The following is a 126024-nucleotide window of genomic DNA, read 5'->3' on the forward strand; positions in this document are numbered from 1 at the left end:
CAAAGATTAAGGTCCCTATCATTTTAGACATCTCTCAAAAACAGCCTTGGATTTGGTCGTGAATGTTTTGTGTGAGAACTTGCTGCAGCTCGTCACCTTAGGTCAAATTTCTCTTTGATTTTAAATTCCTATATAATGTTTGTTGATCATCTCTTTGATAGCAGCAGTTCACTCCATAAACCTAATTACATTTCTGTGTGTAAAATGTCCTTGGATCTAAATGCAGACTTTTGTCATTAATGGACATATCAATGGGAGGCAACTATGATTATAGTAAGTCAAAAAGTCATGATTATGATAAATAAAGACTAATACCTGATTAAAAGAGTCTTTTTAATCAAGAGTCCATCTTGCTTGTTTGATTTCGACCATAGAGAATACACCGATGTGACTGTCTCGCTGGCTGGTATTTATTTCTGTCTGCGTTTATACGGACCACACTGTTCAGGCTTAAAGTTAAAGTATAAAGTATAATATGATGTGTGTGCACTTTGACTCTGGAAGACTGTTTTTTTCAAAGGCTCTGCCAAGCTCACCTGAAGTCCGGGGTACAGTTTAAGGTCAAAAAATACAAATGACGCAAATGTGATGTGACAATGTGAAGACGCAGGTCTTTCAGTAACCTGCAAGACATTTCTCATCCAGTTATTTATTTATTTTTTTGTACTTTTCACAAAAATATGGTTTTCACAGGGCACAGGGAGGATGAAGGGCTTTGACTATCACCAGGAGCTTTCACGGATCATTTATTCACTTGTTTATTTACATTATTTACTTTCTTTTTATCTGTAAAAATGTAATACGTATGGCGATGAGGTGTTGGTACATACATTTTAAATTGTGAAAACAACTGATCATTAATTACTGAGACAGGAGAAGGGGTAGGATTAATCGAGCTTCTTCCAACTCCCTTTCGGGCATGTTATGTTAACATTTTTTTTGTAGTTTTGACTATTGTGTTAAAGCATTCATTCATTCATTCATTCATTCCCTCTGCACCTTAGTTAGCCTTGCAGTGGCAGTGTAGGAGTCTTAGAGACTAGTCACCTGAGGAAATCATCCTCGTGCTGTGTTTTAAATGTATCAGAATAATCATCACTCCTCTTTGGGTTGCTGCTCTCCAGCTTGGCGATAACAGCAGTATAAAACTTTTTAGAAGTTACTTTACATATATACAAATTTGAAAACAGAAAACACCTTTTCTGCACCTTTCATCCCCTCCGCATTCCTGTTTTTGATCCTACATTTTGAATAAACATTCACTCAGCCGTCAACAGGAAAACGCTGCATTGTTATTTTGTGTCCTCACAGACACAGTTCTCTGCCATTTCAATGCATCCGATTGTCCCCAAACATGACAGGTCGGCGGCATGTGTGAAATGTCAGAGTAACACACCCCCACGATCTGGTCAGCTCGGTGTGTCGGCTGTCTCTCATGTGGATGGATGAGCGGATGCGCGGCTCTGATTGGCCAGGCGCGCTCTCCCACAACGAGCGCCGGGGCTCTCCTGCTTCTCATTACTGTTGCTCCGCTTCACATGCCCACGAACACAGCTGGGCTCAGTGCGCCCGTCTCCTCCTATCCTCCGCTCTACCCCTCTGTTTCTCGGACTTCAAATTAATCTCACACTGTTGTTTTTTTTAAAAAACGCACCATGGATGCTACCATTTATGAGATCATATTCGGAGAGCTCGGGGACCTGAACTGTAGTTTGATTGAAGCTTTCCAAGACACTTTTTTGGAGAACGCATCATTGTCGTCGCTGAGCACTGATGGTAAGATGCTTCCTTTTTGTTTTCTTTTGCTGAGTATTGTGGTCTTTTTTTGTTGTTTTTTTGGTCTTGGAAAGAGAACATATAAGCGTCCATCCTTCGGTTTTCTTTTCTTTTCTTTTTTTTATTTGGTTTTGTTTCTCCTAAGGTATATATTGCAATGCAACAACCGACGAGATTGGAACCTGCTGGCCACGGAGCATGAGCAGCAGGATTGTAGAGAGACCCTGCCCTGAATACATCAACGGAGTGAAGTACAACACAACGAGTAAGATGTTTGTGTGCTGGCAAAAGTGTCATTTGCTTAGAAAATCGAGGAGCGTTATTTATATATATTTAAAAAAAATTATGTCAGGTCAATAATGTGATTAGAAACTGAGCATATTGTCACCAGATGTGGTGATTTTAGATAATTTGATTATTGGTGCAAATTTAAGAACTTCCCCTACAAGCAAACACAAACAAATATATCAAAAATAATCTTCCATTTATAATTTTATATTAATATATCTCTATCTGTGCTGTTGACTCTCCTTCTACTCTGATATAAAGCAACAATGACAGTGAATCATTAGACTTCCTGTCACCAGAAGAGCTGCATGAGCATGAGCCTGTATGCTGTCTCAAGGTTAAAGGACAGATCCACATAAATATCAGCTTCATGTGATGGGATGACTGTTCTTGGACCAAAAAAAAAAATAAATAAAACATCTAAAACAAAATAAAAATAACTGTCCAAACTTGTAGAATGTGACATTGCACTGAGATTGCAGAGCAGCTAGAGGCGGGAGGGAAAAAAAAGAACAAGAAACTGTCAGCAGAAAAATGGATTGTCCTGCCACGAAACAACCCCAGCGGTTGTTTGTCTAAGCGGCTTAATAAGTAAGCGGTTTGTGTAGTTATTGTGACAGTACCCTCTAGTGGCCAGAGTAATCTTATAATGGGAGGCAAAGGAGGAAGCCGGATAACAGACTTACAGAGTTACATATGGAGGAGGTTGGGGAGGATGGATGGGTTGACAAAACAATCTGCAAGGATGCAGCTGTTGGTTTGGCACTTTTAAACTAATCCCCAAAGTTAACCTCTAGTCATGGCTGCTTCATGACCTTCGCCGAGTGTTTACAATTGGAATTAGGACAAAAATTATGACTGTCCAGTTTGAATTACAAAGCAAATGTAAATGTTTATTATAGTGCTGGTATTTTTTATTTGTTTTATTGACATGCAAAGCAGTGTGCAGTTTGGGGAAAATGATTATCTACCGGGGGACAGTCACGTCTAATTCATTCATTCTGGCCTGAAGTAAGTATTTATTAATGTAGCTTTAAAGACACCCTGACTTCTAACTGGAAAACTTGAATATTTAAGTCCTGATCGGCTTACGACATCTGTAGTTATCAGCAGTAACAAGAAATTAATACTACATAATTCTCTATTCTCTGTTGCAGTATTAATTAAGTCAAACATTAATTGGTCTTATATTTTGCTCCACACAGTATGAGTGTTAGCAACAGAACGCAGTGAAAGAGTCATCGGGCTATGCACAAAATGTGACTTTCTGAATGAGGTCCTTGTCCCAGTTTACATGCAATGGAGAAAATCATATAACTGATGGGAACATGTCCTCCTCCTCCACACTAGGTGGCGATATGTGTCGTTTCAGTGGGTCAATACCATGTTAATACGGCCAACTTTCCGGTTGACCTATTATGTCATATAATAGACAAGTCGTTCATGTGGCAGACTGACATTTCAACAACAAGATGGATAATAGTAGTTTTTTTTTTAATATCGTACGTAATGTGCGTGCTACTTATGGTGCAGCTAAGGTGGTTCTTCTACCAGCTCTGTTTACCTTCTTCTTCTTCTGCGACCGGCTTACTTGGATGTTTTTGGTGAGCGGCCATACGCCGGGGCAGCGGTCGTAGCTGTTATCCAGTTAAAGTCTGATTAAGGCGTATACATGTCAAAGAAAATCAATTTCCAATCGCATTATCTGGGTGTGTTAATTGGATGTGGAGAACTCCGATTGTAGTCAGGGTAAAGTGTTTACATGCGCTTAAGGTGTCCAGTTAAAGTCGGATTAAGGCAATAATTCATTTTTTTTCACATGCATTTAAACGTACTGACTCATCAGCTGAAAAGTCTGAGCCTGTCGCCTGCAGCTCTTCATCTAACAGCTCAGTGCCGCTGCTTCTTCTTTTTGTCGAAAAACGACAAAACTGATTATCGTCTTAGTGGGTGCATGCATGTTTCATCAATGTCAGCGGTAAGTGCTGACCTCACTGACAAAATGTAGTGCATTTGCTGTGACTACATAATCATACATAATAGAAGTCAGCTTCTGTTTGGCAGCAGTGAGTGTGAAGCTGCAGCAGTGTGAAATGTTCATTTTGCATCAGTAGCATCGATCTCTGAACTTGTCGACTATCATCTGATGATCATTTACACTTCTGCATTCACGTCCAGATATCGTTTTATAGAGTTTACATTAGCAATAAATTAATACAGCTTTTCTCCTAAGAAGAAGAAGAAGCTATTTATATCATTTCATTAATGAAATGATATAAATAGTGAATAATGAAACAATTGCAATCTTTCATCAATGGGCAATTAGCTCGGTCACTGTTGTGTTACCTCATTAGGTGAGAGATGATGACTTAACATCTGTCCTACATTGTGCACACAGCCAAAAGGCTTGCTATCACTATAAAGTTACTGTTTTGTGTAATTTCGCTCATTGTTCCATGGTACTCCCTCTGGTTTTAAAGTGTGCAGGTATTTCTCTTTTTTTCAGCTTCATTCTTAGTCTTAGCTTCAAAGTAACAGTTCACCTGTGTTGTCTGCAGCTCCCAGCAATAACCACTTTCCCATTCCGTTGATTACAACAACGCACTAATCACAGTTTATTTGCTGGCTCAAGGCCCCGAACGGTTTCAGAAGAATCAGTATACCAATAGTCTCGCTAAGAACTGAGAGCAGCACATCACAACTTAATCACCACTACCACACTAGCACTAACACATTATGAAACTCCTGTATTAATCATACGACTGGCGACTGGCGCACTCAGAAAACAAGCAATTAATTTCACAAAACAACTCCCGCAGTCATGAGCATGATGGCTCAGGTAGCACAGCAGTTATCTCTGTGATACGCTCAGGTGCGGTGTCATTATTACCTGACTAAAGCGCACACACATACACACCCTGCTGCCTGCCTTGTCATCTCTTCCTGCGCCCTTTTCTTTTTTGGTGGTACAGGATTTCTGTACTTGGACATGCCTGGTGTGGAAAGCGTAGATGCACTGGAGTATAATGGCATTTTGCAAGTACGTGAGATTATATCCTACATAGCTATAAAAACCCTTTCCTCTTTCCTGCTCCTGTGTTACACCGTTACCATTTGTAGATTGTGACATTTCATATCAGGGTCACTGTGTCAGATCAGTTAGCTCTCTGTAATGAATTGTCAAGAAAAAAGAGCTATTCTCAAAAACCACACAATAATTTGGTATGAGCTGCATTGAGCTCTTTTAATGCACTAAATATCACGTGAGAGAGCTGCAGCGATGCATATAATGCTAGAGAGGTTGACGTGAGTGGAATGCAATTTGTCTAAATATCGCATGTTTCGCCTTACAACTCCCGTAACTGAAGAACTGCAGGCTGTCCAGATTGATTTATTCAATTTATTTTGTGTTTAATCCCAAAAGAGTATCTTTAAAAGCATGTATCACATTTGTATGCATTCACATTCTGGTCCTCTACTGTTTGTCATTGGGCATTTGTGTGGTTAAATGCCTTGGCAAAGACCTACGGAAATAACCAACAATTTCCTGCCTGTGACATAGAGTAAATGAAGGAAAGTTGGCCATTTCACTCTAAAACGGCGGCCACTTATTTTAATGAAAACTCACTCCCTTCGTAGTGAGTGATTCGATTCAGCTCAGCTCAGTATCGGTTTTCCACGGGTGCTACGGCAACCTCCTGCAGTTCAAAAGCCATGCGTGTTGGGTTAATTGGGAGATTCTGATTTGGCTGTTGGCATGTGAGCGTGAATGGTTGTTTCTGTCTCTCCGTTAGCCCCGACTGAGTGACGTTCAGGAGTCAGGATGAAAAGTCTCGACTCCGTAACAGAGGAGGCTCTGACTAGACGACACACGACTTAACTGCATCATTATTTTTGTTGAATATATTTATTTATTTTTACCTTCACTGGGTTGCGCAGCATATAACTTTTGGGAAGCGAAGGTTGACCAGATGATTATTCCGTTACGTTACATTGATATTGAGACATGAGCAGTCAGGTTCTCTCATGTTAGCATTTATTAGCTCGGTAGTTCAGACTATTGTCTACTGATAAATGGTAAATGGTCTTGCTTTTATATAGCGCTTTTCTACATATTGGTACTCAGGGCGCTTTACAGTCACAGAGGTTCAGTGTCTTGCTCAAGGACACTTGTGTAGCATGTGGCACATTCTGGGGATCGAACCGCTAACAGCTCTACCTGCTGAGCCGCAGTCACCCCTATTGTCTCCCACAAGCACCAAATCATCTTCACAGTCATGTTCTGCCCCTTCAAGTCAACCTAAATCACCTCTATTAGCTGCATTTAATGCAAAACATCAACTGATATTACATATGCATTCATAATTATTATACTGGCTTTTTACACCTATTTTGAATTTTATTCAAATGCAAATATTGGATTCCATTGCACATCCCTATTTTCTAGGTACAGCAAAAGTTTTGTATATACTTTATATTTGCATAGGCTACAAATTAGCAGCAAAGTGAGATAAAAAGTTATTTATTCATTTGATGTTAAGAGTCCTGTAAATAGTTTTGTCATTGTTGCAATACCAAGAGTGTCCACTGGTGAAAGGTGAGGTGCTGCACTCAGTTCTCTAAATATTTCCATATTTGTACCTTCATATATAATACACAGACGTGAGAGTGATATCAAACAAAAAAACAATCAAACTGCTAATTAAAAGCCAACTTGCTGCTTCTAAATGCTAATCACCTATGGTTTGAAGTAAATCATCTTTTCTACCCAGTGCTGTAGGGTGCCAGTAGACCCCCACAGTCACTCTTGACTCTTGTGGAGTTATGGATTATCTTCAGCTGTAGTGACCACGGTATCAAAAAAGAAACACAACTGACTGGTGACTGAGCGCCGCATTTGAGGGATGACAATTCTGCTAATTTACTGTGTTCACCGTATTAGTGCAAGTGGTGCAGGATGATTAATATATTCTAATTAAACGCAGCAGGGGGGGCTTTACAAAGCTCTTAATTGCATCACTCATTATCACAGCGACGCGGTGACATGACTCCAGAGACGATGCAGGTGACATTCTTTTATCCTGCTGTGTCACATTATCAGCATAACTAAGGGAGGCAGGGATAAAGAACAAAAAATTAAAATAGAAAGTCTCATGAGGAGGTCAGCAACACAAAGAGTACGATGTGAGCCCGTAGCACCGTTGGTTTTTAAAGTCAGTCACTTACTGTATGTTGTATAACACACTGAGCTATAAGACTAACTATAGATTCTCATCCATTTTCCTGCTACGTCTCAGAGCTGAAGATTTCACTATACAGTCCTACACAATAGAAAAACACAACCCAGGATGGGCTACTGTTAGTGACAGTAGCTGTCCCTTGTGCTTGCTAGTTGTCGAACACTAGAAGATATAAATGCTTGTGTGAACCGCGTATGTTTTTCATTTTTTTTTCCTGTCGTTCTTTCAAAGAAACGACTGAGTAACTTTAATGCGAAACGTGTCAATTCAGTTACGAAAATCAGAGATTTTTCAGACTTAACCGACCCACTCAGGTAAGTGGCTATAAATTCTTTTCCATTTCTTCAAGCATATATAAATATTAATGTCTGCACAGAGTGGCTTAAGAGCCTTATGCATTTTTAAAGCTCCCCGCGTCCCTGTTTTTGTGGTGCATTTATTCCATTCTCTGGTTTACACGAAATGAACATCGCCACTGTTGGGGCAGAGTTGTTAGGCGTAGCTTAAAGTCATCCATTGTCTCTTCCTTGTCACTATTAGATGATGCGCTCTCTGTCAAGCCTCGGGCAACTCAAGAGGTTCACAGCAGTCGAGACGAAAGTGTCAGTTTTGCAACTTCCAGCTGCATCTCTGTGTCCTCCGTGCTGCCTCTGCTTGGTGAAAACCCCTAGTCTAACCGTATTATTATTCAAATGAACCACGTCTTGTGGCAAGTTAACATCATCCCTGTGTATCTTTGCGGTTATTGCCACAGGGGAGACAGCCTGTCAGCACATAATGCGCCCGTCTAGTCAACACAACTCAAGAATCATGATTGCTGTTTCTACAATGGAAATTTATTGATTCTCTTATCAGGATTAATAAAGCCCGAGACATATCAGTGCCACAGTGTGTGTCAGGTTCGGGGAGGAGAGTGAAGCTGATGCAGTGTTGCATGGTCAGGAAGCGGGTTGCCGCTTTGATTTAAATCAGATATGGGTCCGAGCAACTGTACCTCATCTTTTGGAGGTGGGCAGGATTCAGAAATATAGCGACAAGTAAAAAACAGAAAACATTTAGATGTACAGAGAGGCCTCTTATTTAAAAGGAGCACTGGTGCCACTGAAATACAGGAACTGTGTGTACAAATCTGCAGTCCTTCCACTTCTCAAAAGCTTTGTCAGTGTACACCTGATGACTCACTAATGTTTACCACTTAAGTCCTGCTTTGTGTCTTCATATAACTGAGTTGTCATGTCCCCAGAGCTGGAGGACAAGTTATATAAACCGTGTATTTCTACCTTAAAAAAAAATAAAAAAAACTGTTGGAATTATTTTCGGAGCATTTGGAATCATTTTTAATGCTTCTCGATTTTTTCCAATCAAAGAACAGCTTATTTTAGAGACTAATCTTACAATGCAATCCACTTCCCCTTTCACATTCTCACGCAGGGAATCAAGAGCGTCTGGGTCGCTGAGTGCTGTTACTGTAGCCCCCCTGCTGTGAGTCTACCCTCTTGAAACCTTTGATCCACTTCTCCACGCGGTGAGGTTGTTTCGCATTGTAATATTCAGGTCAGAATATATAACAAACTTCACTCGTAATCGCACACTAGCTATTACCCCGCAGGTGCACAGTTAACACCAGGCGTCTGCATCCACACGCAAGGGCTGGACACTTTTATCAAGCCGCCTTACACATCTAGATGATGGCTGTTGTTGAAATTAGAGCGTTTAGCTTTTTTTTTTTTTTTTTTTTAAATTTAGACCTACGCGAATAACAGCAACGGAGAAGGCAATAATCACGTCCCAGTCTTGTTGTTGAACTGTCAGATCAGCAATAAACGCGTCATACCGTGGTACTTTATATCACTATCTAAATTATTACATAAATCCCATTAAAATGTTTTATCTCATCACATCTCATTTTGAACCGTTTTCCATATAACACGGCTGCCTTCCCCTTTTCATAAAACATGCACAGCATGTGTGTCTCGGCAGATGAGCATTATGTGTCTCAAGTCCCTTTTCAACCCTCATCCCCCTCATTCATTCCAAATTGGCATTTTTGAAGATTAAAACTCAACAGAGCAACTTGCTTGTTAAGAAAGCTCTAAAATCTCCGCTGTTGTTCGCTTATCGTTAATAGTTTCGTCAGTGGTGCGCCACAAACAGGGGTATTTTTCAGCACTACGTATCTGTTTGACAGAAAACAATTATCTTGTAGGGTCCCTCTGCAATGTGGACACTGAGGTGTATCACTTTATATATTAAATTCCCCCGTCCAGAGGTGGCTATATATCCTTAATAAGAAGTTGTTTGTGTATGGAAATTTTTCCCTTTTTCTTAATTGATCATGCAAGAGGAGTTTAAAAGACTCCCCTTCAACGAAAGTGGCTAGACAAAGATCATCAGTCAACATTATTGTTAAACATTAAGAAATACTTAAGAAGACAGACAGCCTAAAGATACAACTTTATCATCTGGAAGACCTCTATAGTTATTATGGTTGTCAGTTATTGTGAGAACGAGGGCAACCAATTGACCTTTTGCACAAGCCCTGCTCCCCTTAGTTACTGTTGCTAGCCTGTCAAGCTTCTTGATGCCGACGGAGTCTCAACACAGCGTCATGGCGTGTTAGTGAGTCTTTTTGGAGCAATACCTGCACAATATCCTCCAGATCGAGGCAAAAGGTGTTAGAGTATGTAGTGGAGGGATGTATTCAAACTGTTAATATATATGTGTAACTGTGGGTAAAATACGATTGTCGAGACGAAAGCATATCAGGCAATGGCAAAATCTGACAAACCCCATGGCTGCTACCTCAAATACAACGAGCAGCCTCAGGAATAGGTTGTTCATTCACAAAATGCTACATGAAAGATGAAAACAAAATAAGTTTAAAACGCCAGTTGGGATGCTACATTCAACTTTGATGTGAAATGATGAAACATAACGTTAGAGAGAGTTCCCAGCATTGAGACCCAAGGCAACAGCTTAAGTTAGCTAGCTAATGTGAGCTCGCTAGCTCGTTATGTATAACGTTAGTTAGATACCAATATTACTAATATTTGCCAATAGTAGCTCAACGTTAACTAGCTAGCTATCACTTTGGCTTTAGCCCATTCTGGCCTTACTTACTTATTTTGTTGAGATTTAGTTGGGAGTGGGGTCTCCCACAGTGTTTGATCCACTCAAGGCACCGCTCCTGTTGTGTTTTCGGCTTCGGGAAGAACACGATATCCCCAGGCAAACTCTTGTGACACCTGCATACAGCTACACCATTTTGCATGACGGAGGTCAGCAGCTTGACGGACCTTGTTTACATAGTAACGGTTTCTAGGATGTACGATTGGACAATGACCGTTTGGGGGTGGGGTTTTGCGAAAGGTCAGGTGTAACAACAATCCTGTGGAACATATGGGATTATATGGATCTGGTAGTGAAAAATGAGACTCGGGTGCTGTATACCAGTACTATTTCGAATGAGATTATTTACTAGTAATAGCCACACTGAAAAGTTCTCTTTGTTAATTCAGTGACCAGCTACAGTATGAACTTGGCTGGATGTGACAGAATATGCTTGTTTTTCAGTCATGTAATAAGGGGTAATATATTCTCATTATCCAGCTATAGGCGCTATCCTCTATTTCTGCCTTGTTGGTTTCCCTGAAGGGCCACAGACTTAACACGAATCCTTTTGCTCATTTTCTCTCACTAACTGACTCTGGTGCTGCCGCCGAGGTGAGAGTTTGACAAGAAGCAGGCAAATGGTGCCTGCGCGGTAAAACCTAATATGTTACGAGGGCATTTAGAGAAACATGGACGCTTCAGAGACGCAGCTGCGAGTTAAAGATTAGCCCGAATCTCCACCACGAGCTCGGTCGGCCTGTCTGCTTCAATGGCTATTATTCAAGGTCTTTTAAGATAAAAATAATTTTTACTTTCTAAACAAGGGGAGATAGACTCGCCCAATCTCACATACAGCAGTTGTTCATTGTGTTATATAAGATGCGTGGAGTGAAGCTACAGATATTAGTTTTATGCAAATCTCTTGTTTGCTTAACCAAATCACCAAAGCTGAATGGTAAATGAGATCTACAGATGTATCAGTTGGAGAATCCATGACCATGTTCCTGATATCTCAGCCACTCATTATCTTGACTGTTTTAGCAACCACACGTTTTGTAATGAGAGTTTATTGATTGGGTCTCATTGCCAGGAAATGTGTTCAAACAGTGAGTTGTATAATATATACAAATTAGTGTTTGCACGCTAAGTATGCTAGAACAAACTAAGATGCTGAACGTGGCAAACATTATAGCCTCTAATCAGGGAGGTCTCATGATTGTAGATATTTCTCAAAGCGAAAACCCATTTTCTCTGAGTGTCAGCACCAAGCAGCAACTCCAGCTTTACAACAAATACAAACGTGTTCGCAGCGTGGTACATTGTTTCTGTCTTTACAGCTAATTTATCCAGTCATGACAGCCGCGATGGAAATTTCCCAAGTGGAACGTTGAGTGACATGTGATTAGTCCAGACACAAATGTAAGTTGATTGCCTGAACACTTGAAAGCAGCCCGCGCACCTTGTCTTTGAAAGAAACGAGAACAAAAAGAACAGAACAAAATAATGAGGAATGGATCTCCTATGTTTTCCTGTGCTCTGTATTCTTCATCAAGCTTGTGCAACGTGGCTGTATGTTGCACAGAACTAAGTACTGTTCTATTGCATTTTTCAGCAGTAAACAGCCATAAATAATTATCACTTGAATAGCACAACCTCACTTTGAACTCGTGCCATTGCCGTGGTCTACAGCTGGGGGCCATTGACGTAGAGTTTGTGCCTTAACCTCTAGAACCTTCCCAATTTGCATATTCAGTTTTTCAGAAGAAATACAAACAAAATCTTCACGCTTGTCTGCACCACACTCTGTGTGTGTGTGTGTGTGTGTGTGTGTGTGTGTGTGTGTGTGTGTGTGTCCAGTTCCAGCTGACTGACTCTGGAGCCCAGATGAAACGTGCCCCCATTCTTTCGAGTTCAGCTGAGAGAAGATGATTTCTTTCCTCTCGAAATCATCATCTTTGCAGTAATCACTGTTTCTCTCGTGTAAGCAGTGCTAAGTGCAAGGCCAAGATAGGTTAAAAAAACCTCAGTACCAACGAAGTCGAAAATGTAAATAAAAGCCAAATACGCTGCAAATCTTTTTCAACCTATGTTCAGTTGAATACACTACAAAGACAATGTGTAATTTTCAAAGTGATAATATTCACTCATTTTAAATTAGATGCTCTCAACATGAAAGGAGTAATGCTGAGACAGGGCCATGTTTACCACTGTGTTACATCACCTTTCCCTGTAGCAACGCTCAACAAGCATTTGGGAACTGAGGACACTAATAGTTGAAGTTTTCTAGGGGCAATTATTTCCCAATTGTGGCCACACATTTTCAGTGGGAGAGAGCTCTATGAAGCCACGCTGTAGTAACACATGCAGAATGTGTCTGGAAATTGTCAGGGACGTCCCTAAACGTCCATATTTTCCAAAAACAAATTGATCTGTGCACTCGTCAGTCTGTCACTGATGAGCGCTGTGCCAGAGAAGCTGTTGGCTTGTCTGTGTGCTGTTAATATATATTGCTTGCACTTTGCAGGATAGATTTTTAACTTGTGTTGGTAGATGCAACCAGCTGTGTTAAATGACAGCGGTTTTTCAAAGTGATGCTGAATCCACCTGATTATATCCTTTACAGATTGATGTCAGTTTTTATTGCAGAGGAGTCGAAGGTCGCAGACAGTCAGTGTTGGTTTTCAGAGTTTTTTTGTTTCCAGATTGTCTGAACCTTTAGATGAGAAAGTTGTTGGTGGTTGAACCTCTCCCCGTCCTTTTATGTGCGTCGTGACACTCGTCTGTTTCCAATTAACCTGTTCCCCTGTGGACTCTTTGAACCGGTGTTTTTTGAGCATTTCTCAACTTTCACAGTTTTTTATTTCCCTTCTCTCAGAGCTTCTTTGGAAGCAAAATTCAATAAAATCATCTCTCATCTCATCTTCCGTACCGCTTAATCCTGCACTAGGGTCGCGGGGGTTGTTGGAGCCTATCCCAGCTGACATCGGGCGAGAGACGGGGTATACCCTGGACAAGTCGGCAGCCTATCGCAGGGCTAACAAAATCAAAATAATATTTAAAAAAATAAATTAAAAAAAAGTTTAGCAGTTTGAGCACTGAATATCTTGTCATTGTAGTGTATTCAATTAATTATAACTCATGAAAGATTTGCAAATCATTATATTCTGTTTTTACACAATGTCCCAACTCGGATGATTTGTTCCATGTTTTATCAATTTCAACAACATTAGGGCATCTAAAGCCAAGTTATGATATCCTGTTGTAATATCCAGGATCATGCTTGTTTCTACCATGACTGCATGCAAATAGCATTGCAATACAGGAGGTGCCCAGTTTTAGCCTCGACTAACACAGTATCAGATAATCAATCAAAAAAGGTAATTGGGCCAATAACTGGACAAACCAGTCAGTGTAATTGTTGGTGGATGATTCCTTCTTTGTAGACTTGAGCATAACAGACAAACACCACTGCTGCTGTCCCACGTAGTCCCTCATACGACACTGAATGATGGTGGTTTCAGAATCTCGATCATAGCTTGACACTATTTTGAATCTCAAACATTGCAGCATAAGCAAACAAACAAACACAGTTTAGGTTTCCTTGTCGTCTCATAACCTTTTACATTCAGTTCACAACACATTGTGTGGGGTTCACCTTTGTTCTGCTGAATGTGTTTCAAGTCCGTTTATGTCAATTTTGTGTTGAAAGCTGTTTCTGTTCTGCGTATGCAGCATGTTGTGAAGGCATCAAAGTCAGCCAGCAGCTTTCAGACCAACCCCGTATGTGTTTTGTTGATCGGCACAGTGGAGGTCGACCAGTGCCCGTGTGCTTTCGTGTTTCGCGAGGCTGTCCCAGGATTCAGCGACTCTGAGAATTTTCTCTATTTTAAACCCGGTGCTGTATCTCCACAGCCACATCTCCAAGTGCCATCTGAATTGTCAGCCGCAGTAGGAAGAGCGTGACACAGAGTCTCACAGTCGGCCCCAGAAAACCTCAGTGCCACAGTGAGATTTTTCTTCTCTTCGCACGCACTAAATTCCACCTTTGATAGGTTGGTTTTAATACAAATCCATCTTTTATTATAAGGCAAAGTGCTGAATATTTAAGAAGCATGTACAGTAGCAGGGGTTGACTAATTTTGTCAGCAGAAATAACATTTCTGCACAAGCCTTTGTGGAGAACAACTGTGACACGTGACACAGAAAAAAAAAAGACATGTCTTTATTTAGTTATTCCTTCCCTCGGGCTGTTCTTTTAATAGAAGCAATGAGTGCTTGGTCAACTTCACAGAGTCCTCTGACAAGGAAATACACAGTTTGTTAAATATGCCTTTGATTTCTAGTATTTTTTTATTTTCACATGCAACATAAAATTGAAGGAAGGTGTATAAATAATACTTGAGAGCAAGCAAATTATCTTATGAAGGTGACAGGATGTTTTCTTCGCTTAAAGTGGCTACTACAGGTGGATGTGTACTGTAAGACATCCAGTAAATGAACAAAAGCTCAGAGCTTCAAAGGAACATTGTAGCGATGTCTCTTACTTCTTACTGGAATAAGTTTAAACACTGTGTGACAATGTCTGAGCTTTCTGTGCGGTTTCGGAATGAAGTTCCCCAGATATATATTTTAGGTAATCCAGTCGCAGTCTGTTTTGATGATAACACAGAGCCAGGGTTGACTCTGGTAAGGATCAGCACCTCTGACAAAAAGTATAACAGATTAAGGATGACAAGGGAGGGACTGTATTTTTTAGTTTTTTTTTGTGTATAAAGTCGTTTAGCTGCCATGTTGTGTTTGATCAAACTTGGGTCAATCAAGTTCTTTGAAACAGCTGCATTTTAATGCAGCCATGGTGACGTGTGTTGTGTTGACACGTTCGGCCCACTGGAGACTACTGTCTCATGATCTGAACCACAGGTCGAGCGGGTTGGTAGTACATGATTTGTGCAAACTGAAGGAGTGGAGTGAGATGATTTCTCCGTTTGTGTTTTTCACCAAAATGTGAAAGACTTGTCGTAAGTGTTGTCTGTGAGTGTGTGGAGCCAACATATCATTTAGTCCACGTTTTTTTTTTTTTTTAAGGAGATATAAGGACAAGAAGAAAAATATGCCCTTTAAAAAGGACACTTGCGTACAAGAGAAAAAGGGCAGGGTCAGTCACTGGTGCACACACAAATTCAAACAGACTTAGAGATGAGTTGCTGACCTGTAAAAGGGACCTCCATGGCAATGTACAAAACACAACACAAAAACTTACAGACAGGTCTCATTCACACTGTTAAATAGAGTCACTCACTTATCCGGAAATTACTATGTATAAGATTAAGTGTGACGTCCAGTAAACAAGGAACCTAATTAACTAGAAAAATAAAATGGAATGTAAGAACGATAATTATTTTTATTTATTTAAGTTAATGACGCTTTCTCATAGGATTTGGATGTTTTTTTGTTTTTTTTTTGCAGATTTCCCAAAGCTTCAAAGGGGATTACGTATAGTATGTCCGGTATATTTATTAAGATAACATACGCCATAGAGAATAAATGTACTGTAAGAAACGGAGAAATAGCGTAAACACTGAATTTTTGCAAGAAAATGAAGCTTAAATTAGCATTCTTCTGATGTCTCATTGCACGTGGACACCGTGGACAGGGCGTCCATGGTTCCCTGAGTAAGCACCTAACCCCCAATTTGGTCCCCGAGTACCTGAGGCTGCAGCCCACTTCCCCAACTGTAAACACTACTATGGGTCAAACAGCAGGAGCATAATTTCGCCTCTGGGATCAGTACAGTTATGATGGCAATCATTATTATTATAATTATTGTTTACCTCATAATAATAGCACTGAAAAAAAAAATGAATCAAAATCAGTTCAGTGGAGTCTGCGATGTCATGACATTATTGCTCTCATTCTCTCATTTTAAAATTAAAAAGTAAAAAAGGCAGCTAAACTCACTCCTTGCCCCAAGTGGACATGAAGAGAAGCCAAAGGTGGAGGCTTTTCTCTGAGCTCCACACCCCAAGATGTTTTCCATTTTCTGACCTGACAGTTTTCGAAGCCAGCTGACGCTAACTCAAGTGACATCACTTCAAGCATTTCTTCTGTGAGTTGTTTATTTTTCTTAAACACATTTGTGCCACTGACAAAGCTCGGACACATCGGGCGAGGACACGGGAACTCTGGGGGGTTGAAGTTGGCAGTGGATCATTCGGGTTCATGTGACTTACACAGTGAGTCCTGGCATCTGGTAGATTTTTCATTAACTCTTTGTGCTCACTGTCGTGTTCCTTGAGCCTTTGCTAAGTATTTTTTTTTATGGCGCCCATTGTCCTCCCGAGGGAGTCTACTGTCACAATGAAGTGATGGTCTATTGGGTCTGAGCCTGGAACGCCACGACAGGATGTCAGGTTTGGTTTTAATGTTGGGGCTGATTTAACCGAACACTTTACCACTGTAGCTTCTGTAGTTTTATGCTTTTATCGTTCTTTACTCATTGTTACACCAGTTTTGTAAATGGTTGTACAAAAATGCATGATGCATTTACTGCATTTTAATTGAGATGGTTATAAATAGCCTTGTTGTTTGCAACATTTGTGCGTAAGCTTTTGAAATTTACACTTTAGATTTGCATTTTAAGTTATAAAAATGGTTCGTTAAACACTTTTCCTTCTAAGATTTTATGGTTTTAGTGTGGTTTTAGGTCCAGTGTGTTAATACAGTTTGTCAAATGAAAAAAGTAATTGTAAAATGAGGTGAGGTTCTCCTGAAAAGAATGATACCAAACAAGGCAATGTAAACCATTTTTAAGTAGTCAAAAACGGCCAGTTTTACTCTGGACTCCAGAGGATGAAGTGCCTGTGCTCGACTACCCATGTTATTTTGGATATGTTCATGTCCTCCTGCCCTCCAACGTACTGTAAGTGAAAGTACGGTGGTGCTTTTGCTCCACTTCCCGCCGTCTGAATGTCGTACCGCAGTGAGCTGTGACATTCGCAGGTTATGGAATGGCCTAGTTTCCTCCCTCCCCGGCTCCCGAAATTAAATTTTCTGTGGCTCGAAGGAAACTCCGCCGTAGCCAGCTCAGGTGTATGACTCGCATGAGCTGCTTTGATCACTCCAATTTGTGATATTAGGGCCTTTCATCTTTAAAACCATGTGAAACCGCTCCAAATACAAGACTTCAGTTGTGCAGACCCTTCCGCGAATCGACCAAAACGAGTGGGTAATTTGTTATCTGCGACGAGCGGCGCCTTGGTCCTCGGAGGAAGCGTAGAAGTCGTGTCGTATTTTTTTTCCCCCCCTTTGTTTAAATCCGTCTCTCAGGGAAACCACGCCACCCCGCGCAAAAGTAACACGAAACTAAAGACAGACAAGATGACAAACTAAAATCACAGAGCGATCGAATACCAGAAAAGGAGAGGCAAGCTTATGCAACCTTTAAGTGAAAAATGCTGTAGTGTAATATTCCTGTGGCAGCGTTGCGGGTCTCACGGTTGGTGTAGCACGGCAACAAGCCGGCTGACAGAGACGGGCCAAGTTTTGCAATGGTGACGACGAATGGTGTTTGGTTTCTTCAGCCGACTAGTGCCAGGACGTTATTAAGCTCCTTTCCTCGTTCATCTCGGCAAACAAGCTTCCAATCTTCTACCGCTCGAACATCCAAATGGTGTTTGTTTGCGTGTGCACATTAGCGCATCCAAGAAAAGCAATAAAGTTTGCACGGTGGTGGGCGGGAGAAATAGGAACCGTTGTCACAGGGTGTACACCAGTTGGGAATTGCGCATTCCTTCCCCTCCTTACGCGTCTGCGTCTCTGCAGAGTGTGGCGAGAGTTGGGTCGCGTACAGCATTGTTAACACCTCATGTAGCAGCTTTCTCCCGCGCCCTAACATAAAGTGAGTTTTTAAGTGATTCTGTTCCGACTCCTCTGTAAGGGAGAATGTGAAGAGAATGGCTTTATCGTGTGCATTGCACAGATGGTTAGTCAGAAATGTGCTCTTTCCTGCACCAGTGCTTTGAATTAGGCCTGCCTCGGTGGAATAGCTTACAGGGACAAACCTCGCAACCTGCTTCTCTTCCTTTATTTCTGCACCATCACAGCTTGTTCCGCGAACACGGAAGGATATTTGCTCGAAGAGACGGAGGAACTTTTATCAGGAAAACACCCTTCTCAAAACATAAAAAGGATTAATGGCTTGACTTGGCAGAAAACAGCATGACTGACTGGCTGAGTTATTACCTCGGGTGTCGCAGAGTTACATGACGGCTGGAATTTAAGCTGTTGATAACCTTAAGTGATACCGGTATCCTGTTGATGCTATCACGCTGACTTTTAGCTTTAGTTTGCAAAACTTGTAGATATCGTGATCCTGGAGAAAAGGAACAATTTGATTTAAGTTCATATGAAAAGAAACTAAAGAAAAACAGATACTTCATGCACTGACATTATTTCATCATGTCTTAGTGGCATACCACAAAACACACTGTGTGTTTTATATTTCTATTCGCATTGTGTTCATCTGTGGCTTTGTTATTGTTCCCATCTCATCGTGGACTGCACAGACAGGCGAGATGACAGCAGCAGCTGTGGCATTTAAAGTTACTTGAGACACCAAACACCAACAGCAAAATTCAAAATAATTATTACTCTTACGCCTGAGTAAATGACAAAGTGCTTTGTCAGACTTTTGAATGGAAATTTAAAACATCTCCACAAAATGTTGATTTTAGGAGGAAGGACTAAAGCAAAAATCTCAAAGAATCCCTGCCATGTAATCAAAGTCACACAAAACAAACCCGAGCACTTAGCTCAACGGCAAATAAAAATATGTTATTTCAGTCAAACATTTAGGAAGTACACAGGATTTCAACTGTAAACCCGTACAATAAATGAAACCAGACACTTGAAGTCCCTTTGTCTGATAAAACATCATTGCTCGGATACATTTATTTAAGAAAAAATGCTGCTGCTTTTGGTAACTTGTAAAAAATGAATTGTAATAACTGATGTACGCCCTCTTTATCTAATAATAATAATAATAATAATAATAATAACAATAACAATACAGCTGTGGTGTCTATTAACAAATGCTTGTAAGAAAATAAATATTACAATACCCATTTGCTCTTATATCCCATAATGGAAGTACAGTCCTGTATTCTCCATATTCCCTGGTGCATTTCTTATTTTGCTATTGTTAATGTCAGTAACATGTTATCATGATGTAAATGATGCTGGAAATTATAAAACATGCATCAGGTAGAAAGCAAATGTGAATCCCATTACTAGAGCCCGTCACCGTGTAAAAAAAAGCTCCCGATTCAGCTACTTTTTGTGCCTGTAATTGTGTCGCATTTGCACTAGATAGGAAAAAAAACAACTATGTGGAAATTACCATACCGTTGAGTCAACACCTCTCTGGCCATTGTATTGGATTGCCTGTGTGTGTTCTATATCTTCTTGTCAGTCAGCGCGGCCCACAGTCAATCGCACGGTGGCTCCGAATGAATGCAATTTGTCACTATTATTCAGTGAAACACAGCATTGTGCTCCTCGATGTCCTCAGAAAAGATACAAACAAAGAGTCCCCAGCTTATTTATGCCGGTTTGATCATCCCTCCATGAGACGTTCACTGACCTATCACGGTTGCCTAAGCTGCGTTTTTCATCATTTAGAAAAGCCACATGGCACTCGATCGGTGAGCATGTGGAGTCAGTTGTAAAACGTTATTGCGATTGAATATTGCGCCTTGTCTTGGTTCAAACACGTTTCACTCATTCAAGTGCTTCAGTGACTTAACTGACTTGGGACTTTGCTTTATCAACAGCACAATGCACTCTCCAGTCACAATACACGATGTTCTGCCAGAAGTCACATGGAAAGCTTAAAGTGGGGTTATTTTAAATCTCTTGTTTTCCTTATTTGTTTCTAGCTGCCAAGAGCAAGATTTCTGCTTTCTGCTCTCAAACAACAAAATGTCACATTATATAACGGTTATTTAAATGCAAAGGATATTAGACGGCTGCTGAGTCAAAGGCAGTAGTTCAGTTGTTCGGAGGCGAACTATGCAATCTGCACTTACTGTGCAACTTTCTGAACACTGAGATAATAACGCTTTTATCTGTCCCTTCTTCAGTTGTTGCTGCAAAATATTGCAGCGTCTCCTGGACTGATATGGTCGCAGTGAATGTAATTTGGTTTAATCAAAAAGATAATAGTACATAGGTCTTCAACAGGGGATCTGTTATACCCAAGGAGTCCGGGAGGGGTACTGCAGGAAGGGGTGGCACAGTCAAATGTGGATTAGCAGATTAAATTAAGGACAATTGGACTCGACAATGATCCATACATTCATTAATACACAGGATACAATGTTACAATCCCTTGTGCCTTGATCTGAGGCAAAACACATTTAGAAGGACAGCAGGCTAGCAGTCAGCTACCAACTAGCAACCAACAACACGACACCAGCTAACTAGCCTAGCCAACAGCAGGTATTAAGTGATGGGACAAGCAGCTACACTTTGACCAACACTTCCCCCCTCTGCCCAAGATTTGTAAAAGTTTATTAGCCTCAGTTTCAGTTAGTTTAAGGTCATTTTAGTTATGATAAATGTAGCTAAATAAAAGATGCTAGCATAGCTTTACTGAGGAGTAACGTTAGCCACACAATACTGTAGCGTCCCACTGAATGTTAAAATAATGCTGAGGAGTGATCGCAAATATTCTGTTTATTGTTTTATTGTTATTTATTATTGGAACTGAAATAGTTACTGTCGGTCGTAAATACGCCAAAACAACGACATGGACAAAGTTATCTGACAGCCCTCCAGAACGTAACTTAATAAGTAACTTAAGGTAAGACTTCATCAAAAAAAAATTTAAAAAATGCAGCACAAATGAATATTAGCTGACACTAAATGTGAACCACAACACCAGGTTTTGCTGCTTAGATTCCAGTTGTTTCTTCGTAATGCAGCGATCCATTTACTTCTCTTTTCTTTGGCAGTCGGAGACATCTGTAAAAATATATCTCTGACTGCTTTTCAACTGTGTTGGTTCAGTCAATCACACAACAGCTCCTCTCCTTTTTCAAATTAATTTAACAATTCGGACGCTATTAAAGCCTATGATTCAAACTAATGCTGCTAATCTCTGTGCTCATCTGTCACTTTTTGCCACTCAGTGGCCGTAACCATGGAGACTTTGCTTGCGGTGACGTCATGTCACAATGCCTCTCTCTGTCTCTTCATATATATATATTAAATGCTACCCCACAATTTTAGATTACTTTACACATTAACATGAAAATAAACATATTTTAATAAATGGATAAATGGAGGTTGCAGAGCCACTGAAATAAAAAAATTAATATGTATATATATATTATAGTATATAGTAGGTAGGGGGTCCCTACTTAATCCCTCCATTCTTTGGCCTAAAAAATGTTAAAGACCCCTGTTTTTAGAATTTAAAACACTGAATAAATGATGTGTCTATTTACAACAGAGTGGTTAAAATGGTTACTTCAAAAGCTGAGTCAACATTACCTTCAGACAGTTTACTGATATGCTGTCACCCAGCCCTTTATACATTTTTTGGGGGAGTACAAAGATAAAGGGAATGAATCCGTACTGAACTTCAAAATGAACAAAATGAGTTGAAGGTTGATTAGGGGAAGCGGGTTTTAAATGATATGCAAATAAACCGTCAGAATAAGAGGCTTTGCACGTTCTTTTCATGAATAAAAATTTGTGGCGCCTCAATTGGTATTCTGTGCAAGAGTCACACAGATAGTGGTGCTCACCGTTAAACTGAAGGGCGTTTTAGCTTCCCAGCCAACACTTCACTGTTAAACATCCACAACCAACCACTGGCTGACACTGCTACACTTTCACTGTGTCTTCAACTCCTTACTTTTTTTTTTTTTTTTTGCAGGAAGCGCTTATAGAGAATGTATGGATAATGGGACATGGGCGCTGAAGAGCAATTACTCCAATTGTGAACCCATTTTGGAGGAAAAGGTTAGTTCTGTTCCTTGTCAGATAACCGTCACAGATAAATGCTTGATACAGTCTCTTGACATCACACTAATGACACACAGGGGGAGCTGCCATCAGACACTACAAAGAAACTGTGCTGTTTTGTGTTTTGATTGCTTGGCGCTCAGTAAACTACAGTAAATTCCATGACATAGTGGAGTCAGATACGTTTAGCGATTGCTTCCCGTTGACAAAAGCATAAATGCTGTCTGTGTCCCTGCGAGGAAGGTCCGTTCACAGCGATGTATTGTGTTGAATGACTTTTGGCCTGATTACCTCACCTCACGTCTCCTGGTTATGCGTATTTTTGGGTCCTGCTCCACTTACTCAGATAATTTTAAGCCAAGACATCTGAAGTGTGTCAATGACATTTGCTTTCTCTCCTGTGTGGTTAAACAGAGAAGCCTAGAAGGAGAGAGAAAACACAGTTAATGAAGCAAGCTGGAGAAGATCCAGAAGCAGCCCAGTGTTGTTTTTGTTTTATTACATTTCCAAATGTTCTGAATATTTTTGTATTTTTTTTTTTTTAGCAATAATCCGCTTCAGGATTATTGAAAATATGTCAGTTTACATTATGTTACTGCAACCCAAGGGAAATATATTTTTTACTTTATAGGGTCATTAGGTCACACAGCAGTCTAAAAAACAAAGAACACAATGTCATCCCATCAAAGAATATGATACTAACTGACTGCTGATGTTAGTCTGGGGATAATCTGCATCTGTAAAGTAAAAGCTCGGCTTTAAATACACTCTGCATGCCACTGCCTTTTGATTGTTGTACTAAAGTGATACAGTCATGCCCTAACTGTCCAATTAGCTTCCTTTTAACGTATTCACATGCTTCTAACAGTTTTCTGTTATCCGGCTGTAACATAACTGACTCATGTGTTGTCTTTGCAGAGAAAATATCCAATGCATTATAAGATAGCGCTGATCATCAACTACTTGGGCCACTGTATCTCCGTGGGCGCTCTAGTTGTGGCCTTCATTCTCTTCTTGTGCTTAAGGCGAGTACAGAAATAGTTCCTACATATGAATATGTCCTGTGTGCATGAGACTGCTTAGAAGACAATCAGTGGAATTCATGTCATATCCTCAGACTGCTTATCATTAGCTCGCTTATGTCAGATAAATAGATAAATAGTGCTCAGCTCAGCTGGAGCACTCAGATGAAGAAAGTCTGTTTTTCCTGATTTTATTTATTTATTTATTTTTTTGTCCTTTTCGTGTCCTGGTTTAAATAAGTACAGACACACAGACGCACCGACATCTGTTAGGACTGAACAGAGAGAGAGAGAGAGAAAAAATCAAACTGCCTCAGCTGCTCTGTGTGCAAAAGTTTGATCCATGTGGGCTTCTGAAAGCAAATACCGATTTTTTTTCTAGGTTAAAGAACAGAATACTTGACATTCTGTTCTGACATTAAATTAAAATGTTTTCCCAATAGAAGGTTTTCAGTAGGACCTCCACCTGCACTAAAACTCGTACAAACACACTGTGCAAACATTTTAGTGTCTATTTAAAGCCTGGAGATCCATTGTATCTGCTTTTTTTAGCTGTGAAACTCGTCTGCTGAAGAAGTGTAGCCTTATTTCACACACGGCACATGATGTCCTTCGATGTTTTCCTCTGTATTAAAGTAATGTGCTGATTATATTCCGCACAGAAGAGTGCAAACACAAACTCCTAATAGCAAATTTGGGGCACTAATTGACTGGACCAAGAAGACTCCAGTTTCACAGACTGTCTGCATGCGCTGCAGGAGCCTCCTCCTGCAGTAGTGACTGACTGCCCAGAGATTGATGAACAGAATAAAAGCCAAAGAACTCGCAAACCGTCTCTGCAGTCTCACCCCACAAACACAACTCTAGCAATGTTCCAACATCATATTTCTAAATCTAATCTGCTGAATAAACGAATGCATGCAGTTCTGAAAGCGTCATTATAAAGCACCCCCCTTTATTTTTTTTGTTATAGGAGCATACGATGTCTTCGAAACATCATCCACTGGAATTTGATCACCACCTTCATACTGAGAAATATTATGTGGTTTTTGCTTCAGCTGATCGACCACAATATCCATGAGAGCAATGAGGTAACAGCACTTATATATCGTGTCCCGTGCATGTTAAGTATTGTTATTGTATTCATAACAAAGTCTGCAAAAATAGCCTTAATAAGCCTTTTTCTTTTTCAGCCTTGGTGTCGATTAATCACAACGATATACAACTACTTTGTGGTGACAAACTTTTTCTGGATGTTTGTTGAAGGATGCTACCTTCACACAGCCATCGTCATGACTTATTCAACTGATAAGCTGAGAAAGTGGGTCTTCCTCTTCATCGGTTGGTGTAAGTCCATTTATGTTAAGAGTGCACTGGTGAGGCTATAGAGGTTTAAGGTTTAAGAAAGAACATTGTTTGATTATATCAATTGTTACAGACTTTGGTTTCCCCCTCTGGTGGTTAAGAACAGTGGAAAACCAGTTAAATGAAAAAGTTTCCACAAAATACTTCTGTGTCACTTTGACGCTGTAGCTATGGAGACAACACAGAGCATATGCAGACCTCATGCAGATTGTAGCTGACATGCATCTCCCCAGAAATGTAACTACGTGCCACAGCAACGCAACTCAGACTGTGGTTGGTCCGATTGGTAGTAGCGCATTTCTGCTTTCGCGTTTCCAGCTGAACAACACGGCATCATCAGCATACAAGTAGACTTTTGCTTTTTTGTGCCCCTGCCACCGATATTGATGATTGATGAAAGTGGACCCAGTATAAGACCCTGGGGTACATATATAGACATTATGCACCATGCACCATGTTTGTTCAATCTGCTTTCACACACTGTAGGTGCTGGAGCCTATTCCATCTATTAGTCGAGGTACACCCAGGTTGCTAGTCGAACTTAGAAAGACAAACCATCATTCACACCTACAACCAATTTAGAGTCGTGCAAGTGTTTGGACTGTGGGAGAAAGCTGAAATACCTGGAGAAATCCCACGCAGGTATAAGGAAACACGCAAACTTCACACAGAAAGGCTCCAGCTGGCCAGTGTGTTTGTACACAGAACCCTTCTAGTTAGGAGGCGTTGGTGCAAACCATTATAGTGTGTGCGCCCGTGGCAGTTTCACACTTTCCACTGAAAAAAAAAGATCATTGTTGAATGCAAACTGATTAATAAAACCATTTATCACTGATTTCTTTACATACAGAAAAGCAGATTTGCACATCATCAAATAAAATTGATGGACCTGAGTTTCTAATCGTATTAACTATTTACTGTATTAAATAAAACCAGGTTGCAATTCAAAGTGAATATTTAGTTTGAGAATAAGAGCACTTCACCAGTGATTTCTGGTCGGAAAGTGAAGAGGAGGGGAAACCTTTCTTGTGCTTCAGGCTCAAGATAAGGCTTTGATTTAATGAGAACAGGGCTGAAGTGAAGTCTGGAAAATGTCATTTTATGGCGCTTACTTGCAGCATAAGAATGGGTTTGAATATGTAGCAGGTGCCCACATAAATAATCTATGCTCACCTTGGCTGATAAAGAAAGCATACTGTACTCTGCTCAGAGCAAACATCAGCATCTTCCAGCCAGGGGAATGCCCATGGAAACGTGTTTGCTTGCTTTACCCAGTGGATGTTTCTATGTTTATGCAATGGACTATGTGCTCTGCAGGAAGAAATGGCAGAAAACTGACACTTGACTGAATATACGCTAAAGTTATTCAACAGAGCTTAATTAATTCAGGAATAAAAGATGAATATTTAACATCAGAGCACGTGAGAAATAATAATGCAGATTGATAATGTGATGAGTGCTCGCATTAAAATATTAATTATGCACTACAGTTTATATCATGCATATGACTCTAATCTAATATTAATGCTTTAATGTGATTAAAATACTAAATACTGACAGCTTCTTTTACAATGATTAGATTATCTGTGTAGTCTCTGTTGAGGGTCAACTCATTAGTGCCAAAGACGTAAATTAGCCTCTGTTTAAATCCAGTATCAATTTACTCTGACACAGTGTCTTCAATGTTTACTTTAACTAATGCACATCCTCATTAAGAGTGCAGTAATATTATTTCTGTTTTATTGCTGCAGGTACATTCTTAAAATGCTGAGCAAAAAGATACAACTGTGCCACTGAACGTCATGAGAGATTTTTATTTAGACTTCATTTGGGAGGGGGATTACAACGCCTGGCATTAGGTGGGACCAGATTATTTTGAGGCCAACATTCTTCTCAGCTCCAATTGATAGTTTAATGATAATTTAATTTAATTTAATTAGTTAATTTCACAGATCATTTTAGATCTCCGAAACCACAGTCACAATGAAACAAGGGTTTTTAGATTAACACCTGATTCTGTTGTTCTACTTTATATTAGAAAATGTAGCCACACTTAGTGTTTTCTTGTCCGAGTGTTGGCGCACATGCTGTAGACACGTTACAGTAATTTATCAGATTATTGTTGGTCTTTATTCAGCTCGTCTCAGAAAGATGGATAATGATGTCTCTTAGCAAGCACTCAAAATCTATAACAGTATTCATGCAGGGCAAATCTTTCTTATTGTCACATTTGAAACATATTATTTACCTTGACGACCCACGCAATAAATGCTTTTTCTAGACACGTACAGTACATGTTAATCCATCACGTGTCTGCTGTTCCCCAGTGATGTATTGTATGACTCATAGCATAGACTGTATAAATATGGACAACGCGTCACCTCTTCCTTTCACTGGCCAAACTGATGGTATTTTTTCCGGGGATCCCGTCAGTGCCATCTTCCGACTCTGGAGCCAGAGTCTGCACAGTTGCGGAGCCATGACATCCACATTTAGCCAGACTCACTTGAGTTTTCTGCTCTACCTCCGCCAGTTAAAAGGAAATATTGCGCTGCACTTGAACCATCCTTGAAAAACTATAATTTTATGTGTGTTTTAGTGTTTTAGTTTGGCCCAAGTCCCAATCACTAACATGGAGGAGGTGGAGCTTATGACCTATACTGCAGCCAGCCACCAGGGGGAGCTCTACTTGCTTTGGTTTCACTTTTGAGAAGAAGTTCCGCCGTCCATCTTTATACTGTCTGTGCTCTGACTCCTCTTCATCACTGTATGCTCACTTACATGACTCCCTTTCCTTATCCCAGGTATTCCATGTCCTATAATTGTGGCCTGGGCCATTGGAAAGCTGTATTATGAAAATGAACAGTAAGTATCCCAACAATAATTCGTTAAATGTCGTCATGCTTCTTTTTTTTCAGTTTCACGACACCTTCTTTCTGTTTTTTTCATTCTTTTTCTTTCAACAGATGTTGGTTTGGTAAAGAACCTGGAAAATATATGGACTACATTTACCAGGGACCAGTTATTCTTGTGCTTCTGGTGAGCAAATATCGTCATTGCACTGCACATCAATACCCACTAATTACATGTAACACCACAGCACACTAACATGAGATCTATCACTAAAGACAACCTGGAGGTGTAAACTAATGAAAAAAGGTGCTCCAGAGTGTTTTTTATAATCAAAGTCATTTCCGTGCAGCATTTATCTCCCTAATGGGACTCGAGAAAATACTAAATTGTATTCATGGAAATGCGGGGGTTAATGTGCGGGCCCTAGCATGTGGCATTACAGTGGCCACTTAGTGTGTTCCTCTTACAGCATCTTGTTAATATGTAGGATGTGTGGGTTGTCCTCCTCTCCTTCAGTTCAGCATTTCTGGAGCTGTCTGCTCACCACAGATAATCATTGTCTCTGTGTTTCAGGCTAAGAAATTAGCATGGGGTTCAAAACTAATTATGTCTTATTTTTCCAGATAAACTTTGTTTTCCTCTTCAACATAGTAAGAATACTCATGACCAAGCTAAGAGCTTCAACCACGTCTGAAACAATACAGTACAGGTAAGTTCATTCTGTACATACAAGAGTGGAATGGCAGTAGAAATGGCACTCTCTAAAGAGATCATGCATTTTGTTTCATCCTGCAAAGCAATGCCAGACCCATTTTTAACCTTTATAAAATGTGCTGGCTGTGTCTGAGTACTGCCTGAACCAGTGTTAATGGCTACAAAATCAAATCAGCGCCAGGTAATGATGGAAATCAGCAGTTAATTAGAAATGGTTGTTATTTTGTCGTGCATTGCAATTATTGTGCCAAATTAAAAAACAGCGTATCACGCCGAAATCAGCGAACGCATTCCTCTGCTCCGACTCACCAAAACACTCGGATCAAATAAATAATTTTTTAATCAGAGCAATAGCCAGGAGATGTATTTTTTTTTTTCTGTTTGTTGTAATATGTTACCTTCGACACTTCTAGCATTGCAATCAAAAGAGAAGTGCAATTTTTCCCAAACAGCCGGTGGCAAACGTTGGGTTTTGGATTTATAGATGCTGTTCAAAGGACCTGGATTAGATGTGCCTGTGAAAGTGTCATAACGAATACCCTTTCCAGATTGGAGCCAAGGTAGTTACCATAGTCCAGGCAGGCGTGCGCGATCAGGACAAGCCAACAAAACAATCTCACCCTGTGAAAATAAATGAAAAAAGCCCATCCCCGAATGGCTGCATTTTGCCTTGTTGTTGTAGTTGTTGTTGTTGTAACAATAGCCATAAACTCATTTAAACTTATTAAAAATCAAGAGTCATACTCTTCTTTCCACCCCATGACAGTTTTCCCTGGTTGGGACTGGGGGATAGCAAATGAACGTCTTGCCCCCCCTCCATGCAGGATATTTAGCTTGGTCCCAACAGTAACCATCAGAGGTGAAAACCCTCTCATGTGTCTTATCGTCTGCGATAAAACTTGATAAGTGAGCAACGGCAGCGTCCTGGAGGCGAGGGCTGGTCAGGTGCAGCCCGGCTTCTTGTTGTTTACGTTGTGCATCTGATCGCTAAGAAATGGTCGGCCTGTTTTCTCGTCTGCCGATGCTGCGTCAAGTGTATTTTTCTCCTTCGGGGATTATGTGGCGCGCATGCCAAGTGTTTGCAGTGCCACCGCTCAGACAACTTCAGTTCAGCCTTTTGAGGCTAGAGTTGGATTTATGGCTTTTGCTGTTGAGCCATGAAGATTGAAGGGAGTGGAAGACTGGAGGGGGGAGGGGGGTTTAGACGCACATACATTTTTTGTGACTTAAAAACGCTTTCGGTTCAGCAGGATTTGCATGAACAACAGACAAACAGCAGGAAGGATTTATTTGTCGTCTAAAAGCTGTTTATCTGTCCTGAGTTCATTTGTGACCTAACAGAGGAAAACTATCAGAATGAGAAAACCCTTCAGACCAAGGCTCTGCTGAAGATGAAACACCTGTAATATGCTGACATGTTCCAGGACTGTTAAAATATATCCTCACACATAGCAGCTTAGGACTAATTCAGGGAATAGTACAAATGTTAATTAGCTAGACTAAAGAAGCTCTGGTACATAAGAGCAAACTCTGCCTTTAAAGAAGTTACACTGGCCTCACATGATATGTTGTAACCAGCTTATTTTTACATATACACCTCTGTGTTTAGAGCCTTTCGCTTTTACATGATTTTAATATATGCCTGCAAGACTTTTCCATAAATTTAAACATTTCAAGATTCAAGACTGCACTACATATTAAATAGAGTTTATAGCATGATGTTGTTCAACCAAGAAAAAAAGTTCTAAAATCAAGGACTTAAAAATAGTAAAAATAATAGTAAATAATATAAAATATTAGAATGTACAGTTTGCAATATCCCATCTTGCAAAGCCATTGTCTTGTGTTTGCTTCGTATGGTAATGCCGTGGTAGGTGTGATTTTATCTTATTTCTTGTATATATATGTATATATATATATATCCCACTCTGACTAACACCAAGTCACACAGTCACACATTCCCCAGCTTCTGCATGGATGATATTCAGCCTCCCGTGTTTGTAATTTTTATAAACTCGGCTGCGGCTGACGCTCTCTCCCTGTCTTCACAGGAAAGCCGTGAAAGCAACACTTGTCTTGCTACCTCTGCTGGGCATCACCTACATGCTCTTCTTTGTGAATCCGGGGGAGGACGACATCTCACAAATTGTTTTCATCTATTTCAACTCCTTTCTACAGTCCTTTCAGGTGAGAATTCTAACACATTGCGACAGTGGCCAACGCTCCAAAACCCCCACACACACGGCAGCCCGCCAAGTTAACAATGCGAATCACGGATTTCTGAATGCATCCTCATGGGAAGTTGTATCTTTGAAACAGACTTTTTCGGGGTGGCGAGCAGCCTTGTGGTTGGAAGATGATCTGAAGCAGCACCATGGCTGCGCTTGAATGCAGCACGGCCTTCCCTGCCTCACGTTCATGTTCTCGGCTGTCGGGAATAACGCGGCCATGTGGGCATGATTTCTGCTCTGTGGCCACTTTTTCTTTTTTTTCTTTTAATCTTTCTATCTTTTCTGCTTAACATGTAGGACTGAGTGGGAGTAAAAGGGGGATTTAAACAGAGCTTCTTTAATAGGAAGAGTATATTTATCTTAGATTAGTATGACGCACTGAAATTATTTTACCATTTCTTCCTATTGCTGCACCGCTGGCATTTTTTTTTGTGTCTTATTAAAGGGTCATTACACAATGCAGATGCATTTTCTGCTTCTAATACTGGTGTGTTTTGTTCTGCAGGGCTTCTTTGTGTCAGTTTTTTACTGCTTTCTAAATGGAGAGGTGAGTCACTGGAGTTTGGTGAATGACTGTCAGTGTTTATTACTTGATTTAAAGTGTCTGACATATGATCTTAATAAAACCTCAAATTGAGTTCCTTAATTTGTTTAATGGTGTTTTTATAACAAACCTCCTTGTTAGAGTTTTTCCTCATTTCAGTCAGAATGTTAAAAAGACATCCCATTCAGTCGGCGAAGCCGTAGCAAAGGATGAAGGTCTCCAAATGAGATGAAAACCCTTCATTGAGCTCTATCATTTCCATGTGATTAAAATAAAAGCAATCTGACAGAATACCAGCTGTTTGAAAGTCATTACAGTCATTATAAGAATTACATGTTTGTCGGTAATAGCGAAAAATGAAGGACACCTAGCTGCTCTCTCCCAATGCTGGAGTAATTGCGACTCGGAGGTGGACAATTGGTTCTTTTGATGAGGCACTGCGTGGAATTTAAATCACCCTTCTTGTAGGAACGTTAAATGAAATCCAAGCACCGGCGATAGCGACACAACGTGACATTAAGGGCGACGTTTTGTTGATTCACATGCTCACTAACATTAGCTCTTGTTTGCTTTCTCCTCCCGTCCGACATTTGAGAAGTCAGCGGTTCTTTTGGAGTCACTTAATGCTCATCTTTTCTCTCCCCGTTCTATCCTTGTGGCTTGTCAAATTTATAAAGCGATAGAAAATGACAGAAAAATAACCTTTTTTTTATTTTTTTTTCCCCCAATCTGTCATTTCTTCTTTATATGAAATTATGAGATTTTGTCGCTAGTACACATCCTAAGCTCTGATCGCCCACCCTCGTAATTATACCCCAACCCCAATGTTTTCGAGTGAAACGAGCAAAACAGAGAAATGTTGCTAGTGTATTGACAGGACGAACTCTCTATCTGAACATACTGTCAGCAATGCTGCAGCTCAGTCTGGACTGGGAAATATTAGGTGTCATTGTCTGTATCTGTCTTTTTTTGTGTGAGTCATGTTTTGAAGTTTCCTGTTTTATTTTGTCAAGTTTCTTAGTTTCCTGTCTGTCGTGTCTCCTTGCGCTTTGTCACGTCTGCCTGTGTCATGTTTTGTGTTTCTTGTTTTATTTTGTCAAGTTTCTTAGTTTCCTGTTTGTCGTGTCTCCTTGTGCTTTGTCATGTCTGTGTCATGTGTTCTGTTTCCTGTTTTATTTTCTTAAGTTCTGGATTTCCTGTCTTGTGCCACCTTTTCCCTTGATTGCTTATTGGTCTCACCTGTGTTGATTTTCCTCATGCGTCTCACCTGTGTCTTGTCAGCCCTCTTGTGTATATATAGCCCTGCCTTTGCTCCTTAACACGTCATTTAATGTCTCTGCCACGTTCCTTGTTTTCCATGCCATGTTGAGGATTTTTGTATTTTCCTGTCTTGCTCAGCAATTTCTGTTAATTATTCAATACTTTTTGTTGAACTCCTGGTCTCAAAATCAGTCCTGCATCTGGGTCCTCACCTCTACAACTCCCATCCTACCCTGACATTAGGCAGTCTCTGTGTTTTGGGTTATGCATCAATCAACTCATGGCCTCAGAGTTGAGAGTAGTTCAACTTGGCGCCCGCTACAGTTGAGATGAATCAAAATGAAACTCTTTTCTCTTGTCACCACATCACTGCTAGTCTCTCTCTTGTGTGTATCAACAAAAAAAAGCTAATAACATTGCTGCTTTTGAGAATCTTTTCCGCCATTTTGTTTTCGACAAAATGACACTGGACATAAATGTCTTTTGTTATTCATTTTGTCTTTTGAGTTACAAAACTTGCTCACATTTCTCAGAGGAAGCCTTTACCCGCTGATTTGGGGGGAGGGCTGATAACAGAGGTGTTTGGAGTTGCAACCACAAGCAAACCACATAATGAAATAAATGGCCTTGCCTCCTGGTAGTTCGTCACCAAGCTTTTCATAATCTTTCACGCCGTGCGTTCGTTTAATCGATACAGGCAGTGGTCATTAATTCGAATACTGAAATTACTGAGTCATTAGTTCACACGTGACTCGAAAGAGAAAAACAGTGCGTCCGTGGGTGGGTGGAATAGCAGCTGGAAGTCTGAGAGGCACAGAAAATTAGGACAAGTCGCATTGTTCAAAGACACAGAATGTCTAAACACAAGGTTGAGAGTACTACCTTCTTTATAGATTAAGAGTGAAAAGCATTAAGAAATTTTAGAAAAATGAAACCATTAAAACCCCACAGATTAAATAAATTAAATAAAATGTCCAAGAATCAAAGATGGGCACTTATTTCACTTAGAGGTGGTCAGTAAATGAAGACGCAGTATAACTGAACCTAAAACACTGATGATGACAGCCACTCAAGGGGTAGAACTGCCCGCAAAAAATCAAGACAAATTATTATAATTATTTTGTGCAAAACTAAGAGTCTTATATATATATATATATTTCTTGTAGATTTGTACACATGCAAATTTTGTATATGTTGCTTACAATATTATGTTATTTTATTTATTGTTTTATTACTAGAGATCGACATATCAGGCTGATATTGGCGCACACACACACACACACACACACATATACATATATGATTTATTTATTTTTTCTTCCCTGCCAAGATTTACAGACAGGCGCCTCCACAGGTAGCCCTGTGCTTGAGACGTGCAGCCCATACATTGACCCCCCCCCCCACTAGCAGAGTGAGAGCAGCTGGAGGCTTGAAAATGCTCTACTCGTAGGCATAAAAAAAGAGTTGAAAAAACCAACAAACATGTTACTTTATTTTTTTTCTTTTAAGCCAATAGTGCAGGTTGTCAGTCAACCACTGTCCACAGTTTGGAGCTGTTGTGCTGTTGTTAAGCTTTTGGTAGAAATATGTGTTGATGTTAAAGCCAAAGAGTGAGACTAATGCTGCCTGACCCTTGATTTGCTCCTGCTAGTGCTCTACCCCTTTTTTTACCTTTGGTTTTTGTTAAATTAAATTGAAATTTGTAACATTTGTTACCATTGTGTCATTCTTATCATGTAAATGGACGGAGAAAAACTAGTATCGGCTCCAAATATTGGCTCAGAAAAATCGGCAGATCGTATTGTCGATTTTTCTGAGCCAATATTGACCGTCGTCGGCCAGTGCTGTTGTAAAACAAAACAAAACAAAAAAATGGTATCAGCCCTAAAAAATACATATCAATTGATCTGTAATTATTATTATTAAGGTTTTAACTATCTTACACCTGTTTTTTTTTTTGCAACTAAGCTACTGTGACCAAGCAGTTTCCCTTGTGGATCACTAAAATCTATCTAAGTCTAAAGAGTGGTATTGGGCTATACATTTAGATGAGACTGCTACCCAAATAGTTGCGCTTCTCTCTTTTTTTGTAGTAGTACTACCACTACTTATCATCTGCTTTTTAGGTACGCTCTGCAGTGAGGAAACGGTGGCACCGCTGGCAGGACAACCACGCCCTTCGAGTGCGAGTGGCCCGAGCCATGTCCATCCCGACGTCTCCCACCAGGATCAGCTTCCACAGCATCAAACAGACCACAGCTGTGTGACCCGGGGCCGGCGGAGGGGAGGGGGGGCAGCGGCAAACATGTAATATCCACTACAGCCTCTAAAAGGGAACGGACTTAATCTTTTTATCCAGTACAGACAATGAAGCGACTCACAGAGCCAACCAGAGGACGCCCGGTGCGACTGAAGATCCGGGCAGATTCGTAGACTAAGATTTGGGCTTTTCTGAAGATTAGAGTATTTAAAGGGACATGTTCATCGTCATCTTATCACCTCATAGCGAGTCTTATCTAAATAATCTTGCAGTGTTCTTATCGCTGTCATCGTCTGTTTAGTGGTGCAGCGAGATAATCCCACAGGATTTGCAACAGGATATATAGGCTATAACAGCTCATCCACTTATCTGCATGCTACTTGTTACTCTGAAGTAGGGTAACAAGAAATACTTGAGATTTGATGGACACTCCAGTGCAGAAATAGACGTTTTTCTTTATAAAATAAAAAAAAAAAGCCCTTTGAGGAAACTCTTCTCTCATCAAGAGCTTTTTTTTTTTTTTTTTGCCAGATAGGAAAGATGGAATAAGAGAGTTCATCTGAATTAAATATCAAAAAAAGAGCACGGACTAATAAATAGGGCACAAGATCTGATGGAGTCACCTCTCTCAGGAGTGGAGAGGGACTGACCATATTTAATGAGGAGTTTAAATTCACAAAGACGAAACCAGTAATTTGCTCCGGCCACTGCCAGATGTCTGTTTCACGCAAACCAGCCGTTACAGAAGAGCCTTTATAATCTGTCTTCAGAGGAGCCCCGTTTCTTATTCTTCGTCTCTGCGTTGTTTTGTGTACAATCTTTGTAGAGTTTTATATATTATTTGTCATACTATACTGTAGGAAACATTGTTAAAATGCTTGTTCCGAAGGTTTGCCTCCTCTCCGTTCCTGCTATGTATTACCGCCTCTATTTTTAAACGCCACCTTTGTGAGACGTCTCTTTTTTGAGAAGCAGGGAGGCAACATAAAGACCGATTTATTGTGGTATGAGTATGAACTCCCTAAGGCTCATAGAAGAGGAGTCACAATTTCAAGTTCTCTTCCAAACGAGTTCAGATTATATATATTATTTTATGACCTGAAAGTGAGCCCTAGTGTATGTACCACATATACATACACGCATGCAAATGCGTGGCTCTCTCGCTCAGGCGCAGCGGAAGAAGATTAAATTCTTTTGGCTTTGTGAAATCCCTTGCAGCTTTTTTCGTAATCAGTGTCACAACTAATCTTCGGGTTCAAAGGAGAAGCCTGGTGAAGTGAGAACCAGTCGCTTCCCCAAACACTTGCCCAGTCAGGTCAGCGCGCTCCCTGCCCGACGTAACAGAAGCAAGCATGTGTCTGGCTTTAGTAGCGCTGAAGGATGAAGATAAAAGGAAGTATTTGCTTTGAAAAGGATTATGAAGATAATCACGAGTCTGACTTCACCTTGAAGGCTCCCGTTTTGATGCAGATGATCCTCTGTGCGTCTCAACTTTAATAATATATTCTATTATTAATATTTATATATGATTAAGAATGTTAAAAGGGGATTTTTTTGGGGGGGATGCACTCATTCACTTTGTTGTAGAGATGGCAAAATCAATACTACACCCAAATAACCTAAATCTGGTTAACCAGGAATCCGCATTTCTTGTTTGTGTTCTGTTTGTACAAAACAAAACACTTTACATAATGCGTTAATTATGTTGGTGAGTCACAAAACTGACTATTTTTATTGAATTTTAGGTGGTTTTGCATTTATTTATTTATTTGTTTGTTTGTTTGTTTATAGTTTGGTTTATTAGAGTTCAGGCTGAATTGACCGGGACAGTGATTACATGTGTTTGCGTGGGTTGTATAGAACATGAAATATTCCATTGCCTCTTGATGTAAAATGTACATTTTTGTATTTTGTAAACGTTACATTACTTACATTGCGGAAGACCAACGTGCTGCCTGCCTGGACCGACGCTAGCGGGGGTGCACTGAAAGTTAATCACCCGAAGCAAAACTTTGGATGTAAATATGTTCGACTGCATTTCTGCGGCGTCACAACTCCGACCAACGTTGCGCGCACAAAGTACTGCTTTGAACTGTGGTAGTGAAATATTTTCATACAGATGTTTGAAGAAAAGGAAACTCATTACTACTTCAGACTCACCAAAGAGATGGACCATGTTTACCAACTTGTAGTTTTTGTTTTTCTTCTTTTTTACATCTATACATTTCTATTGTTGCCGCTGGACTTTATAGATCGAATCCCGTTGACTTTTTTTGTACATCGGTTACTGGACATGTAGTGTATGTTGGACAGTGTGATGTCAGGTCGGCTGGTTTTATGTAAACCTCTTCGTTCAACCACCCATGATGCCTTACAAACAAAAAGAAATGCATTCTTTTGTGTGTGAAAAGAAAGCTGTTGTCTCGATAAATGTGTCATTGTGTTACTGTGATACACTCGTACACGTGGAGGATAAAAATATTGAATTGAATTAAAATGATACTCTTTCATTTTTTCTCTTTGACTCTTAGTATTAACTCTGCATGTGAGGGTTTATGTGCATTGAGACCATTCATTTACTAGTTGTCTCTTTTGTCGTCAGGGCAGCACTGCATGCAAAAAAAACAACAAAAAGCAGTCGTGTCATGACTCAACCAAATCAGTATTCTTATGGCAGAACGGATGAGTGCAGTGTCACGGGTCCCGTGTTGTTATTTTCTGACATGTAAATGTAGTTTTCAGACGTCGGAGGGAGGATGCCCTGAGAGAACGCCCCCAGGATAGAATTTCAAGCGTTTCAGTCTGGGGCTGGCGTGAAATGGAGCAGAAACTGCAGCCTGTGTCCCCGGAACCCCGAGGACTCCATGAGTTATACATCTCCAAACAATCAGCACAGACCCCGATGCGTTCTCATAAAGGCTTGTTGTGACAATTTGCGCTCTAGATATTTGACAGCGGTATGAAGGGCAGAACAAGATGTTATGTTCTCCAGTGGAACGGTGCCAGAGGGCCTCGCAGCACATCTGTACCTTACTGTGGATGATTTGCCCTGAGTTAGATGTATTTAAGCAGGCATTGTCTCAGCTAAAAGCAAATGACTGGCATTACAACGTAGAGTCTCTACTGTACCTAAATGACTAGACATTTAAAAAGAAAGACAATCAGACATGTAACATTTCTAATCTGACATTGAGTTATTGTTCCCGAATGCGTTCATGATCGTGGTTTTCTGAGGTAAGTTTACTGTAATGCTCTTGAGGCTGTCATGGGACGCTTGACTAAACAAATCTCCATTTTTTATCTCTTTATTTTCAGATCTTCTTGTGTTAAATCTATTTCTTGTAATACTCCAGCATGCTAATTCACTGGCGCACCCCTTGACCATTTATATGCCTCTGGGCACAATGTTTCTGGAGTGTCACTACATATGTACATCAGGCCCGTTACCAGAGGAAGCCCTCTACATTGTTGTTAAAGGCTAGCTTATATATATATACATATATATATATATATATAAAGAATTTCTAACAGTAATATGTGTCCCTATAGCCTGTGTATGAGGCCCCAGATGTGCACAAAATCTTTCACTTCGCTCATGTGCTCAAACAGGTATCTGAGATATTTCCCCATAGATGTATAAACACTGGGTGCCGCATTCAGGCTTGTCAGACACGTCAATGCGGGCGCCATCTTGGGCAGAGGTTCTGACCAGTGGTCAATGCCGCTGTCAGTGCATCTGATGTGGAATTTTGACAGGATTTTGTGCCGCTTACGGATGTTCCCGTGAAAACCAAGCAACGGGGATTATTTTAAGGAATTTTATAAGTGAGAATCTGTTTTATATTATTTTACTGTTCAGTTATGAACGTATTTGATGTATCTCTAAAGCTAACATAAATTAAACCACCCTATCTTATTACTAGCTTCTGTAAGGATAAGGAAATAAGAGATGTTTTTCTTAGTAAGACATCAGTAGGATGATGAAAGTGACATTTCATGTTGTTCCTAAATCATCTATCAGTTTAATATAACTGCTAACTTAAGTTATGTGTCTGAATTGTAGCTACATAAGCAGAACTGAACGTTGGTCAGTGAGTTATAAATAAAATCTATTATTATTATTATTGTTATATTGTGTTATTTCACTTCTCCCTGTAACCGTATCTTGTTTTGTTGAAAATTCAGTGAGCTATGATGATTTTAATGGTTGTTAGACCTCAGCCTCTGTTCACTAATACAGTCAGTAGACACGGCTTCCCCCTGCCCAAGATGGCGGCCGCGTTGGCGCATCGTTCCAATGGATAGAGGCAGCATAGGTGGCATCTACACTTATATATATCTATGATTTTTCCCTTCCTGACGTCATACGGGGAAATGACCACTCCCTCGGGTACCCCTTTTGATCAGTACCACTCGTATTGTTGTGCCCCTTGGCTGCTCGACAATCGGCCCTCAATTTTTAAGTTTCTCCTTCATTAGTTTTACCGTCCTGATAAAGCCAAATTTGGCCATCTCAGCCGCAATCTGCTGGAAAACCTTCCGAGAGGGCCCGTCCAACTCCCGCCGTATACTCTCTTCTCCCAACAAGAACAGAAAATCCCTCACCTCCAGGTTGGTACAGAATGACATTACTTTTACAGTCATCATTTATAAAGTGCACCGACACGAGAGCAAAAAGTTGAAAGTGAGCAGCTTACTACTAGTCAAAAACACTCATCTCTAGTCACAACCAAACCATCCTGCTTTGTACCTGGCACTTATTTTTTGTTTTCTGACCAATCAGTAGTAAGCAGTGTTTTATGTCACATTTTCAGCCTGTGGAGGCAGGCCATGTATAGAAATCCGACTGTTAACATTAGTGCATGGTAATGCCAGTGAAACCCGCATCCACTCCCCCAGAGGGGCGTGGAGTAGGCGTGGACAGACACAGCTCATTAGCATTTAAAGGTACAGACACAGAAACAGCCTGTTCTCAGTGGAGCTCACTCAAATTCAGGACAAAGGCTAAATTTGGGGTAATACATGTTGGACAATGATGTTGGACCTGTGACACCTATATGAAATGGTTGCAAAAATATGGGACCTTTAAGGTTTGAGTTCATGAGTGGCGAGCGAATATGTTGTTATACAGGTGTAGTGAGTTTGATTCATAATTGATGTAATCGTCAGAGGAGATCACTCATTCCTCTCCCATCTTGATCTCAAGTAATTATCTCAGAAACACGTTGAGAGAATGCTTCACATTTGGCAAAAAAAAAAAAAAATCCACATGGACGCAAGGAGGAACTTACTGGAGTTTGGGTCATCAAAGGTCAAAGGTCATCTTGACTTCACAAATCAGGTTTAAGGCCATAGTCCAACAAATTATACTGTCAAGGTAAAATACAATGATAAGATAAAGTACAAAAATCTTATTAGATTACTTCAAAGTCTCCACTTCAGCATATTACACATGGAAGGTGGAAGTAAACAGCTACTGGACCGGCTATAATGGAACATAATCCAAGTAAAACACTATTTATATTTGCAGATAAAAACACAGGATATTTTTGAGAAATCTAATATCCTGATTTTAGCAGAATCCTTCTGGCTTTATTTCATGACTGTGTCTTTAAAGCTAAAAGTCAGAGGAACTGTGCCAGTAGCATAATTTAGTTTATCTCAAACCCCTGACCAATAAATATGCACAGTGAATCTAGACTACATCTGTCTAATTAATCAAATTAATTAAGTTAAACCAAAGAACCTATTTTCCCATAGAGAGACTTTTTAGGATGAATACGATTAAAGGGCACTTTGGCTGGAAGCAGCGCTGCTCTTCACCGGGAGTCACATTAGGGGAATGATTCTATTACGATACTGCCAGTTCACCGAATAACTCAGTGCAGCTGAGTCGATATGTCCCAGCAATCATGAACTGGTGCCTTGCTGGAGGTCCAGCGGAAAATTGGCTGTGCACAAATAGGGTCTCAATGTATATAGCCAGATGAGGCTGGAGGAGCAGAGTTGACTGATAAGGACTGTGGAGAAAGTCGGCAGACCAGACCAAGAGGGAGAGAGAGGAGAGGAAGAAGAAATAGTTTGTCTGGATTCGTTTTGAAATTAATTCATCCTCTAACAAGCCAGTGGGCTGTTCAGTTCAAACCCAGGTTATGCTGCTAAGATTGTTCCCTAAAGATACAAAGGATGAATTATGCTGTATGTTTAACCTTCTGGAGTTTGGAGCACTGTTTTAATGTCACTGGAGCCTTGGATCTCTCCCCGTATGATGTAAAATTGTATTAATTATAAGCAAGCAGGATTTTCCATCTTATTTTCCAGGTTTTCCAAGTAGACTTGTTGCACGGCACCCGGCTGTCATTTGACAGAAAACTGTAGCCACAAAAACATGTCGTAACGAATACTTCACTGGACATGGACATGATAATAGATAACACACATTGTGGATTAATAAGGATTTAAGTTCAAAGCTAAGACATATTATTCAATTCCAAATGGCACCTTTGGTGTAATATGAATATGATAATCATGATTTATTTTTATAGGGGGAAATGTGAGAGGTTAAATGTGTGCAGTTAATCATTTTTTTGTAGTTACCTGGCTTACTTAGTATAGAAACAGACATTTTACAACATAAAAATCCCCTCTAGCAGATTGCAAACCACAGTGAGGTAAATACGTTTGTGAAAAATACCAAACTTTCCACTTTCTAAATGGTTTAAATATAGGTACCATGGCACATTAATGAACCCCAACAATTAAAATCCTACCACTAATCTTCATTAGGCTGATTATGGGCCTTTATTTGCAGTGCATGGGCATGTATATATTCATGAGAACCTTATCTAACAAAATCATTAGCTGGGAATTTGAATTTAAATAGCCTTCAGTTATGTGGTAGGATGGATGGGCTTTGACACCTGAATGTTATAGGTCTGGGACACCTGTATAAGTCCAACACCACATATAAACTTGCTGGATTCTTCATTCATTCCTTAAAAGGAGGGAGTGTGGATTTCACCCATCACTGAGCGATTACTTGAGCAACAGCCCCCTCTGTTGGCTGAAGAAGATTATTTGTTGAGCCCGTATAGATTTATATGTATTTTATGTTTCAGTGACTATTTTTGTGCAGCCATAACTTTGATGATTGTTTTTTAATTTCTTAGGGAACGAGTTGCTTTATTGAATAACTAAAACAAGATTTTCTTCTCCACAGCCTTTTGTAGAGGACATATAAAATCAATCAAGTTACAGCAATATCTTTGTAAAAATGTAATAATCTGTTATTATTGGATGATTTCGTTGGTCATGTGTCTGTTAAGTTCCCATGTTGTTGATTTGTCTGAAGTAAAACATTTTGCAAACACGTCCAGCTGCAAAGGGGCGGTAAACCACGACTGCGGAAAACTGCTAAACAAAATAAAAACGACCATAATTTTTATGTTTATTTACCACGATCAGCATAATGGTTTTGGGGGCGCGTGGGACGTGTGCAACACGTCAACACAAGAGGCCCCAGAGACACAGAATATTGATCAGTTACAGATCGATGTAAGACACGTGGAAATGACAAATGGGATGAGAATCACAGAAACATAAACACGCTCTGTGGTCAAGAACTCACAATCTTGGTTTTCCAGGGGAGGAGGGACAAACTCATTACTCACTCATATTGATTCCATAATGTAGTGCGAGACAGCACCAGAATGATAATGAGGCTCATACAGAGGGGCATCCCCTTTTTAAGATGCCATTATATGTTTTACAAAAGCTTCGTAATTTATGCATCCATTGGCGTCCTCTTGGTTTTGCATCAGCTGCTCCACCTCGTCCTCCCTCATCTTCTCACCTTTGGTTCATGAGGAAGAAATCAGGGGAGAGAGTCAGCTCGGTTCACATCTCCTATGATGGCGAATTTGTCAAGTTAGCTCGCTTTAGGTACTGCTGAACTCACCAAGCGTTGCCAGGACGTGTCTGAGCTCAGCGCCCATGACTGTGCCGTTGCCCTCCTTATCGAACACCCTCAGACCCTCCACGAAGTCCTCAAATGTTCCACGGTCCTTGGCTTTGCAGATGTGTTGGTGTATTGGGAGAAACTGGTCAAAGTCAAGCATCTTGGTTTGCATATCTGTGGAAAGTGATGACATGCCAAAACACACATGAAATCAAACAAATGTTGTTTTTTTTTAAAAAAAAATCTGTGTATATTTGGCTGACACTGTGTTTGAACTGTTCCCAACAGTCTGACTGCATGTACGAGGCAGAAAGACTCGCACAACAGCACTCCACCAACCTTCGGGTTTGGGCTTTCCAAGGACGTGCATGATCTCTACGTTGGTGGGGTTCTGGCCCAGAGCCCTGATGAGGTCGCCGCACTGGGCGTAAGTGATCTTCATCTCGCTGGTCGGCGTCCTGTCGAACAGCTGGAAAGCATCTTTAAAATCTGTGGACGAAAAGAACATTCCTTGTCATTTCTACGCGTTTCATTGGGACGCCAGAGCACCTGCAGAATGTGTAAGGAAGGGCCTGCAATGACTCCCCTCAGATAAAAAGTGTTGTTTGCTAATGAGGTCAGGAAGACCCAAACCCCTGGGTGTTTCGATCTGCACCTTCACGTCTTTTCAAAGTGAATGACTTCGATGTGTTTGTTTTAAAATAATGGTCCGATCTAGTGCACCACCAGCTGCTGCTGAACATTTCTCACACGCTGATGGAGAGCATGATCACACAAACCATTTATTCCCCCTATAAATAACTGCCCGTCCGTGCAACACAAATGACAACCGTAACAGCCACCTAAGACTTACCCTCAATTTGTTCGGGGGTGAATTCCAGCTGAAAAGACAAACACAAAGAAAACAAAGCAATGAGAGGCTGCTGATTATTTTGGGCCGAGTCCAACTCTCAAAGGAAATGAATGGGATTAGCCACAGAGGAAATTTTATTTTAAAAAACGAGAGACAAACCGTAAGGCATAACGATCTTGCCTCCACCTCCACCACAGTGCCATTCCAGGAGATTGAGTTTCAGTCATCCTCGTTTATGATCACAGAGCATTGTTTATCACTGACCTTGGCACTGATACCTCCTTCTCACTGGATGGTACTTCTGCTACTGTCAGCCTCATTTGAGTTTATTTTTAGCCGGAGCCTTTGCTACCACACACTCCACCGGGATGTTACAAGGTCATTGCAACGTATGTGGCGGTTGGACATTGTAAAAGTTTTTGAATTCAGCAGGATTTGGCGGAAAAGAAAGACAAAGGGTCAAATTACTGGAACAATAAAGCACTTTTGGTGTTTTACTAGAGCAAGAAATGAATGTTAAGCCAGATGCTTTGAACTCCAGTCTAATCTGTTATTCCAAGTCTAAAAATAAATCCTCGGTCTGGATACCGGCTACAAATCTTGCCTTTTTACGCTCCGTGTGTATTTTGGACTCCCGTCAGATGGTGCCCTCGGGTTTCTGTCTGATGTCTGGATATCTACAAACCCCCGGCCCCTCCATGAAGCTTTGTGAAAATATTATCCAAAACTTATCTAAGCATGTTTAAAGATGGGTGGAGATGGCTATAATTATCTATATTTTTCTTCCTCCTGGGTTTTCCACCCTTATGCAGACGAATGGTGCGGGTGGTCCTCCTTCCACGGACATAATGAAAATCATATTTCGTGGCTTCAACCGCGCTCCATTGTAACGTGGCGGCTGGCTCAACCAGGAAAACATTCGGCCGTTTAGAAGGGCCGAGTCAGCAGAAGACAATCTTTCCATGATGTCTGACGCGTCAATTAGTTCTCCACAGAAAGCTACAGCTTATTTAAATGCAATACAAAACAGGCTGTAATGCAAACTGTAACTATAACAATGTTTGGCTTGCACTGACAGGTTTAAGTCACATGGGGTCTCTGATGCTCTTTAAACACAAGCACGGCTGATAAGGATTGCAATGAAAGTTTAATTTCCATTGGTAAGTGGTAATAAAAAACCACGCTGCAAATGTCAACAGCATTTCATCTATCTGTCGGTGTATGCCCGTCTGCACTGGTGAATGTGTCTGGTGATGTTTTACCGTCACTGATGCTGGGTCAAACTCCGGGGTCTTGGGGCGCTCAGGCTCTGGGGGTTTGGGAGGTGCTGCGGCAGGTTTCGGCTCTTCCTTCTTCTTGGGCGCCATTGTTAGAGTTACTCAGTAGATAATGGGCAGGAGTGATACAACAGAAGGGTCCTGCACACTGCGGGCCGAGGTCAGAGATTACTCTGCCTTTATCCACTGCCCACAGGTGCCATCTCCACCCCCCCCACCCTCTCATCCATGCCAAAGCACGCTGCCAACAATGGGGGAGGACTATAAAAGGATATGCCATTGTGCTTCTATTTAAGACAATCATTGCCGTGTGTGCGTTTGTGTGTGTGTTCATCATGAGGATAGGGATGGAAAAATATATTAGCAGAGATCTGAGGCCTGGATCCCTCTCTTAATCAGGCTATTTCCATCAACACAAGTGAGACCTTGTGCGACCTGACCAATCTTAGACTCTCGACCTTGTTTGGTGAAGTGCGGTTGTTACTAGTGAGGAGGGGGGTTTGAAGAAATCGATGATTGCCAAATGAGAGGGGAAGCTGTTTGAATTGCAACTCCTCAATGCCGCGTGATGAACAGCAATTACCCTTGATTATTATTCCAAATTCCCACCAATGAGGCGGCATTAGTCAGTGATGCGCCGTTATGATGACCATTTATCTGGTCTGATCAGAGGGATTTTCGGGGCATTAAACTCAAATCCATCCCGAAATAGGATGCGCACAATGCTGTTCCCGCCTGAGCTCAGGCTTTTGAGTGCAATGTGAACAAGCCTCTCTTCGAAGTTGAGTGTCAAAAGCGTGGAAGTCACGGAAGTAATCTGGAATGACACTGAGTGCCACTTTGTAAAGATGCCACTCACACTCGAACGGAGACAGACTTTTTAGACATAGCGGTGGCCGGGTTTGTGTTTTTGTTCCTGTTTATGTGCTGGTCTTATGAAATATAGATCACATAAGTGTGAATGAGTCAGATGAATTAATCTAGTGTAGCATCCGCCAAAGGTAATCCTTGCCATTCATATTAGCTTTAATGTTCTTTAGAGTTTTAAACTAATCAATTCTTGGTTAAAGTGCTCATTAACGGGGCTGTTAGTACCTGTTGCATCCACCCTGTAATCTTAGTGTCAAGCCAGTAGAACTACATTTGCGCATTTTAAAAGCCTTTTCTGTTTAGTTAATATCTGACAAACATTTGCACCGTGTTCTATATGAATTTGTTAAAATAGATTTCAACAATTAACTGTTATTAAATTCACCAGCGTTTAAATTATTAAAACTATTTAAGGATGATATTCTCCCATTAGCTGCAATTGTTTTGGTTCATTTTAATCTCACAATAACGCCTATAATTATAATTACTACTGGAGTGCATACCTTAGTTGGGCTGCCTGCAGTCCCAAGGCACTCAAAAGGACTGTATTAATGCTAATATCTAAATTAGTTGAGCATCTCCCTGAAGCCACTTTGTTGCTGTATATGTTAAGGCAGCCTTGGGCAGGTTGTAAACAGGGGCAGACGTGGATTGAAAGTGACATTTTCATTTGTGAACTGATGCTGCAATCTGTTTTGATTTGGCATCCGGTGGCACATGGAGAATGAAGCGTGTAGCCATTCGTAGGTAAATGGAAGTGGACGCACACAAACACACACAGAATACGTCCTGTGTTTTTGTGGGTTCTTGGTTCGAATCAGGTGTAGGTACCAGATTGGCTGGGGGAGTATCCGGCGCTTATAGATGACGTCAACTACGTGTTCGGCTACGGACTGCGAGATTGGTTCGTGGTTTGACAACACGAGTTTAATTTATTTTTCACTTTATTTTTATGCTTGGAAGAAATTAAACATTACTCATAATAAATAAATAAAGTATTAAAATAGCAAAATAATTCAAGTTCAGTCCATTCATTTGTATAGACCCCTTCACAGTTTGTAAACAATGTGACGTTTTTTGAGGGGCGGGGCTTAACTGGATGTTAGTCATCTTAAACACTATAGCTTGTAAACATCAGTTAACGTATTTCAATGGACTGTTTTGGCAAGAATAGATGAGGAAAACGCATATTCTAGATAATATACTAATACACTCACTCTCCGTGAGACCGTGAGTGTTACTTTAAAAAGTTGACTGACTGATGGGACCATATTCACCGACCCCTACACTCTCACTCACTCACGATTTGACCAAAGGAGGACACAGAGGGGATGTCTGACCTTTCTGTATCAAGTGAAGCCTCTCCAACAAAGATATTAGAAGAAGTGAGTGGAACCACTGTGGAGGTTAACGTAGTAAATGCAACTTCTGCTTGGACACCCCTGAGACACGCAGGTAAGGTCGCGTTAGCTCGCGGTTAGCATTAGCATCAACATGTAACAAGAATTCCCTAAATAAGCATTAACTTAACGTAATTTCAGTCACACTTTATTCTAACCCATAATGTTATCCAGGTTGAAACTGATGATGCATTAGATATTAGTCTTATCTGATATGAACTGACTGACAGTGGCTGGTATGTGATTAAACTTTAAGTTAGTGATTTTTCAGTTTTGGCACCAAAATATACAGCAAGACATTTTCATGGTTGAAAGTGACAATGTTCGCCTCAAGATTACCTCTGTTTTGCCTCCAGTAAACATTGTGATGTCACAGTGACTTAGGCCATTAAGGGGTCTAGTAGTAAAAGATTAAATAATAATGCAACTTTTATCAATTTATCCAAAGAATAAAAGCACAAAACAAAATCGCTAAGTTGATCTGCTGTGCTAAAACCGCTAACCTCTCTTACACTTGTCCAACCAATTATAACATGCAACGTCATCATCCCTAGCAACTATGCGACGTCATCTGGAAGCGCCTGGTACGTACACCGGCCGGCTGTGGCCTGTTCTCCCTGTGTCTGTGTGGGTTTTCTCTGGCCACTCTGTCTTCCTCCCACCGTCCAAAGACGTGCTCGTTAGGTTGATTGATGATTCTGAATTGGCCGTAGGTGTGACTGCTGCTCTCTGTCTTTCTGTGTTGGCCCCGCTGTAGACTGGAGACCTCTAAAAATTGACAGCTGTGCTAGGTTCCAGCCCCCCCGCGGCCCTCCAGAGGACAAGCGATTATAGAAAAGGAACAAATGGATGAATGAATGTCACTGTACACAATACCTCCACTCTGCAGACTGATCATCATTACAACCCTTTATACTGAAAGATGTTACTAGACAGCTGCTGTGGGCTTGTCCTTAAAACTGTCTCCCACTGAGTCCATGTGTCAAACGTGGCAACCGGTCAAGTCAGAAGTGGCAAATGGTGAGCAGGAGCCTTCATTGTCATTTGTTGGGCTGACACTGTTCATCCATTTGTCTCTAACCCCCAACCCAAGACCCCCAGGAGAGGAGATTTCTTGAAATTAATTGTGGCAACAGCCAATCTTTGCAAGTGCAAGTTTTCTGGGAGACTGTATGGATGATTGTGGTGGCTCACGTTACTGTAGCTTGATCTGTCAATAACAGTTTGCAAGGAGGATTTGAAATGCATTACGGCGGGTTAATACAGCCAACAGAAGACACTAAATCATAATCAGCGATCAAGAGAATAGCGTCCTTTAAATAAAATTAAGAGGGCAGAAAAAAACAATAATTAGGCCTGCTCTGCTCCTCTTGTCTTTGTGCCTGGTCTGGCATGGAAGAGATGGGTCATGAAATCATTAAGTAATCACCAGATTAGTGCGTGCTGGAGAACAAATAAGCCACGGCTGCAGTTTGTTCCTCATTATTTCCAAACAGCCCACGACTAAAGTTGTTAGTGTCTGGCTTGAATTAACCTACATAGAGACACAGGCAGAAACTGTGTATGTCAGTCCGTGTATAAATGGATCCAGCCCTGCATAGCTCACTGCCAACCCCCCTCCCTTCAGACCCCGCCAGGTGATTGCCATTGACAGGATGACAATGCCCTGACATGACCAACCGCGTACTGTCAAGCTCTTAAAACATCCAAGACCTGTGCAGCTTGCTATTTTGGAGTTGCTCTGTTGTCCGGCTGCTATGTCCTTTGGAAAGGCTCCAATCTGTGCACAAAGCCAATTGTTATTCTGACCCGTCAGACGACCTTCAGGGCAGCTGTGGTCTTTGTGTTGCTTTAACAGCCCAGGCTACAGCAGGGATGTCATAAAAAAAAAAAAAAAAAAAACAGCCCAAAATGTGCCGGTCCAATCCAGATGTGTCACTTGAGCAGTATTAATGTTAGTGTCACTGACATGCAAATTGCTTCTGAGGCAATATATTTCACCCTGCTGTCATGTGTGTGCTGTAATAGTGGCTATGAGTGTGAAATGCAGGGGTAGGAAGAGGAAGTGGCGAGTAAAGACAGTTAATCAGGCAATTATTTTTAACGAGTCTGAACGCTGAATATCAGCGCTGACTCCACTCCGGTGTTTGCATTATTCACGCAAAAATTAGATTGCTTATTGAGACATCTATTTGACTACAGCCAAAAGACTGACTGACTCTTACTTTGACTTCACAGAATGTTATTGTGAAATCAGGACCGGGCAGCACAGTGACGTGTCCTGGGTTCAAATCAATTCTCTCCCTGTGGACTCCCCGCCTTCCTCCCACCATCCAAAGACATGCTCATTAGGTTAACTGGTCATAGAGGGTATGCATTGACGTCACTGTCGCCTGGGGCCACCCCCCCGCGACTGGCAAAAACACAGTGAAATGTATCAGTAAATACAGCGAGACCGGGGAAAAATGTGGATTATCAGGTCAAATTAACAATTTGACTCAACAATGATCCATACGAACTAGTGTGGATTTGGAACAAAAGTGGATAAGCCTCAGTTTCAGTTAGTTTTAGGTCATTTCAGTTATGATAAATGTATCGGCCGTAACTACGCCAAAACAACAACCTCGACAAACTTATCTCACAGCCCTCTATGACGTAACTTAAGGTATGACTTCATCTAAAAATGCAGCATAAATGAATATTACCTGATGCTAAATGTGAACCACAACACCATGTTTCGGTGCCTGGATTCCAGTTGTTTCTTCATAATCCAGCGATCCATGTTCCTCTCTTTTCTCTGGCAGACATCTGTAAAAATATATCTCCGACTGCTTTTCAAATCTGTTGCTACAGTCAATCGCACAACAGCTCTTCCCCATTTTCTGATTCATTTAACAGTTTAGACAGTATTAAAGCCTGTGATTCAAACTAATGCTGCTAATCTCCGTGCTCAACTGTCACTTTTTGCCACTCAGCGGCCGTAACCACGGAGACGTCCGTTTGCCGTGACGTCACGTGCACGCCCTCTATTCTAAACTGGCGACCTGTTCGGGGTGCACCCTGCCTCTCGCCCCAGAGACAGCTGGGATAGGCTCTGGCCCCTCCAGAGGACAGAAAATGAATATGTAAACAAATAAATAAACGAGAACACAGAATTAAATCCTCCCAGAATCGATTCCAACCGTTGAAATTGATGTACTGTTACACCGTGGACGTAGATAGATTCATAATTTCCATCCCGCTTAAAAAAGTAATAAACTTTGTATCTTGCAATGAGTTGGCATAAATATAACATACAGTACATTCACTGGCGGGTGAATATGGCGTGAGTCTCTTTCCCTACTATTTATACAGCACCACCAGAAAGCATCACTATCTTAATGCCGCCTAATTGTGGTGGAACCCTTACTGACATTTAGATTTCTTCAAAGTGCAGCATTGAGAGTGTGCAGCGCTGTAACTGCATTAACAGATATTCCCCAGTGAGCCCGTGTTACGGCTCCGCAGGCCTTGGGCGACACTGCTCCACTGTAATCATTTACGAGCACTCAGGATACACCGTGTCCACGCCAATGTTAATACTAATAAGGCGGTTAATATACCAGCTGGATTCCTGGCAGATGTGACGTGGCCATTATCAGATCCACACCACGCCAGTCAGTGAAATGAAAGAGCATGTGATTGTGTCCCCAGTCCAAATATGACCCCATGTGGAATCCAGTTTACTGTGCTGAGTAAACGAGAGTGCCAACCTGTACAGGCTCCCCTCCAACATAGACTCGGTTGCCATGTTGTTTGGCAGCACTTCCTATTTAGTAAAGATAATATAAACACAGGTTTTTCTGGGACACACAGCAGGATTTCCTCAAAAACATGTTTGTGTTGTACTGTTAATATTTACATGCGTTTTTTTGTGAGATTGCGCGTTGCCAGAAAGCAACATACGGTTCATCCAAGAGCTCATGCATGAAAGATGATAGCCTGAAAAGTAATGGGAAAGTAGTATGGTTCATTCAGGGGCAGGCTTCCAGTCCATAAACCTTCGGTAGAGGTTGTCAACATCTGTGCCGTGGAACACCAACTGGACCACACTGCCCCCTTATGTTCACAGGGCAACTAGCATGGCCCTTAAATGCCAGTGATGCCTCTCCTGAATCCCCAGTTTCATACATATATGTCATAATTTTACTTTTCTACAGTGACACTTTTTATTTATTTTTTTTCCACCTATATTTCTCAACATGAGTTATCGTCAGAAAATCTATTTGAGATGTTGTCCTGCTGAGACACAACCCTGAATCCTTCAGACAACCTTGCTAAAAAGTATCCTTACATAAGTTTGAGGTCACATCAGCCACCACATTCTGTTTTCTGTGTATTGTCAGCCTGTACCCCGCTCTGCACGCATACCATACATCTTACTCACATGAGTCGATAAGAAGAATGAAAAGATTTACTGAGATACATACTGTATATTGATCCTCCTGGGGATAGTCGACCTCTGAATTTTACTCAGCGGAGCAGCGAGCAGCCTCGTGGTGACCACTACAAAACCGTCGCCGTGAGGCGCTGACGCAACAAACTGTGGTGACAAGCGCTCATTTATTTTAAAATTGCTCTCTCGGCTGTGATCTTTGCACAATGCGAGTCACACCGCATGGGCAATTGGGTTTTCAAGATAGTCCACCACTTTTAAGCCGTGAAAAAAGGAAGGAAACTTTTCCTGGTTACGTGACAAACAACGGCTGAGGAAGATCACATGGAACTCAAATCCCCAAAACAGCCGCTGGGGCTTCTGAGCTTGCTCGGCCCGGCTGATTGATTTTGCTGCGCACGCTCTTTTTGCCATCTTGTTGGACTTTGACATCATTTACACCCGCCCCCCACAAACTGTTTTTGTTTTTTGGTAGAGTGCGATCTGTCTGTACAGCTCCCCTCCGGTTGCAAAACACTTTGGTTACTTGGGAATTTGTTGACACCATAGGACATATTTGACAGCTTGTTAAATTCTGCTGGTGCTGCGCTGTCTGCACGTTCCTTATTTGGCTTTTATGAGGTTGAAAATAAAAATTAAAAAAAAAAGAAAATCAGTGATATTTTTGCCAGCGCGGAACGTCGCAAACCTGTTGATGCCTTATATTTCCGAGCCACGTGTTGCACCAGATACAGACGTGCAGGCGGAGTTAGGTCCATGATATCATGAAGACCTGCGCATGTGAAACCTACGTCCAGAGAGACAGGGATGACGTTTCTTTGACCAGATTTGCTGCTTTACTCTATTTCTGGGGTATACCTTTGGGAGACCTGGGCGGGCGAGCTGTCAAGACAACAAGAGTCATCTCAGAGAAGATGAGCTGACCCCACTCCAGCTGGAAATAGCTCCCCCTTGGAGGATTTCACCAATTGTTTGGAGACGAAGGAAGTGTGCTGACTGCATTCCCACTTCTTCAGATCTCAAACACAGCAACTGGAACTGTTTAAAAATTAACTCAAGACGAGGAGGCCGTTCCAATTTCAATCTCACGTGCTTTTTTGGGTGGGGGGTGGGGGGTGGGGGGTGGGGAGGGTCATGTGGCGATCGTGTGAAATTGCGCATTTCCCACGAACACGACGAACGAGTTAGGTTGCCGAGCGCAAGCCTCTCGCACGCGAATCAGATATGCAAATGCCATTGTCGGTGATACAAAAGAGGTGAAGGGCGACACAAAAACACATGTGGAAATGATCCGACCGAAAGTATAAATAGAAACCTTCACATGTGGCGTCATGCATTCTACATGAAAAGTGGAGAGTAAATAAATAAATAAATAAATAAATAATAAAAAATGTTCACGGTCGAAAACTAGTCCAAACGTACATGTGCTTCGGATTTACATGTGGCTTTTTACTGGATATGTGTTAGACACACATACAGTGACAGTGTTCCTGGATTGCTGCAGATGTTTGACATATAGTGAAAATGTAAAGAGGATAGAATAATTGCAGCGAATTATAAAGCCGGCTCGTTGTTTGAAAGATAGATAGATAGACAGACAGACAGACAGACTTCATTACATTACATTTTCCAGTCTGTGTTACAGAGCACAGCATGGGCCCTAACTGACAGATCCTTAATGGAGGTGGATATTAATCATTCCAGATGGATGTCAAGGATCAGAAACTGGTGTTCAGTGATAAATATGACGGTGGAGGGACTCAAGACAGGGTGAAAATTAAGAATTAAGTGTTTTATAGCCGGAAATAGGAACCATAGCAAGCAGAACTGACATGGATATAGAATAATTGGCTTAAAGGTGCATTTAACCTTTCAGGGGATAATGTTTCAAAGGAAAACCTTTTTTTTTTTGTTTGTTTGTTTGCTTGTTTTCCAGACAAGAGTGAGAAAGACAGACCCTGACGGTGGCAGCAGAGATTACGCATATGTCACGATGAACATGGTCTCTCTTGTTGATCCTCCACAGTTTACAGAATATAGAGTTTCCCGCGGAGGCACAGCGGGGCGCACGCTTCTGCATCATAAGTAAGCGTGACCACGTCGTAATGCTTTTTACTCGCGACAGCGTTCATACTGTTCATTATCTCACACCCCGGGGAATAACCTATTCACCATGGGAATGAAGCCTGGGGTGATTATTACAGTACTACCATGACCCCATAGAAAGATGAAGCACCGGTTTAAAAAAAAAAGAAAAGGGGGAATTTGGTAATTCATTAATAATATTGTTCAGCACAAATGCAAAGGTGCACATTGTTAAATGGAGCAGCTGCAGTTTGTGACTGTATTTCTGCCTTTGTCTCAGATTTACTGATCAAAGAGACACGTTAAGATTGACTGCACATTCAAAAAGAACCGACTGACTTGCTTTATTGTAGATTTCTTATTTTTTTTACGTGCATTAAGCAATTTCTGCTACAACTCAACTTGTATCTTGACTTCCTCAGTACGTTCACATTAGAACACCACGTTTTTACTATGTTTTTTTCCATAGTTTCCATAGTTTTTCCATAATTAAATAATAAATATCAAACATTCTCATCCATTAACTCAGCTAAACCTACCTCATTGGGTAGTGGTGTTTGAAATAATTTCTGAACAACGTGGTCACAAATGAACTTCCGTTAACTCCCACCACTGCAGTGTTATTGTCCATTTCAACCATCTCTCATCCAAAACACACACAGAACTTGGCTACGGCTCAATAACAATAATGGCAAAGCATCTGTATGTTTGCAAACTCCATTTAAGAATGGAAGGCATGCACGCGTACTGTGCACGCTCAGATCTAACTGCACATGTAATGGAACTTTTATACGGGATGATGCTACCACAACGCTGCTCGAGGATAAGTGACTTAAGTGCTTTTCTTTCACGTCTCTGATCTGTGTGACAGCAGCATGTGACTGTCATGCCGAAGGATTATTCTCTCTGATGGATAATGCATACGTTGTCTCGCTGCTCACCAGCAGTCCATCACCGCGAGACAGCCACGGAAAGCTTTCACGCTAATGTTTCTCTTTCATTCCAGCGTGTCTGTGTTTGCCGCTTTGTGTACGCCGCATTGCAAACAGCAGCAGCCCTGTGAGGCGATTACCAAATCACACAATCATTCTGCTATCGTAGCCACGGCTTTGCATGCTTTGGTAGCTGGAATATTTACACTTAAACGGTTGTTGACTACTACTGAGAGCGCACATGCAAAAAAAAAAAAAAAAAAACGCAAAAAAACACAGCATTGTGTTCTCAGCTGTTAGAGAACAATAGATTATGCAGCACTGATTATGTGTGTCAGTAGTTCCCCCGGCAGAATTAGTTAGGAGTGGGGCTCTGTGTTCTGCTTTAAGAAAAAAAAAAAAAAAAAAGACGTTTCATCTTCAAACAGCTGGACATCTTCACACTTGAGCTGGTCTAAAGAGGACATCAGGCTGACCGTTGGCCTCGGAGCAGCGGGTAGTAAAGGCTTCACAATCAGAAAGGCCACATTTTTAAATGGCAACATCAGCTCTGCCTGCTTCACAGATGGAAACCACCGGAGACAGGCACAACTTTAACCTTTGTGTTCTGTTTATGCTTTATTCAGTGTCTTGGGGGCCCCCCGGGGTCATCTTTAACCTGTTAGTGTGCAGTTGTTGTTTTCTTAAAGGTCTATATAACAACTGCTTTTGAGACAGATGCGGCAGCAGACACGAGAAAAGACTTCTTCCTCTTCTTCATGAACACTGTTTTTCTTATTGGCAGATTCACAGTGGCAGCGAGGAAATAAAGCCCACAAAGAAATAAATCTGTCAGATCATTTGGTGTTTTATTTTGCCATCATTTTTATTATTATTTTATTTTTTATCATTATTATTATTTCACCAATAACTTTTAGACTCTACTTAAGTCTCATTGCAACAGACGGTGCCTCAGATTAAAAAAAAAAAAAAAAAAAAAAACGGACCTCTCCTGCATTATGTCTCGGTAATTCAATCTCACTAGATGCAGGTTTTGAGAGACTGCAGGGGAAAAAAGTGGTTTGGCCGCGGCCCCGCGATCTGTTGAATGTGCAGTTTGTTTGAGGGGTGAGAAAATATGTCATTTCGGAGTCGTGGTTTATTCCAACGCAAGAGGGAGCGCACCAATGAGAGGCGTCTACGTCCCACCCATACCTGCCTCCTTTCCGCCTCTCTCCCCCCTCCACCCCTCCCGTTTCCATCCACATACTCACTACTGAACACGACCTGCCGCCTGCCACATCTGGAGCCGCTTCCCCAAACGGGAAACTTCAACTTTATTTATTTATTTTTTTGTTTTCTTTTTACGCTGCGCACAAACGCTCCGGCGTTTGCGAATTTGTCAGATCGTCAGGGCGAATTTGGTTTTCTCTTGGTAGTAAGTAGAGATTCTTGAAGCCAAATTGGCGTTTCTTATTTTTTTTTTTGTTATTATTATTATTTTACATCACCCATCGTTAAACAAGAGTCCGTTGGGGAGTTTCATGCATTCAGTAGCTGCGTAACTGCCGCGCTAGATTTGTGGTTCAGCGCGTTTTCTTGGAAATGGCACACATATCCACGTTGTCTTTCCTTTGATTCATTTAAAAGTAAGAGGACTCGCAACCGGAGGAAGCGAAGTGCGCCCGATTCATTGAATGAGTTGAATCCCGTCAGTCAGAAAGACACTTATCTGAAAAGTTTCACGCTCTGCCGTGTCACAAGGTTGCTTTCTTCTGTTAAATGTTAAAAGCAAGCCCCGTCCGCCGGTTCGCTGCACGATAGTAGATGGCTGCAGCTGGTGTTGACATGAATCAGAGGCAAATGAAGTTGTGAGATTCAGCAGCGACTGGTGATGGAGTGATACAATTCTGGCTTATTTTTGTCCCGGCGCTGATCTAACGCTTGGAAGAGAAGACTGGAATAAACCATAAGGCGCACAGCTCCATACTGAAGTGTTTAAGTTAGTCTGAGGGGAAATTTAAAAGACCTAAAAATACAGCGTTGGTTTCTTCCCTACAAAGAATCATTTGAACTTCCCACCGCAGAGCGAGAGCGACATAAATAGTTCTGACATGTGGATGTAATTTCAGAAGAGGGGAAAAAAGACAGATGCGGAGAAATAAGGGGAGCGCGCTGAGCCCGAGCATATAGTAGATTATAGGAAATTAAATCGAGGGCAGAGCGAGGCGATTACAGAGTTATGATTTCACGAGCAGCCATAAGCATCAAGAGGCCAGATGGAGTGAAAAAGCACAACTCGGTCCACTTTGAAGAGAGTTAAGTAGATTAAATAATCGCATCTGAGCTTTCACCGGCGTCTGTTTGAGCCCTGCGAGGATTCTTGGAGGTTGACTGACTTGCCTCAGGTCAGGGATGGGATCCTCTCTGCTGCTCCACAATCTGGACTTTCTTCTCATCTCGCTACTCAGCAGTTTTTGCCTGGTAAGTCTTTACATATATATATATATATGTATGTGTGTGTGTTTGCATATGTAGCTGCATACAGCCTTTTATTCTGTGCATACTGTGAACTGCAGAGATTCAGTGGTGCTTCCTCTGTGCGCTGACAGCACGTCAAGCAGAGAGCAGGCAGAAGAGCATCTCCGCAGTGTGTCTGTTTTGCTCTAGGAAATGCAACACCGCCTTTTTATTTGTGTTTTTTTTTATTTTTTATTATTTATCTGACAAAAGTGCATTTAGAGCATGCGTGCAAAATGTTCTCTTAGCTTTTGATTCCTGCAGAATCTGCTCATCCCATCGCTTGCATATCGAGAGTAAAGTTTGTGCAAAGGAAAGATGCTGTCCTCCAGAATAAGGGACAGCAAGAAAGCCGTATCTCTTAACTGCATCCATCCTTAGCTATATCACCAGGAAACATAGGTGGAATTGCATCTGGCCCTAAATTGCGAGAGACGGAGATGAGCATTGACACGAGTACTGATGGTTTCATAAGCGCAGCTTCAGAGCTTAACGCAGCAGCAAACGACAAGCAGCGTTGTATTAGTGTAGTGCAGTTACAATGCGGCGTGTTTGTGTAAAACAGAGCCGGGTAACCCGGTTCTCCTCGATTAGGCAGGGCTTTGACTCTACTACAGAGTAGAGGAGAGTGAAGTTCTCCCCCGCTTTAATATTTCATTCACATTTCCAGCAGCGGCACCTGAACAGCTTCACCTCTCTGTCTCACAGCTGTAGTGATTTACGTTGTGATCCAGTTCAAATGTTGCCATATTGCACACACAAAGGCACACACACTGCGCAGGCAGAGCGGCACACCAAGCTGGGTCTGTGTGTTTTGGCTGAGGCTGTTGTGCATTCAACAGGCAGCTCGCCCAGGCTCTGAGGTACAGTGCATTTTCCCAGTGATGTGGTCCATCACTGTACCGCACTGGACCTCTAGGCTCATTGGTTTAGATGGCGGAGGAAAACAATTATAACACAGCCATGTATTTATAGCTGATTCAACATTCAGTCGTTAAAAGGCTCTGTCTGTGATTGGTGTTTACCCGTTTTTAAGTTCGGTGTTTGCTCAGTCTTCCTCGCCACAAAAAAGTATTTTTTTTTTTTTTTCTCCAAACTGTGACCAAACAGGACGTCGATTTTACTGACTCTAAACTGAGAGTGGAAAGTCCGCGTCTGTGTTCAAAAGGGAGAATATGAAGCTTTTTTGAAAATTGACACATGCAGCAGTCAGACTAGGGCAGGGGTGTCAAACCCATGTTAGTTCAGGGGCCGAGCACAGAATCATTTCATCTCAAAGGGGCCAGACCTTCAAATAATGACAACTTCAAATGTTTCCCTTTGTTTTAGCACGAGGAAGTACATTATGAAAGTGTTGACATTTAATGAACTGCACTATTACAAAAGCTTTTATGAACAAACAGATGTTTCTTAAGAAAAAGAAGTGCAATTTCTGTATGTCTCAATGTTGTGTTATGTCCACAGCTCTTACTAAAATTGTGTGAAACCTAGGAAAAGTAGTTACTTTTATTTGAAAATTTGCAGTTAATGTCTTCAATGTAATTTTTGCACTTTGCAAATTCATCCCGCGGGCCAGATCGGACCCTCTGGCGGGCCGCTTGTGGCCCGCGGGCCACATGTTTGACACCTGTGGACTAGGGGATCGTGTCACTTTCCAGAGGCTTAGCATGTAAGTGACCGCGCGTCACGCGTGTCAGCGAGGGACACGTTGCAAAATTTGCAGCTCCCTTTCACGTGTCGTCCATTTTTATCCAAAGGGAAATGCATGCATTGATGCAAGGATGGGTGAGGATCATCTCCAGCGGGTTTCACACCTCCGTACTCAAGATGCGGAGGCACAGACAAAGCCTCACGGCTCACTGAGCCTCATTCAGCGTGGCTGCCTGTCTCACTCGCCCAGTAATTGAATTTATTAAGAGGAAGCCCCGGTTTCTACCTCATGACTGTGTTTTCCTCCGCTTACGGATTGCATGAGTCTGAATCCTCACTAGCATGCGCGTATCTGCATGTACCTGCCACAACCAGGAATCGTGTCAGCTGTGGACAAACTCAGCGAGCACTCGCACGTTTTGAGGAGTTTGGCTAAATGTGCGACGAAACTTTTCCTTTTTTTTTACGGCTCAGTGTGGCCAGAACGTCTCGATTCAGTGGGCGGAACCGCCATTTTCCCCCCTCAAACTGCCACTGAACTGAATTGACTGGTGCAGATCTGTTAAAATCCCCCCGCAAGTGTCAATTTTCTGGCAATTTTTCTCTGCCGGCGAAACAGCTCAATTCCTCTTTATTGGTGCAGTCAATCAATTTAAAACCTCAGGAACGCGGCTGAGGTCGTCAGCCTCACCAAATTGAACACAACCAGAGAAAGAGAGGAGAGGCGCGAGCAAAGAGAAGCCTTTTTAGCACAAACCAGTCCTTCACTTTTGCCTGTAAGTCGTCATTTAAAATGCCCTGCCGTTAATGCTCCCAAAAAGCACCCAGGCACGCCTCGTATAATAACCTTTCAGAGTAGCTTTATCCATCTCTATCAAATTATCCTCAATAGAGTTTTACAACGCAGATTAGAGAGCTGGATAATCTCATCCCAATCTGTCCCTGGTAATTAGGGGCAGCAGATATCTTCTCACTAATTTAAATGAACTGCGGGTGCATTTGTGAAATAGGCTTTAATAGTGCAAATTATTTATTTATTTTTCGTGCGCCCTTTTGACTGGTCTCCGGTCTGACTTGTGATAATTTCCCTTTCCCGCCCGTGTCCGTGTTTGTGTGGGTCAACAGCCCACGATGTGTGTCTGAAGGAGCCCGAAATGAACCGTCCTCATAAATGAATGCATTCTGTAAATGAGCTTTTCACGTCGTAATTTACACAAAACTGCTGAGACTACCGCCTGTTTGATTGCCCCGTGCAATTAGTATGCAGCGTCACGCGAAGAGTTACTTGAAGAAAATTCTCTGGACTTGTTCAATAAACAAACTGGGGACAAAATACTGTGAATAAATGAATACATTTTAGAGTCTCAGCTTCCTTTTTAGAAGTTATGGGATCCAGTAAGACCCTAACTGTTAAGATAGCTGCTGCAGTATTAATGCAGCAAACCCTTATTCACTGTTTTTCAGCTGTTTTTCCATTTAAAACACAAAAGGCACAGACAACATGGAAGTAAAACTCCTATAATTGTATAATGATAACCTTTTTCCTTGTCACATATGTCACATTTGACCAGTGAGAGTAGGTCATCGCATAAACAGGATAAATACATCATGTGTAAGGTTTAGTACTTGAGCTGTGGGTAGGACGTTATGATTCTTGGTTTTCTTCTTCTTCTTGGGGTTAGAATCTGCCATAGATTAAATAATAATAATGTTTCATAAGAATAATATATATAAAGAGTTCACATAGAGAAAAAAAAGTATTTCATATTTTTTTTATTATATTGTATTTGCTCAGGAAGAGTAGGATATTGCGATTTAACCTTGATATTTTAGATCATAGGTCATCAACAGGGGGTCTGCGACCCCTAGGGGGCCCGCGGAGGCACTTGCAGAGGGCGGTCGCAAAATCTTTGGTTTATTAGACTTTTGTTTTTTAACTTTTACACACAAACTTAAATTTCTTTAAATCCACCTTAACATGGATCTGATATATTTTAGTAAAGGGATAAGGAATAGGTTAATATTGAATGCAAAATTATAATAATAATGCATATTTATAAAAAGCACTAGTTTAATATAGAACACATATAGTAGGTAGGGTCCCACTACTTAATCTCTCATAAGTGTGGGGGTCCTTGGCCTAAAAAACATTGAAGAGCCCTGTTTTAGATGAAGGGTCAGTCTGTAAATTTTATTTGACTGTTAAATGTTAAATGCATTTTTACTCTTACATGGGTCTTTAGTGCATTGTTAAGTGTGGTGAACACAGATTTCATTTCATCTACTCACTGTGTTCAAACAGTTTGGATTGATCTTAATTCGCGTCCCTTATCAAGTCCCATTAAGACACAATGGAGCAACAAATCCCAGCCAAGAACAAGTTACACATCGCAGGATACACTTCTGTCAGTTTGCGTGTCACATCATATCCCTATCGTTATCATCAGACTGCTGTATTTTGTTTTCATATTATATTTTTTTTGTTTTTCTTCGGGACGTGAAGGTGTCAGATTTTTTGTGTGCTTGGATACTTTTTGTTCTTCGTGAGTAAATTCTGACTGTTTCTCAGTGGCAGACGCATGGAGGGGGTTGCTTAAGACCCACTTTTAGGGTTCAGGTTGGAATCAGGTTTAACCATGGCCCCTAAGAGCTCAGTTCACTGCAGCTTCGCGAAACTAAGAAGCTGAATATGGACAACTTAAAACTTTGAAGGGTCAGAGCATTGAGTCCTTAGTGTCACTTTATAATTCAACTGTTAACAAGAACAGAGTAAAGATATATAGCATGATAGCAAATGTCCTCACAGATATAGCCATAGAAATGTGTGTGTGTATGAATTTGATGCACGGTCAGGTTTTATTGTGTGACCTTTACTTCCCAGGGAGGGAAAAGAAAAGCCGGAGGAGGTGTGTCATCACTGATTAAATAGCATAGTGCTACCTTTGTGTGAAAAGTCACCAGAGTTTTTTCACTGCTTTCAGACCATCAGAACGATACGGATTTTGAGATCTGCCATGTTTGTGCTTTTAAGAAGGTTATAAGAAATCTGTGTGTACCAGTTTCCTCTCACCGCTCAGAATAATTAAAGTTAGAAGCATCCAGTCTTCACTTCATCTTAGTTTGTCCAGTCAGTCTGATTTGAGCAGCTAAAGACCCGTTGAGCTGATTGCTCGATCAAGTTTGCGCAAATGGAGAGAAACTACCCACCAGGCCGTTAGGGGATGGGCCATGTGGGCTGTGTGAATCCACCGAAATCCACACCAGAAAGAACAACATTGTCGTAGATGATATATGTGATCAGAATGGACTTTTAGCAACCTTCCTATGCCTTGGGAATCTGTATGTGTGATCTGACATGTTTTGATTATAGCTTGGTTCCTACCGGTAGTCATTTGAAAACCATTTTCCTCATTGTGGGGCTCTCTCTCTCTCGAAGATGTTAATTTAAAGTGTAGTATGGTCATTTGTACTGGTTCTCCATGCTTCCCGCACATGACAAGCCTTTTTGTTATGGGCGGTTTAGGCCTCGGCGTCAATTTGATGTGTACTTCGACCCCAGCGCTGTAGCTGCCGTGCACTTTCCCAGAAATGTAACTACAGGCTATGGTGATGCAGACCGCAACAGCTGTGATTGGTCCGCTTGGTAGCAGCTTGTTTCCGCTTTAGTATTTCCAGCTACTTCTCCATCTCTGCAATTTTCAAATTAATTGTTCACCGTAGAAAGTGAAGCAAAAAAGACTACTAGCGTACAGAGCGAGTCAGACTGCCGAGCTCGCACTGGTGTTGGCTAGGCGCGTAGGTTACGGCGTCCATGTCCCGCAGAACTCTAAAAGAGCCTTTAGGTCTACTCCACACTGCTCCCTCCTCAGTCATAAAATTAACTGTGATTATCCATAAAAGAATAGCATTTAAACGAACACAAAGAGCCAGTCTGATGAGTCATCAATGAAGTCGACTCCTGTCTTTCGTCATTCATCACGCTGTCTCAAAGTTACATCCATTTGTTTGACCGTGCGCCATGTGGGTTTCATGACCCAGTGATATAACTATCACTGAGCATCAGTAACCATGGCCCGTGTGCCCACACGCTTGGTGATTTCTAAATATAGTCTGGTGTGCTGTAATCAGACGGTTTGCCATGTTCTCTTTTTCCCAACCTCTGCTCTCGCTGAAATTTAGCACATTTTTTGCACAACATTTGTTTTGTCACTGCAGGCAACTAGTTTTAAAGAGCACTTTATACTGCAAGATTTACAGACAGGCGCAACCACAGTGCTGCTGGAGACGCTGTGCACGGTGCAGCCCATATATTGCCCCTCCCCCACCAGCAGAGTACGTGCAGCTGGAAACTGGAAAATGCTTGAACTGGAGGGCTCGACACGCCTTTTATTTATTTATTTATTTAGTTTTACCAAACAAAGTTCTGTTTACTTTATCACTCCGCACCAACACATTACATTCATTAGCAACAGTCCTAACTTTTATTGTTGTTAAGTTAAGGAGTTTGCTAGCTGACGTTTTTTTCTCTCTCTGGCACACTAACAGTGCAGGTTGTCAATCAACCAAAATAAATGTTTATGTTTTTGGTTAAATTGAGACTTAAACATTTGTTATCGTTGTGTCATTTCTATCATATAAATGGAGGGAAAAAAGATAGTATTGGCTCCAAATATTGGCTCAGAAAAATTGGCAGCATGTATCGGCTATCGGCCAATGCTGATGTAAAAACAATTGATATTGGCTCCCAAAAATCCATATCGGTGGGTCTCTACAGTTAACTGTAATCAATGCCAAACACACAAAAATCCAACAATAGTCATGTTTTGTGTTTATTCCATCAAGTTACTCAGAGCATTATTGTTAATTAGCGTCACTAATATGTCCTGCCGGCACAAGCGCTTGTCATTTTAAACTGTGTTGATTTGCTGTTTCGGACACTTTGCTAATGAGAAGGGGAGAGGAGAAATAATGGATTTATTATCGTTTGAACTTTTGCCAACCCAGGGAAAGAAGCCAATCACAGTGTGACCAATTATACATATTTTTCTTACACTCTAATTTTCATTTTCATACAAGAATGTGCACAGCATAGCCTGGCGGTCATTAAGGAGAGCAGATCAACAGTGGCAAGCTGAGGTGGACTCATTGTGCAGGGATCTTGAAAGAAAGTTTCTTCAGCTTTATATTCAAGAGTTTATTATCACGTGCACAGTATAGTTACATGTTTCCCTTTACAATTAAATTCTTCTTCAGAAGCAATATAACACATATAATACAAAATATGCAATAACTAGTGCAAATATCCATGTGCAATGAAAGTTTAAACATGAACTGAACGTAATAAGAAACTGAAAAAGTGAAAAGTGCAGTGTATGACATGAAGTAGTCCAAAGTGTCAACTGTTCAGGAGTGGATATCGGATAATAGCGTCCTATAAATATGCCTGGATTGGCCCCAGGACAAATCCTTAGAATCAGCTGAGGCATTAGGCATTAGGCATTTTTCGGCTGAACAGTTGGGAGAGCTCCCCTGAGAAGTACATACTTCCTAGGGCATTTTTTTTTTCTGTTTACATATGCACCACCAGGTAGGAATGACCTAACTGATATAATAGCTGGTCTCTATTTGGTACAGCAGCCTTCCTTTGTTAACGTGATGGCCCATTTCCCTGTTTTGGTTCAATTTTATTATTTTTTTTAAAGAAGTGTCAAGAATGTTAGGGGCTGTTTATAATATGTGGAGGTTCTCAGCCTACTTGTTTCTTGAGTATTTCAGCTTTGTCTTGTTAGATGCTGCATTTGTATATTTGACCACCCAATACACAACTATGCCATTAAAGGTTCCTGTTATGGTGAAATACCTACATTGAAGTTGCAGCTAAGAGATAAACCTAAAATCAGTAGGGGTGGGTATTGGCAAAGACTTCACGATACGATACGTATCATGATACTTGAGTCGCGATACAATGGATATTGCGATATTATGATATTGTGACATATTACAGTATTCTACATAGTTCACTGAGGAATTTTAAATCCACCTTAAAATACATGTTGTAAATATGCACAGATGACAGTGATAATTGCGCTTGTTGAGAAAAAGCAATCAAAGGAGAAAAAGTGATGGTGGAGGTGCCGAAGTCGTTCATGATTGGCCCAAATCATGACTTTAACATGATATTGAGACAAAATCGATACTGTATTAGAAGAAAAAAATATAGTGATATATGGCCGTATTATATTTTTTCCCACCCCTAAAAATCAGTCAGTCAGAGCTCCCGCAGTGCATACATAATTAAAAAAGGGGGTACTTTTCCAACAGTTGCTGAAAGTATAAAAAAAAGCCCAGATTTTCCTAAGCTATTTATCCAGCACCCTTCCATCCTGTTCCAGGAATGTCTCGTAATTTGCATGCCCCTCATACTTTATTATGAATAATCACCGTACACCGATCTGTAAGTTACTGACGCTGACGCACATTCCTCCTCTCGTGCTACAGTCAGCAGCCTCCCTTTTGGATTGTTGTTTAGTTCAATCAGGGGTTTCACATTATTGCACTGTCGAACAGGTTAAGACAACTGAATGACGATGCCCCTCCTGAGGTAGAGGCAATGCAACAACTGTTGGATTTTGAGATGTGATGATGATAAGCTGTCAGAAACAGGGTTTCTGGCAGCCTACTGGAAATAGCATTGCATCAACCCAAACACTTCAAATAATAGGTCTCATTAAAATGCTGACATTCAGTCCAGAAGTGATTGTTATTTGTGTTATTTGGTGTAGAAAATTACACTGAAATTTCCTGAGCTTCTCAGAGCAAAGAGCATTTACTGCCTTCTTCACTGGCGAGATGTGAATTTAAAGTGGATTTGACAGTAGGTCAGGAAAGCTTTTACAGTGTTTTCACCACACGATGCTCGGTGGCGACGATCTGGAGATGTTGCTTTCGCTTCTTGAACGAAATGACACATAGTCGAGTCCCTGAAATTCGTGTTAAAAATAGCATCTTCACCCTCTCAGCTTTTAGAATAACATGTAATTGTGCATGATAGACTGCGAAGGAGTGGAAATCAACAGTAGCGAATGAAGCAGAAGGATTTGAGGGAGTATATTGTGGTACACAGATGGTATTCATACCCACCTTGGTGGAGATGTCATTTCTCCATCCTAATACGATTACGTGGCTGGCAGACTTGAGACATCCTGTTTTGTAATTTAGTTTTACAGCGTGTTTTGTAGATTTAAGCCATACGGAGGTGTAAACTCTGTGTCTGTACATGGCTTGCCGCTTGTAGATTGTGAGTCACTTGCTGTCGTCACCGGTCAGTTTACATGTTTGCTCGAAGTTTCCGGGGATCAGCTTGGGATTCGGCTCACAGAGGCAACTTGTAGTGGGAAAATACCCCTTCACACACATGTGCTTATGTTCAGTGTTTCACTGCCGAGCTTTACAGTAGCCGAGAGGATTCCTGAGATAACTGCAGAATAATCTAATTTACCGACTGCTGTGCCTTTTTTGCTATTGACTGACACGTTGCCCAGTTTGTAGAGGGCCCATGAGTCAGACTCATAACGCATGTGTTAATAGAGGAGTCTTCAGTTTCACCGGCATGGTAAGGTTATACCATGGCTGTGTTTGACTCAGGAAAGGGCTTGTTTTCTTGACTTACCGTGACCTCTGCTTTTTTTTTTTTTTCTCCCCTTAACTTTTCCGCTTGAAGAATGCTAGAGTATGTGTAACTCAACGCCACTTTTACGCCTCGCTGAAAAAGTTACACTTCTATCGGATATTTTAATGATGTGCCTGTGCCCTGTGAACTCCGGCGCAGCTCAGAAAAATGCGCTTTTTGGCCGCGAATCTGAGTTGGTGGGCACCGTCGACCTTTTTTTTTTTCCTTAATGGTGCGTTAAAATGTGCTCGCTTGTTTGCGCTCACCGATCCCCATCTGATTCTTCGAATGATGCAAATTCAAAAGCTCATAAGTAGCAGTTTGACAAAGGTAAGCGAAGCCAGTGGTTAATGATGCCAAGGAAGCCTCGCGAAACTTTACTTTTTCTCATTGTGGAAGTGTCATAACATTCATTTATTTATTCATTTATTTATTTAATAGACAGGCGGTTTCCAAGTTTCAGCTGAGTGTGGGAGACTTGCTGGTCAGAGCCGTGGCCTTGGATTAACAGCTTGACATATTTCATGGTGACATGCTGTCAGTCCTCTGTCAGCCTGAGATGAGGCCGGTTGGTTATTCCCAATATCAACATTGTTTTCGCCCAAGCATCGCAGTGAGAAATTGTTGGACACAATGGACAGAAGAAACTGTCTCTATAACTCGACAACGCTAGATTTCAGGGGCCACGTTGACTGATTGCCATGAGTTTGTGTCCTATGTGGTCTTTTTTCATCAGTTACCCGCTGTATCAATATTGTGGTGCAGACTTCCTCGAAGCCAATATGCTTGGAATTTCAATGTACCTCAGTTGAGTTGACATGTGAAAATCCTCAGCTATGCAGATGCGTTTGCCATTGGCCGACCGTCCAGCTAAGCCCTACCCCCGCTATTGGTGAATAGATTGAATTTTGAATATACAAGAGCTTCCAGCTTCTCGCTTTCCTCCCCTAAACCCAACAAGAAAGGAAGTTTGTAGACAATTTCTTAATTACCCAGAGCTAGGGGAGTAGGGTTTCGCAAATGTGATCCAGTTGTTTACGTAATTTGGAAGCGGCTCAGATTTGGGCCAGGAATACTCCCCTGGCACACGACTTATGGCTGAGAGCAGGCCAGATTTCTTAAAAGGACCTTTATTAGTTTCATTGCAAAACTCTGAGGCTTACGAGTTTGTAAGTATGCCCTTCACAGCTCAGGATTTTCCAGCAATAAGTAAGAAATCCTTGCGCGGCAGTACAGGGGAAGTCTCAGCCAGTTTCAGTTCAGATAACGGCGTGAACGTTGGCTGGACTTTCCTGCGTTAACGCCGTGGTATTTAAAACACAGGTCTATGAGAGCTCTGAATGTGGTCGCAAAATTACAGTTCAGCTGCACATCTGAAGCTAAAGCGTTACAAAGTCCAAGAGGGATTTGATTAATGTTTTGGACTGACATTTAACACTGTAGTGTTAATTGTGTATTGAAGGTCAAATAGATGATTAAATCCAAGTGTTATTGGAAATGTTTTGCATGAGTTCTTCCTCCAACATAAGACTTCACTGCTCAGTGGTCAAAGTTTAGTCTCTCACTGTCTCTCACTGCCCTGCTAGACTGGTGAGTGTGTTGGGATGGCCTCCGGTCTACCCTGTGGCCCTTTAAGTGAAGTGGAAAATAATGACCTACTGGATGAATATTTAATTAACTAAAAAAAAAAACAAGATATGATTTATTTGATTATATTGAATCGGTTGGTTAAATAAGATTGACATTGAATATAACATGTTTTATACATCACCACTACATCCTTGAATTAATGCATTGCACCACTCTTTCTGTACGTGGTGTAGGTCACTACTATAAACATGCACTATGTTCTGAATGTAGTCCATAGACACGCAGCATGGCATATGCATGAGAACATATTGTTTTGTAGTACTGACTTTGTTCCTTTATCAAAATCACAATCTGTTTTAAGATTAAACTTAACTCTGCAATTATTTTACAGAACGGAGACTAATAAAGATTATAGAGCCAGGAATTTTCTTGGATTTAAGTCTTATTTGCACAGGATTAGTTTTACCTGGGGACCTCCAGTAATTTCTAATAATCACGGAGGTCGTCTGTGATCTGAATCCCGTGCTAATCGCCTATGTCCATGATTTGTAAGGTAAAAAATTACACCGCAAATTACCTACCATAATTTTCGTAACACAGACGTCCTGTGCTAATACTAATCCAGTGCGAACCAATATTTAGGGCTGAGTTTTTACTTTTTTCGAGTTTTTTCTTTGATTTGCGGCTTTTATCTGCCCGTTATCACTTAAGAATTATGAAGGATGTCCTATAAATCAAAGTTTGGACAGATGTTGGAGCTCAAAGTAGAGATGTCGCTGACCTATTCACCCGTTTAGACGGATGAAATCAAAGTAATTAAAACTGTCTCCGACACGCAGTGCAGAGTGCGACGGAAAGTAGCAGAGCCACAACAATGGAACGTGAGTTTGAGTAAAACACAGAGTTTGTTCATCCCGTGTGAATGCGCCACATGAAACACAGACATAGGAGGTAATATTGGAATCACAGGATGTCCCAGTTAAAACTAATCCAGTGAGAATAGGGCTTTGCTTCTGCAAAGCATCTTTATAGAATATCTCTTTGGTCATGTTAGCCCTATAATAGAAAGGCCAGGGTGTACCCCGACTCTCTCATGCACAGGCAGCTGGGATAGGCTGATGCCTCACACAACCCTCTGAGGATGAGTGGTAAGAGAAAATGAATGACTGAAAGGACAAGCAAAAAAAAAAGAAATAATTTCACAGTGCGTAGAGAGGAAGCAGTACAAAAAAAACAACCGCATCATCTCTGCTTAATGACCGCTAGCTCAACTCACCTGGACCTGCTGCTTTGTCAGCCTTCAAATATCATTCTTTGTTTCTTGTTTATCCCGTGTGCCCAGTGTTATAGAAATCAAATACAAGATTGAAGGTTTCGGGGATAATGACGTTTATTTCGATCTGCAAGGGAAAGTACTGTTATTTTAAAATGTGTGAATAGGCAGATGTCGCTTTGTCTGAGGTAAATGTGAAAGAGATCAATAACAACAATCATGTAGATGAAGAAAAGCTCAGAAAAACTGGTGCTTTAAAGAGTCACTTCAGTTCAGCGCTGCAATAAACAAGAGATGGACGGTGCATTATCTACATTTAAACAAAACCCCTTGTCATCGGGCAACATTTCAAACCACTGACTTTATATTCTGATAAACAAATTCAGCACACAAAGATTATTTTGTGCTTTCGCTCCCTCTTTAGCGACAGAGAATGTTGACTTTGCTGTGTTCACAGTGAGCTAAATGTGTCATATTGGACTTCTATTGCTGTTTGCCCCTTGCTTCTACCACTACCCTCTCCACTACCATTTCAAGTAAACTTCGGTCAGATAAAAAAAATCGCTCAAAGGCCTCAGCACTTGTGACCTTGTGGTAAGTGAAAAAATGGAAAGCTCATGCCGACAGGTCAGTTGCAGCCCTCTCGGTTGGAGTACACTGTGAACATTGTCGCCCGTGTCTGCTTGAATCTTTGCTCACTAGACGGCCTAAGCGTCTTTATCTGTGTTTGTATGGAAAAAAATATACTCAGACAAGCTCAACCTTACATGTTTTTACAATAAAAAACTTTATTTGTGTCTTTAGTTTATCAATAAATGCCTCGACATTTAATTTTAATTTTTTTGTAGAAACATAAATGTGAAAGAACTAGTTTTTATAGAGTGAGCCAGGCGAACACACAAGGGTTCATGGAGTGCTTTGTATATTGTAGAACAACAAACAACAATATCTGGCAAGCGACAAAGTAGTTTTTATTTGATATCTCTGAATTGCTTGCGCTTCCAGTGAACTAGCTTTGCAGGATATTACGGTACACGGTTGCCTATTTGTGCCCCTACGGCGATGCTTGGGGGGAAAAATGAGGAAAAAATGACATCCGACTTTGCTTTGTAATTCCACTTTCTGTTTGTGGTAGAGCACTTCAATCACACTGGCCATCTGCAGCACAAGGTCCGCTCTCAGCAGCCTCTTCAATAAGGCAGTCAGAAAGAGGGAATATTGAGAGACACCTTGGGTGATTAAGCTGAGCCTAATTAGTCTACAATTTGGCGTCCTTATTGGGAAGGCAGTCGCAATTAGGCGTCTTATACAAACACTGTCCTTGTCCTAGTTTTTAGCAGACTGCTTGGTGCCCCTTTGGTTATCAGTGGAAACGGGGGCTGATTGAAGTGTTGCCCTCTACATATGTCACCTTTTTGTACTTCTTCACTCAAATGTCAAAGCACGGCCACGGCCCTGATTGCTGCGTCAAGCTCTTTCGCTGTCGCTGGTTATGTTACAGGCTACTCTTTATGTAGCATCATGACCTGGCTCAAAGGAAGGACAAAATGTGGAGAATCCTCATGAATCTTTTTAAATCATAGGTCTTCAACAGGGGGTGCTGCAGGGGGGTCGCGAAATCCTTGGTTGATTAGACATTTTTTGTGTTTTTTTTTTTGTTGTTGTTTTTGTTTTTAAATTTTCCCCCACAAATTTAAATTTCTTCAAATCTTAAATATGTAGCGAGTGAATCAGTCATGTCTGTAATGTGTGTGTTTGAATCATCACGTGTCCCCACTTCCTTGCATTGGCTGACGCTAAAACTGACACTATTTTCCTGGGGATATGGTTTGCAGCCAGAGACTGTCCAGCCATGTTATTGATGACCCGACCACTATTCAGTCAGACTCACTTGTGTTTTCGTTTAATCAATGCTACACCCTGCTCTAAATCCACCAGTTGGCTTATACACTGCACTTGTTTTTACAACTCTCACAGTCCCAAGGGACCACTTTACAGAGTGGTTGGCATGGCAACTGGTAGTCACCATTACATCACATCCTGTTTCTATAGCGTCAACTAGCTAAGTAAAACTAAATTTATCCAAAAAAATACAGTCTTTGAGATAAGCCAAAGCTCAACTCAATCAAGTCAAACGAAAGTAAACAGGGAGTCCTCAGACACCTACAGATATAGATTAGCAGTCACATCAATCCAGGTGTCCGGCATCACAGCTAATGAACCACTCCCCAAACACCAACAAATCTAGAGCTACAGTAGGTCCTCAGGCCTGGAAGTCGTCATGGTAGAGTTACAATTTTAATGTACTGCCTTCATCTTCTAAAAAAATGTTGCAGATGTTGATTGAATGCGTAATTAATCTGCGCAGCCTTCGGAAAATGAATGGCTGAGGGAAACGCTGCAATGGAAACATGAAATTGTAGACACGGAGCCAGAAGAGGCAGAATAATCTGCACACTATGAACGATCAATTGTTGTCATTTAGACGAGTGAAAGTTTTCTGATCTGAGTTCTGATATGAGCTGAAAAACTTAATTGAACCTAAGTAATTACAATGTTGACAGTGAGACAGACGGGATGTGTCAACAAGGTTTTAACAAATTACCTCATTTTGTTAATTAGAAGTTCAAACAGAGAAACGTTTGAGGCGTTTTTTAAAAAAAAAATGAAAAAAAAAATGAGTGAACTGAGACAAAAGACAAAAACAAACCTCAGTGCAGCGGATGCTCCTCACCTGAGGCACATGACCTGACCATGAGTTCATTGCCGTCTTTTATTTATGACACTTTTTGTGGATGAAAAAAAAATCTTACCTTGGGAAAGCTTTCAGACACTTCAAGGTTTCAACCTGTTTTCTTCTTCTTTTTTTCCTGCCGTACCTACTGCGTCTTTTTTACGAAAGTCTTGTTTAAAAAATGGATGAGTCCATTTGTATCTGCCTGTCCGAGCTAATAAATACTGTAGAGCCCTATTTTTGGCAGCCTCACCTGTGTATTTTTTACAGTTGCAGTAGGTCGAGGCCGTTTGCAATTAGACCGCACCACAAGTTTAATATTACCCCTGTTACTGAGAAATGGAAAAGAAACGGTTGAAGTGTATTTGCGAATATTCTTGTACCGTTTCATGTTTGGCCATTGGTTGTTGTGATTCAGAGGATTAGTGCCGATGTGGGAAGCTGTGTCTGAGAGAGTATCATATTCCATTAATGCTCCAGTAAAACTGTATGATCGGTGATGTCTGAAAATGCTTTTATGGATTAAAAAACGGTGTATTCAACGTAATCCTCATAGATTTATATTTATTGAAACACATTGTCCTGCTAGGAGAGAGCCACAAGTATTATCAGTTGACACTTCCGTGACACCCGTTAGGATTTTATGAAATGTTTGGTCCATTTGATTGTTGCGTAACCATTTTTTGGGGATTTTTTGTCTGTTTTTTTAAGCCTTTGATGAAAATTAAAATGCTGCCTTTGCATTGCCTTACTGGAGGAATGCTTTTTCCGTATTAAATCACAATAATGCCAGGGCGCATTTCAACGTGAGAGAACAACACAATCACAGCTATCACCCTCGAACGCTACCTCCTTCTGAGAGCACACACAATGTTTCCATCAAGGACAAAAGTGCTGTTCTTCGGGATTACGACCAGAGCAGGGTATAATTAGGCACTAAATGCTGCTTTAAGTCAGAATGTGGTCTGCGAGCATTTCCAAAGGACAACCAGTCTTGTGGTTTGTGGTTTTTATCATCAAATGCAAATTGCACAGTTGAAGAGGAGTGGCACTGACTCATAGAGTTTATAATATCCAGGAACCTCATCCGCTAAAACATTCATGCGGTGCAATATGTCAGAAGTAACATATTCGTGTTTTTTCCAGATTGTGGACGGGCCATTAAAAACTAGATTCAGTGAACTTATAATTTTCTAGACCCCGCTATTTTGCAAAAGAAAAAACATACAGGAAAGTCCGAAAGCCCTCGGGATCAAATTTTGAATGTGTGCCAACAACAAGGAAGTGAATGTTAGCCTATGGTGTAAAGAATGGCAAATGACCAAAACAAGTACATAAAACAAACATTCTTCTGTATTCCCATAATGGAGGCGCTTTACAGCGACCAGAGTAAATATTATCTGTATATTAGTTATCATGCATGTGATGAAGTGTGATCTGGAAAGGAAAGTCTCACTTTATACAAGCATTTACCTAAAAATCATCCTCTCTGACGGATCGGCTAACAGAGAGAGGCATTATTGGTTGGCTCTGAAGTGATAGGGAGAATTAATACGGTTTGTGTTTCCAGTCAGAGCACTGCCGGGGACGTGATCGGAGGTCAGTGAAAACATCTGAAAGCGTAGAAGTATGTGAGACTGTGTGTGTGTGTGTGTGAGTCTGCATCTCTAAATTCCCTCCTCCACTCACATTTGTAAACAGTTTAATGGGTTGATTACTATTGCAGGGTTTTCAGAATTATGCAAAGTCGGCCATGAAATGAAAACTTCTAAAATGTCAAATGAATAACATTCAGATTAGATTTTTTCGGTTGACCTGACAGATTAATGTCCCACAGTACGCCTGCCTGTAGCTCACTCTAGTTTGTTTTATGACTCACGGAGGAAGGACTTCAGAGCTAGGATACTCATGCAGTTGTGATCAGACAACACTAAAATGATACAAAAACTGTGACTGTAGTCCGCATTCAAGATCGTATATTGATCGTTGTTGATTTAATTAATGCATTAAAATATAAAAGCATTTTTTTCCCATGGAGAAAATCTGTCATTGAACTCATCATCTGGCACGTTACTATAAATCTTTCAGGTTATATCTATTCCACCAAAAACCCTTTACTGTGCTTTGATTGCCTCATTTGCTAAAACAGCTAAATTAACGTGTTTTCTCTCACTAGAAAGGTTTCTGGTCCATTTACGTTTTATTCATTGGATTTTCCTTTCACAAAAATATATTAAAAAACTATTTGCTTTTCATTTTAAAATTAAAAAAAATATATTTAAGTTAAAGACATTTTTCGTTATCATGTTAGAGAAAGGATAACCAGAGCTTTAAAAATCGGTCTATTTTCATTTTGTGTTTCTAAAACAAAAAATAAAATCGTTAGAAGACAGAAACAAAAAGCGCCCGTGCGACCGGAAGTTGTCGTTTTCAAAGTAAGAGCACGTATGAGGCGGGCGCTATGTGACAGATTTCGGTGGATACGTTGTTTACAATACGTTGTTTTTCGAAACGATAAAAGAGCGTCTCAATGGAGACGACACGACTGCAGAAGCACTAAGCCTCACATCTCAGCTAAAAAATAAAAATAACTGCATATACTCAGGGAACAGTTAGCTACTAGCTAACATTACTCTGACATGCCTGCAGAGATTTCTGCAGATGGCAAGCTTTGTTTTGCCATCATGTGAAAAATCACGTCAGAGTAAGGATCCAAAGACATTTTAGCCTGGGCTAGCTAGGGAAATCACAGATAGAAGTCATGTATTTGTTCGTCCTGGCCAGAAACATAGCACACGTCTCCATAGGTTCTGTTACTTTGAAAACGACAACTTCCGGTTGAAAAATGTGAAAAAACGGGCGATTTTATTTTTTATTTTATTATAAAATCGGCCGTTTTGTTTATCCCTTCTCGATACTGATGAAGCAAAATGCATTGAATTTCAATTTTAAGTTTAGAATTTTAAAATGAAAATCAAATAACCACTCGTTTTTTTTGTTTGTTTTTTGTTGTTTGTTTGTTTTTTTTTTTTTTTTAATATCCTTTTCTGAATGGAAAATCCATTGACCAAAACATACACAGATCGTATCTATCAAGGCTGAGTGACAGGTCACTTTCAAATATATGTGAGAAGACCAAGCTGCACCTTTATTAATTCAGCTAATATATATATATATATTATGGGTCTGACCAGGGTACATTTCCTTTTCTGTATCCTCGAGTCATGTGAATACTGCCATAGAAGATTCCATTTGATCCAGCTTTTAGGGAGGTCACTAGGGGGCTTAAGCCCCTCCGAGGCTTTGGTGTTTTGTTCAGAAATAGTCTTCTTCTTCTTCCTCTGCGTCGCCACAACTAATTTTGGAACAAGTTTTTGTTTCTTTTACAATGATACAATCCCTACACTTTGAGCCCAAATCCAATGCAGATAATTACGATTTGTCTTTTTTGTGGTTCAATTTAAAATTTTGGATACTTTTTGTTTTGTTCTTTCTAATGAAAGTTTACCTCACAAGCGCCAGTGTTTGACTGATTCACTGTGGGGCATTTCAGGAAATGACTTTGGTCAACCACAACTTTTTTGAAAAAAAAAAAGAAGAGGCGCAAGCCTGTCTAGAATAAGGACTGCTGCTAATGCACCGGAAACCCAGTGTCTGCGCATGGCGTCTGTCCACAGGACTTTTTTTTTTTTTTTTTGGCTATTAAAACTTGCTATCGAAATATTTGAAAATCAACAAATGAACACGGCAGATACTCATTTGTCGTGCCAGACAAGTTAAACAGTGATAAATAAATACGCCTTGCATTAAGTTACTAAAATACTGCAAAACCCAACTGCTGGAAATAGAAAACTAAACTGGACGCCTAAATGTGCCTACACACCCGTACTGTATAGCGTCAGTATTTAGTCTTCGTGGTTCAACTCTCTCTTGACAGAGCCGCCTAAATACAGTTCTCTCAATATTGGTCTTATATTCTTGCAGAGAGCTGCAGTTTAAGTCATCAAGCCGCAGTTTGCGAAGACAAATAGAAAGCTTGTGGTTTATTCAACTGGAGTTTGCATTCTAGCGACCGGTGATGAAAACACACATATTTATATGCTGTGTATTTTTCTAATTTTCGTCCTGGCACGCTCTCAAAAAGCTTTTAACAAAAAGAATACTGTGTTTTGAATGAAGTGCAGTAAATAAGAATGTCCATGCTTCTCCCTGTGAGAGTCGTGTTTACTTTGGAGGTTTGGATTCTGGCCAGAGGAGGAGGAATAGTTTTCAGAAATAATCAGGGGGCACACTTATTACCCAGGATTCTCTTTTTGAAATAGTAAATGATACTCTCCTGCATCCTCGCGAGTGGGAGTATGCACACGAAGAGGACATTCCTGTAGTCTCTGAGAAAGAAAATAAACCCCGACGCCTCGTTTTAGTTTAATGTTTCACTGGGGCTTAAAGGTTAAGAGTTTTGTTCTTAATGTGTTGGAAGAGCAGCCTCGCTTACTAAGTCTGGGGCTGGTGTGCGCCCGGATTTGAAAGCGTAAAATTCTAGTTGATGTTGCAGTTGAGGAAAGTCTTCCTCTTAAACCCGAGAAAAGAGGGAGCAACGCTTTTTTCCCTGCCAGGACAGTTTCGACATCCAGATTTCGCTGTTTCTGGTTTCCGACCCGTTGAGCTTCCACCTGAAGTAACACCAGGCAGTTATTCAGATGAAAATAGTGCGAATGTCTCAGGAGCTGTCAGTGGAATATTCTATATTGGCATAGTTAGTACAGTAAACAGGTAGTATCTATCCTTGTTCGCCTGCGGTCGAATGTTGTTCCATCTGTGGTTGTTTACCGTGCAAAGCCATAAACGTCTTCATTCTGTAACCTTATTCAGCTCTCATACTGGACATCCTTATTTCGGGCCTGAAAGTAGTGAAAATATTGATGGATTGAGGTATTGTGGGTTTGTATGCAGGGAACCCACAACGGCCCAGTATTTGCAGTTTAATTTTAAACCCGTCAAATCGCGCACCAGAGACAATGCATATACACACGTCTTTGTTCCGAAACGCTCCCTGACCCTGCAAGAAGATTTAGGAGTTACTAATGTAGTTGTTTAAGATTCTGAACAGGCACCGGAGACGGCATTAAAAGTCTGGACGGGATCCGAGGTTTGCTTTGCTGAAGGAGCTGGCTCTCGACGTCAGCTGCCAACTACAGAGGTGTAGATTCTGCTGGTGCGCCGGCTGCGTTTCTACTCATTGCTGCAGACGCACACGTCCACACAATCACTTAATTTCGCGGTTACGTGACCAATCGTGAAAAAGACAGAGATGCACCTGAACGTTTGCGTTCAAACTTTAGACGTGCCGGGAATTGCTGCCAGACGCAGCCCTTGTAAAAAAAATGAAATGGCCAAACGGGAGCACACAGGCTTTCCGACCTCAGAGCAACAAGACCGTAGTGTCTGCATTTGGACTGTTTCAGGGAGTTTTCTCCCAGTTCTCGTTTGGTGTTCGGCGACCAGGGGCCGTCACCGCGTCCTTAGCTGTTGTTTTTCACCAAAAAACGATGAACGGATGCTAATGGTTGTGTGGCAACACTGCTTTCCACCGTATTTGTAAGGTGTGAGCAGCTAACGTTTAATTATAAAATGAAAATGACGTAGATTTCCATTAACGAGAGAAAAGGTTTGAATAAGTTTAGTAGTAGAGGTTGTTCACGGTTAATAGCAACATGCAGTGTATTTAATCTTTCAGAATATGCAACATATGTCCATACAGTTTGTGAGATTTTAATAAAAAAAACATGCCCGAAGCTTAGCAGTAAATAGGATGTTTATTATTCAGTGATACATAATTCAGAGGATTAATCAATTACTCATAAAATAATCAACAGATTAATCGACTAGAAAAATTAATTTAAAAAAAATTGATTGCAGTAAGCCTAATGAAAGACTGGTGACCGTTCCAGGGTGTACCCCACCTCTCGCCGATGACAGCTGGGATACGCTCCAGCGACCCCCCCGACCCTAGTGAAGGTAGCAGGAGATGAGATGAGATTAATCGATTGCAGCCTTTCTTCTACTGCAGTAACACGCACAAGTAGTCCAGCCACGATGAGTAAACACAATAATACACATAACAATCATATAAAAATTGAGCAAATGTGAAATAATGGCTCATTTTACTACTCCACTATCATTCCTCACTACTTTTAATGTACTCTGTTTACCGCCTATTGTTTAAGGGCTAGCTTCCCTTTGGATTTGAATATTATTTGCGCCAGAAACAACACTTGAGATACAGCTAATGTCCGCACAAGCAATTATTTGCAACTGGATGTAAGACTGTTCTCATAGAGGCCCGAACTCAAACATTAACATCCTCAGACATGTGCATGTTGTTGAGGTTTAAATTTTATATATAAAGGAGAAATGGGCAAATCAGTTAAATAATAAAATAAAAGAAAACAGTGGTTACAGACTGAACTAGTTATATAACAAAAGCCTAATAACACCCCTGCGCTGCTTTTCTTTGCAGGAGCAGAAGTCGTGGTTACACCTCTCACTTTAGTTGTATGTACGTGCTGTATATCACATTTTAAAAAATGGCTCTAATGCCTGTTACCAAGTGGACTCGCTCGTAGTTGTGCACGCATTCAACCGCTTCCCTCTGACCGCTGCGAGCAAAAGAAAAAACAATGAATGACAAAAGGGAGAAAACACAATTTCCTCTTCCTGTGTGAACTGGCTCGCTTCTTGATAAAACTGAGATCTAGATGTGTAATTTGTGTCTCAAACTGACAGATGCAACTGCAGCCAGGGAGTCAGCCTCTCTGAGTAGACGTCTGTCTTTAATTTGTACTGTTTGCTCTGGATCACTGAACCAAAAAAAAACAAGTCGGGGAGTTTTTTTAGCCGCTCCTCCAGGCTAAAACTGTACGACAGACGTGTGTTAGTTTATGTTACATTGTGCGGATACATATTTCACTCTTGCCGCAGCGTGGCTCCAAAAAGCGCGGCGGCGGCGGAGGACACCCTGGCGATTTTGTGCGCCGATCGATGGCCTTATTTTTCGACGCCGGACTTGAATGCGTCTGTGTGCTCATTTCCACTTTTCTTGTCACGCTCTGTTAAAAATGAATGCGGTCATTTTCAATAGAGTCACATTTATCATTGCCCGCAAGTGATCCGCGGGCAAACAGCGAAGTCAGTGTGACCTATTAGAATGGAAAATGTTCCCTCGGCTGGAAAACCACACCTGGGGACCCACGTCACTCTCAGATGCAACGTTCAAAAGCTGAAACTACGTAAGGTGTAAGAAACTGCTGGGAATTAAAATGTAATTTTTTTGTCGTTTCCGATCAGTCATGGATATAACCACAGGCATGTAAGCTGAAAATATAAACAGTGAAATGGATAGGCTACTGTTCAGTCAGGGAAATGAATCAGACCTCTATTACTTATTTTTTGTTTTTGCTTTACTTTTTCACACAGTTAAGACATACACACTGCTTAGCTCATTAACACTTCGACAGAGATGTGGTACAAACACAGTGCAGGCCGATCTGTCAGATACAGAACAGGCTGTATATCCGGTGTCACTCATATTCCTTGCGTATATCCCTGGAGGTATTTCAGTGAAGGGAACTGGATTTAGATAATGCTGCCTATAGAAGGGAGGCAGACAGTGGTTGTAGGACTCTAGTTTTTAGACAACTAATACGTTTCATGCTCATTTTTACTGTACAGTGGAGCTTTTTGCATTACGCCTGCCGCCACTGTCTGCACTCCGATCGCTAATGTTTCTCTTGATTAACTCCTTGTCATCGTCCTCTTTTGCAGATTTGTGCAGACGATGTGCTGACAAGAGAGGAACAGATAGGCCTGCTGTTCAGGGCCAAGCTGAAGTGCGAAGGTTACATCAAGTCAAAGCACAGGATCCCTGGTGAGTGGAGGAACAAAGCCATCAAGTCCATAAGGACGCAGGTGGCTTTGTGAAGCTGCAGTGACGGTGCTAGTGTGCATCAATCTAGCATGCAACAATCCCACACATATCAGTCTAGCATACACCAATCCAACATATATCAATCAAGCATGCAAGAATCTAACACATATCAATCTAGCATGTATAAGTATAGCAGGCAACAATCCAACGCATATCAATGTACCATGTCCCAATCCAACACATATAACCTGGCATGTATCAGTCCAGCATATGTCAATCTAACACACATCAATCTAGAGCGTCTCAATCAGGCACGTATCATGTTTGCCGTGTTAATCGTAACGCATACTTTCCCTTCTGGTTAGAGTATACTGAACACACTGAAACACTTTTTTTTTATCTACCACAAGACATCTGAAATTCAAAAACTTAAGGAAAGTAATCATGCAAGTCGTGCGTATTTGCAATTGATTTTCTGGTTACCTGCTCTGGGTCTTTTTGAAAACATTTCTGCCAAACATGCTTATGTCAGAGAAGGCTGACCCCCATACGTGAGAAAATAAATAAATAAAACGGCTTCATTTCGTCTTAATAGCTTCGGCTATTGAGGAAGCTCCCCGATGAATTCAAGCTACAGCGAAATGTTCAATGAGCAATAAATTCCTGGGGGTGGGGGTGGGGGGGTGGTGGCGCTGCGCAGAACACGACCTCATGGAGGCAGATTTTGAAATGCAGTGTACAAGGTGGTGATGCCATCAGACATAGGAAGTGTACTGGGAGGAGGAGGAGGAGGCCGGAGTGATGGAAGGTAGAAATCATCAACACACGCAGTGAAGTTTACCAAGAACCGTGGAGTGAACCGCATAACTCCCAGTGAAAAGGTGCCTGCGTCAGACTGTAAAGGCCGCCTCGTTGACTTGATTGAATGTGATTGTATACTAACCAAACGGGTCTCGTTCCCACTTGAGCACTCAAAACAACCGCTTTGCTTTCTTTTAAGAAAAATGTGACAGACAAACGTTTTAGTGTCCACTTTTTTGCTGACACGCTCGAACTCGAAAGTGCAGTTTAATGTGTTGTGTAAGTTCATGCGTAGGCCCACGTTTAAAAAAAACGTTTCTGTGTCTCCTATGTTCTCCCTGTGGCTTTTCTTGAGGCTGAGACTGGAAGAAAATCTGATCCCTGGGAGTATTTGTGTACGCATGGGTGTCTGAGGAGCGCCGTTTTCCAGCAGACCCCAGCATCTACTGTATCTCCGTGTGGTTACTGTCATTTTCCCAGTTGATTGTTCAGGGAGGATTTCGGATTCCACGGCCAAACCCATCGTATTATTTTCTCTTTAACCCCGTTGCATTGCGGTCGCGCTGCATTCCGTGACCCTCCAAACGATACCCCTTGTAAATGAAACACATAATTAAAAGCGTTTACTTCCAGGCTCAGAACACAAACACTATTGTCGAATATTTCCCCGTTCCCCTTGTGGTGTTCCCCAACTTTTCATGGTTTTGTTAAATATCCACGAGTCTCAAATGTAAAGGAAAGGAGATATGACAGAATCGCTGCCATTGAGAGTTGCGGGGGATCGGACGGCATTCTCGCGTTTGCCCCGGGCTTGCAGCGTACAACGCTGGGTTTTCTCTCAAAGCGTACTTAACGAGATCGACTTCAGCCCTAATGCAGAGCAGAGCAATCAGCCAGGCTCTCAGCTGAGAGTCTGTGCTGCTCATCTGACCAGCATCACGCTTAATCCACCCTGGCAGGTTGTAGCGACCGACTGGTCCGGTGTCACACTTGAACATACACCTCCAAGCACATTTACTGTGTAGCATCAAATTCAGCTCATTTTAATAATTTTCTATTTACATAATCCCTTTTTTTTTTTAATTAATTGCTTGGGAAATTCACTTATGTGCTTTGTCTTTGTCCCAGAGAGTTCGATGTGGTTGCATTGAACGTGCAAACAGTTCTCCTAATTAAGAGGAAACTAGAATAGCTAGCTTAGCTCATTACAAAAAGCCGACTAATTATCTTTAAAAAAAAAAAAAAAATGCAAAAACACTAGTTTCACGAGGAGGTTTATGCTGCGAGATTTATTACACAAGCGACTACACTGCAAAAACAGCATTACTAGAAAGAAGCAAAACATTCATATATTCAATCAAAGTGTTAAACTAAGTGTAAACTTCCTTTGCTTGAAGAAAATTCTTAAAATAAGCTCAAAGTTCTTGTCTCTGAACAAAATATATGATGCGTTTCTTTGAAACAAGGATTCTTTGCTTTCTCAAAATTCCCTTTTTGCAGTGTAGCTGCAGAGAGAGGCGCGATACGTATCTTTTCATCTCCGGAGTCATTGTAACGGCGGAACAGCTGGTAATTAATAAATCAGTCGATAGGCACCAACTAAATTATTTTAAGCTACCGATTCATTCCTTCTATTAGCAAGCACACCTAGTCAAGATATGTGCGCGCTCATGATGATTGGAAAAGTGGAAAATGCAAACGAAAAACGCGAATCGCATGCCCCCGTCTTGACCTACAGATTTGAATCAAAAATCTAATATGTTGATTATTTTAATACAAATACTTTCAGCTCCCAGACCGCGGCGCGGCCCTTTCACCGGTGTGCGAGGGAGAATTTGCACGTTGAATCTGGACTCTAACAAGCCCGTCAGGAGTATCTGACTGACTGTGAAATGCTCCGGGTGCCGTTTTGGGGGATAATCAGGGAAAAGACATCTGACCTGCATACCTGATGATACTGGCATCCGCCGAATGTGACTCATCCGGCGCGCGGTGGCTGCTTCGCGACCTCTTTTAGGAGGCTGCACACGTCTCTTCAATCGCATAACAGTCGGAGAAATTAGAATAAACATAATATAAATAAACATGCTACTTTAATATAGAAAACGGAGACTCCCCGTGTGGTTGCTCCGTGTGCCTGAATAAGCACATATGTACGCATTTAGTGTGCTTGATTTGAGAGTGTTTTTTATTACTCAGTGGCACATGAATTGTTTTGACTTTGCTTCATCTGAACTTGACTTGAACTTAACAGTCACATCTGGCTGTTTGCAATTATGCAGCGTGGAAATCATTTTAAATCTGGGTAGCGGTTTTGCTGTGATGTAGCATAGAGTTATGGAGACTGTCAAGATTGTGAGATAACGTTCAAGGAAAACATTTCTTGCGATTTCTCATGACCCATGTAAGTGTTTTCCTCAAAAAAGGTCGTTGAGATTTGGATAAAGTTCACTCTGTAACCTTTTACCTCCTTTACCTTCGCATATTGTGCTCTGACTTTGAAGCTGTGGGTTGAGGTAAACAGATGATAGCAGCTAGCGTGCATTTTCGTGACTTTGGCTTTACATCTGTATTTGTCTTACTTGCAGATCTGCCTGACCACCCTCAGAGGTTTTTTTTTTTTTGCTGGTGCCGTAACTATAAACTAGTGGTTTTCTGAACTATTATAGGAGATGGGGAACGATGACTACTTCAAAAAAACGCCAGCGGTGTCAGATGCATGATTTGTCAAAACCAGTGAAATGATTGCGCAAATAGGGCTCAACTAAAACAGGATTAGGCGCCGCGCGAGGCGGAAATGCTGCCGACAATTTGTCCGCGTGTTTTCATTTCGCGTTTAGTTCTTTAAATACACAAAAAGTCGCCATCGCGCGGCTGAGACAAGGTTTTCTTTGAGGGAAACACTGAGGTCTGCCTGGAAAGGACAGTGGAGGGATGTGGGTTCAAATCCCCAGACCTTGCAGTGTGAAAATAGCTCAACCTTCAAGCTTGTGGTCTGCGTGTAGAATAACACCAGCGATCATTACAGAAGGTTGTATCGGGAGAAAATGCAGTATGTGTTTTGACTGCAGGTCAGAATGAAATGAGTTGGAGGGTTGCAATGAAAACCTTTCCTCAAACCCAAATGACATCATTAATACCAAACTCCCCCCTCGTAGTCGCGTTTATATTTAAATCGTGGTCAAGAAATTTACGGGAAATGATATTTGTGTGTGTGTGTGTGCATGTGTGTGTGTGTTTGGTATTTAATTTGAGCCTGTTTGTAGGTGGTCCTAGTGTAATAAAAACCTATGGCAAAAGTGAGCAGCAATTCTACTTTTACTCCCAGGATGTGTGGTCAGTGTGATTTCGAAAACTAAACTCTGTTTTTCTCCCAACCGAGATCTGCAGGAATCAGTCAGCTCCGCTCGGTCTGCTCTTTAATTTCGTGCTCCAAGTGACAGGCAAATAAAAAGTAAGTCGTCATTGCGTCAGATGTTTCTTTGTAAGTTTGATTATAGGAATGAGAAAATAATGGATCTGCTGCAAAGAGTGGATCGTTTTAGTTTTATCCTCAACTACTTATTAGTGGTCAAAGTGGGACACATGTTTTCAATAGTACAACATAAATGCCAAGCCATAAGGGAGTTCTTTGCCAGGAATCTGTGGGGAAAGGGACTTTGCTCCCACTATCGGACGGCTGAGTTTCACAGTTTAGCTGACAATTAAGGGGTTCTGTTCTCTGAAACTAGATTTTTCTCTTCTCCCTCCTTCTCTTTGAACCTGCAGCTCCTTGTTTGAAGTAAGTATAGATTATATGGCGCAATCCTCGCGCAAAGTACACGACAAGGTTTTGCAATCTCCGGTGACAGCGGACCGTCAGCAATTTTGGAGGAATCCCGGGAAAGTGGGGAAAAGGGCTGTGAAAGCCGAACGATTCCTTGCCAACTTGTTGCATTGGTAATGTTCCTCTTAAACACGTCAAAGCTGTAAAGTTGAAGCGGAGCTTCCATTTCGTCGGTCCAAAAAACACAGAATGCTTGTTGTTTTTAGTAGTTATTAATTAGTTTATTCAGTAAGAAATGTCACGCTGACCGTTGATGATGTAATACGTCGGCCCCAGGTTTTAGAATTCATCTAATATCGATGTTTTCTATGCTTTTGTTTTGTTGTTTGGATTGAAAACAACTGAGCGTCTCGACTGAGGCGTAAAGTTTCCTTTATTAAATCCATAGAAGAATGAGGATGAGCGGCAGCTTTACTCACTGAACCCTTATGGCATCGTGAAAACTGTATTGAGACATAAAATAGACGACACACATTTCACGATCTCGTTCCCACAGTAGACACAAAGAAATTAAATCTTGATTAAGTTATACATTGCTAAGAATTGCGCGCATGTGATTCCACAAATTTTAAATATCAAACAATCAAACATCATACCCCACTGCACTCCCCAAGGAAAGCAAACAATAGATGCGATAGTCCTTTCTTCAGTCATTAAACGTGTGAACAACAGGTAAAAGAGACAAAGCTTAATATTGTGCAAATTAAGTGCAAAGTGGCACACAAAACATGTACAAAATTTTAAATATTTAAGATGTTACACAAATAGGAAATCTCAATGTGGTCCTTTGCAATTGCTGTTTTTTCTATGCTATTTCATTGAATATTGGGGGTTTGGACTATAGGTTGAGACCTTTAAAGAATTGTTTTTCATTAAGTTTGGTTTATACTGTTGGTTTGCACATATATGCAGAACCTACACTGTAGCCTAAGTGGCCTAATCCTTTGTAAGCTTATATACTTGTGCGCTGGTATCCCTGCATTGTTTGACTTAAACTCTACTTGACGTCAGCTGCGTTGCGTTTCTTTGTGTACTTAAGACAGTGCTCAATGGAGCTTAGTGGCTTATGTTGGAGCTGGAGCTGATCCACAAAAGATGGAAGACGTAGATAGTGTGAAGGATGAAGAAATGCATTTCAGACCAGTCACTGTTTGCATTGACGAACCCCAACAACAGTAGGAAAATGCACATAAGGCTATGGGGGTGTTGAGCTGCTCCATACCTATGGCGTAGATCCAAGCACAGTAGCCTATAAAAAGATATGCAAACTAAAAAAAAAAAAAAAAAACACAATACATTTAATTATGTAAGCGTACAGTGTGCACACCATGAGCATGTATATATGCACTGTTGTGCATGACTGTGCATTTCAAAATGTGTTGTTTTTATCTTGTGGAAATGGCTTTTTTCCCGGTTGAGGCCACATACAAATTCTCTGGTCAATGAAGCTCATTCTATTCCACTCTATTCATTATTTTTAGACAACACCGTTAACAGATAATGGTGTGGGGGTAGTGAGTAGTGAATGAGCAGCTCTTTCGCTGTCAACATCCAAGGCTGAAGTGTCCGTGGGTTAAATACTGAGGTCACATTTCCTTTGTGCAAACATTAAAACATTAAAACATTAAATAAAACAGTCTACAGATTACTAAAAAATAAATAAATAAAACTAAGTCAGTCTGTAGACAAATCAATACTGACCACTTTATTTTTGCTAATCAGAATTTTAGGCACGTCCAAAAACATATTTTAGGGACTATAGCACTTTTATTTGTCCACAATTTGTCTGCTTAGAGGACCACAATGCAGCCAATGTTACAGGGAATCTTTAAATGAGATCCATGCTAAAACCATTTCCGTACAACACAACAAAACAGTATGATGTTATGAACAATGGGGCAATTATGGAAATGTCCGGCAGCTAACAAACAGCCATTAATGAACGTATGTATTCAATGGCCTGACTTGTTCTCAGCACGTTGGGAAATTCCATGATTGGAAGTCTTAATTAGGCAATAATAGATGGGCAAGTATGTGTTTTCTCGTGGTAAACACGTTATCCTTGTGCCGAACTAAAATGTACAGTCCTGCTCACGACACACAGAAGGATCCTTTGCTTTGCTAGTTCATACATATACAGTTCATGCCTTTGTCCTACATATTAAAGGGCAACAGAGTCCTCGAAAACGTACTGTTCTGCTGCTCTTTTAAATTGTCTATAGACATTTACTGTAACGCTGGAGCCATGGGGAAATAGAGCTGACTCTGTTTTAAAACGTCAACACTGCTTTTGTCTCTGCAGACGGTTTCTGTGCCCCAGAATGGGATGGCATTGTTTGTTGGCCTGAAGGGGCTCCTGGAAAGCTCGTGTCCACCTCCTGCCCAGAATATATCTACGACTTCAACCATAAAGGTAAGACTGGCTCTGGACATAGTCGGCCGTTCATAGCCTGAAGCTCGTTGGAGATTCGTTAAAGAGCACCAGGCTACACTCTGGTGCTCCTGCATCCTGTCCAGTGATAATAAAGTCAGTCTCCCTCTGAAACCTCCCTCTCCGCAGTTTGTACGACGCTGCAGCTTGAAATCTGTAATTAAAAATAGAATATTTTGCTTGATGTCTAGGTCTAGCCTACCGTCGGTGTGACAACAATGGAACGTGGGAGCTGGCCACAGTCAACAAGACATGGGCCAATTATAACGAGTGTGCGAAATTCCTCTACCATTACAACCATAGTCATGAAAAGGTGAGATCCATCTAATTTCCATTAAACGCTCACTGACACAATAAAACTGTTTCCCTTTCAAATAATTAAGAGTAATAGCCTGAGTGAATGCATCACCAGAGCAAATTGTCACACTTAAGAAATTACAGCCATTTAGGAAACCATTGCACCATTTTACCCTGTCATTATATCCATCCTCGGATCGCGTAATACATTGGTGACATGTGTTCTCAGAAATGTGCATCGCAAAGAAACTTTAATCATATTTAATGAAATGTTGTGACAATGACAGTGAAATAATGACAGGATGTCATTGTGGTCACTTTGTGATAGCATTGCTGCGATTAGCTGAATTAGCTAAATGAAAACACAAAATCCAAACTGTGTCACATTAGTCTTAGCGGGAAATGGCCACAAGTTTGCCAGGGGACATTCCTGTCACAGAAAACAAAGAACTAAATCTGTCAGTTACTTGACGATAATGAGAACTTTAGAACATTGCACTCTGGCAAAGTTAAGCTTTAGACACTGTATGCACATTTTACTGATGTAACTGTTTTATTATGTTGTTTTTTTATTAACAAGCTCAAATGTTTTTATCGTGTAAACACTAAATATGAACTTTTGAACGTCTTGCTTAATTCAGCTCTTTCTCAAGGCTTTTTTGAAAAATTGTTGAAAGTGGCGTAAAGATGGACAAACCCATTGAGATATGAAGTTCCTAAAGTGGTTCTGACGCCTAGTGTGGAGGCTCTCATCATGGTGTACGTCACTGTGACGTCACAACATTAGCTGGAGGCAAAACAGAAGGAAGTTTGAGGCGACACTGTCACTTTCAATCATGAAAATGTCATCTTGCTCTATTTTTTTGTGCCAAAACTGAAAAATCTAAAACACTAACTTGAAGTTTTGTCACATACCAGTCATTGCTAGGTGTAGACAACTTTGGTTTGGCTTTGGTGATTAAAAGAAAGGACTGGGGTGAGACAATCAACAACGTGCACACTTTATATCAGATTAGATATAAAGTAGTGCATCAGATGTAGAGATTAGATCTAGTGCATCATCAGTTTCAGCCTGGATAACATTATGGGTTGGAATAAATTGTGACTGAAACTATGTTAAGTTAATCATTTAGGGGATTCTTGTTACATGCTAATGCTAATGCTAACCGCTAGGTAACAAAGTTGTGTGTTTCAGGGGGTGTCTAAGCAAAAGTTGCATTTACTACTTACCTTCCACAGTGGTTCCACTTACTTCCTGTAATATCTTTGTTGGAGAGACTTCACTTGATAGAAACAGACCAGAGTTAGTCCCCTCTCTGTCCTCCTTTGGTCAAATCGTGAGTGAATGAGAGTGTAGGGGTCGGTGAATGTAGTCCCATCAGTCAGAGTCATAACACATAACATTCACGGTCTCAAGGAGTGAGTGTATTAGTATATTCTCTAAAATATGTGTTTGTTGCGTCAATTATTGGAAAAACAGTCCACTGAAATATGCTAACCGTCGTTTACAGGCTATGGTGTTTGAGATGTTTTGCCTCCAGTTAAGCCCCGCCCCTCAAAAAATGTCACATTGTTTACAAACCATGATCAGAGCAGAGGAGGGCCATAAAAAATGAATGAAAATAGACTCAAGACAGTAAATATATTATTTGTGCTGGAAATTTGGGCATTTAAAAATAGGCATCTATTGACTACTTTTTGGCCTTTCAGGAGGAAGTGCAGTTTCTGGCTCTTTATTGTTGGCTTAATAGGCTGTTTGTGCTTCTGCACCAATTTGGTGCGGTAGCTATGGTGACAGGCCGGACCATATGCAGACCCTAACGCTGTAGCCAGACGTGCACCTCCCCAGAAATGTAACTATGCGTTGCGTGGATGGACACCGCGAGAGTTGTGATTGATCCACTTGGTAGCAGCATGTTTCCCCTATAGTATTTATGGCTGTTTCTCCATCTCCAAAATTTTCTAACTGATTGATAAAGACACATCCAGGAAAAGTTAACTGAGGAGGCTGAGGAGGAGATAAAAACGTTTGTAGGACATGTCTTTGGTCAAATTTCGACAAAAATATCAGTCGCTTTTGTTGAATGTGAAGCAGGAAGTAGAAACAAAAATGAAGCAGACTGACAAAAACACACAGCGCTGACTAGCAGAGCGACCCAGACTGATGAGTATAAATGGCTCACACCGGCGTAGCCTACAGCGTCTAGTCCTGCAATACTCTAAATGAGCCTTTATTTTTCCGTCCCAGATGTTGCTGTTTGGAATTTGCTTTGATATTGCTCCAAGTGATTAGTGATAAGACCTGGATCCTTGTCCAAATCATCCCAACTATTTACCAGTTGTATTTTATGAATCATTGGAATATTGGGACAGTGAAACAGGAGTTTCTTTCTACAAACCGAGACCCAGATGTTAGAAGTGCACTATTATTCTTCTTATTATATGCAATGTTCTGTTGCACTGTGATTGTCACAATGATTGGAAACGCAATGAAATATAATTGCAGAACCAATGGACAAATTCTGACTGTTCTGGTGTTTTTTTAATATTCCACTCTGCATTCTTCAACGTCTGGGGCCTGACATGTTTTTAATTTTAGTGCAATTTTGTCATTTTCTGTTGAAGAAAACAGTAATTACGCTAGCAAAGCTAATGTGGAGATAATCGCTTTTTCATCCCTGTCCCATCTGTCACCATGTTGTTGTGTAGCATGACAGCACGGCATTTTAACGGTTTCACATTTCAGGCGGATTTCTGCCACAGGCAAAAAAAAAAAGAAAAAAAAAGCTTAAAAGCAAATACATCCTTGTGAGACTCCTTGGAAAAATATTGATGGTCACATAAACGCTGAAGGATATAGCTTTGTTTCCCAGGTTTTCGACTCACACATGTCAATGTTTATTTAAAATCTTAAACTTGTACTACCTAAAACTGTATGAAAAGAAAAGAAAAGAAAAGAAAAGAAAAGAAAAGAAAAGAAAAGAAAAGAAAAGAAAAGAAAATAAGAATTAATGATGTAAAATGTAAACACAGTTATTTGGTATTATTAAACCTGTTCTTGTACTATGAGCACTGACCCTTACCCTTGGAGTGTGAGGGTGGCAATTTTTACTATGTCACAATGTCACTTACAAAGATCAATATGACCCTGATGGTAATTGCTTTCTTTTCTCTATCATTGTATCTGCCACCCAGTCAGTGAATAGTTCTTCTAGGTATTGTAAGGAGGCTGGAAAACATGCTGGAAATACTGCACACAACACTGAAAGCAAAGCAGTGTGTCAGGCGGCCGTGGAAGCTGTCATACTCCGGTTCCATCTCAGTCTTGCCATGAAATGATACAATGCAGCTGTCTTCTTTATGACTTCAGATGTTCGTGTTTTCCCAAAAGAGCAGCTGCAGTAGTTAATGACAAATTCATATGCAGGAACTGAAGCGCGCACAGTAAAGCCATGCCATTCCCCGGACCACCATCACCACCACCACCACCACCACAACTTAGACTCACAGTTTTTTTTTTTTTTTCTTTTTCTTTTTTCTGGCGCAGGGGCCCTGGCGCTAAATGATAACAGCAGCGCGGTATCTGGTTGCATCACAAACGGCTCCTGGCCATTTAGCATGTTGACGCATAGACGGTTTGGCTGGCGGCTCTCTTTACGGTGTCCTCCCGCTGCTGCCAGCCCGCTGCTGGAAGATCAAACAAACCCCACCCAGCCTTTCTCGGCTCCGTCACCCGCGTCAAATTCTGTTCCCTTCACTGACATCTGAGTGCTTGAGACACTTCTGTCACCAGGTGGCAACGTATTTTCAGTTTCGGTGAAGTTAACTCGTGTTGAAGCTTGGGGTAGGAAGTTCCAAGGTATAAACGTTTGAGAAATTTCCCTGTTTATCTACATATGGACTTGAAATGGAAAGCAATTTTGTGGTCAGTCAAATTTAAACGTTTTTTTTCCTGAAGCCTCGGACTGTAAAATCAACCCTTTAAAGAAAAGATTTTGTAGACGGTAAATTAACAATATAATGTGTGTTGGAAAATAGCGAGAAATTAATATTTCCTGGTCACTCTTTTAGTTTAGGCATAAATAAACTGCTTTTTTTTGTTTGTTTTGTACCTACATTAAAAGTACATTTTGTTTGACTCAGGAGCTCAAGTTGATTGTCTTAATTGTAAGACACTCGTTTGTGGTTGAGCTACATCCATTTTACTCATATGCCCTAATGATGGGCTTTGATCCCACCTATATCCACATCCACGCATCAGTTATCCACCCACCATCCACTTGGACGCTAACCTAGTCTCATGTCACAGATATTTTATTTTCTGTTGGACAAATGTAGCATAGTTTTAAACGAATAAACATGTATTAAAAAAAAAAAAAGAAGCCGTTTTTGATCAAATGAAAATGGCGACGAGTATTTCCAGTTATGACCTGAACAGAGGTTTACACATTTAGGGCCTCCAAACTAAATGCGTGTCGATAAGAATTCAACATTTTGGAAGTAAAGTGGAAAAATGCACCGTAGCTGGTGAGAATAAATGTTTTGGCTCCAATGAGAAGTGACATCACGGGGCAGACTCCCAAATAAAGATAGTAGATAGTGACAGGTCCCCCTGGAGTGTAGTTGCAGAGGGGTGGTGGTGTTGGTGGCGGCGGTGGTGGAGCCTGACTTTGGTTCCAACCCCCTGGACAGCCAGGGTGAGGTGGAGATGCGGTGGAAGAGCAGGGCTGCGTGACAGATGAAAGGGGTGACAGAATTTCACTCAGGTCCAAGGACGAGGAATTAAACTACAAGTTGAAAATGAGAAAGCAGTGATTTTGACAGCGTGGGAATGAGGAGAAGAGAGCGGAGCTGCAGAAACAGCCAATAATGACCTTAAAGGAACAGCTCCGTGAACCTCTGTTAATCCAAGCCAAAAAAATTCACATTTTAAATAATTAGCAACTCTGTGGTCCATTCACCTCAAAATACCCACCTGCCAGATGCGCTGATTGCTGTAATTATTATCATTGACACACATATTGAACATTTGTGAGCCAGCTTAGTTTTCAGTGTAAACATATGTTTAAACATATGATTTCTGACAGATCTAATGCTGGAGTAAGGAGGAGATATCATATTCTGTTCTTTCTAACAAATCATCCTTTTCCTGCAGGAGGTCTTTCACCGGTTGTATCTCATCTACACAGTGGGTTACTCCATCTCTCTAGGATCACTCATTGTGGCTGTCGTCATCTTGGGCTATTTTCGGTGAGTTTCTTTTTATTTATTTATTTTTTTTCTTTTTTAACATCCGTGCTTTTGACCTCCCCAAGTAAGACGTGTCGATGCGGGCTCATGAATTAATGTCGGAGCAGGATCAAAACAGGGAGTCTGAGCAACTAATGCCGCGGTGGCATGATGAAAAACATTTTTTTTTTTTTTAATCAGCTGCAAACATACGACGATGCTGCAGAGAGTATATTAATTTCATGAGGCCTTGATGGATTAGAAAAGAGGGTTTATCCTGAAATCATGCAGTTCTCCCCCCACTGGATAGTCATGCGATGCAGTGTACACAGTGTGACGCAGAACCAAACGAGGAGCATGCAAGCTGCATCAAACGCTACCTTTGACTTTTAACGGACTGTGAAATGTCTACCTCTGAGGAGGAGTTCGCCTCCGGGCTTGAATTTGTTCATGCTTCTCCATCTGACATTTAAGCTCTTTGTCGTTTTCATGCTGATTTCAGATTTCAACCAAAGCTTGTGTGTTTAGTTTGTGCTCGCCGAGCTCATGAAGATGCAGCTCCTAAGCCACAATGTGTCGCGAGCGGTTCATCTTCACCTTTTCGCCACTGAAACATTTGTTGTTTTTTTTTTAAGAAATGTGAACATTTTAGGGTGTATCTGAAGAGTTTTATTTCTGCTACCATGGTAACATCGTGGTATTTGCTTCACTTATCTTTTGTGCTGAGCTCTTACGTGAAGAAAACGCTTAATATAAGATGTGTGTATGAGAAAAATGTACGAATTTGTCATTATTAGCCCATTTTCCGAGTATTGGGAATCTTTGTGAAGGCACTGTTTCCCAGTATTCCCACCAGCGTGTCTGGCTGCACAAGCAGCCACTCAGATGGTTGTAGGAAAGCTCCCAACTGGCACCGTGAAATCCACAGGCCAGTTGACTTTAATAAGTTTTCCCAGGGGTACGTGTGACATTCTGACTCTGTACTCTAGTAGCCCATAAGCCCGGATCCCCCTCTCACGCCCCCTCATACACACACACAAACATCAACTTTTAGACAGGCGAGCTCATAAATGTTTTCCAGGGAGAGAAAATACATATTTCACATTAGCAGTTGTGTGCAGGATGTTTTTCACCAGGGAACTGTCCAGTAGATTGGTTCTCCTGAATCGATAGCCTTCCCGCAGGCAGCGTGTCAATAATTCTGCTCATTAATGAGGACTTACAAAAGACATAAGACACGATTGTGGATTCGGGAGCGTAATTTCACCATTAATGGTTTTAGGATTTCGTTTTCAGCCTGTCACTGATGAATATTCATGAACGTTCCCCCGTCTTTATCAACGTAACCTTTTTTGACAGATGAACTCGTGTTTGCCTGGAAGTGAATTTGCACGCTTTTTTTTTGCAGCGCCTCAACACATGCTTGCAATTTCGCTTTTACTGCTCACTTTGAGCGCAGCAATTCAATATTTGCGTGTTTCCAGTCTTTAAATCTCAAGAATGTGTTGTAGTCAGTGCGGAATTCAGCTGGCTCTAATTAAGACGAGGACTGTGTGAAAATACTTACACGCGCTAGCGTGAAGGTGCGCCAACGCACATAAAATAGCACAGACACAATAACCAGCGTCTATCTTTGACCGTGCTATTCTTGTTGGCTTTCTCCCCAGGCGGTTACACTGCACGAGGAACTACATCCACATGCACCTATTTGTGTCCTACATACTGAGAGCTATAAGTATCTTCGTGAAAGATGTTGTTCTCTACTCCGGATCGGCGCTGGAGAACATGGAAAGAGTCACAGTGGAGGACCTCAAATCCATTACCGAAGCGCCGCCAGCCAACAAAACACAGTTTGTAAGTGAACCAACTCGTAAAACACATCTCTAGATGGAGTCAACACCAAGAAGTAAACTTCAGTGAATACAAAGAGATGGAAAACTGTCAATGTGTCACATTTGAGGAATTAAAAAAAAAAGTTTTGAAGTTGTTTTCGTGTTGCAACGCGTAGAACCAAGCCAAATTCATCATCATTTGATGGGTCGCCATGCGCGGGGTAATTTGATTGTAGTTTGTTGATAGGAGGAAGCGGTGCACTTTTTTTCTTTTTTTTTTTCTTTGCAAAGTCTCACCTGCTTCTTTCTTCGGTGCTGGAGCAAACTGTACTTGCACTTGTCACCGTTCCAAGGTTTCACCGCGCCAGCACTTGGATTTTCCTTCCAGATTAAAAAAAAAAAGGGGGAGGTAAAGACTGTGTACCTTTCATGGGTGCTTTAATACACGGTTTGTATGATATATGTAAGGTACACTTCTTTCCTGTGTGTCTCTCCAGTTTGATTTGTGTTGCATTAGAGCTGCTTTGTTAAAGCAGCTGACATATTTCATGTCTTTCTGCTATGGTGGCGCGTGTGGCTCAAACAAAACCAGTATCCTAATTAAAACTGACATTTTTAGAGACATTTGCATTTTATCTCAAACTCTTGGCATAAAATGACCTTGTATGGCCAGGCTACTTCTTAGGTGTCAAAGGGCCAGTACTTGGCTTCAAATTAAAAACGATGTACACTATATTGTAAAGACTAAAGTACTCTTCATAGATGCTTTAATACACAAACAATTTATTGGATATATTTTAACCCTCTGGAGTCCCGAGACTTTATATTTCATCTTAAAAATGGTTTACATTTCCTTGTTGCGTGTAAGTCTTTTCAGCACAACCTCACGTGTGTCATTTGCAATTATTTTTTTCATTTTGACAAACTGCATTTTACACACTGGACCCAAAACCACACTAAAACCATAAAATCCGAGTAGTAAAAAGTTAGATTTTTCACTGTGAAAACCACAAATATGTTTAACAAACCATTTTTACAACTTAGAATGCAAATCTAAAGTGTCTAAATTTCAGAAGCTTATGTACATATTTAGCAAACAACAAAGCTTTTTAAACTATTTCCATTAAAATGCAGGAACTGCATCATGCATTTTTGTACAACTATTTACAACCATTTGCAAAACTATAGGAAAGTTTTTAGTTTTTTTTTTGCTTTTTGAGTGTTTAAAGTTGGCTAGCGATCTCCGTGTGCTAGCGTTTTTCTTTTCACCCTTTCTCCAGTGCACCAGACGCGCACCAACATGACAGCAGTATTCAGGAGAAAGTGTGGTGTAAATTACTTAAAATTATTATATAGGCTGAACTTTCTACAAAAGTTGAAACGGACACTCAGTGAAGCTGTGAGTCATGTGAATTGGTCATGTGCCTCCAGAGGGTTAAGGGACGGACACCTTTAGCCCACGTCTCTCTGAACCTAATTTAGTTAAAACTGCTTTGTGAAAGAAGCGAATGTGCCTGCATTGACATAAGGCTCACTGCTGCTGATACGGCCTGAACAAGTTTGCCCTTTATCTTCACCTACAGTTCAGTAAGTCTTTGTAAACTTGGATGAATTGATCCCCTACAGCTGGGGTATCTGATAGACAGCCTTGCAAAAATAACACCATCATTATTCACGTTTGAGTTGACTGTGTATCAATCATACTGAGATATATTATTGATATACGTATTGATCCTGATGTATTCTAAGAAGAACAGGGTTCAGGGAAAAAAAGCATTTTCCCATCATAATCAGCGTCTTTATCAATTTTGTTTATTGTGGAATTAATAAATAGATGACAAACTTAAGAACACAAATGTTACCCCACCTCAAAGATTCTCGTTCAAACGTGATGACAATGTTAAGACTAATCAGTGCGGTAAGAAAGGAGGGCTGAATTGGCTTCGAGTAATCATGGCATGACAATAGTGCAGCAGCAGCAGCAGCGTGGAGTCAAATCAATGCCTGACTAAATCAGCTTTGGCTCCTGGGACCTCGCCACATCCCGTCAATACGACAGCAGCAGCACACGATGCAAACAGGTTTAATATTAACCTCTGTTCGAACACCAATCACACAAATGATAAAATTAAATGTCTACGGGTGTCCTCCAGGATACTCGTCTTTTTAGAAACTTGTCTTTATTTAATGGAAATGTATAATTTTGCAAGTGTGGGTTAGTCAATAATTTGCCCCGTCTCACTGATCTTCCCACACTAGCTGATGTAGGAGGGGCCCAGGGGGATTTTACATCACAGAGCTCATCGCCGCAACATCATCATCTTCTTTTGTTTGGTTTCTTTTTCGAGAATATTTGCCGTCCACCACTCCCGTAGTATCATGATGCACTTGTGACAGGCTTCTCTTAAAAATAAATATAACTGGCACGATAAATGCAGCCACAGCATTTCCTCTTCCCCATATGTTGCATTGTGATACCCTCCCCATTTCAAATTATACATGAAAAGAGATAATTTATTTTCAAGTTTCAGTCACATGACGATGAGTGTGATTGCCCTGTCAGTCAGACAGCTGGCTGATAGCAAAGCTTTGTCTTTCATGAGTGTAAATGAATGGAGGCAAATGGGAAAGAGATAACTGACGGGCTGTCAATAACAATCAGGGCTGGAAATGGAAGAGCTATTTTTATCCTCAAAGAAAGTTTGTGTGGTTCAGTATCTTTGCTTTAAATGGACAGAAATATAATAACCTCTTGCTTTTAATTCGTCCACTAAGCACCTGGTCAACCACTGCAGTTTAATACTAAATATAGACCCCTTCAGGGTTTGTAAACAATGTGATGTTTTCTTGAGGGGCGGGGCTTAACTGGATGCCAAACATCTCTAACACTGTAGCCTGTAAACGCTGGTTAGCATATTTCAATGAACTGTTTTACAGAAATAGACAAGGAAAACGCATATTTTAGAGAATATATTAATATGCTCACTCTCCGAGACCGCGAGTGTTATTTTAAAAAGTTGACTGTGACTGATGAGACTATTGTCACTGGATGGATGATTTGAACAAAGGAGGACACAGAGGGGAGGAAGTCTAGTCTGTCTTTATCAAGTGAAGCATCTTCAACAAAAAATATTACAAGAAGTAAGTGGAGCCACTGTGGAGGGTAACGTAGTAAATGCACCTTCTGCTTGGACACCCCTTAAACAAGCAAGTAACGTTGTGCTAGCTCACGGTTAGCATTAGCATTAAAGTGTGACAAGAATCCCCTAAACAAGCATTAACCTAGTGTTTTTGATTTTTCGGTACCGAAAAATACAGCAAGAGGACTTTTTCATGGTTGAAAGTGACAGTGTTCGCCTCAAGCTTCCCTCTGTTCTGCCTCCAGTTAACCACATACACCTATATATAGCCCATGAAAGGGTCCACTCAGCAGGTCTTTGATTAAGCCATTAGCATGCTGACGTTCTCTTTTCAATGTATTTGATTATGAACCAGCTGCTAATTATTAATCAAACAGATTTTAAAAAGTCAGTCGTGTTAGAATTTAATCTCCTACTGCAAATTTCAGTAGTGTCAATTCAAACCCAAATATTTATGACGCAACAGTCGAGGGATCGCAACCCTCCGAGGAGCCGTTTCTTTCTTAATCAGGGAAAGCGTGCTCTCGTTGACGGTGCGCAAGAAAAATCTAATTATCCACAAACTCCACAAGGGACCATGAGCATCCAAAAAAAGCGCTTACTGGGAATCCATTAACCCCTGAATGCATACCTCTGGTTGTTTTTCAGGTAGCAATCATCTCCCTGGTTTTCCTCAAACTGTTTAATTTTGAGGATGTTCTGGCAAAATGCTAATCTGAAAAGTGGTCTAGTAATCAACTAGTCATTACAATAATTTACTTCAGCTTCAGCTTGGTTAAAGGTTTAGATCAAAGCAACATTCTGCTCTTGCGTGGTTTTGGTCACAGCATCTCTACAACTGGACATGTACCCTAGGCTGCTAATGATGAGCATTTTCATGTTTGTGGCATTTATGACTCAAATCATTTCAAGTCAGAACCAGGCCGTGACATTTGCAAAACCATTCGCAGCAAACGGCCCCAACTGTGAAAATATGTCCAATTACTGCAGCCCTCCCAAAGGAAGTGATGACTGATGGGGAAATCTCGTATAGTTACCTTAACTATCTTGACGCGGCTGCTGCAAACATACAAGTCGCTTTGTCTGAGCCAAATTTCCACCTTGGGAAGCTGGAGGAATCTCGCAAATTGTGCGTCTCTCCTGGAAAACGTTGGATTCGGCTGCTGTGTCCTCAGCTGGAGAAAAGGAAAAAGGTGGCGGCGCTTGCCAAACATATCACAAAACACAATTTTGTGTGTCTGTTGCTGTCAATTCTAGCCTCTGTAAACAGTATGTAATAATGTTTTGTTTGTTTTAAGTGAAATCCATCATCATTATTCTGTGGGATGACTCAATTATTATTGACTTGCACGGTGTACTCAGCATAAAGGGCATTTAAGCAATCCATAAAGGCAACATGAGGATTTAAAAGAGTACAAGTAAAATTAGAGGGGAGGTCAAAGTGGCGTAATGGTAAATATGTTAAACGAGGGAGTAAAACATCGAATGCACTTTTGGTGTAGTGATTGCGTGACTTTAATTCACTAAAAGGTTGTGGCAAACGGAGACGTCGTAAGCCTTGGGTTAAAGGAACTGAGAGGCTGAGCAGGCCAGCAGTTTTCTCAGGCTCCTTTTTCCAACATGTACAGCTTTAAAAAAAAAAAAAAACTGAATGTTTCCTCTCTGTGCCGAGTTGACCCAGGGGAACAGTAAGCTGTTCCAGACAACCTGAAAGGTGTGAACGGTTCATAATGTAACGACTGACAAGAAATGTATTTTGGCCCCAAACCATTTTTTTTTTATTCTTTATTTCTTTTTTTTTTATCCTTTTGTGCACCAGTGCAGACGTTAGGAAATTAGAGTCGTCCAGCCTCCCCTGGTCTTCGTGAGTAGCAGCAGCGGCGTTGTTCTAAACCAGCTGGAGCCGTCTGATTCAATGGACTAAATTGCGTTTCATTATATGCAAGGAATACGTGTTGGTTTCCAGCTGTCTGGAGTGGAATATTCCAGTTATTGAATACACACTCCAAACCTTGTTGTTCCCTCGCAGATGTTTAATGATGTGTGACTGTGGTATAAATGTTAGGGTGTTGTAAGGGGTGTGTTTTGTGTTGCTCTGCTCCGTTAGGACAATACACTCAACAGCTTCACTCTTGGCAACCGGAGTGAGAATCAGTCAACATTATGACAAAACTGGAAACCAGTCACCACCATTCATCACAAATATAAAAATAGAAATGAAACATGTGTTTGAACTGTATGACTTATGAGTCTCTGTACATCCACTGTTTAACCAAACCTACTCTCCATGTCTGCTCTTTGTGTATAGATTAGCTGCAAAGTGGTCGTGACCTTGTTCATGTACTTCCTGGCAACCAATTACTACTGGATCCTTGTGGAGGGTCTCTACCTCCACAGTCTCATCTTCATGACCTTCTTCTCAGACAGAAAGTACCTGTGGGGATTTACGCTGATTGGATGGGGTGAGCTCTGCTTCATTTTCATTGGACTCGCACTTACGTGACCGCAATGTAAGCAAGTGCAAATGAACGCGTTCGCAATTAGCCTGCATAAACTCTCACTGTAGACGGTTTAGAAAGAGTTGCCTGCGTGACAAGGGGTCTTACGGTCCCTGCATTGTACACACTGTGCGTATAGATTGCATAAGCACAGCGCATACAATGTGGATGCTGTGGTACCCAGGTTCTACTCACGAGAGCAGAGTTTGGACTCGGTGATGGCTTATTTACCTCTACAATTTTAAATATATATTTTTTTATCTTTTCAGGTGTACCTGCTGTGTTTGTGACCATTTGGGCAACTGTGAGAGCCACGTTTGCAGACACGGAGTAAGTGATCCGGATCAATAATAATCACATTGCTCCTGTTAAGAAATACTTCAGAAATACTCCGGTTGCGAGGTTTTTAAAGCCGATGGTTAAGGATGATTGTAGTTATCATAGATCGTGTATTATGTCCAAATAATATCATAAAAAAAACAGCAGCATCTCATCTGGATCTAAATGTTAAAGAACCAGCTGGTGCTCCGTTAAAACTCACGGTTTTTGAATTACCGTAATTCACAGTAGTTTTCGCTATTGACAAAATTCAAAGTGTGGCTCAGCACTGGGAAGTTGCACTTTTGTCTGGAAGACCTTCGTGATGCCTCAAGGGTAAAACTAACTTGTCATCATGTGTCATCATTACCATAATGGCAGCATTTTTTCCCAGAAAGCGCAACTTCCCAGTGTTGAGGCACACTTTGAATTTTCTCAATAGCGAATACTATGTGAGTTACGGTTATTCAGATACCGCACGGTTGTTTTATCTGCAGGCGGATGTTTAGGTCTTTAAAGGTAAATGGTGAAATAAGGAGTATAAATATATAATAAATATATATATAAGGTATATAATGTTTTAAGGGAGATTCAAAACTGCCACACCTCAGCGTCAATCCCTTTTGCCCATCAGCACTATTAACCGTCTCGTTTGTACTATGCTTGAACATGGAAGACCGTGGAGCTGAGAACTTACATCTGAGCTGGTATCCAGCAGCTGCAGAACGGAAATAAACCACATATTTCACTTTAAGTCAGCGGGAGGGCAGTAGAACACGTCTGCCTACACTCTAGGCATTTGTGGGTAGAAAAACAACCCAAGCACGATAATGGCTGCAGCTCGGGCTCGTATCTTTAGCCGTAATTGGTAGAACTGAGTAAAAATAATTCCACGCATTAAGCCTAAAGTCGGACGTATCTGCCATCGAGGCCACAGTGCTCTGAATCAACATAAATAAAGCACATAATCATGGTTTTAGTGCGCAGATTATAATGTTCTTGCTGCTTTGGCTTCACCTCTGACTTGATGGAGAGCATTAAGGGGTCTCTATAACCTCGGTTTAATGAATCAATCAACACTGACTCAAGGCCAGAAATATAACCTACACACTCTGTAAATTCAAACAGAGTCTGTGCTGATCTAAATCTGTTTACAACATATTTTGAAGGACAGATATCATTAAGGACCCAAAGTGGAACCGGAGGAGATTGGATCATCATGTCTACCAGCTTGCTCCCTCCTTATCTCTCGCTGATCCCCGTTTTGTTGTCGTTTATTTACTGCAGGTGCTGGGACTTAAGTGCAGGCAATTTGAAATGGATATATCAAGTGCCTATCCTCGCGGCCGTAGTGGTGAGTATGCGCTCGCTGTTTGCTCCTTTCCCCTGCTGTGCAGCAAATGACAGTGCGTTACGGCACCTGTGGCACTGCAGCTGTCGGATCAGAGACCTTATTTTGTTTCCAATTGCACTTCATTATATCATTATGTTTCTATTTTCTCTTCAGGTGAATTTCATGTTATTTCTGAACATCATCAGAGTCTTGGCAACTAAACTTAGAGAAACTAATGCCGGAAGGTGTGACACAAGACAGCAGTACAGGTACCGACTGTAATGGTTATGTTTAAATGTCACCAGAACAGCTGCTCTTCTCCATTCATTCATCATGTGACACATTTGTAAGACTGCAGGCGGCACTGTTGACTGTGATTATGTTTGATTCATGCTATAGATGATACAAACAGCACATTATATCTCTTTACTGTCATGACCCAAAGACAAATAGCCATCACAGTTTTCGAGATGGTCTTTAAATTGCATTATTTGACTATTCAACACAGAAAATCGTTTCATTTAAGAAGCTGTAACGAGTGTTTTGCTTGTTGAAGTATACATTTGTTGAGTAATAAATGAATTGACTGAACTAACTGAAAAATTGAAGATGAACAAAAACATTGTCGCCATTGTGTTGCAGAAAATTGCTCAAGTCCACGTTGGTGTTGATGCCACTGTTTGGTGTCCACTACATCATCTTCAATGCCATGCCGTATACGGATGTGTCTGGGATACCGTGGCTGATCCAGATGCACTACGAGATGCTGTTCAACTCCTTCCAGGTAAAAGCTGACGTGGTTTAATGCAGATAAAACACATCCCAGAAATGCAAATTGAGCTCTCGCATACATAAATATCAATGTGTCCTTTCAAGCTGGACAGATCTTATTGACCTGATCAGGATTTGGCACGTCCTCTGGGTTAATGTTATCACCGGAATTTCAGAATGACTGATGGTTGCTGGTTTTTTAAGTTGTTGAGTTGGGGGGAGATCTTAATTAAGATGAAGAGAAGGACGTGGGTGCTGATGATTGATCGTACCTAACACCAAATTATACAGTTAAAATGTCATGTAAAGTGCATGCTTAAGTGCATTATTAATAATGTGGCTTAAATAGTTTTTTGATCTCTTCCAGGGATTCCTAGTTGCAATTATATACTGCTTTTGCAACGGAGAGGTAAGAACTAAAAAATACTTCAAATACGTTCAAATTACTTTTTTTTTTGTATTTAAGCTGTGCTGTACAATCACCGGCCACTTTATTAGGTACACCTTGCTAGTAAAAGGTTGGACCCCCTTTTACCTTCAGAACTGCCTTAACTCTTCATGTCATACTTTCAACAAGGTGTTCGAAACATTCCTCAGTGATTCTGGTCCATATTGACATGATAACATCACACAGTTGCTGCAGATTTGTCGGCTGCACATACACGGTGCGAATCTTGAATGAAATCGAGACTTTTTAGACCAGGCAACATTTTTCCAATCTTGTTCAATTTCACTGAGCCTGTGCGAACTGTAGTGTAGGTGTGGTCTTCTGCTGCTGTAGCCCATCTTCTTCAAGGTTGGACGTGTTGTGCGTTCAGAGATGGTATTCTGCATTCCTTGGTTGTAACCAGTGGTTATTTGAGTTACTGTTTCCTTTCTATCATCTCTAACCAGTCTGCCCATTCTCCTCTGACCTCTCACATCAACACGGCATTTTTATCTACACAACTGTCGCTCACTGGATGTTTTCTCCTTTCTGGACCATTCTCTGTAAACCCTAGAGATGGTTGTGTGTGAAAATCCCAGTAGATCAGCAGAAATTTTCAGACCAGTTCACCACCAAGTCACCTAAATCCCCCTTCTTCGCCATTCTGATCCTCGGTTTGAACTTCAGTAAATTGTCATGATCATCAAATGCACTGAATTGCAGCCGTGTGATTAGCTATTTGTACTAACAAGCAATTGGACAGGTGTACCTAATAAAGTGGCAAGTGAGTGTATGAGCTCTATGTTTAAATATTCCCTTCTCTTCTAAGGTGCAAGCTGAGATCAAAAAGTCCTGGAGCAGAAGAACTCTGGCCCTGGACTTTAAAAGAAAAGCTCGAAGCGGCAGTAACACGTACAGCTACGGACCTATGGTTTCACACACCAGTGTTACCAATGTCACTGCCAGAGGGCCGCTGGCCCTCCACCTCACCACCAGGCTGGGACCGGTGCCTGTCAACGGGCACAGAAACCTCCCTGGGTATGTTAAGAATGGCTCCGTCTCTGAGAACTCCATGCCCTCTTCGGGGCAGGAGCTCCACATTCCCGAAGAGGAGCATTCGGCTCCTACGCAGTCCTGCGAGAACGAGAAACCCTCGCCCGTGGTGGAGGAGGAGAGGGAAACGGTCATGTGACCTGCGGGACAATGCGCGTAGAGACGAAAAGTGGAAAAACAAATCACAAAACAGTCTCAGGATGGTCTGAAGGGGGGGGGGGGAATGCTGCACGCATCATCACTGCCAGTTTGTTCTCCTGTGAAATCGAGCCGGAAAACGTTTCCGCAGATGCTGATGAGGCTCCGGGCAAATAGGGTGTATCACTTCTGTGAGCTTATCTGAGGAATGACGACCTCCGTTGTCGTGGCAAATACTCGGAGCGCCTTCACCAACCACCTGCCACAGCGAATGTGTAAAAGGCTGAAAACAGACTGCCGTTTTGCATTTCTTTTACACGTCACACCACGTCCGTCCTCATCTTGTTTTGCTTTTTATAGCAAAAAATGTCTTGTGGTAACCGTTTGTGCATAAATTACAGTTGATGCCAAGCAGAGCCTTAATCACCCATAAAACAGGCGGGGTTTGAGTACACTCAGTGTGACACAAATATGGACAATTTCATCAGCAAGTTTCAGATTAATCGTACGCTTGGTTTGGAACGTGATCAGTCGACTTAAATCCACTTCAGTCTAAAAGGGAAGTTACTCAGGTAATTGAAGTCCTCTGTTGTTGCACACCTATTTTTATACTTTCAAAGTGGTGTTTTAGCATAGTCTGCATTTCACTCCAGAGGATGCCTGTATATTGTATTAGGCTATGTACATTTTTATCGAATTGTTGTACAGTTTTCTGCTGTTCAGAACAACCCGGCATTCGTCCCTCCAGTTACAACAGATTTCAAATGTTGAATGTATCACCAGTTTTTCTCAAAAGAAAAAAAATCTATATATATATAATATCACACGCACGACCAAAGTAAGTTGCCAAATTAAGGATGTGTCTTTGAAGGCTACCTTTCTCTCGGGCTTAGTTTTAGCAGAAGAATTAACAGTCTTAACCCTAAAAATGAGACACAATCCTAATTAAATGAGGAATCCAACAAAATTCCTTTGGAATTCCAAGAGCGGCATTTGTGGTGGATACGAAGGAAAGCCCAGACATGAATGGTAATTTTTTTACAGATGGTCCAATGTTGTGCTGCTTTTTGATGTATATACAAGTCAATGTTTACAAAGATAAGAAATCCATTCTAATCGTGAGCTAAAGGTGTTGTATGAAAATGTTATAAAGCTGTATTTTTTAATATGTTTCTTTATGGAATGTTGGCAATATTCAATTATGTGTATATAGTCCAAAACAGAGCTGGTGAACACATCCACAGGCGGCAGGGGGATGTTCATACGAGCATTAAGTGAAGCTTCCCACTTAACCTGCGTGGTTGGCAGTATAGGTCTCGTCAAGTCTTATACCAAAGAGGAAAGCCATGCTACAGCACACTGCAAGAGAAAAGGTTATGTTGTTGAATTCCTTTGCATCGTCTGCAAAGGTCAAATCATGCGTAAGCTGCATTTAAAACACTCCTACACACTCAGTTTCATATAAACAGCAGTGTGGAAAATGACAGTTGTTCCCGAATGAACCAGGGCAAATAATATTTAAGGAGATTTTCTTCCTTTAATTTGGACGATTGATTGAACTTGGAGCTAAGGCCCTGTAGACCTTGTATTAGCTGTCATTCCAAGTTTGTGTTCACAATTGGCATTAAAATGTGTCTCTGCATGCATCTGGAGTGACCACTTGAGATCTGATCACAGATTCCGGCTGTGGCCACAAAACCACATCAACCAATAAAGCCAACGCTCATACTCAGTAATTCAACGTGTTAATATACTCTTGTTGTTATTGTTGTGCTTTTTTTTCTATGGCTAATCATACACGTCCTGTGTTTTCTGGGAGTGTTTACACCTGTAGTTAAAAGTGGCCACTGGTGATCGGATCAGTCAGGACACGTGTTAACACCAGGGTCTGAACAGGGCCTAAAATTAGTAATTAGTCTTTATGACTGATGGTACCTCGCAGAAATGTGAACTAATACGTGACCAGATTCTTACATACTCTAGAGCAGCCACCATTTGATAGCAAGCTTTTGTGTCCCACTTTCTGTTGTGCTCTTTGTGTCTGATTTGTCCCAGTTTCTTGGCGCCTGTTGCTACATTCATTAAGCTAGGTGCTCTGACACAGCTTTGAAAGGTTATTTTGCATCTAAAACATTAAAACATTTTTTTCTTATTGTCAGTAATAACATTGGACAGCTACGACCAGTAATGATTTGGCATATTAAAGGCAGGGTATGTCATTTATTTTTGCCGTTATTTTATACAAATTCAATTATAACCTGTTAGCATATTGTAATTCAATGGTGCGTTCCATTGTCCTCGGAGGCATTGGGAATCACGTCACACCTGAGTTACCAGCGTTCCAGTTACAGAAGTTGGAAAACTAGATGGCCGCGTCCATGAAAGCGCTCATCTTATCCAAATATAACTTTGTGCGTTCAATAATTTGAGTGAATTTTTTGAGTGTAGAATGAAATTAAAGTTTTTTTTTGGTTGTTTTTTTTTTTTTTTTAAATCTTATTATTGCTACAATGTTAAGTTAAGTTTAGGCTATTTAAGATGCATAAATTGTAAATCGAACAGATAACTTGAACCAAGAAGAGTTAGAATTATTACAGTGATGAAATTTACCGCACGAGGCAGAAATGTATAAAAAAAATTCAAAAGTCTTAATTGTTTAATGTAAATGTAGAAAAAAATACACTATTAATCACAGTTTGCCACGGTGGTGTTTTTAGCCATTGTAAGCGCGACATGAGCTTGGTGCTAATAAACTCTTCTAATTACAGTTTAGCATGGGGGCGGCCATCTTGGTAACTCAGCTCAGGAGTAGTGAGGATTCTATGACTTTCTTTGGACAGATGTTCCAGTTGAAAATTCCAACCTACAACTCGGAAAATCCGACTTTTGAGTACAAATGGAACGCACCAGGTGTTATGAGAGAACAGTTTACCTTTGTGCCTCCACTTACAGGCTTTATAAAAATCACCCCGTGATGGTATTTTTCCACCAATCACAGGCTGTTTTACAGAGTGTCGCTGTTTCCGGTGTTCCTATTGGCTACTCTACATAAGTCGATGCGCATTCACATCCCATTGCTAGGCAGGCTTCTCCATGTTGATGGATTTTATGCATGTTACAGCGACTGGAGATGTTTGTTCTGAAGTCAGGGACACTATGTACCGATCTCATCAATGGAAAAAAAATGTCCAGATGGTTTATTTGACCCTGGGTTCAAGTGATCATAGAGAGGAGGAATGAGTGGAACTGGGACTGTAAATAAGTAGGGGAAGGGGAACGAATATTTTACATACCCTGCCTTTAAATAATGTGTAATGGAGCTCATTTTCTTGCGCAATGGAGCTCCATTTTTCATGAGTAGATTATTTCTCTGTACGACTACTGCCAAGTAATCCCCAGCACACGTATGGTGCAATCCACAATTAAAAGTAGCCCCTAACAAAAATGTATTACTGACCTTTTCCTAGAATCTACAGCTGTTTTAGGTCATTTTACAATCAATTATTCCAGCTATAAGGACACGACAAAGCATTTAGGGGTGGACTAATGTATTGGTCTGTCTTTTTTTTTCACACAACAAAAACTAGAGAATAACATCATCGTCGTAGTTTTAGAAATATCCACAACTCTAATTTTATCTGGACAACATCCAGCTGTTTCTTAACCGCCAGTCAACTTTAACCTTCCCGTGGGGATCAGCCGTGATTGCGACTGAAGGTTGAGTGGCTCGACTTCAGCGTTGATTACAGGTGATGGTGGACCCCCGTAATGAGAAAAAAAAAAAAAAAAAGGGGAAAAGGTAGAGGCGGAAGGAAATCACTGTCACTTGATGTCACAGTATCTCACTGCCACTAAAGACTTAATTTGTTCTCATTGAGCTGGATTCGTTTAGCTAGTATTTATTGCATCTCTCTCTATAAGGAGTACTTTATTTTAGCTGTTGTGTTTATCCGGTCAGCCAAACTTTTCAGGCAGTATCAGAGCATGAATTTTATTTTATTTTATTTTTTTGTTTTATTAAGACATTTCTATTTGAGCACTTTAATACCCTGTAATACCGTATTTTATTCCTGATTGTATCATGATTGTGTTTTGGAATCAAGTGTACAATAGGGCCAATAATCATATAGAGCTAATGTTGTATGTCATTGTTTCAAATACCTCTCATGGAAGTATACCATGTGTTTCGTTGCCATGTATTTATCTCGTGCTGAACAGTGCTCAGTGGAGCTGGCATTAGCCGTCATGCTTTCGATCGGCGTGTGGGTGGTTTGCTGAGACGCCGTCCACCGACTCCATTTTGATGTAGGCATGTTGTAGATATCAGTGTAAACTCGGGATGAAATTAAAAAGATGTTTTCTGGTCTCTACTGTCCATCAGTGAATTGTGAATAAAACAATCTGTAATTGTACTCTGGTGCTCTGGTGTTCTTGACCGATTATGATTCTGAGTAGAAAAATAAGTTGAATGCGTTTTTTTTATATTGAAGCATTTTATTTATTTTTAAATACACTTTTGTACAAATTAGAAAAAAAAATGTGCTCCAAATGTTTGCAGGGGGCAAAAATAAGGAAATTGTCTTTTTTTTTTATGTTCACAGCGAGGCAGAGTTCACTTTTGAGCTTTTTTGGCCCCCCCTTTAGCCCCTCCTTTGCCACCTTTTTCTCCTTTCTCCCCTTTGTCTCCCTTCTCTGCAGGTTTCTTCCCTTTTCCCTCCGTGTCTTTTTTGGACGCTCCCTTTTCACCTTTCTCCCCCTTTTCCCCCTTCTCCCCCTTCTTCTTTGTTGGTTCATCCTTTTCATCTCCTTTCCCTTCTTTGGCACTCTTGCCCTCTTTCTTGCCCTCCTTGGGCTTCTTCTCTCCTTTCTCGCCGTCCACTTTGCCGGAGACTGTGGTTACCTCCTCCTTTTCCTCTGCTTTCGCAGCTGCGGGAAAAACATGAGGAGAGGAGAAGAAGAAAAAAAGGGTTAAAGCTGCACCAGGTGTCGTCAGGGGTCTGCTTCTAATGGTAATTTGAAGGGAAAAATGAATCCAACAGATAGTCAGACTTAGTAGGTTTCCAGTAATGAGGGCACATCTGTTTCTATCAGTTCGAATAACCATGGTCTAGTTATTCTTTTAATGGATTAGTTTAAAGTTGAAAATGAAAAACAAAGTTTACAGACACTGCTTTCATGTGGACAGAGACGATGTGTTTCTCATTATTATTCAGAAGGTGAATAATATGAATATTTGATAAGGTACTAGTTGGAGGCTGGGGAGTGACACATGTAAGTAGCAGCTATTCTCATTTGCTTTTTTGCCTAAAGTTATTACTGAACAATACCCCTCTGATATGTACAGGTAGTCAGGTAGTTAAATCAAAGAGTGGTATAAATCTCCTCATCTAACTGCTGGAAAGACGCATACGTACGTACAACAACCTCAGCAGAGAGTTAACATTGTTGATGACATATGACCCACAAGACTTGTTCTTCAGCAGCTACTGGTTGAAAGCTGTGTTGCTCTAGTTTGGGGCCAAATTTAGGTTGTTTTCTTTCCCAGTTTTATGTCTATCTATAGTAACAAACACAAAAAGCAAAAAATGTTTTCCCACTGCTCCAAAAAAAAAAAAAGAGTCCCAGAGACGCAGGGCACATAAACAAAGTGACATCCACGCACCAAATGCCAAACATAACCAGAGGGAGTCAACTTGTGTAAACTTGAAATGATTCCAGTATCGTGTTTCGCTGCAGTGGGTGAATCAAGCTGACTTAAAACAATCAAGCTGTCATCAGGATGTTTGTGAAGAGATTCCCTTCATTTGGATTGAGTTCTGCTCTTATCCTTGTGCATCTATAAAGCTTTAATGTACTGACAAACCAGACTGATGTTGAAGAACTACTGGCAATCAAGGCCAACAGTGACATTACCTCACATAGACTGGTATCTAGACCATATAAAGACTGATGGAGGAAAACCTCCTCTAAAGTGACACCAAACCAAGAAGAGCTCCCCCTGGTGTCTGGCCACAGTATAGGTCATAAGCTCCACCCCCTCCATGTCAGTGGATGGCACTCGGGCCAAATGAAAACACTAAAAGTCACGTCAAATATTACTCTGAGAGCTTTACTGAGAAGTCACGGTAGCCATACAATACTGTAGCGTCCAACTGGACAGATGAGGAGGACTGATCACAAATATTCCGTTTATTGTTTTATTGTTATTTCTTGTTGGAACTGAAATAGTTAGTGTCAGCCATAACTATGCCAAAGCATCGACAAACTTAATCTGACAGCCCTCCCGAAAGTAACTTAAGGTATCTCTCCATCCACAAATAAAACTTAAATGTCATGGTTCTGGCTTTTATTTAATGAGCATGATTTTGAGTTTCCTTTTTTATTTTGTTTAGTTTCATAACTTCCGGTCTGTCGTGCCTCGTGTTTCTGTCTTGATGTCTGGTTTTATTTTGCTAGGTAGTTGATTTCCAGTCTGTTGTGTTTCCTCGTGAGTGATTGCTTATTGGTCTCACCTATGTTGATTATCCTGCGTCTCACCTGTCTCGTCAGCCCTGAGCCCTCTTGTCTATATATAGCCCTGCCTTTCCATTTGTTCTCTGTTGCGTTGTTAATGTTACTCATGTTGTCTCCTCACCTTGGCCCTTGTCTCTGTGATTTTTCTCCGTGCCATGCTCATCATTCTTTTGATTTTTATATTTTGGATTTCATGCTTCAACGCAGTGCTTTTTGTTCATTTTCATAAAAACCCTCCTTTTTCTGGATTCCTTGCCTGCCCCTCCGTTTGTCCTGCACTTGGGTCCTCACCTCAACACTCACCTACACTAACATTAAATTAATATTACCTGACACAAAATGTAAAACACCAGGTTTTGGTGCCTGGATTCCAGCTGTTTCTTAGTGATGCAGCGATCCATTTACTTTTCTTTTCTTTGGCTGATATCTGTACAAACATCTCTGACTCAAATCTGTTGAAAATCGAAGCCTATGATTCAAACTAATGCTGCTAATCTCCATGCTCATCTGTCGCTTTTTGCCACTCAGTGGCCGTAACCACGGAGACGTAGCTTGCGGTGACGTCGCCTTGCATACCCTCTATTAGTTGGAGGTTAGGAAGCTAGGAGAAGCTACGAACTTTTATACAAAGCTGGCCTCTCCTGGCTCATGCTGTTTAGTTGGTGTACAGTTTATTCTTGGTAGATCAGGGATGCCTAGTACGTTCATCATGATCGACCTCTAGATCGTAAAAACCATCTGTCCTATATGGCATTTAACACCTGGTAGACATACAGTACAATGACAGACTAACGGTTGGCCAGTGTAGGCAACCTCGTTCTGATCATGTTCTTATGAAAATATTTCTGTGTTGACATCAAGCTGAACAGTGAATTGGATCTTCCTTATTCCACTAACATGAAGGCCGACTGTGGACGCAAGCAAGAACTAGAAGAACTAGAGGGGCATAAACACTCCAGCACTGGTGACCCCGCGGCCAGTCGGCTTGGTGTGTCACGGCTTTTAAAGGTTAAGAAAAGGGCTTGACCCTCACACCATCCAGCTGGTACAATTTTAGAGAGAACTTGAGGGCAGAGTAGTGACATGTGAAAAGAAGTCCCTGTTTTATCTGACTCAGGTGGTACGAAACCGCCTCATTGATAGTGCAAACAATTTAAACAGTTTTCTTCCATTCCTTTGCTTTTTGCTCTTGGAACACAGCTTTGCTTTTCCACCACTCATTGCCCCACCACTGTGCTGTTGTTGACCTCAAACTACCTCTTGCTTTTTCAGAGCTGCAGGGGAAGGATGTGTGAGAAATCTATTTGACTTGTTATGTGGATGGTGGTGACACAGGCGCTTGAATACCTGCCCTCTGTATTCTAGGAGCAGCGTGTGCATGGATTCAGCAGGTGGGAGAGGGGCAAATTGGAGGAACACTTTCACAACTCTGCCTTTTCAGTTGCTTTTATTCCTTTCGGCGAGTGAGTGCTTTTGATGGAGATGGAGGGGAAGGAATAGTAGAGACTAAACCTTTGTACCTTTTTGACTGTAACAGGTATTGGCAGTAAAAGTAAGAAAACCAACTGTTTTCTTTTCTCAATTTTTTCACCCCCAGATTCTTTCAATAGCTTAATGAGTACAAATAAATTAAATCCTGGAACTAGATTGCCATGTTCATATCTTACTGGTCCAATCATTTCTTGACTTCGGGGTCAGTTTACAATATTCATTCCACGGTCACTACATGTCTTGCCGTCTTTTACAGAATGTGTGTATTCGTATGTGCAAACCCATCCGATGAGCGTGTGTTTATGTTGAGAACACATTCACGCACACATTCACAAGATAAGACGGGGCCCTTCTCGATCCTCGTTTGTCGCATTTAATTAACTGCTACTTGATATTCCGCAGGGTTTTTCTGCTGATTTCTTCAGGAAGCACATCCCCTAAGAGCGATGTTCACACTCTCATAAAAAAAAACTTAGAAAACTTTTTGGTTGGGAATTTCCATTTAAACCAAGGTATTTTCCACTTTGCATTCTGCGACACTGCGTTTCGCTCTATATTCTCTGCACGTGGACATTTGGTTTGTCAGATGTTATTAGCTATTTAATCTCCGTGTGCCCTCAGCCGGACATAATCGCTGAAAAAATGTAGCCAAATGTTTTCAAATTTGCTTGTATATTCATGCTGCCTTTCTCTTTAGCAAATCCGGGAGCAAACAGCACAGCGCGGTTTGCTCCGAGTTCATGGTTGAGTGCAACAAATAAATAAGTGGTTGTCGTCACTCTTTAACAATGGCTACAGTCAGTTTACCACCCTCCTCCAGGCCACGCGGTGAAATAGTCATATAGTCTAAAGAAGATTTACTCATAACGCATATCATCACGTTATGATGGCATTAGACAGGCTCTTGCCCCACTAGATTTGTCACGTGATTCTTTTTTCCCCCCTGAGTGCAGATCTTATTTGACTCGTTTATCACGCAAGAAAAAATTCATTGGTAGCCCAGTGCTTAGTCTCCCGTAATTAATTTCACAATAACCATGAATATATTTGTGCACATGAGCGTTTGTCATCGACAATACAGATGGTATTCTGTGTTTGTCACCATTTTCAATATTAGAAAGCCTCAGGTACGAGGCCCCAGATACACCACATAAGGAACATTACACGAGACATAAGAACAAGATCATTTAAAGCGATGAGACCCGTGCCGACAGCAATGATCATTCAGAAAGTGTGAATGATTAGCTTTATTCAAAGCTGATAGCAAACACACGAACACAGTGCACAAACATCTGACAGGAGGCGTGCAGCATGCATTACAAACTGTATTTTTGTTTTTGTTTTTGTTTTTTGAATTTCTGATCAAAAGAATTCGCTCCTACTATTTTCACGGAAATAACACAAATACAATTATGTAAATTTGCAACATGTATTTTGCAGCCCCAGTAAAAAGTTTAATTTTCTGTTGTGCGTAGTTACTGTTGCGACACCACTCCGCTACCAGGAAAACTGGAATTGTGCTTTATTTTCTGGCTACACATTTCAAAGGTGGCACTGTACGTAGCAGAAAAAGAAATGCATTTGCAAATTCCATTTGCACCTGATGCATGTGCGAGAAACGCGCAAGGGGAACTTTTAGACCGTGCACCCGTGTGAACACTTTGATTTTCTGAAGCGGTTAAGCCAAGAGGAGTGGCCGAAAGAAGATAAGAGCAGTGGGAAAGGAGCAGGAATCATCCGGTCTCTGGTAAAGTCTGGGAACTGGGGCTCTCCTCGTTGACCCTAGCAACTGAGAGATGGCTGCTGTTAGCGCTTTGAGTTTGGACCTGCTCAGAGACCGTCTGCACTGCAGAAGCATCAGGAGTAGCTAGGAGAAAAGAAAGGAAACAGAAGAGAAGAGAGGACAGGAGAAGATTTAGCAAGCGTTAAACACGGCAGAAGTGCAGCACGTTTCATGAGGCGAAAAGAAGAGTGAGTGAAAAATTAAATAAATAAAGTTGCCCGGCCTAGAAAATATGTTACGTAAACAGACAACTGTCCTCTAAGCTTCGGGATCACAACAGTGAAGAGTTTTGCGAGAGCTCAACGCACCTCTAGTCACATCTCTGTGGGGTGACTTTATGCAGAGCGATTGCTGATGCGGGGAAACCGTTTCAAAACATTTGTCTGCAATTTTCTCACTTGCGGCTTGTGAAGGTGGAATCATTTACAGAAACAGCGAAACCAGCCGATCAATATGAGAAAGATTCAACAGTTGACATTAGACCAGGAGACACAGACTGTCTGTCAAGACATCGGAGGGAGCTACTTACATCCGGGGATCTCGGTCAGCTCGTTCAGCGGTGGCACTGTCTCTAAAGTGTTGGCGTATTTCTTGGCAGCCTGTCTTTGTGCGTGTCGTGCCTCTATTTCCTTTTTGGTTCTCGGGATTCGGCATTTGAATATACAACACAGAGTGATAACTGGAGGAGACAGGGACAAGACAGAGACATGGTGAAGGTTTGGAATAGGACAATCCTGGACTTCAAGATTCTCTCCATTATATTTCACTGTGGGTTTCATATGTAGCCATATCGTTCTCTTTCCTCGCCTTACATACACCCTCCTTTAACTGCCACTTCTAATAACGCTTTTCTTTCCCGTGGTAATGCCAGTATGTCTCAGCCCAGCCTCGGCGTTCAGCCGCATTTCTCTTCCTTCCTGAGGAGCGGTTTATAGATGCTAGCCGTCCTCCGAGAAACACGCTCTACACAGCTCCCCTTTGGCAGGACTTTGGCTTATCATAGTCTCATGTTGTTTATACAGCAAATCCTGTATCTGTCTCTGAGTGAACGCCAATTCTGCCAGCGTGCTTCACCTTTGGTCTGCCTCATTGTGGTTTTGATACAGCTGATCCAATACCAACAAAGTATTTCTGTTTCCCATGCACTTCCCCTTTAGAAACCTGCAGTTTAATCGTGCCAAGTCATCCCCACCAACATAGCACTGCGTTCAGACAATACTGTCTTATATTTTTATATACCAACCAGGCATAACATTATAACTACCTTCACAATATTGTGTAGGTCTGAGTGCCTCCGAAATAGTTCTGATACATCAGAGAATGGACACGGGCCTGTTGTTAGATGTTGTTAGTGTTGTTAGTGGGGTGGCTTTGGGTCCTATGGGTCCTCTGTGGATCAGGCTTGTTCCAGTGCATCGCACAGATGCTTGATGAGTTTGGGATCTAGTTAATCTGGAGGCCAGATCAACGCCCTGTGCTGTTTTTCATGTTTATTTTGAGTTGTTCCTTAAGCGTTTGTGTGTGTCTGTGTCAGGCTGCATCCTGCTGGGGATGGCTGCTGCTGCCATCAAGGAGTGTCATTGCTATGGGGTGGGGGTGTCTGGTCTCGTCTAGGTGGGTGGTACACGTCTAAGTAACATCCACATGAACACCACATTTCCCAACAGAACATATTTATCACATAACAGTTATTTACTGTCAGTGGTTTTAATGTTATGGTTGATTGGTGTATATTATACAGCCTTACATTTTCTCATACTACTTCAAATATTCTAAGATTGCCTTATATATTTTATCTTTTAACAAGGAAAAAAAGCATTTCACTACATATTATATATTATATTATGTTTTAATTGATACTTAGAAAGCCCCTCTGGCTCAGGATAATAGTTTCACTTTCACTACCACAATGTTCTATTGGACAGCCATATATTGTGTGTAGCACATAAACACTGGCGGGGAAATAAAATTCAAGTAAATCTGACCTTTTGGACAAAGGGGGTAACCTAGATTTGACTGCAGATGCAAGAAATTGTGCAGCGCCTTCAAATAGTTCTTCCACTCACATGCCAGTCCTCACGCTGTCTCATTAGTTCCAGGTGTGCAGGAAACTGTGACATATTTTGAATGTGCTCTTTTCACACTGCTCTGGATAATCTGCAGACATCACGCTGCACAGTATTTGTAGGGAGAAGTTTCTTACAAAGAAATCATCCCACCGAAAAAAAAACCTGTCATCTTATCCAGGGTAAAGGAAACTGTGTATGTGGAGGAGCTGCTGCTGCTGCTGTTGAACCTTGTTTTCTTTCTAATGCAACTGTGCTCTAATATGATACATGATACTGGTTCACATTACACCTCATCCTTTGGGTCAGTTCAAGTTTAAGAGGACTGGGAGGTGACACATGCTTAGCGTTGTCAATGTGGGTATAATGTGTTAGCATAGCTTCATGGGTGTTTCCTGCGCAGTTAAGATCTAGACACATTAGCTTAATTTTTAACTAACACTGTCAATCCTCTCTAAAATATTAAAGCTACAGGAACAAAGGAAAAGTCTCTCTACAAAAGTAGTCCCCATCTTCTCCGGCATAACATCAGTATCATCCATCACGCTGTGCTTAGTAATCACATTGCGGACACACAGTTGCAGACATGTTTAGCCTGCGGTTATTTCCCCCAGACTACTATCTATTTCAAGAAGTGTTTGCGAAGGTGTCAGCAAAAAAAAAGAGGTTCTGTACTAACCAACCGCCAAAACAAACACTGAAAAGATGCCGATGACCTGCCATAGCCGCAGCCCCCAGAAAACAACGGTCTCTGAAGTGACGGGGTCTGGCTTCTTCGGGGGTTCTGTGGGTAAGAGCTGTGGGAGAAGAGAAAACAGAAAACATCTTCTTTTAGATGCCGTTGCAAAAGCAGCAAAAACCTCAAGGTGAGAATAAGATCTTAGAGGAGCTCAGGCTTCACGTCGCTTAGGAGCTATTATTATCAACCCGGCTTCGTTTTTTGGTGTGGTATTGTCAGTAATTGTCACTTTCAGGTGTGAAAGTTTTCCGTCACTTCTGACTTCAACAGAGAATGAATTAAAGATAATGCAATTATTGCTGATGTTAAAAAAGGAGCTTCTGAAGATCCTCGGAAGGGAAGGAACTCCTTAATCGACTGTGGTGTCTGGCAACAGGATGTTGTTCGTACGGTGCCTCCGTCCAGTACGTCTTACAGCTGCTTGGACAGTTTGGGATCTAGGGAATTTGGAGGCCAGGTTCCTAAACTAGTTTTGTGTGTGTGTCTGTGTCAGGCTGCATCCTGTTGGTGATGACTGCTGCCATCAAGGAGTGTCTGATTGGTTCTGATTGGGGGTGTCTGGTCGACGGACTAGATGGGTGGTATATGTGTAGGTAACTCCATATGAACACCAGGTCCAAATGTTTTCAGCAGAGCATAGAATTTTCTTAAAGATGGTCAAAGTGATTTACTTCTCCTGTCAGTGGTCGTAATATTTACAGTCCACAACATTTAGAAGTACAAGTCAAAACCACGGCTGACTTAAAGAAAATTGTCCGGAGATTGGCTGAATCGACAAAAGATGAAACCCAGAGGTGGCCGTCAATAAATCAAACACTGGCAGCTCTTGGTTTTTGTGCCTGAGTCTACACCAGCTGGCCAATTTACAGACTTTTCCTGCATTTTCTGTAAACACTGGTCTTAAATGTCTTAGTTCTATGCAGTACAAAGTTCAGTTACTAGCACTAGAAACAAACACTTACGCAAACCGGGGACTGGAGGAACAATATGTAGGAATACGTAGGTATGTGTGTGAGCGCCTGTATGTTAGACCAAGGGGCTTTGGATTTGTACTACAGAACACGGCAGACCATGACTCCTCTGATAGAATCACAGAGAGGATTTTATCCCTGCCTACCTCGTATCGATCACTTGATTTGATGATACAAGGTTGTTGAAACTCTACACTTCAATCCATAAACTTACAAGCAATGGATCAGGAATATTACATTTGCTGCCTTTACTGAAAACACCATTACGTGGCGAAAAACATATAACAATTTGAAGAGATACTGATACCTAGTGTAAGATGAGACTTATTTGTTTTTTGTAAAAATGGTAAAAAATCAGTTGAATAGCGTTGAATACGTTGAATATTATTCTGTAGGATTCCTGTGACGGGAACCAGATGAATAAATCATAACATTCACACCTAAGAGCTCTTCCTTTACCCAGAATGTGCATGTTATATGCCCTTCCTCCTTCTTTGCCGACGCAAGGGCAAAATAAGTAGTTGTTTTTTGCTGTTTGTCGGACCAGATAGACGTCAACGGGCCAAACCGCCAAATGTGACATGTTTTAAGCTGCTTCAGGGCCTCTGCACTATTTGTGCTCTGAGGAGGACACAAGAAGGGCTGTAAACTTGAACAAAGAAACTGCGCAAAAGCCAAAAAAACAAACAAACCAAAAACAAACACTGTGTGCAACTCCCACAGGAGGATTATCTTAAATGAGGATATTTAGCAAGAGTGATTATGTAATGCTAAGACCTTTCCTCTGGAGGGGCATTTCATGTGGCAGGATTAGCGGCTGTAAGCCCCAGGTTTTCCTTCAGAGACCATACGAAACAAACTCAGAAGACCTCAGGCAACCTCATGTTGATGATCACATGCCAACATTTAGAAGATATTTTTGTTTAGCTGGATGTACATGAAACTTTGTTGCTTTATTCGCGTAAAGGAGATTAGTGTAACTTAATGGAAGATTAGTAGATTAGATAGATAGATAGATAGATAGATAGATAGATAGATAGATAGATAGATAGATAGATAGATAGATAGATAGAAAGGAATGACCCATATGAACCGATTTGTGCAAATGCCAGCCATGCCCACTGAATTTAGAATCGCCCAAGTTTTCAAATTTGCATTTGTTTGTGTTACTAATTAACCACCTGAGACTGCATCATGGATTCCGCCTTTTAAATGGCACTATACATGTGTGGTGGGCTTCACCTTTTCGCATTTCAAAAGCATCACAGGAGCAGCCAGTGGGAGGCTGCTTCTGGAAGTTTCTACAAAAAAAAAGATCAAAGTTCGCTAGATAAGGAGGTCTCATGGTAAAACACTGCAAGTTTTTTGTAAAAAAAAAAAAATAAAAATGAAGAAGAAGAAGAAAATATTTCAATCTATGATATATTGTCTCCTCAAAGCTGTACAGCTGTACAGGGACATAATATATGGCATTAAAATAAAATGATACATCACTCATAACCTCAGTTTTTTGTTTGCCTCTAATATGTCTGAATGAATTACAATTACAGATCGATTTTAATACTCATATAAATCTGGTTTATAACTGTGTTATTATGTTGTCCTCTGAAAAATATGACAGATTCCAGGATAAATACTCTCAACCCTACAGTCCAAAAGCACAACAAACAGTCAGTCATTAGACAGTTAGATATTCATCCTCCCACTAGCCTGCACTCAAACATGTGTAGCACATGTAACCCCTCATCCGGTTTCAACATGTTCCCTCGCTCCTCTCGTCAACTGAGGCAAAGCAACATCTACGGCGCCCAGACAAAGAACATTAATTCACACTAGGTTACGTTTTGAAAGGCGAAAAACACCTGCGCCCATCACAGACAGCCCCCTCTCAGGACATTCCTGAGAGGAACCTGTGGAGGACGCGGTGATGTATCCGTCTCTTACCTCAGGATCCGGGACCTGGGAGGACACGGAGGACCAGCACTGAGACAGCAGCACTGTCCCCCAGCCCCGCAGCAGGAGCTGGGGTGGGCATACAGGCTGCTCCCCAACCATTCTCTTCCCCTCTTTCCGCCTGCAGCCACCCTGCCCCCTCTCTCCCTCCTCCTCTCGCTCTCCTCTTCTTTTTCTTGTCTGCCCGCCCGCACTGGCGCCGTTTACAGGACAGGACCACAATGGCCCTGAGTGATTAACAGTGTCTGTGTTGCTGAAGGCTTCTTCCCATCGACAGGGGTTTGCTTCTCTGCTCTTCTATTGTTTTTTTTGTTTGTTTTGTTTGTTTTAACCACAACACTGCAGGAACCTAAAGACACCGCCTGCAGCCAGCTGAGAACAGCTCCACTACAATGGAAGGAGCCAAGGAGCCCTGCAGTTAGGGTACATTAATTAATTAAGAGAACTGGTGTGGTTTACAGTCGGCTCATCCTACGGGGACAGGTCATTAGGCTGCACATGGGGGATGGGCAGAGGAGTTGACGGCGAGGAGGTTGGCCTGCGCAGGACAGTGAAGTCATAATCTTTATTGCCTCAGAAGGATGAAGTGTGAAAAATCCCCCACAGCCTCATTCAGTGCATGGAGAGTCAAGCTGCTGCTGCTGCTGCTGCTGCTGCTGAAGCCCAGGAAAAGAAGAAGAAGAAAAAAAAGAGGCTTTGGCGCCAATCATTTCTGTTATTTCACATTTGTTTTTTCTTTGTGTCGATTGGTTCTTTTTTAATAGGATACTTTTTCTTTTTCTTATTTATTTATTTTTTTTAATGGTTAGAAAATTCCTTAAGGGAAAGAAGCAATCCTGCCAGTGAAAATAACCAAATTGAAGTGACAGGTTTGCAATGATAATTCATATGTAAAAATAAGGAAGCACTACTGCTGAAATACAATTAAATGCAAATAAATAAATCTCGGGCTGATTCATTTATAGGTTATTGCACAAGATGCAGCGCGGTGGAGCCGGTCGTTAACTCGCTGCACTGATGGGCAGTTTGAACTATAGTGATGCATCAGATTCTTATATTAATATGAAAAGTATTGCAGCTATCATGAAAAGAATGTATCTCTAAAATCTGTAAAAACTTAAAAAAATATATATCAATTATAATTTTTAACTTTTATAATCATTAAATTATGCTTTGGTCCAATGAGGATGACTGTTAAGAACAATCTTTTAAGTTCTCCCTCATTATTCTCCATCAGATTCTGAGTGAATCACCCTTTACTATTCAGTTTTTATTTGTTGTTGTTGTCATGCTGCGGCTGTTCCCCTCTTATAAGAGTAAGAAGAATGTCTTTCTGATAATGAAAACACTATAGGAGCAGTTGAGACCTGCATATATTGACTTTTTAGTCAATTAAAGTTGCACATTTGTAAAGTTTTTCTTTTCCCATTTTCTCCATCCTTTTAACCGCGCTTTGTCGCGTATAGAGCTGAATAGTGGGGGCTTATTCTCTGCACGTTACACTTCTCCAGTTACGCACACGCAACTGATCAATTGTTAATATAAAATATGGATTAGTCCCACTTTAGTAACACATTTTGTACTTGAGCAAACATACTTTCAAACCGATGGATGGATGGAGTTTTAATAGTTTTGTTGTGAGCCGTCACCGTTTTCTTTGTCAGGAGAAAGTACAGATGAGCTGTCATTTGTCCAAGTTCGTATTCTCTTATTCTCTGCTGCCATTATTACTGTAATTTCCACACCCACAGCTGTATCTGAGCGGTCACATCCATGTCAAGGTTTCACTGAGATGACTGAAAAGACATTCCTGGTGTCTTTTAATGGGGGGTTTCACATGAAATGACACTCAAAGTAAGACTTTAATCAACAGACAAAAAAAGACATTTTATCTTTTTTTGTCTTGCTAAAAATGCTTCCTATTGTTCAGCAATCACCATAGAAACTGGGCTCCTGTGCATCATTTGCATTGGTGGATGATCATACACTTTGCACCCTTGAATCTGTAGCCCCCTTGAATCCCTGATTACGATCAGTGAGACGTATATATTACTGTATCGGCCCTACGCCGCATCCCGAGGGTTTCTGGTGATAATGTCCTTATTATCAGGACATTATCACCGTTATCGCTAAGAAAATAGCTCCGGGTGATTGGCTTTTGTTCAAGGTGTTGAATACAATCACAGTACCACCGCTCTGTCAGCTAGACCGCATCCAACCGGTGGCGTATGAAGGAGCCTGCTGCCCTGTTTATTCTGCTCGGGCAAAGCTTTGTGTTTTCGTCTTCGTTAAATTGTTCTGCGTCAAAGCAAATTTGAGCAAAGTTTGTGAAAATATTCTTCCTGTGTTCAGCCTGGCGAACAATTTATGCTTGAAAGAGGCAAAACGTCAAAACGTCACTTTTACCAGATGTTGTCAGAGAACAACATCTGGTAAAAGTGACGTTTTGTTTCATTTGACATGTCATTTGCAAGACACTAAGCAGCGGATTCACCGCCCTCTCCTCTTACACTTCTTTGATTTCACAAAGGTCAACTTATCCCAGAACGTGCCATATATGTGAAGTGCCTCACGAACCCGGTGAGTGCACCTCCTGACATTTCAGCCCACCCAGAAGAAGTTTCAATACTGTATTGTTTATTGTAGCAGCATTAGCATGATAATGTCGCGCTGGATTCCAGATGAGGTGAAAGTAAACAGCATCATTTGATATGACAGATTCAGTCCGTTGCATAGTAATGTATGAATGGGAAATATCAGTTCTTCAGAAGTAATCTCCAGTGATACACAGGTGTGAGATTTTGGCAAATGCAGTTTCTTTTTTGTGGATATAGGGATCTGTATGTAAATGTCAGGGGACAGAGCGAGATGCAATGTACATGATATTAGCACGTTATTTCTGAGGGTATTTAAGAAATAAATTAAATGCACGACAGGCATTGGGGACGTAATGAAGCAACATACATTTCATTTATGCTGGACAGATGCATTAAATGTAAACAGAGTTTTTATTCCATATGATTATTACTGCATAGAGTTGTATTTAATTTTGGTCAAAAAGACCCCAGCAGGTCAAATGACTTCTCTGATACATTGTGTTAAAAGGTCTCATACAGTGGCTATGAGTATTTTCATGCTGGAGGAAACACTCTTGGAGTCATTAACAACCAGTATCAGGAGTAATGAGGGCCAAAAATTAAACAAATAAATAAATAAAAATACAGAAATACAGTAAAACAAAGCATATGCACACTTTTAAAACTGACATTGTCTTTTACAAACTCTTTACAGGTTGCATCTTATTATTTGACGATATCTGCCCGTATTTTATCTCCAGCTCCTTGCATCCAGAGCGTATGAACTAGCACAGAACCAACGAGGACCCTTTAAGTGTTAATCAGTGGATGTGACTGCTTCAAAGCAAACATTCATACATTTATATTCATACGGCGTCCGCAGACTGTATTTCTCTGAGCAATGAGCAGCATCCTGGGGCGTTGGGGTGGCTCAGCTGGTGTGTCATCCTCCTCCTTTGTCTCTTGCAATTATTTCTGTCTCTCACTCTACCGGAAACTCGGATCAGATTAAGAAAACCACAAAAAAAAAGAAAAAAAAAGATCCTTTTATCAGTGGAGCTCATGTGCACATTTCAACAGGAGACTGATCCCACTGTCCACCGTGCAAATGTGAATGCTGTGCTGAAAAGCTCAGCTTGCTCCCCTGACTTCTATGTGTCTTTATGTCTCCACTGGCTGGAACATTAAGGATGTGTGCACCAGTGATGATGGATACACATGACACAACCAATGACTCAAACTTCCATCTCTGCAACATTAAAATTGTGTTGTAGATGACTAATAAATATACGTTATATACCGCAGACGCCATGCGTCTTTCTTCTGAGACAGTTGCAGTCTTTCTGTTTTGTCATTAGATGTGAGGCGGGATTGTTTCCTGACGAAATTGATCGCTTCCTAGTTTGACTGAACATGGCAAGCCATTCAATTTAGAGTGAGAAAATTGCTGGGAGGATGAGATGGCCACGAGTCAAGAGTGACAGCTTGGTTACTACAGTGATGTGTCGGGGGTGGGGGTGTGGGGATATGGGGGGTGCAGCCTTCAGTAGTGCAGCATGAGGAACTGCAGCTTGTCAAAAGTTAGCAGTTTTCTAAGCAGTGATGTCTACATTGCAGAGTCAGTTTGTTCTAGTGTCAGTTTGATTAACTTTGTAGCTTTTGAACAAGAATGTAGCAAAAAAAAAACAAAACAAGAAATGTAGCTGCTATTACTCTTATATTTATTCAGACCAAAAGCAAGAAAGTTAACAATTTACTATAAACATTGAATATGTTGCTCATATGGATAATGCACAGAAATGTTGTTTGCAGGGCATAGGGCTTCAACAGGGGTTCTGCGACCCCTAGAGGCTCAGCAGTGGTACTGCAGGGGGTCGTAAAATCTTTGGTTGATTAGACATTTTATATATATATAATTTTTCCCCCACAAATTCAGATTTCTTTAAATACCCATTAACATGAATCCAACATGTTCCAGTAAACCACTTGTTTCATTTAGTGATACAGGAGCTGTCTCAACAGCGCCCACAATAGCCAACACCTGTCAATCTAAGCCTCCTGTACACGGTAGGCCCCGCCCCATATCACGGCTGAGCCAATCACAGGGCCCCATAGGCTGCATATATTAGCAGAAGAGAAGCTAAAAGTGCATGATATATATATAGGTATATTTACAGCAGTTGCACGGCCACCGTACTGTTGCACATGTTTGAAATAAAAAAACATATTGGAACCTGTGTATTGTTTGAATAGCTTAATATTGAATGCAGAATGATAATAATGCGTATTTATAAATAGCACTAGGCCAAATTTAATACAGGGTCCCTACTTCATCTCTCCATCAGTTTGGGGGTGCCAGAGACCCCTGTTGTAGGGCGTTAAGCATAAAGTTTCCTGATATTTTTTTATTTAAACCACACAATTGTCAGATGTCACATTAAAAGTGCTACTGACTAACCATACTGCCATCTAGTGATGCTTCTTGTATTTAAACTTGTTGAAATATACAAACCTTCCGAACAAAGAGCATACAGTACTGACTCATATAACTGTGAGCAAAAACGTTTGAAGAAGAGCGTAACAGGTTTGACCTAAGAGGGCAAGTTCAGATCCCGGTAGCTGTGTTGACAGTATGATTTAAGAATAAATGTAGTAAACACCTCCACACTTGATCTGGGATATCAATGACAGTTTAACTCCTGACCTTTGATCAGGATAAAAAAAAAAAACAAAGCTGATCATCTTTGTTTCACCACTGTCTCAGTAAAGATAACAACTCATTACTTTATTTCTACTTACTGTAAATGAGCACATTAGGACACCGCTGTTTATTTTCTTTCCATTACATGTAAATGAGAGGCACCGGGAGATGAATGGACTCATAGAGGCACAAACCGTTTTCTGGCCCGAGTAAAGTTCACAGATCCCTCATATACTGATGGCTAACTTTAACCTCTGCGTTCACAGCTCCTCTATTTACTTTAGTTTCTGGATGCAGTCAATGGTCTGCAGGAAGCATTGGTCCAGAACGAGGGAATACCTCTGAGGAGAAGGATGGAGAAAGGAGTCATTCAAACTTGGAATGACAAATAGGTGAGGCTGTTTATGTATGCTGTGTTTACATAAGTTTGTGTTTGGTTTGGTGGGTTATTGGGCATTTTGGAATAAATCTACACCTTTCTGCGTAATACGGCTCCATAAAACAATAATAAAACTGTATGGTGAAGTGTAATTTATTTGAAAGTGATGACACTCTCAAATAACTTAAGTCAACAGTAGTAGCCATATTAATCTGTCACGTTTGTTTAACTGAAATTACACGGCATTATGAGCACTGAAAGAAAATAAGTTTAATTAAAAAACTTAATTGAAAACTTTGTTATGCGGACCCTTTTTTTTTTTTTTCTGAGCCACATTTAAGATTTAGGAAAGAGCCAAATAAAAACATATAAAGTTACACATTTTCCCAGGATGTGGATCCAGTTAGGGTCCGCGATCATGACGTGCATTTTGTCTGGCAGCCCTGCAAGGTGTTCAGTCATAAAGCCTCCGGTATCTCATCTTCTCCTCCGCGATGACACATCTCACCTCTGTTACATTAAAGGGTGCCTCGCCTTCCATCCAGGAGGTATTCAGCACAAGCTGTTTTTTGTTACTCTGAGCATAAAGGCTTTCTTCATCATGTCCAAACTCTGATATTTTTGTCTTGTGGCACTTTCTCGCTCAGTCCAATGGGGACCTGCCAATCTCCCACAGGGTCCTGGAAGAAATATTGCGGTATTTGAAGCCGCACACTAACTCAGCCATGGTTTTAAATTAAGCGTGATGTGGAGAGGGAGGTAAAGGAGGGGTTCTCGGCTCGATCCCTTTTGGCTACGTCGGAAGAAAATAACTCGGATGTTAGTATGAATGCAGGGGCCACTCGCACCGGGCTTCAAGTACCCAGACGGTTTTTGGATTAAGGATGTAAGATTATACACTGTACATGCGCGA

At 41.1% G+C, this 126024-nt stretch overlaps 4 protein-coding genes across 4 annotated transcripts; 2 read left to right on the forward strand and 2 right to left on the reverse strand.

Moving 5' to 3' along the window:
• Positions 1 to 1549: 1549 nt before the first annotated feature.
• LOC125010122 (corticotropin-releasing factor receptor 2) lies at positions 1550 to 37204 on the forward strand. Its single transcript, XM_047588494.1, has 12 exons — positions 1550 to 1776; positions 1922 to 2041; positions 22357 to 22442; positions 23364 to 23470; positions 24441 to 24558; positions 24661 to 24814; positions 27637 to 27697; positions 27799 to 27871; positions 28309 to 28394; positions 30451 to 30586; positions 31136 to 31177; positions 34561 to 37204. Exons 1-12 carry the CDS (start codon positions 1656 to 1658, stop codon positions 34699 to 34701), a joined length of 1245 nt encoding a protein of 414 aa, XP_047444450.1. The 5' UTR covers positions 1550 to 1655; the 3' UTR covers positions 34702 to 37204.
• A 4925-nt stretch (positions 37205 to 42129) lies between these two features.
• Positions 42130 to 44946, reverse strand: myl13 (myosin, light chain 13). The gene is made up of 5 exons (XM_047588484.1): positions 44767 to 44946; positions 43505 to 43532; positions 42991 to 43140; positions 42652 to 42825; positions 42130 to 42546 (listed from the first exon to the last, which is right to left on the reverse strand). Exons 1-5 carry the CDS (start codon positions 44869 to 44871, stop codon positions 42440 to 42442), a joined length of 564 nt encoding a protein of 187 aa, XP_047444440.1. The 5' UTR covers positions 44872 to 44946; the 3' UTR covers positions 42130 to 42439.
• Positions 44947 to 55750: 10804 nt separating this feature from the next.
• On the forward strand, positions 55751 to 108351 carry pth1r (parathyroid hormone 1 receptor). The gene is made up of 13 exons (XM_047590478.1): positions 55751 to 56966; positions 79743 to 79845; positions 86775 to 86885; positions 87095 to 87216; positions 92356 to 92450; positions 94097 to 94283; positions 99710 to 99863; positions 100169 to 100229; positions 101505 to 101571; positions 101725 to 101819; positions 102193 to 102334; positions 102689 to 102730; positions 103578 to 108351. The coding sequence occupies exons 1-13, from the start codon at positions 56898 to 56900 to the stop codon at positions 103938 to 103940; spliced, it is 1611 nt and encodes a 536-aa protein (XP_047446434.1). The 5' UTR covers positions 55751 to 56897; the 3' UTR covers positions 103941 to 108351.
• Positions 108352 to 108453: 102 nt separating this feature from the next.
• Positions 108454 to 119832, reverse strand: tmie (transmembrane inner ear). Its single transcript, XM_047589630.1, has 4 exons — positions 119447 to 119832; positions 116472 to 116589; positions 114256 to 114405; positions 108454 to 108865 (listed from the first exon to the last, which is right to left on the reverse strand). Exons 1-4 carry the CDS (start codon positions 119555 to 119557, stop codon positions 108552 to 108554), a joined length of 693 nt encoding a protein of 230 aa, XP_047445586.1. The 5' UTR covers positions 119558 to 119832; the 3' UTR covers positions 108454 to 108551.
• Between the last annotated feature and the right edge of the window lie 6192 nt (positions 119833 to 126024).

This window comes from Mugil cephalus, chromosome 7, assembly GCF_022458985.1.
Source record: "Mugil cephalus isolate CIBA_MC_2020 chromosome 7, CIBA_Mcephalus_1.1, whole genome shotgun sequence".
In the NCBI taxonomy this organism is placed as follows: domain Eukaryota; kingdom Metazoa; phylum Chordata; class Actinopteri; order Mugiliformes; family Mugilidae; genus Mugil; species Mugil cephalus.

Coding starts and splice junctions, on each gene's coding strand:
- myl13 (XM_047588484.1), bottom strand. CDS start 44,871: ATGGCGCCCAAGAAGAAGGAAGAGCCGAAACCTGCCGCAGCACCTCCC. Junction 43,533..44,766: donor TTGACCCAGCATCAGTGACG/GTAAAACATCAC, acceptor TTGTCTTTTCAG/CTGGAATTCACCCCCGAACA. Junction 42,826..42,990: donor TGGAAAGCCCAAACCCGAAG/GTTGGTGGAGTG, acceptor CACTTTCCACAG/ATATGCAAACCAAGATGCTT.
- LOC125010122 (XM_047588494.1), top strand. CDS start 1,656: ATGGATGCTACCATTTATGAGATCATATTCGGAGAGCTCGGGGACCTG. Junction 23,471..24,440: donor ATTCTCTTCTTGTGCTTAAG/GCGAGTACAGAA, acceptor TTTTTGTTATAG/GAGCATACGATGTCTTCGAA. Junction 24,815..27,636: donor CTTCCTCTTCATCGGTTGGT/GTAAGTCCATTT, acceptor TCCTTATCCCAG/GTATTCCATGTCCTATAATT.
- tmie (XM_047589630.1), bottom strand. CDS start 119,557: ATGGTTGGGGAGCAGCCTGTATGCCCACCCCAGCTCCTGCTGCGGGGC. Junction 114,406..116,471: donor AGTGTTTGTTTTGGCGGTTG/GTTAGTACAGAA, acceptor TGTCTCCTCCAG/TTATCACTCTGTGTTGTATA. Junction 108,866..114,255: donor GCTGACCGAGATCCCCGGAT/GTAAGTAGCTCC, acceptor TTTTTCCCGCAG/CTGCGAAAGCAGAGGAAAAG.
- pth1r (XM_047590478.1), top strand. CDS start 56,898: ATGGGATCCTCTCTGCTGCTCCACAATCTGGACTTTCTTCTCATCTCG. Junction 92,451..94,096: donor GTCATCTTGGGCTATTTTCG/GTGAGTTTCTTT, acceptor CTTTCTCCCCAG/GCGGTTACACTGCACGAGGA. Junction 94,284..99,709: donor CAGCCAACAAAACACAGTTT/GTAAGTGAACCA, acceptor CTTTGTGTATAG/ATTAGCTGCAAAGTGGTCGT.